Source organism: Grus americana, chromosome 6 (genome assembly GCF_028858705.1).
Source record: "Grus americana isolate bGruAme1 chromosome 6, bGruAme1.mat, whole genome shotgun sequence".
Lineage (NCBI taxonomy): Eukaryota > Metazoa > Chordata > Aves > Gruiformes > Gruidae > Grus > Grus americana.
The window spans coordinates 16,285,134-16,407,029 of record NC_072857.1 but is presented as its reverse complement, the minus strand read 5'-3'; the positions used below and the strand labels follow the sequence as shown (position 1 = coordinate 16,407,029).

The 121,896-nt window shown below is 45.3% G+C and overlaps 1 protein-coding gene across 16 annotated transcripts; it reads left to right on the top strand.

The window, feature by feature from the left end:
• Window positions 1–590: 590 nt before the first annotated feature.
• Window positions 591–101,713, top strand: BIN1 (bridging integrator 1). 16 transcript variants are annotated; one of them, XM_054829885.1, is made up of 20 exons: window positions 591–860; window positions 44,197–44,277; window positions 51,030–51,084; window positions 51,523–51,617; window positions 53,527–53,622; window positions 58,039–58,146; window positions 60,812–60,904; window positions 66,129–66,214; window positions 68,002–68,077; window positions 69,924–70,006; window positions 72,738–72,782; window positions 77,554–77,704; window positions 81,569–81,697; window positions 84,555–84,662; window positions 86,475–86,498; window positions 90,147–90,239; window positions 91,028–91,138; window positions 92,554–92,655; window positions 93,867–93,917; window positions 96,121–101,713. In XM_054829885.1, exons 1-20 carry the CDS (start codon window positions 777–779, stop codon window positions 96,226–96,228), a joined length of 1,779 nt encoding a protein of 592 aa, XP_054685860.1. In that variant the 5' UTR covers window positions 591–776; the 3' UTR covers window positions 96,229–101,713. The 16 variants fall into 16 exon arrangements, with proteins under 16 accessions (XP_054685860.1, XP_054685859.1, XP_054685863.1 ...); XM_054829884.1 differs by having other exon boundaries at window positions 72,738–72,788; XM_054829888.1 differs by lacking the exon at window positions 60,812–60,904 and having other exon boundaries at window positions 593–860.
• The last annotated feature ends 20,183 nt before the right edge of the window (window positions 101,714–121,896 follow it).

The window sequence follows — 121,896 nt, the reverse complement described above, 5'->3', positions numbered from 1 at the left end:
GGTTTGATTCACTTACAGATACACACGCCCCACCCCCCCACCCCCCCAATGTAATTTTCTTACATTGTGTTTGTAAAGATCCGGGAATAATTTGAAAAGTACCTTTGTTGTGTAAATTTAGGAGTATGGACAGTCAGTGACAGCAAGTAGTGGTACAAATCTCTTAAAACAAGTCAAGAATGCTATTTTGCTGCAGGATGAAAGACAACAGCAAACTGGTACCATCACCTAAGATTAATCACTTGTTACTGTGCAGCACTCTCTAATTGTGGCTACTAAAAAAGACTAATATAGCCATTAGCCAGCGTCTCTATGTAATGTTCCTCATTTAGCTGTTTTGAAGTATCAGTGGCTCCAGCGTGGGAAGCACACCTCCTTTTCACCGGGATGCCCCTCGGCGTCTCTCCCTTCATCCCACCTCCCTCCTTGCGATGCTTCCCAGCTTTTCCCACCCTGCCTGCCGACTCTGGGGGCCTGGAGGCGGCAGGCAGTGTAGGGGGAATCTGGCAAACGCTTGCCCCCAGCTCTTCTCCCCGGCTGCCAGCAGGAGCATCGCACCCCTCGCAGCCGGGATGCCGGGCTGTGCTGCTGCTGCCCCCTCCCGGGGCGACGCGCGGCCCCTTTAAGGCGGCGCGGAGCGCACTGTCCCTTTAAAAGGCGGCGGGCGGGCGGGAGGCGGCGGTGGCGGCGGCCGGGGCCATCGCCTGCCCGCCGGGTTTTCCCCCCCTTCCTGCCGGCCCGTCGTTCGCAGCCGCCCGTTAAAAAGAGGAGGCAAGATGGCCGAGCTGGGCAGCAAGGGGGTCACCGCCGGGAAGATCGCCAGCAACGTCCAGAAGAAGCTGACCCGGGCGCAGGAGAAGGTAGGGCAGAGGGGGGGTGGGCGGCCGCCGCCTCCCCGCCATGCGGGGGGCGATGCGGGTACCGGGGATGACACCCCCCTCCCTGAAGCAGAGATGCGTCTCGCGGCGGGTGCAGCCGGCAGCTGCCTTCCCTGCCTGCGGATTTAGGGCCCCTTTGCATCCTGAGAAGGCAAAATATCGCTGTTGTGAGCTGTAAGGGTTTACCATCCCTCGGTACGCTCAGGATAAGCAGAAACATGGCATCGGATTCAGCTGGGAGACACAGAGAGGGAGGGAGGACAGAGCGCCGCACGTTTGTTTTAAATATGTAGATGCTTATTGTTTCAGCAGGAGGAGACCTCCTTTCTATGGTATTTAGGTTGTGCTTTATGCGGCAGTTTCAAGAGCGGTACTGTATTTTGCAATAGCGCTAAATATGTAACCTCAGAGACGGTGAGGAAAAGGAGACGGGCACTTGCTTCTAACCACAAACCATGATATTCGTTACTTGCTTTACTGACCTTGAGCTCCAGATTTTGGAATGGTGGTAAGGCAAAAACCATACTGTCTTTGAAAATTGTGCCGATGTCTGATGAGGGAGGGGTGTTTTCTGAATCCCGGGAGCCCTTTCGCTGCTCTCCACCTACCCTTGTGCCAGCAAAAGGTGCCAGGAATATGCAATGTATACTTTTCATGCTCATCTCTCTGGCATGCTGAATCTGATGCCAGATGCCTGCTCTGTTTAGGGATTATCAGATGTTTTATGCAGGGACATTGATCAGCTGCTTTTATCTCGGGCACGCTCATCTTGGTTCTCAGTGATTTGCTGTGAGATGACATTGACTGAATAAGGACTGGTGCATCTTCAAGGGAGGGAGGGTGAACGGATCTGCCCACTGCTGCTCTTGTTCCCTGGGAGTTATCTTTAGCAGCTAGATTTAATCCAGGCAGTTTGGGATTGGATGCAGTGCTGGCCCGAGCCTTGTACTAGTTGCCGACACTTACAAAATGCTGCTGGGTCAGAATGGCAACCCAAACCTGTTGGGCCTAATTTTGCACATACTGCTTCCACTGGTTTAAGCTCATTTACTGAGACTAGACACGTGCTTTGAACTTGCCCGATTGCTTGGAAAAAAACCCCAAGTGAATAGCAGATCCTGTATGGAACTGACTGCAGCAACAAGGTCCTGGCTTGGCTCCTTACAGGAGAGGGAGTGTGGCCACATCTGTGGTTTTTCCCCTTACTGCGGTTCCAGGAGGGGACAGGGCGGGGAATCTGTCTCCTGGCATCTGGTCTACCCTGAACTCATCATAGATGCTAAGTTCATTCTGTGTTAGCCACCAGATGGCAACCATATTTTTAGTTAATATTAAGGCAGGTGGTAAAGGCTGAGCTCTTTGGTCTGCTGCTGAAGTCACTGTATTTATTGGTGCAGCCTGGAGCCAAGTGTGGCCTGCCAGGCCCTTCCCTGACTTCTTATCTGCACACACACAGGTTCTTTCCTTAGGGAGAGAGTTTTCCACAGATTTCTCTCAACTGGAGATCCAGTTCACTTCCTTGGTTATTCCCTGGTGGTGACTGGGGATGTGGGAACAACAATAATAATAGAGAGCTTAGCTGTGTAGTGCAGGTAATTTGCACCATCTGAAATCAGTTGTTTGTCTCTACACAGGAAAAAGCACAGCTCCTTTTCCCTCCAAGGAGAAAAGGAAAAAAAACCCCAAAGCACTTGTTTAATAAGTTAATACGAATTCTAAGCCCTTCGGCCATTGTTATCCTAATGCAAATGAAACAACTTTGCTTTCTGGGCTCTCAAAAAAGAAAAAAAAAAGGCATTGCTTGCTTCATCGTCTGACTGGCCCCTTCATACTGCTCCAGCTTCATCTCTAACAATTCTTTTTTTGTGGAGCATTAGGTGTTTTACCCTTGTCTCTCAGGGACAGATGTTCACTGAGGCAAACGTGTATGTTGAACTTTCAGCTCATGAGGAAAGATACAGCTGAATACGAAGGGAAGCGGAAGGCACTAGTGATTATGGTGCTATACTGGTGTTAGTTTCATGGTATTTTGTTTTAAACTGTGATACTATGTTAAGCAGGAAGGGTAAACCACACGTCTAGAGATAAGGACCAGGTGTTTAAAGAGAAAAAAAACCAAGGTAAACAGAAGTGTGCAGAGGTAGATCTGGGTACACAACAGACCAAGCACTTAAAAATGTATTAGATTTTGGTGAAGGGATGCTGAGTGGGGTTGAACTTTGCTTTTTGAGGCTAGTATAATTTGAGGCTTAAATAAGCTGACAGTGTTCCTTTTACGTATCCTTTTTCAATTTGAATCTAGGATAAAAATTCTTCCCTTCAGAGTGGTATCTCCCTCCCAACTTGAGCCCTGAGGCTTTGACTTCAGCAATTTCCTTCATGGTGAATTTAAGCCTTGTGTTAAGCAAAGAATGATGTCTTTTTGTTCAATGCAGAATTCTCACTGAAACACTGTACACATCCTTTTTTCCCTTCTGAGATGGCTATTATGTAAAGTATGTAAGATATTTCTTCAGAAGTACTGTTTGTTTTGAGCCTTTCAGCAAAACTATTGGCTATTTTTGGAAGATACTTTCTCAATTTTGCAGGAAATATGGGGCAGAATGGTTAACTATGCTGTTTGCAAATGGGCTGTGCATCCTTTTAACCTCTCTCTCTCTGTGTATTCAAAGGTAGCCTCAATACTTGGCAACAATTTCCCCGTTGTCCAGTGAAATGTATCAAATAAGTTGATGCCTCTGTCCGGAGGAACCCACCTAGCAGAAAGGACCCATGCAACCATTTCCAGCTCACATATCATCCTTTGTAACTAACAATTAGGGGATTTAGGCTGGAAGTTGCACTTCGTTCATCCTGGAGTTAGCTGAAGGATTTTCAGACTGAGATGTTGAGGTCTGAATGTTTTGTAATTCTAAACTTCTTAAAATGGAGTAAAATTGTAATGTCTCCAATGTCATGGTGTCTTGGAGAGAGCCTAGTGTTTGCAAGCTCTTTTAAACTTTGCCAGTAAGGATTTGAAGTTTTTTTTAATGTCTGTAATCCATCATTATCTCGGTTAAAATTTTATGTTTCTGCTATGTCATCAATTTTTATCTTAAACTTTTGAAATTTTTAAAAATCTCCCCAACTTCCACAGGTCTTATTTTGCTCAAAGTGTCCTATTTCTGTATATGTCAGCCTGCACATGCACAAACATTTCTGCTTTGAACAAATTAAAACAGTGCCTCGGTGACTCGATGCAATCCTGGTGTGAGGGTAACTCCTCTGTGAGGTTCCAGGAGGGGGTTGAGTTCGGGGAGCAAATGCGTTGGGGTTTTGTCGCTTGGCTGGCAGTGAGGGTCCTCGTCACAGCATCAAGCTCTGCTTTCCTCCAGCAGGTTAGGCAGAGATTCAGAGTGGAAATAGGGTATTGGCTGTGCAGGCGCTGACTGAGAATTTAAATTGCATACAGATTAATAGGCACGTCTGAGGAGATGAATTGTAAAGTTGACGTTGGAAAGAGGTTTTTCCTCAGGAGCTTTATTGTGTGGAGAGTAGAAAGGGATGAGCATTTTTTTCCCCTTTGTAGATTTCGACTGAGAGTGGGAAGTTCCTACGCTACAGGAGTTGTGGTCTCTTGCTCTTTTTTCATTACAAAGCTGGGCAAAATGAGGAGTCTGTGTTCTGTAACGTGAATAGGCTGTCATATTTTTTCATGTTTCAACTCTGATGTACCAGCAAACCAAGGCATCCCCTTTTCTCCGTCTGTCCCTAACCAAAGGGGAAGGCTTTGTCCCAGGACCTGGCAAAGTTCAGTTTGGACATCCAAACTCCTTTGTGTTGGAGGGTATCGTTTAGGTCACAGACTCTGCCACTGACTTGCTGTGTTGCCATAAGATGTCACTTCTGCTTTCTGTTCTTGGCTTAATTCGTTTATCCAACTGATGTGTACCCACATCTATGTTTGCGAAGTTTCCCTGATTAAACCTTCTGTCAGAGGAAAGTTCTGCTCTCCTCTGGCTGCACAGTCCAAGGAGGCTGGGCTGTATTCCTGGACTCACAGGGCCAGTATGACCGTAGCTGTTGGTAGCCAGGCTTGCTGATGCTTATTCCCTGCATTCTACAGTGGAAGTAAAAAAAAAAGATTTATATGCCTATAAACCAAAGGCTTTGCCAAAGAATTTGCAGCCCACCAAGGAGAAATAACCAAGGACACTGGCCCTAAAAAGGAATGCGGAGGACTGCTTTTGGCAGGCCCCTGTGGCCTGATGTCCCAATGCTTTTTCCAATTAGTCTCATATAACAATTGCAGCAGCACAGGCTGTGTCCAGAAAGGATCTTTTCCTTTCCCAGAACCTTAGTCTTTGTTTCTTTCCCCTTGTAATCCCTTGCTGGACATGAGGAGGTTGTGATTTGGGCAGAACAGGGTTTGCAGAAGGCATGGCATGCATTTTCAGTTTGCCCTGATAAGACTTTTTTTCCCCCGTAAGACATGCTCCAATAGATGGAACATGGCAAGTGAGAACACCTAAGAATGAAATCTCAGTGCTGTTGAAGCAGGTGGGAGTCTATACCAATGAGCAGCACCCAAGAACCTTAAACCAAATTTAAATGCAGCTGTCTTCAGGATTCAGCTGTCAGAGGCTGCCTGATCTGTAGAACCTCTGCAGATGGGGAGGGAGGCTTTATATAAAAAGTGGTAGATGCAGAAAGCTCTCTTATTGAGAAGAAAATACCACATCTACCTGCTTGGAAGGAGGGAAGTTCCTTATTAGTTTTCCTTCAAGAACCTTCTATCTCTTCAAAGCTTCTGTGGTTTTTGCTTGGCTTTGCCACCAAACCATCCTACCTTATGCAATCTGCCTTGTTGTGCCAGTGAAGTACAAAAAGCCTGAAGAGCTGCAAAAGTTGTTCTCTTGCTGACCCAGCATGAAACTTCCTTTTTTTTCCTGGAGAACTCCCCAGAAAACAAGGAAAGGGCTTCTTACTTTATATCTGTTAGTTTGCTTTCTCAAGAAGGCAGGGCTTAGGTGACAGGTTGCGTCTCAAAGGTACTTTGTGCCTAAAGGTTGCTGGAAAACAGGCACTGAATAGCAGAGGGAGATCTGAATTAATGCCCCTAATGTACAGATGATTCCAGTATGAGCTCAGACTGTATTACTGGATATCAGATAATCTGTATGGGGCAGGGAGGAGGTGAAATAGGAAACCAGGCTCCACATGTGTCTTTGCCCAGGGAATGGTTTGATTGGCAGGGCGCTTACAGTGCCCTGCTGAAGGTGCCCCTCTGTCTGGGTGTTGGCCAGATATTTAATTTAAGAAGCAGAATCTCACGAATGGATGAATTTTCTGATTGGAAAAGGTCCAGACCTGTCCCTGGTCACTATCTCTCACTAGCTCTTGTGAGATGAGGGCCATCAAGTAGGATCTGTAAGATCTCTTTGTCAATGAAGATGTTTGGTGAGGGTCTAGGCAGCATAGAGCTAGTGTTACAGAACTCATCTGTTGGGGGGTGCCATCAAACCTGTGTCTGTCCTCTCCCTCCATCGTGCATGCTGACTGTTAAGCTAGGTTTTGTGTTTCCAGGCACAAATGTTTTTTGCAACATCACAAATGCTCTTGGCGTGTGACTAGCAAATGACGTGGCTAGCCAAGACTTTCAGGAAAGCTGCGTGCAGCCTGAGGTGTTCAGCATCTAGCTGGACTGGGGTCTTTGGGAATAATGCAAATTTTCCTTTATTCCTGACTCATTGGACAGAGACACAAGACCTGGTTGCTTGGGGCCAAATGTGTCATAAAGCTCTGGTCTTAGAAATTTTGGAGTGACAAGAGGGTGGCTTAGGTTGACAGGTATTAGAGTTGTTATTTCTTTCCCACTGTTGTGATAGTGACCAGACACCTGAGCTGCCTGCCATGTGAGTTCTGCGACTTCGCAAGGATTGTCTTACAGTCCTGGCTGTCTACCTGTATGTGCAGGGATCAGACTGTCTTCCCAGAAGTGCTGTAATGGCAACTTGATGTTATTGTGAAGATAGGCTCGATTTGCCCAAGCAGAGCAGACTTGCAGCCCTGTTTTCTTCAACTGGCCGCAGCTCAGCATGCAGGGCTCCCTATGTGGGCTGGCAAAGCCAGGGTGTGCAGACCAGCTGCTTCTGCTGCGGGATAAGACTCCATTAATGTTGACCAGGAGACTGTGCATTCTCCACCCTGAGCAATGAGAATGGGAACAAATATTAAAATATGAATAAAGCTTCCTTAGAGCTGCTGGCAGGTGGAATAGAGCATCAAGGTCCATTTTGACGTCAGCCTGTGTTTTAGCCTTCTCTTAAGGGACTGTGTATTTGCTTTTCTCCAGCACCTGCAATATTGAATGCATGACTGCCAGCAAACCGGTACCATTTTGACATTCATACTGCTGAGCTGAAAGGGGACATCTCTTACAGGAAGGAGTTGGAAGAGAGAAGAGAGTAATTTACATTGTCTTGCTAGTTAAAATCAATTTTAAATATTGTATTAGTTGACTATTTAATACTGTCAGAACAGGAGTGAGGAACCTCAGCAGAAATGCCTGAACTGTTGGCAGCAGTGCAAGGGATGAATAAATCTGGGCAGGTGTTTTTTCAGCAGGTGCATGGAAGTGACTGATGGACCTCAGACAGTTCAGGTTTCCCTTGGAACATCTCCTGACTTTGCTAGCCTCTGAAGCTGCTTGATCTTCACAAAGCTGGCAAGTACTGCAGGGTAGGTCCTGTCCCTCATTCCCAGAGAAGAATTGGAAATGTAGTTATTAGCAGAAAATAGGGTTAATGTTTTTTTTTTCTTGTTTTAGGTGACATTTTTCTTATGCCAACTTGTTTGCATAGTTTTGTTTCTTAGCTGCTACTCAGAAAGTACCTCTCTTTAGATTTATAGTTCTGTGGTCTGAAGGAACAGCCCCGGTAACCTTAATAGGTTGTACAGTTGTTTAATTATTTTTCCCCCTTCCCCCCTCTTTTTTCTAAGTTTCTTCTTGATTATGTTGAGAGCTTGCATTCAGGAAGGGTTTGGATGCTAGTTATATTTTGAGGAAGACTCGGAAGCCAGAGCTGGGGGCATTACACAGACCTAGACAGAGGTCTCACATCATCACTATGAAGCAGCTTTATGAAATTAATAGGTACTGTGTTTGCTCAGACCTCTGCAAATACACATGTATAGCATAGGTTTTTCTACTGTTTAGGCTGTGATGGAGTAAACTTTGTTCAGACCTGTAGGGCGTTTCCGGAGGAGTGCAGTTAGGAGAGTCATAAAAGCTAGTGTCGCCTTTCTTTTTGTCTCTTTCTTTAGAAGAAAGGAGAAGTCTGGGTGGCAGTTTGTTCTTAATATAGGCTGCCAGGCAGGATGGAGAGTGCAAAACTTTGCCAATAAGGAGGAAAGCAGTACTTAACGACAACTAATCCCTCTGTGAAAACCATGGTCTGCATTTAATCTCTTGATAATACACAGATATCAAAGTCTGAAGTACTGGCCTCTCTGCAAGGATTTGACATGCAGATTCAGAAAGCTGGTAACCTGTTGTGAATTTTTTTTTTTTTTAAGTCCTCATTGATCATGTTTGGCTTGGGTATTTTAAGTAGGTTTAGGACTTTCTGTTAAACTTGCTTTAAGATTCATGCTAGTTTCTCAGTTCTTCTCAAAGTTACCTTTTCAAGAGAGAGATTAGAGGTTGATATAGCTGAAGTACAAACATTTTTCACTGGGCAATTGCTAACACTCTGCTTTGAAACTGTGTTAGACAGAACTGTAGTGCTTGTTTGGCAGCAGGGACGGAAGGGGAACTTCAATCGTACAGTAACTACAGTGTTTGAAAACACAGCTAAAAGTGTTTATGTTTTTGGTTGTGGGGGTTTTTTTTATTTTTATTTCATGCTACTTGGCTTGATTGCACATTTTGTCAGGCCAGAAACAATAATGCATGACTTACCTTCAAAGTGAGTTGGTTATTTGAAGAGTGAATAAGTAATTATCTCCTATTGGATTTATTTGGAATGGTGCCAGTGAACATATATGAAATAAGGTATAAAGACTGACATTTGAAGAAAATGTAGATCTATGCATCTTTTTCCTTAACAGAAATGCTGGTCCTGTAGCTCTCTCTGGTACTGCTGTAGGGTAATGTTGCCCATTCCTATAAGTTATAGTAAGTTTTTTGATCCTACCAGCCCTGGGATTCTCAGTGTGGAAGGACCAACCTTATTTCCATTCCTACTTCCTCAGCCATTGTGGGGGGCAAAAAAGGGCAAAAGCTTGAGGGGAAAAAGTAGTGTATTTAAAAAATACAGGGAATTCCTTTCCTGGAAGCTGAATGTTCAGCTCATTAATTTTGAATTTTCAGGCAGTCAAGTGGTGTCTTGGGGAGATATTTTCTTCTCCCTCTGTCTGTGAGTGGAATGTGACCCCTCTGGTCCAAATCTTGATTCTGACGCAAGAGACCAAAAAGAGGATTGAGTAGTTGTGGCAGGGGAGAGCATGTTTCAAAGGTTGCTTTGAAAATATATTTTGAAAAAATTCTGATGAGAGGGATGGCAGGCTCTGAGAGAAACAGAGCTCAGGAAACATTTAAATTTGTTCAGATGGAGAAATATACTTGCGTTCTGCATTGAAACACTCCTTAAGGTATAGGTTCCTCAGCAGAGGAATGAAGTAACTATTCTTCTGCGTGTTGAAATGACTTCTACAGTAGGAGAATACTAAGGATTTTTCTCTTTTCTGTCTGTCTAGACTGAACAGCTATTGCGAAAAGCCAAGCCTAGCTGTGTGTTAATAAACTCGAGCCATTGAAAGAATGTACCCACTCTGATAATGTTTCCCTCGTCATGCATACGGACAGTATGGTTATTTGTTAGTATCTGCAGTGTGATTGTATTATATATTACCAAAAAAGGCCATTCCCTATCCTGAAACAATTCCAATGTAAATATTGGATATTTAAGATAATTAAGATACTTCTGGTTTGTTTCAGTAAAATTCTGTATTCCAGGAGACTTAAAAGGGTTTTCAGATATTGTTGCAGAGGTTTAGTAAGGCTGGTTTTGTAGGCAAGGGTACAAGACTATTTTTAAGCAGCAAATTTTTTATGAAAATACTTAAGAAAGTGTAAAAAGAGATTGGCTTTCTTTGGAGAGGAAGATCAGCTGTGTGTGCAGGGGAGGGTTCGGAGACTGACTCTGGTGTGATGGTGGGGATTCAGAGCAAGTCAGAGGGGTGACGTGATCTGTCGATTGTAGAGCCCTGTAGTGGTACTCTACATCCAGTTGCTCACGGTCTGGGACTTGTCTGTGAATGGATATCAGCATCAGTTGCTAGACTAGAACTTTTGCCGAGGTGGAGGCTTTTGCTCTCTTTATTCCCTGACCCTTAGTGAACATAAATAATTCAGGGAGGAAATGTGCGTTACGAGGGCTGGATGCCCTTACGATGAGGCTGTGGGTACAGTAGGTGAAAAGACCTGTGCTGCTGTGCTGGATGAAGGTGGTTGATGTAGAGCTGGGGTGGTTTTAGCTGGAATGTCTTGTAAGCCATCAGTCTCAAGTCTCCAGTTGAGGCCCTAATTTTTGAGGAGGCTCTTTGAGAAGTACGTTCTGGTGCTTTTCCTCTCCAAAGACAATGTGGTCCAGATTCTCAGCAAGTACTCTGGCAAAGAAGCCAACGGGTTTACACCCATTCACAGCAGGAGAACTTGGCACATGAAGCCCAATTCTCAAATTTGCTGTTACTCATCCTTCAGCTTTTCTGAAGTAGAGGCAGTCCTTTCAGGTGGAAAGGAAGAAGAGCTATTCAAAAGCTGCTTGGGAAGAACAAACAAGAGCCGATAATCTGTGTTGCTCCATATGTTCCCACTTTGATGGGATGAGCCACACTCTGTAGTCCAACCTGGCTGCGGAGGGCACAGTTTCTAAATCTTTCCCCCATGCCTGATCCTTTGTGGCTATCGCCTTCTGGTTCAGGGTGTCCCAACAGCTGATCCAAATGTCCATGTCTTTCCCTTCACCCCATCATGCATATTATGCAGATCTGTCCTGCATTTGAGAAACTTCCATCCCTGTTCAGCAAGGTGGTCGTGAATCCATACAGGAGCTTTCCTAACCTCTTAAGGGTTCTGCATCCAGCCTGTCCCTTCTGGAGTTCCTCTCACATCGTTCTGCCTTATAAGAGCTCCTCTGCCCCTGTTCCTCCTAGCGCACACCTGCTCCTTTATCTCTTTCTCCAGCTCAGGCATGGCCCCAAATGCCTTTTATGTTTTGTCCCAATTTGGTTGCTTCATTTTGCATTAGGGCCTGCATAGAAATAAAAATACTTCTTGCAGATGTATCAGCACTTAAAATGAGTGTTGCAGGGGAGGAGGTGGAGGACTTGAGAAGGGGGATTTGTGCAAACAGCACTATTTATGCTATCTATTCCTCTTACTAGTGTTACTGTTGGCTATAGATAGGGTTTAATTAAGCTATGTTAAATACCTAGCCAAGTAATAGACATTGATGTTGCTGAAGTCCCCTTGCCTGGAATGTCACATTGATGCCAGCTGAATTAAGTGATGCCATTTGACCTTATTAACTACAGAGTTATGATGTAGCTACTACCCAGCTCCACAGTTGTGCCCACTTTTTTTGGTCTCTGATTTGGTATCTGCTTAAGGCTGGGGCAGACAGAAGGTAGGGTGGAAATTTACCACCTTTCTAGAAGATTGTTTCATGTTCCCTGCTTCTTTATTTTCAGGATATTGATAGATACATGTTCTCCCCAGTCTCTGGTTTGCTGAAATGCAGGAACTCTGGGGAATTCAGTGTTTTTAGCTGCCTGCTTTGAATAAGAGTAAACCAAATGGAAATAAAATTGCCCAAAAGTTATGAATTAGGCATACAACTGCACATGGCCAGGATGGCTTGGTTGCACAAGCACACCTAACAGCTGCGTGTTTGGTGGTCCATCTCTTGGGCAGTTATGTGGTAGAGTGGCAGACGTGCAGCTCGTGCACCCCAGACTCAACAAACCAAGGCTGAATGGTGAAGCTGACCCTTAATACAGCCTATGTGTCTTCTGGTGGAGCTGTGAGCTTTCAGCACCTTTGGTATCAGGCCACCTGCTTAAGGTGTCAAGGTTGAAACATTCAAAGTCTGAAAACTCTGGCTTAAGCTCTTAAGATTCTTAATCTCCCACACTTCTTGAGGTAGGTGCCTGCGTCTGGCTCTTGGTTTGGTCTGGTGGAAGAGATCACCACTTCCAGATGGTTATTTTGCTGCCTTGTTTCCTGCTCTGGACACCTGCTGCTGGAGCACTTTGTGCAAGTCTTCATCTGCTTGCCTCTAGATAAAATCTTGTCTTTGTCACACCCCCAGTTTGAACTGACCCAGCTACTCTGGGTTTCACATCACTCTTAAACCATATCTGCCACCAAGACATGTCGTCTTCAGCTGCTTCTTTTCTCCTCCTTTCTGCATGCTGTTGCCCCATTACCACCCCCGAATTGTGCTGCTTTACCTGTTTTTCTTTCAGGGCTGTCCTCCCAAATAGATGCATTTGATACTAAGTTCCGGATGGGGGTGGAACTAGAGGGGCAGCAACAAGCACAGTGACAGGGGAAAGACTAGCAATTCAGGGTGCTCCAGAGAGGATCTGTCCTGAGATAAGGGCAGAGTGGAAGTAAGCTCAAGTTTGACCAATGCAAGTATGGCTGAATCAGCAGGATCATGGGGCAGTGGGATGGTGCCTGAGCTGGAGCAGTGACCTATTTCCTAGCTCAGCTTAACTAGACCTATAGCTAGCACCCAACTTCTTAATTTTACATTCTCTTTCCATTATATTCTGACTCTGAAACCCCTGACTGAAGGATATAAAATAGTTGAGGAAAAAATTGAAAGTGAAGTCTAAATGGCATTTGCTCGGATTTGTTTTTACTCTTAGAAGAGTGAGGGGTGAAAAAGCAGGACATTTCCATGTTCCTCCCAAAGATAAATAGGGGGCTGAAGAGTAAGGGCTAGGAGAGGGAGATATGTATGCTTTCTTTTTAACTGCTAAAATCTGTCAAGCAAAGGAAAAGACAAATAAAAAGCTTTATGTTTTCTCAATAAACTCTCATAAAGCAAGGCAAGCTCGTGTGTATAGGAGGGGTGGGAAAAAAGTCCACTTAATACAGTGAGTTAGACCTGGAGGGAAGATGATGTATCAGTCAAATGTTTGGGGGTGAGTGGGTGGGAACATAGATAAATCTGAGGAAGAAAAAAAAGCAAGAAATAATTCTTGTTTCAGTTTCTTGTATACTGTTGGTTATAGCCAAGAACCAACCCTTGAATTTATGCTAGGGTACAAGCTTAGTACATGGGCTGTACCTATCATACAGGGCAGGCATAATGCAAAATTACATAAAGAAATGAGAGAGATATAGGCATAACATAACAAGACTGAATCACCTAATGCAGCAGGAGCCTTTAAAAGGAACCTGGTTTTGAAGGTGCTTGGATGGCCTAGGGATAGACAGACACTGAACTGCATGCAAGTATGTAAGCGCTGCACAATGTGACTGCAGAAGCCAAACTATGACGTTGTGTCAGTGAGAAGAGGAATTGCTTTTCTATATTGTCTGTGACAGCATCACTCCTGCTGTATTGAGACTTTAATTTAGACTTGAATGATGCTAGAAGCTAAATTGAAAAACTGTGGGTGGAGGGGGAGGGAGAGGGAGAAACAACCTAAAATGTTGAAAACAGTCAAGGGGCTAAAATATTCATATAAAAAATCATGGAATGTCAGGATTTGGGCTATATGCATATCAGGGCCCTCAGCCAGTTCACTAGCTCGAGACTTGTCTTCCACGTGCTCTCTGTGGGAGAGGAGATGGCTGGTTTGAGTCAGTGGTTACATAGGTAAGAGAACCTTTCTGCTTAACCGATTTGCCATGTGCAACCGTGGTGAGAGGTAATGCTTGCAAAACATCCGGAGAGCTGAGAATTTATTTGTGTGTTTTTGTAAACATGCCGTAGAACTGCCTTGAGGAAAATAGCTCTTGCACCCTGGAGATGTACTCTGTATTTTCCTACACTGCTAGTACGGCTGCTTTCTTGTAGAAAGCAATCCTTCTACCGGCTGATGCTAGAAATATAGAAGGTGCATTAATTTTCTCTTGCAACAACAAATACAGGTTTTTAAGCTAGATCTTTGCTTCTACTCCGATTTCAGGTTCGATCAAACAACTAATATTCACTTATTTCCACGGCCAGCTTTTTGTTGCTGTGGTCCAGTCTCCCACTTGTACTGGCCTTTTTGTTGTGAGAGCAGTTTCAAAGAGGTTCGTGCTACATCTTGGTCATTTCTGAAAGTCATTTGAGGGACTTTAATCTGTATTGAAGTAATTACATCCTTAATGTTAGTGCTCCCATCACCCCTATTTCATTTTGTTTTTAACTTAAGTGGCAGCAAAAATCAGTTGCTACTGTCAAATGAAAAAACTTTGTCTTTACCCTTGATTGCCAGACTCCTGGCTGAATTCACGGTAAATCTCAGCTCAGGCTGGCAGGCATGGGTGAAAAAGCTCCCCCCACTCTCAGCCTCTTCATGTGCATAGTAAACTGATTGTGACTTACTGCACGTAAAGAGAAATGAGGAGTGAGGCTTGGCTGCACAGATTAATGAAATCTAACTGATTCTCTTTCTGGGACAAAAGAGAAAACAAAATGATGTTGCAGTTCCTTGCCACCTTAATTTAATTTCATGGTATTTGATGGGTGCTAACAGCAGCTTTCCTCTTCTGCTGGTTCATGTTGCACCATGGTTTCTCCTGCAATGGGTGCCAAACCCTCTTTTTCAGTTCCTGCTCAAAAGTGAGTACTCCTGGGGAGTGGTTAATGTTCAGAAAAGCAGTCTGTTGTGAGGGTAAAGAGTCTGAGTAGCTTCTCCTTCAGTATCCCAATGTATCGACTTTGACAGCTGCAGTAGGGCATGGATGCCAATGACTTGAACAATTTAGCAGGGAAGGAGGGGGAAATGATGCTGCTGTCATCTTGAGAAGTGCTTTTCTTCCACACAGGGATAAATGTCACTCTTAAATTAGGTGAGAAGATGCCCCGGGTGGTTGGGGGAGGGAACACTTCATTTCAGGACTGCAGTAAGTTGCTATCCAGCCAGGTATCCCTTGGTGTGCCGGGAAACTCTTTCAGCAAAAGTGTCCTTTCTGCAGTGCTCGTGTCCTGTTCTGGGGAGCTGACTCCATAAATACACTATTTGGAGGTTTCAGAGCGTAATATTCCCAATTACATTACCTGCAGGGTCACTGTGCCCTGTAACGCAGCTTGCAGCCGGAGAGTGGCTTTGCCCTGTCATAGTTACATGCTTAAAGAGCATTACTCTGATTATCCAGTAGGGCGGATTAATGGAAGTTAATGGATAATTGGAGGAAGGGATAGATGCTCGGGAGGTGAATTTGAGTTGGCAGACTTGTTTTGCAGAACAGTGCAGTCTGCTCATGGAAAAGTAAATCAAAGAAACAGGTCTGCGGGAACTGTCTTGCCTTGAAGAGCTTGGGGAGACAGATAGCAAGGTGCTTGAGTGGGAAGTTGAGTCATTAAAATTGTCACTAGTGAGGTACTCAGTAAAGTCTTCTGGACTAAAATGTGGAAAAAATAAAGGATCCTTCTGTCCCTCCAGGTCTTGGCAGGTAAACTGGAATTGTTCTAAGACCTCTGTGTTTTCTATCTCCAGCCCTCTCTCATGGTGCAAGAGGAGCAGAGTCCTACCCGGTGGGACACTGGGATCACAAATTGGAGGCAGTTAGAGGTTGCATGGCAGGCTGATCTCTGTACCAGCCATGAGTGGGTAGAGTTGGTAAGGAGTTGCCCATCTCTGTGGTGGACAGAGGAGGCAATGTGGCAGAAGGGAATGAAGGAATGACTTTGCCATTAGAAACGTGATGTCCAGTGGCTGAGACCAGCAGCGTGCTGGGAGTTGTAGAAGCTGTTTGATGAGGAAGGGAATGGAAATGTTCTCCTGGTCACAGGAGAAGATCTCATTGTGTAGAAGGATCAAATGTGTTTTAGGGAGCTGAACAGGAGAGGATCCAACTGCACTGGAATTAAGAAGAACAGGAGAGAGTGAGGGCTGCAGCAGGGCTTCCAGAAGAGTAAACAAGACTTTCTGCAGGGGAAGTGACACTAGTGCCAGTTTTTACCTAAAATGTGCTACTTTAGAAGGACAGGAAAGAGATTGCCAAAGAAATCCCTAGAGAGTGATGGTCTGCCTTGTCCTTCTGGAGCATGTGTTTGTAGGGACCGAGTCCTGCTCTTGAACAGGCCCTTAACACTAGTGCTGACCTTGGCAGGGGCTGCTTGTGCAATGCTGACCACGTCTGTCCTCAGAGCCCCGGAGACACAGATATGTGTGCCCCTGGTCCAGCAAAGGAACAGTAACACAAGTTGGTTTCCTGGGTGAGTTAAATTTTCACCATCATGAATGGGTCTGTGAATGAAAACCAGGGTGGGACAGTGGAGTGGCAGGCCTTGGAAATAAACTCCTTCTTAGGAGCCTGCGGTACCTGCCTGCCAGCCTCCGGTGATGGGCAGCGGGAGGCAAAGGGACAGCTGACGCTGTGTTGGGGAGGCACCCTGCAGCACATTCTTCAAGCCCGAGGATGGCACAGGTCCGAAGCCTGTCATGCTGTAGATGTGGAAGGGTATCAAAAGCATTGATGGATATTGTTAGCCAGAATAAGTAGGGTCAAGGGTTGAAGGGGACAGAAAAAAATTAGCCATTCTTGCGTTTTCAGTCTCCTCATGCTTAGGAACCAGGTGCCCTCTTCAAGGGATGACTAATTCTTTGTTTCATGGAGTGGAGAACAGAAAGCAAAACATTTTTTTGCCTCATCAGATGAAACAAGCACTTGTTTTTGGAGGTGAATTTGTCATGTTCAGAACCTGCTGCTTTCAGAGCTTCCTTCTCTGTTCCCCCTTGAGCTGTTAGTGGATCTGTGGCACTAAGACGTATCTTTTTAAAGTAAACCTTAGCTCCCTAGTACATTGTAAAATCAAAGACTTGACTAATATCTCTTTCTCTTAAAAAAAAAAAAAAAAAAAAAAAAAGTTGGAGCAGGGAGAACCCTGTTCAGGCCAAGTGTATTGTTCAGTTGCTCTGGTTTGTTATTGTAGGGTTGCTTATCAGAACTGGGCTGTGAGTATTTATCTAAGCCCTTCCTGTTCCCTCCCCAAAGATAAGATCTTTTCTGTGGTGAAGCAGCTGGGGAAGATACGAGAAGGGGAAACCTGGGGTCCGAAAGATGTGTAGTCTTGTGCCATGCTTTAAGTGCTCACCCATAAAGAGTCTCTGGATGATGAAGATGAAAAGTGGAAAAGGGTGTGTGTGGTGAGAGAACAAATTCTTACTTTCTTCCCTCCATTGCCACCTTCCTTAATTTTCTGACTGTAGTAACCCTCTGATGATATTTTTAATCATAGACTATTGACCCTAGTGGTAATGATAGCTCTTCTACTAACCCCATGCACATGTCCCAACCTGGATAGATTTTTAGTGTGTTATCCTGAAGCTGTGGCCAGGATAAGCAGGGATGTTAACAAGTGGCTGGTAACTTGAGGAAGATGTACGAAAACAGGATCTGTTTTCGTGGCGACAGGCTGAGAAATGAAAATTCATGTATAATGCTTTCTGCTGCCTTTGCTGTCTGGCTCTACTGCTTCCTTACTAAAATCCCTTGATCTGCTTTCTGTTTGTTGCTGTCATTCTCTCTAGTGTTTCTTCTAGCTGTCAGTCAGGGATGGCTTGGATTGATTTTGCCATTTGTGTAAAGAAAAAAAGGTGCAAGTTGGGATATCCTCTGCTGAAGTCAACTGTGGCTGCTCTGGGAGAGTTGTGCAGGGGGAAGACGAGGAGGTCATGTGAGATCAGTCAGCTCCCTGTCCTTGTGCTTTGTCCATGAGGCATGCTGGACTGATGCAACTCATTTCTTTGGGCTTCAGAACTAGTTCTAGCTAGTAACACATGGATGGTAGAAAAAAAGAGAGGCTTGGAGAAACTGTTGTGTATTTACCTGTGTTAGTATATCTTGGGACTAATGTCTATGCATCCTGGAGGCTTCAATGCTGTCTCTCTCAAGCAGTAAATCTGACTTTGAGAACTACCATGTGGAAATGCTCTTTTGAACCCTTTAGACTGACTTTCACTGCACAGTTGGTGTCCTTGCTTCTCAGAAGGAAAAGACCCTGTGTCACTGAGATTCAGGCTATGCAAAGCTGACTCAAGGTTGCAAAAGTAAACAGAATTTTTCATTCCGCCTTCACCATCACCCAGTTCTTGAAACCTGAAAGGCTGAAAGAGAGCCAGGAACCCAATCAACGTCTTTTCTCCTCCAGCAATAGCTGGACTTGCCTGTGTGTCAGAAATCTTATCTTGCAAGCATGTACTGATAACAATAGTCTTAGCAATGGTAAGGAACAATGTTCAGGAGTTGTGAAATCATATGCAGTTGATTTTTATTGTGCGTCCTCAGGGGCTATGTGAGAATACTAGTCCCAGTACGATAAAAAGGAAAGGTAATGATATAGAAAGGCATCGTGATTTGTACAAAACCAAACAGAGCATCTGTGACAAAAGCAGTTTTTCAGTGCAGCTTTTCCTAGTTTTGAAGGGAACTGTGACAGCTTCTCCATTCCTTCTGTAATAAAGGTTAATGTTTAGTATTGACCTACATGTAATTTAGGGTTGCTTCTTATCACTATTGCAGACTCCTTGTATAGCCACAGGCAAGTTATTTGTTCTCTAGAGGCCTCATTTTGACATCTGCAAATGATAACGAGGAAATGATTCTGTGTTGGGGTGAAAAAAATCCTTGAATACATGCGTACGTGCAACAAGCCGTCGCACGCTGCCTGCTCTCTTCCTGACAGTGCTGCTATAATGTGGATAAGACTGCCCTGTTCTCTGTAGCAGAAATTTATTAGGCTTGTGTTGTCTGTGGTGGTGAAGATCAGCAGAGACAGACTGCCTGCTTTCAGCAAGCATCTTTGGCGTGTTTATGTCCCTGCTTTGGAGTCTGAGATGAGAAAGAAAGTGTTTTGTTTTGTGCTGGCAGTGCACTGGGGCAGTACCAGTGCTTTTGCGTGATGCACTTGTTTCTTTTGTTACAGAAGAAGGTTTGGAGGAAGATGTCCTAGCATTTCATGTACGCCGGCAGGTGTATGTGGAAAAATAGCTGCAGCTGGATACTGGTTCTTCACAAGATGTTGGTGATCAGCTCCGATTCTGCATGTATTTCTCTCATCTGCTTAGCAAGCATCTAACTTCAGCAACGCGTCATTAAAGTTTCTCCTTCCAATCACATCTTCCTTCTAATCCCCACGCAGTAATCTCCAGCCATCACCATACTTGGCAGGAAACCAAGTGCTTAAAGGCCTGGATGCCCTCATCAGGCAGCTACCAAGAAGGGCTTTCCCCAGTGAGATCCAGGGGAAACCCTAGGAGCCTTGTCATGTCGCTGTGTTTCCAGCTCCTTTTTGTTGTAGGAAAAAGTGCCTTGACTGTGTTTTCCTGTTCTTGGAAAACCTTAAGCTGTCACATTACAGAACTCACTCTTTGGATTTTCTATCCTCTAATTCTAGACCAGCCAAAACACAGGCAACTCTTCCTCTTCCAAGCTAACACTTCTTTCTCAGGATCCATGTTGTTCCACAGTAATATCTATTTAGTTGTTGCTCTAGATCCTTCCTGCTGTAATTTTTCTTCCCATCATCTTTAAACTTTGCCTGTGGCAGCTGTGCAATCAGAGCAGAATCCAAATGAAGCTGCCTCTTGGATCCTAGCCTGCGTTTAATCATAGAGCTGTGGTTGTTACTGAGGAAATAACATATCAAGGTGCATTGGCTCTTCTCTCATCCAGAAGTTTAATTAGAGATTTGGGCAATATACAATAGTCTCAGAGCTCTGGAGGGATTGTATGGAATGGAGGACCCAGGATGCTCAGAAGTGCGTTTTCTGCTTTGTAATACCTGTTACTCTTGGTACTTACTATACCTAAATGAAGGGCATGTAATAGATGTGACACTGAGTTCCTGATGCCTGTGAAACCTCTGGATTTCGAGTTTTGCCTTCCCATAAGTTTTCCCATTTTCCTGGGAGCATTTTATGCTTTCTGGTAGGAAATCAGAGTTTTGTCTGCCCCAGAGTTGGATGTTGTTTCTGTGGAGCAGTTAAATGGAAGCTGGGCACACAGAAGTGCTTTGGAGTTTTGCCATTACAGATTGATCCCCATAATTTTGGGTCATACTGTATGTGGCTTAGAACAGGAGATTCCCAGTTTTTGGTTTTTAAATACTTGAATCTCAGTGAAACCTTGAAGTATTGTAGAAAGTGTGCAAAAACTGAGGCTTGGAAATAACTCTGGGTGAGTGAAGCCAAAGTTTTCAGTAAATAAACTAGTTCCTAAAACACTTTGAATTTGAATGAGTTTGAGCCTGAAAATGTGTCTGACTTATCTCCATCTCCCTTGTATAATTAAAAGTTAAAAAAAAAATATTGACATGCCAAGACCAGAATTCACCAGCTTATCTTGACATAGAAAAAAGCTTGGCTGTGATTCTCCCTCTTTAGAAATGGGAGTGAATTTTTAGTTCTGTTGAAATACAAGTTTGGCAAGTCTAAACCTTTATGTTTTCTGGGGACTTCATGATAGAAATGGGACACGTTCTGTTCAAACTGCCCAGCCACTGAATCTAGTCCTTTAGCCAAAGGTCCACCCTCACAGTCAGTGTGACTTGGTGAAAACAATGGCCCAGCACTTTGTAAGAGGACATAAGTAAGCACTGCTGCTGAGAAAATCAGTTCCACCCCTTGTGAGCCAGGCTGGGACATCAGAAACCATTGGTTACTTTTAACGTGGATCTGTATTGCTATTTTTAATGGAGGTTTGTTTCTCAATCCTGTTCAGCACATGGCCACTCAAATGCTTGGGTTAGCACAAGGGGAGACAGTGATGTAGAGACAGGAAATGAGACTTTTTCAGTGTCCTTGTTGGGAAAGCTTTAAGTATTCATTAAACTATGGTGTCTCCAAAGACGACTCTGTGCTTTGGGGAATTCTCCACTCCAAGGCAAATTTTCTTTTCATCCCTCAAGCAGGATAGGTCTGTTCTGGAAATGAGGATGGAGGATATGCTCTATCCATCTGTGCTGGAGAAGGTACTTCAAAGAAAGGTCCTGGTGTTTCTTGCAGGAGATGAATTAGAGCAGATCTTTCACCCTGGAAACTGCGACCATCAGATCTCTCACCTGGAAGTGATTAGGTGGCAGTACTTTTGAATGCTTTGTATGTGTAAGCTGTCTACAGAAGATGGCTTTCACATGTCCTCGCCAGTGCCTGAAGGTTTTTACAATGGTGCCCTTCTTAAGAGCGCAGGTCCCTTCACCATGCAGCCTCCCTCAGTACAAGTCAGAGGTAGGAGCAGCCCAGCCTATTCTTTCCTGCCCCGTCCTGTTTCCTAGCGTTGCTGGAGTTGATCCCTGTTGATTCTGGTGCAGCCGTGCTGAAAGCCATGGGGGACAAAGGCTCCTTTTGTTGGGAGCTGCAGCCATGCGCCCGGACGTGCTTCTGGGCACTTGCCTCTTCCCAGGGTATCACATAGTGATTTCACTGCCTGCTGGGGTGCATGTCCCTCAGCTCCGTGCTGGCAGCACTGGCTAGAGAATGTTTCTCATTGTCATATTCTGGGAGAGGGAGGAGAGAAAAGGCGTGAATAAAGTGGAGGTTGAGGTTTGCACAAGAGGAAACTAAATATTGGGTGAACGTGACCCTTTATAGCCAGGTGCAGATAACAAACAGTGAATCAATAGGGACAAATAGACTTTGTTCCCTGTTCTCTATCTTCACTGTTAAAGATACTTTACACAGCTAAATCTCAGTTGTGTGGTTGTTTGGTTTTATTTTTTTCCTCTGAAACCTGTCTTTGTTTAGGCAGTACTAGCATTGAATATTTTCAAAGCTCTGCAGGCTGCACATCTCTAATACTAAAGTGCAGTGGTTGCTGGGGAGAGGACTTGGAGGAGCAGGTTGGGATCGGAGGCATGCGCTGGGGAACGACCCAGTGGTACAAGTTCTCCCTTCTCAGGTTTCTGTTCCCATCCGTGGGAGCACTCCAGTTCCCCTCCTTGCTTGGCTGCGGTCGCAGAGCTGTTTAAGGAGGGGGAAGTGAAACCTGTGGCAGGATAGGATCCAGCAGGGATGTTTTATTCTGTGTCCATGACTGGTGGGGAAGGGAGGCAGCAGAACATGTCTTGCCAATGGGATCTCAAAAGCTCATGTTGAATCTTCGAAACACTGTCTCCCATGCCCAGCAGGTATCTGTAGCATTATCCAGTGTGGTGGGGAATCGGGCAGCTGCTGCAGCAACTGTTGACGGTAGCCTCAATGCCTACACCTCTTTCTTGCAGGTGATAGTAGAAGTACTGAGGTGATGGCACTTGCCTCATGGGAATGAGGGCATGGAGCAGTGTGCATGTTGTGTTCGTTTTCCTGAGCTATTAGTGTGGATAGCAGCAGCCATGGAACACTTGCTGGTTGCTGTCATGATTCATTTTTATTAAAATCATGCCAAACCAAAATTAGTATATAGGAGCTGCCCAGGAGGCTGATGTGACTGTACTGGAAAGACATCTGTGTGGGTTAGCACGCGTCACACTGATGCCCTCTGTGCTGAGGAGGGAGGTATGTCTTTGCCTGCTCGCAGCAGTTTGCTGCAGTCACAGCACGTGTGTTGCTGAATGTGAAGGTTAGTGGCTGGGTTTGGAGCCTTACCGGATGTATAACATGGGATGTGCCATGTTTGGACAGCTGTATTGGCAGGCCTGGCATGGCTCTGTGTTTGGGGATCAGGAAAGGGATGTTACTCAATTCCCCCGACTCCTGCGGGAATTATAGAAAACAGAAAAATCTTTATAAGGTTTTTGGAAAGAAAAGTCCTCATCACTGTGGTTCTTTTGTTTTTTACCCCACTTGCTCCAGGATTAAGTCTTTATTCATAATTGGAGTAGATTGTCTTCTGCTTGTCTAATGAGGTGCTTGTTCTTTTGTCAGACACGCCAGGTACTGGTACTGTTGGAGGGGTTAGACCTGACAGACTGTTGTGTCTAAGGTGAAGTCTTTTTTTCCATTCCCTTAGCTGGGTGGTCTGCAAATGTGTCAGTGGGATTGTAGGAGGCTCCCTTAAAATCATGATGAGGAATATACCTTGTGAAAAAAGTGTTATCCATGCTCTAGATGAACTAGAGCAGGGCTTCAAACCTTTTCTTGAATCATGGGGCCCTAACTTTCTTTTCCAGGGGTTTGGCCTTCTCTGTAAATGCCAAACATACAGCTTACTTTCCAGAGTTGTTCTTCATGGGCCTTGAAGTCTGCAGAGCACATGCTGAAAATCACGCGGCATTCTCTTCTGTCTATTACTAGATCTGTAATTTCAACCCAGTATCTTCTGGCCTTGCTGTCTGGTTGACTCCCAGTGCTGTTTACACTTTAAGATTCTAAGCAAATAGTAATTTGTAGGCAAGCACCTATAGTCCCTCCACATGTGCTTGAGTTGTCCTCAGCCTGCTTCTCTGAGCAAAGAGTTTTCAACTTCTCTGTTTTGAAAGGGAATTTAGTTTAAAAGCTGAAGTCTGTGCGCATGGCTCTGATTCTGTGTGTCTCCACTTGAGCTATCTTTCCCCCCTACTCCAAGCCTGGATCTTGAGATCAGCCTTCTGTGCACAAAACTGTTCTTCCAATTCATGCAGGTTGGTGGGTAGATACCAGCTTTCCCTTCCCTTTACCCACTCCCTTTGTTCCAGCTGGCCTGTCACCTTGTGATTAGGACTCAAGGGAAGCAGTAGCTTACCTCCTTTTGGTTAGTGTTACAGGTGATTCTTCTAACACAATCAGGCTGGGAGCAGCAAGCACTCGGTGGCTTCTGTAGCACATCCACTATCTGGTTACTCATTGTGCAGGGGGATCTCAAGACAGGCAGCCTTTCTTTCCACTGCTGCTTCCGCTGCCTTTTTTTTTTTTTTTTTCCCCAGGATATTTCTCCCCTCCGTTCCCTTAAATGATTCCCTCCAAGTTCAGCTAAAAGGGAGGGAGTGAGCAATGGAAGTGTCAGCTTTGCTGTCCTCTCATTGGCAGAAGATTTTGGGATACAGAGCTGGGCATGGCTTAGGCTCTTGGCAGAAATAGCTGTGTAGAATAGCCTGCTTCCTGGGCAAAGGTGCCTCAGAGGTGCTATCCTGATGGAGCCATGGGTGCTGACCTGGCCAGGGATCAGGGTGAAGGCAGGCATGGAGCACAGCACAAAAGCAGCATGTGTCAGGCCTGAAGCTGATGCATGGGGGAGCAGCTCTGCTCTTGGTCTCCTTCTCAAACTCTGCCACTTGGTTTGGCCTCCTTGGTCGAGGCATAAAGCTCATGGAGGCTGTGTGTCACTCAAGTGAACTTGCTTTTCTTTGCCTGACAAATTTCTATGTACAAGAAAATTCTGGAGGGTCTGTACCTTTATGGGAAGATGTTTTTAGGGGTTTGCAAACTGAAAAATGTTGAACCACCATCCCAAAATCTAGCATGACTATTGCAGAGTGAGCTTGGACCTTTATTTGGTTCCTAACATGGTCATCCGCATCTGGAATCCTCTTGGCCCGTCCTACAGCACCTGATGTAGCAGATTTGTCTGTGGCAATGGTCTAAAACCTGAGTGGGGTTTTCTCTCCACTCTGGAGACGTTAGATGAATGCTGACAGCATACCTTTCATCTGTCCTCTCTATTCTTGGTGGTACTTGCTTTATTAAAACCTGATGACCCCCACCCAGGCCACACTGAACCTCTAGAAGCACACTATGTTGGTGAGAGCTTGTCACTGTGCCCATCCAAACACAGGCAAGGCTAAATTGCCTGCTCGGACCTGGCTGCCAGAGTGGTGAGATGGCTTTGCACCAAATGCCTCCCTCATTGATCCCCTTGTTTCCACTGAAAGGAATGCTTTTTGGCAATGCATGGTGGAGGTTGCTTGGTTGATGCCGATGTCTTCCTGGCTGTCTCTGTTCATCTCACTAGGTGAACAGTTCGTTCTCAGTAGGTGAACAAAACCTTAAAATCCCTCTAGTAATTGAAATCTTAGTTCCCTTCTTTTGCTGGTTCTGCCTCTTCTCTGACTTCAGCAGCAGCAAGAACAAGAATAGAATGGGGAACGACCAGCTGAAGGGTGACTGTCAAAACAAGTCAATCACAAGTTAACAATGGAGCAAATCCACTGCAAGGAACTGGGCAAGTGGAAAAGGCCCCTGCTGTATTTTATGTGTGGGATGAGGGAGTACAAACTCACTTGCACATACTCATCTGGAATAATAAATGCATAAAATGTTGACTTTATAGTAGAGATTCAAACATGTTACTCCCTGTTCCAGAGGCAGAAGCTTTTCAAAAAGCTGTTTGGGAGACTGATTATTACCCAAAGTTGTACATGACTGTGTGGAGACAGTTAATGTTTAAATGAGGCAGGTTTTAACATAGGTACAAAGCGTTTAAACACATCCTGTTGGACAGCAGCACAAAACCTTGTCTGTTCCTTTCTTGCTATTTGGATTTCACGTTAAACATTGTGATGATGATCCCGCAGCAGAGCGAGTTGAACGGAGTGCTGGCATTTTAAGAGCTCTGCTGGTGAATCTACCTCAAGGTCACAGCCTGGTGCTTTTGTCACTGTGGTGGTGAACTGTTTTGGGTTTTTTTTTTTTTTTTTTTTTTTCAGTACAGAAGATGAGCTGGTCTCGGAGCACAGCCTGACTTGTTAGTGGACATGGTTGTAACATATCAAATATGAAACAGAAAGTATACTACACTGTTTAGTCTTGTTCCAATGCACACAGTCAGGTCTTTGTATTTTCCCTGCAGTGCCATCACGTCTTGCAGTGGCGCTGCACAGCGAACCCTGAACAGAAAAGGAGTCTGTCCACCTTCCTCTTAGAGCTATCTAGCTGCAAGGCTCTGGGAGTGGCTGGGACGTGATTGTCCATGCTGCAGAGTGAGTCCAGGACTAGAGATGTATTAGCAAGATCCTTAGCCTGACTTCTTAAGTAGATTGTGTATCTGAATCATTCTTGGTCATCCAGTGTAGTGCAAGGTGTTTACTGTGTGTCAATTTTAACAGGCTGAATATGAAATGAAATATAAGAGGCTGTGAATGCTCTTAGATATGGAGAGGGCTTCTTTGGTTCAAGCACTGTTTCTGTGCTGGAGAGTTTTGGGTGATGTTTTACGGCTGGTGGTTCCTGTGGTCTGTGTCTTAGGCAGGAAGCTCTCAAATAGTCTGACAAATTAGTTCATCTTCAGAGAGACAACTTTATAGCAGCCAGTGGGCCACATGAAGATGTACAGCGACGTGGTTGGTATGGTAAATCATGAAGGTCTGTAATCATGAAAACATCTTTTTCCCCTGTAATGCAGAGCAAGGAGGATTTACAGCCTATATAACCTCAGATAGTTGGATAGAAGCACTTTGATCCACCTTGAATCTCTTGATTTGTCTAGTATACACAGGCCCAATTAAAACCTATCTAAGGTGGAATTTCAGGGCAGTAGCTCTTGGTACTGCAAAGGGAATCTAGAAAAAGTTTGTGAAATATTGAAATTTTGGCATCAAAGACAGATTTAGTCACTGGAGATAAAACTATCCTTCTGATGGTGCTTTCACAGTCCATGTTGAGTAATAGAGGGAACTTCACACAGCTGTGCAGATGGTGGTGATATAACCCAAGGGTGGGCAACAATGAAGGGGCATGACATCTATTAAACAGCAGTGTTGTGGTTAAAGAGTCCTGCTATGATCCAGAGGTGAGCTTGAGTTTTACCTGGACTTACTCTTGGCTGTCTCCTGGTAACCCTTTGCAAACAAACTCTTGGGCAAGAGGAGATAAAAGCAAGTAGATGCAGTTTTGGCCTTCCTTTTTCCATGAGTGCTACTAGCTATAGAAACAAGCGTGCTTTAACCACAGAAGGTCAGCAAGGCCTTTAGGCTCTGGACGGACATCTGATTTTATTGTTAGCCTGTATGACAAGGTTAGCACCAAATGACTCACAAAACGAGTCAAGTGGTCTTTAGTCTTCTGTAATGGGGTTGGTATGAAGGCATTTTCATTATCGTGACAGAATGTGGCTGAAAACTTGGACAAAATCAGATCTTCAGTAAGAAGTGTTTTCTGTAGGAACTCTCAACTTTAATCAAAACTAAACATTGAAAGGGTGCGGTTTTTTTAAACAAAAAACTGAAAATTCCCCCAGAGAACCTATGAAAAAGATTTTGTTGTTGAAGTTTTTGGTGGGAGAGAAAGCAATGCTTTCTCCTTAGCTCCGTGGTGGACCCAGAGGTCGTCCTGACCTTCCTGATTGAGGGGGCAATGGACATCACAGCTGAAGCTAGAAGTTATACCAGATTTTCTTCTGGAGGGTGAGTTCCTAACTCCTGGGCTGCTTTCACTCGTGTACTTACAGGTTGCAAGCTGCTAATGATTGCTTTAGCATGAGAACTTAGTGTTCACATAGTGTAGGTGAATCTCCATAGTAAATGAAATCTATGCTAAATAAAGAGTATGTGTTACAACACAGACATTCCCCATTCTCTTAACTGCTTCTGTGATTGTGGCTGGCCTTTATGGCACAAGTACGGAGGGCACAGCAGAGTTTGCTCCTATTGTAGGAGCAGAGTAGAATACCTTTATTTTGTCTCCATTTCAAGCTTCCTGTAACAACATAACTGGCATAGTCAAAGGAATAAAATCAGAGCCACCTTGCAAATATCAGTTTATACGTCATCTTGAAAATGTTCTGGATTTTTTTCTCGTGTTGAAGTGAAACTAATCCCTTTTTTTTTTTCTCTTTAATGAGAAACACTAACGTATGTAATGGGTTTAGTGGCTTTAGCTTATCAAGTAGTGTGATGGGATAGAAAAGGGAGTTGTATTTTAGAAGTGGAGATCCTGGCTCATTAATGAAAATGTGACTGGAGTTAATAATTTCTGGCAAGGTAACTTATCCTCCTTGTAACGTTACATCTCTCCCCTCTTGTTTATTATCTGGCTGTGATAAGTTTATGATTCTGTTTTGTAACAGCTTACAAGGTTTAAAAAGGACTTTGATTTGCACAACTTTTGCAGGAGGGAACAGAGAAGTCCAGACTCTGATCCCTCAATTTCCAAGAGGCCCCTTGAACCAACTCTGAAAATGTGCTAAGCGTGAAGTCAGCCATGCAGGAAGGGTGAGAACTGTGTGCTTGGCTCTTTTTGCAAGTGCTGGGATGGCTTTTAACTGTGGTCAACGTCTGTGTACCAGGTGTATAATAAAAGCGTGTGAGGATGGGGAACAGAAGATCACCAAGCCAGAGGCAGGCCAGGAGAGAGTAGCTGGGTGGCACTTTGAGCACGTGGATGTCTTAGCAACCTTTATGATTCTGGCTGATATTTCTATCAGTCTTATGCTGACAAGAGAAGGATTGAGGGAATGACTATGATGACTGTAGACATGCACGTGCTTTTTAGTGGATGATCTTCGGATGCTGGATAAACAGAAAGATCATTAATAATGTGGTGGGCAAGGAGTCCTCAGGCGCTGGTGGCTGCAGTTCCAGTGATATGCATGACTAGGGACCAGGATGTGGGATATACCTCCCCTCCTTTAGGTACTGCCCAACTTTGCTCCATGCAGAAAGCCAAAAATCACATCTGCTTTTCGATTACTCTTTTTCTAGGGACTGTTTCTGCTCTGCCTTAAAAGGTCTGTATTGGAAATTTAAGCTCTGTAGTGTGTAACAAGACCTCCCTTTCTCTGCACCCTTTCATGTCTGAGGTGCAAACAGGAGTGAGTGGACTGGGTTTTGTCCACAAGCACTGCCACAAACCTGGAATCATTCAGCCAAAAGCAACGATGTTTGCTCCCAGATCACTGAGAATCCACCTGTTTCCCAAAGAGTCCTATATTGTCAGAGAGCCCTTTTGAGAGATGAAAGACCGCAGGTGCAAGGTTGCCCCCCTCTCACTCCGTAATAGGATGTGACTGGCGGGACGGGACGGTGAAAAGCAAATGCTGGTTCTTTGCAGCACGCACATCAGCAATGATGCGTGTGAGCTGAGTGCAGGCTCAGCCCGGTCCGCTCGTGTGTGCTGTTCTGCAGACCAGAGGCCAGTGCATCGATTCACGTATAAAATGTTTTTGTTTTCCATGAGTGGTGCAGACCTACTTACGATTTCCAGCCTTTCAGAGTGAGGCTGTAACATGAAGTCGTGGCGTGTGGAGCAGGGCCTTAGGAGAGCTGCAGGTTGCTGACAGTTCCTCTGGTTATTAATGACCACAGCAAGGGCTTGCAGGTTCTGAGAATAGACTCTGCATTTGCTTTAGAGGAGACAGCTGACAATGGTGTTTGATACAGCAATATTTCTCTGCCTGACTTTTGACTGACGGTGACACAAACTCACTCTCCTCCCAGCCATGACTTAAACCTTATGACATTTACAGCAGAGCTAACTTCTCCAGTCTAAGTTTAGATGGTGATTTTTGTGTTTGTCTGCATACGTGTGCTTAATAAGATTAAAAAAAAGGCAGGAGAGGGTTTCTACAAATAAAAATGGAACGTGAATTTCAAACCATAGTTGAATGAACGAGGGAGGCATTCAACCTGCATGGATTTTCACGGTCTGGTTGCTGTGGATCCTTGTTCAAGGTAGCTGAGTGCTGGAGGGTTATTACCTATTTTGGCACTTTTGGTTTGCTGTCATGAAATATGTGGTAAATATTCGTAACTATGAGGCTGTCTGTTTGACGAGGTGTTTTTGGATTTTTGAGGAAGCTGCACTTGGAATTGGCTGGTAGCCTTAGCCCCACCTGTGTACAGCTAATGGCATGTATTGTGGGTGTATGTCCATAAGCCATCTGGAAATAGCATGTGATCTTAGCTGACTGCTGAGACTTCATTTCTTGCCATGCATCCATGTTACTCTTTCCAAAGCTTCTCCTGTTAATGACACCCCCCGCAACACAACCCATCCCAAAAGAAAAATCCTCCCCCCTGCCCCCCCCCCAGCAGAGAACCGAGCTGGCAACATGCTTCTCAGCCTTGCCTTGAAGCATAAGCAGTGTTGGGGCAGCCTTTTGCTGTCCCATTTGGTCCTCAAGTAGTGCTGGAGCATAGCGTGAGTGAGAGCAGATCCTTGTCCAGTGGTGGCTGAGCAAGAGGTGTCTTGAGCTTACGCATAACTTTACGCTGTTCAGTGCTGATTGAGTGGGAGCAGTTTTTGGTCACTATCAGTTAGAAGCCTATTTCAGATGAATGACCTAAAGGGGAATGGTTTTGTCTCCCCTTACAGACCTTTGGTAAGCCTTCATTCTTTCAGGAACATGACTTTCTTCTGATATGGTCTTCTCCAAGGCCTGGTCCAGCAGCAGGTCATATAACCCTGATAGACAGAACTGCCTTTTAGACTTGGCCCTGAGGGATAGACCCTCTGTATCCTCCACGAGATGCATGAAGGATTTGCACCTATGTGCAAATAGTGAAAAATGGACTATGAAAGCTGGTGGAACTCAATCCGTCGTGAAACATCATGAACAACTTATTGGCCACGTGTTTCTGGAGAGTACACCTGTGACTTCAGGCAGTGCTAACAGAATTACTTAGGCAGAGAGGTCCGATGGCAAGTAGTGTCCAGAGAGGCTGTCTGCATAAACCAGATGAACCCATTTCAGAACAAGAGTAGTGTTTGGAAAAGTGATTTCAACCACCTTTGATAGGGAAGGAAAGCTCCTGGGTTTGGCTCCTTTTTTTTTTGTCTAAAATTTATGATCGGTGCAGAGGGACTTGATTGCATGCTCCACGATGTCAGCAGTCCCTGTATCTTTGCACTTACCTTACCTCACTTCTGAGTTCCTTGTCAGGAACAATTGGCTACCTGTGATGGGTGGGAAAAGATTTGCTGGAAAGTGTTTTCTTTTACCATTCTTTTTCTTCTCTGTTTTTGCTTCCCTCACTCCCTGCTCTTAAAGTATGCAAAACTACACTTACATAAGCAGTGCTAGCAGTGTTTTACACTGTCACTTGATATTTGTTGAGTGGAGCTGCATCTTTTGTCTGCAGGAGACTTGGGGATTTTCAGTTCCGTATGCTTTGCAACCTTTCTGCCCTTTGCTAAGCCAGGCACGTGGTCCAGATTCATTTTTGTTAGTGTGACAATGCATTAGTACTGCAGCAGTTCTGAAGGGTAAAACCCCAGGGTCGGGATCCCACTGTAATCAAACAAATCTGGAACAAGAAAGGCTTCTTGCCTTGAGATTGCATAGAATGAGCGATGATGCAAAGCAGAGCAAGCTTTCAGCTGCACTGGTGCTGTAATCAGCAATACTGGCTGCCTGCATTTGGGATTTTCTGGGGCATGGTGTGCAGGTGAGAGGGAGGAGTCAGTCTATCACCATGCCTGTGAATGAAAGGTGCAGAGCTCTGCTGATCTTATTAATCTTTTTATTTCAATAGCTAATTATAGGATAGCACCAAAATCCCTAGTTATTCCATGTGACATCTATAGAGATGAGTGATAGATTGGTATTGCCTTTCCTGGAGGAGGATGGAATGGGGAACATTTTTACTTTCCACACCCCATCAGATTAAGGCCATTTCACAGTAGCCGTGTACCTCCCTAATGTTCTCCTTGAGATCTTTGCTAGCAGTTTTAAATGACCACCCCTGTGTTGTTTCATGACCCTGTTTTTAATGTTGATGAATGTATGGTCCATAGCAGAAATAAAAGCAATCTGAAGGTCTTTTAATGGACCCCCCTCCAATTGATTTACAGTGACAAAATTTCCTCAGTGTGCCTTTTCCTTCTCCTTTGGAAATAACAGCTCATGTCCACTTGCTTGTAATATATTCAGCATCTGTCGACACCCTTCTAGCCTGGAGCTGAGTAGAGAGCCTTCTTGTCCAAGGCTGGTAACTGAGCTCAGACTGCCGTCAAAAATAAAAGCTGCTGAGCTTGAATCGGATCTGGTTATCTGAGAACTGGAAACTGCATGAAGGACAGAAGCCACTGATTTGATAATTAGGAACACTTAATGTTTTGCCTTGGCTAGGAGGTCTTGATATGAAAGTTTGAGAGAGGGTAAGTGGGAAAAACTACTTTCCTTGAATTGCTGTGTCCTGTACCCAGTTTAAGAATTTAGCAAACTTAGTGCTGCTGCTCTAGCATATGAAAGAGCCCTCTTTCTTCTGCTCCCCCCACCTTCTTTGAAAGAAAGAAGCACCCTGAGGCTCTTCTCCAACTCTCTGGCTTCATATGCCAAACTCACAGATACAGATGTTCATGAAACCCTGTGTCCGATGCGAGTGTGACAGAACTTCAGCACAGCACTCTTCTGCCCTGAGGTGGTGATGTCAGCTGAGCTGGGCTCTCTGGGCTGGCCTTCACATCTTCTGCCCCATAAGAAAAAGATACTTGAGAAGTCTGTGCAGCACTGTGTGGAGGACGTAGTCATGATCAGCTGGTAAGAGGGGGCAGCTGAACTCATGTCATCGCCTGCTGTGGGAACGCATACGCGACTGGTGACGTGAGGGTAGCATCCCCTTTCACTCTGCTGGTAAATCTGTGCCTGATGTAGGCAGGACGGTGAAGTGTGAAAGGACTCTGTTCTCCACAAATGGCGATATCAAGCAATGTGTCATTTGTAGTGTACCTGATACGGGTATGTCAGGTGTCCTTGTGCCCTTCACCTTTGATTTGTGTTTTTGGGAGAAGAGGGTGAAGCATTCTGGATCTGATCTTTGGAGCAATGGAAGCATTTGCTGCCAGGCCAGCCGGGTGGTCCCGGCTTAGTCTTTCCATGGTACCTCCCCTCTAAAGATCTCTAAAGTTCAGTGTCCATCTTGCTGGTAGCTAATAGAGCAAACCTGCCTGATGTCCTTGCTAGCATATTTTGGACTTTTCCTAAGACAGCTAATAAAAGCACTGGATGTACTACTGTTAGGGGAGCAATTCTATTTGTGACTTTTTTCTTTTTAAAAAAAATAAATTATGTAACATTTTAGTTGGAACATTGTGGTGTAGCTTTTAAATATCCTAATGATATTGGGAAGATCTGAGTTTGGGGTTTGGGGTGTTTTGGTTTTGTATTGTTTTTCTGTTTGATTTTATTTCTTTTTTTTCTATAGAACTCAGCTGGATCCATTCAAAAATACTATGAACAAGTTTTTGGTGGAATTTTTTTTTGGTTTTCTTTTTGTTGTGTTGTGGGTTTTTTTTCTTCACTTAAAGTGCTATCTGGAGTAAAAGCAAGGGAGTGCATATAGAGCTTGCATGTTTCTTCGAAGATCTTGTTATTTATTGGCTTTTTGCCAAAGCTGATGCTACAAAAAATTGACTGAGCCCCAGGGCTTTGTGTACACTTGAATGTCATCTTTATCTCTTTCCTTAAAGAGTCTGTACGAGGCTGGAATTAGTACAGATTAGCTGCATGGTACTTCCTGTGTGTTTTGGTTTCAGAACTCTGATTTGCAGAACAAGTCCTGCTGCTGTTTAGTGGAAAGCCAAGAATCAACCCATCACACTTGCTGAGATTTAGATATTGTGGCCCAGTTGTGAAGGAAGTAGCAGTGAGCCTTTGCAGTAAGGTAAAGGAATATGAATTTTTTTTAAAGCATCTCTCTGCTGGCTGGGTATCTGTATTTTACCCATTAAATTATCTGGATGCCAGCATGCTGTGAATCCTATACAAGATTCCATACAAGAAGAGGTATAGAATAAATTATCTGTTAGTTCAGGTTCCTGATGATATCCTGGGAACTTAGAGAAAGTACTGGAAAGAAGAGGACTAGATCAGTAAATGACCTTCTGCATCAAAGCAAAAAAATTACCCCCAAAATACCAAACACTACACCACTCCTTTAACCCATATTTATTGTAATAAAGTCAAATTTCAGAAGGCTGGAGCCAGGACGGGTAGATGATAGATTTAACCTTGGTTTCCTGCCTACTTGTGTAAGGCTTGCCAAATGGAATTGGATACAAGCTACTTGTATGGTCAAAGATGGGAGGATAAAAACAAGTGTCTTGCAGTAGCCTGAGAGATACTTCTGCTTGTAAGCATGAAGTTTTCAGAGAAAGTTGAGATAGAAGCTGTTGGCTTGTTACTCTCCGAGTGCTCCAGGCAGTGTGGTAGATGAAAGCAGAAAAAACTTAAAAAAAAAAAAAAGCCTACGCTAAGGAGGGGAAGAGGATCATGGAAATCAGTCAGCGGACAGCTATTTTGGAACCAGCCTAATTCCTGACAAAACCCCAGTTCTCTAGTGGGACCTAGCTAAAATGTGAATTGCAGCCATGTCTCGTTTTTGATTTTTAAATGCACAAGCCTTGGACAGTTGATTCCCAGTGCTCAGACCTGTACGCAGGAGGGCTCCCAGGCTTTCCATAAGTAGCAGCCCATAGTTACATGCAAAGAGTGGGGAAAAAAAGTATGTTAAGACATTTGGAAACTGAAGATTTTAGGCTTCTCAATGATGTTTAACTTTTTTTAATACGTAACCGCGTATTTCTAGATCGTAAGAATTTGCCAGGTTCTGCCTTCTTTTGGAGGATTTGTCTTTCTGAAACCTGTAAACTAGCTGATTAAAATAAGTAGAAACACTCTGGACTTGAAGTTGGAATTGTTCAGCTTAATGTGCTGGAATATTATGGCTTTGCCTTCCGTAACAGTTTGCATAACCTTTCATGGTTTCATCAGAGAGTTAATAAATGCTAACAAGCCTTCTTCAGGGCAGCTGGTATAGTCTGTGGACAGACTAAATTCATATGATGGTATGTGTGTGAGTGAGTTACTACAAGTCTCTAGACTGTTTCTTCTCCAACATCTTCTGCTAGCTGTCACCTACAGTGATTCAGGTTGGTTAGGGCCCTAAAGTCTTGGTGAGTTATACAGAAATATGCAAGAATTGTATAGGTGAATATACGTGTGTTTAGAAAACTTGAGCAACATGGGTACCCATGCAGTAACCAACTCTTCTGGCATACAGGTTTTTGCCTTAAGATAGGGGAGGAGAGTACTTACACACAGAACCTCAGCTCCTGTCTTTGATGTTTGGAGCAGTTAAACTTTATCATCTCAACAATGTGACTTGAGCTTGCAAAAAAGCATTTCACCTGTCCTGCAAGCAATGCGTGGAAAGGCTATATAGGCAGAATGTCATAGTTTTTGGTGGTGGAGGAGAAACATCCAACCTGGATAAGTTATCCAAGAACAGGGTTTCTGGAATTACTCTCCTGACTTGGGGGAGCAGGAAGCAGAATGAGGCTGGCAAAATTACTCTCTCCATCCTCTGAAGTCCTCATACTTGACCTCTCTGAATAAGGAAATTTCAACTTTTGGAGGAAAATGCTCTGCTCAGGAGGTGGTGGGCCTCAACAGACTCCTTCTTTTAAGAGGGAGGGATTTTGCAAAGAAGTTTGTGCCAGCCAGGTGTCAAGCTTTTATCCTGTCCCATTATGTAGCTGCTTTCCTTCCTACTTTCTTCCTTTAGTTTACTTGTTGACAATATACTATAGCTAGAGACAGTGTGAGCAGATCCTGGTAACGAACGCTCCCCAGAGTGAGTGGCATTAAGGCAGGGAAATGTCAACTCCCAATTTAGAAAAGTGATTTGATCACAGGGTAGAAATTGAAAGCAAAGTGCTTAGAACATCCCTCAGAAAGAACTGTCAGTAGGGTGGGAATGAGCCGAGGGGGAACTTGCTGCAGGTTCTACCAGAAACAAAGAAGTCTTTATGGTGTTTCTCAGAGATAGCTGTTGGTCTTGCTGAGACCGGGACTGGGGTCAGCAGATAATACTGCAGATGCTGAGAGTAGTAGAAACAGAGGAAGAGGTAACCTGGGTAATGACAATCACCCTGGCCTTTTTGCTAGTGCAGAAGATGAATTGGGGTTCTGGCCCTGTGTTCAAGAGGGCTCTTTATCTTGGGCACAGGGCTCTGCCCATGGGCATGGCAATTTTGACTTGCAAAGCAAGACAGCAATTCTCCGAGCATAGCATGGGAGCCAGCTTCTTGAGCTTCAGGTGCAGGAACAGCATGAGATCCGCTAGACTCATAGTGTGGGAGGAATGTGAGTCTCCGGACCTTGGGCACACTTTGCAATTTTGCTACCCCTCTGTTGTGCCACAGCACCATTCCTTATCTTTAGGCTGTGGGGTTGACACCGGAGATCGACCAATGTGCAGAATTAAAGTACCCAGAGTCTTCTCCCTCCCCTGAGGGTTAAGCCCAATTCTTCTCATTGTGTTTACCTATGGTCTTAGGACACTCAGTAATGATGTACTATGTATAACGATGTACTGTTTGATAACCACTGCTATGAGTGATATGAATCCCTTGTTTGATAGCCTGTAACTTGAGAAAAGTGTCCCCAAAGGAAGCCAAGCACAGGAGGAAGCATCTTAAGAGCAAAAGATTTCACAAGCTTGCTCCAATTAGTCTTCAGAATGAATATTGTGAAATAATGTAAATACCTTTACAGAACAGAGAATGCAAATATGAAAGTAGTACTGATTAACATGCTTCTACATGTATTTGAGATGTTTCAGTGCAGCAGCTAGCTTGAGTCTTTGCATCCATTTGTGGTGGATACTAGCTGTCTCGCCCCATGAGGAGAAACTGAGCACAGTAACTTGGATTTGCTTGAGGTCTTGCGTGAAGCACATGGTGCAGTTAGGAATAGCTTGTCCCCATAGGGCCATCACTACAGGCTTATACCCTGCAGTTGCTTCAAGGAAGGCCTTTTTGGATTGAGGATGGAAACTGCTGTAGAAGACTCGACTGCAGCCAAACAATCCTCTTTTTATGCATCATAGAAAAAGGGGAGTCTTCAGCAGTGTATTCAAAGGAAAATGCTGAAATAAAGCAAGCATTCTTAGATGAGCATGGTGCAACATGCAGCTTCAAAATTGGGACAGGTCCTTTGTGTACCCCCTTCTTGGGGATATTACTCACTACTTATGACTCAGCCTTAAGGATAAGCTGACCATTGTTCCAAGCCAGCAGACTTGAAAAAGTCCTGCACCTGCTGTGCTTATTTCTACATCTTGTCTTACACCTGGCTTAAAATTGAGAGGTGTGTCCTGATGGTTCAGGTCATGGTGAGGCTGCTCTTTAGTAGCTGTCAGAAGCAGATATTTGAGTTGAGCCTTAAAGGCAATGCAGCATGACTCTGGCTCCTACAGAAATTTTGTAATATAGTGTCTTTTAGGGAAGGTGCCAGTGACATGTGTTTCCTTGCCAATAGGCTATATGTGCCATTATTATCTAGTCATGCTTGGATGTGTGTTACACTTCTGACTGTGATATGGAGGAAGGAGTGAGGTCTTTCTGGGGAGGACATTTGTTTGGAGACAAAGTGATTGACCTTCTGTTGCTGTCATCTTTCAGGATTTGGGAAGACTAGCTTTGGAAGGGCCTTACAATGTCCATCCCCTATGTGGAGTGGGATCAGTCTGCCTTAGATAAGCATCCCAAGTGTGATTTAACTTTCAAAAAACTCTTTCATTAGCAAAGGATCTCCATGCAATCTATTCTAATGATTTAAATTCTTTACTGTTAGCATGTTTTTGGGTGATGTTCTGAGACTTCAACACCATAATGCGATCAGAAAATTATATTTTTAGTTGTTTGGGTTTTTTTCCCAAGTCAGATTGGGGTTTAAAGTATGACAAGGCATGCAAACTCTCACATATTTTAATTAGAGGGACATCTGTGAAAATCAAAGTTGATGTGCCTTGAGCTGAGCACTCAAAACTGGCCATCTCATCTCTCTGTACCTCTCTTTTTCATTTGCCAGCTGGGGATGCCAGGGATAAATTTGGTGACTCTGTGACATGCTGAACAAACACTCTTTGCAGCTGGATGGATGTGACATTGGATATAGATTTTCCAGGTCATTCAGGAAGTCTCTAACAAAATGCAGCATTGAACCCTGATTTCCCAAGTGTTGACCCAGTGATTAGCCCTGTCTTTGCAGGATCTATTGAACCTTGTCAGCAAGTAAGAAGCAAACAAGAACCACTCTGTCTGGGCCAAGTGCGACATTGCTCTTTCCTATCTTCCAGTGATCCGAAGGTCTTGTTGACTGCTCAGCCATGGGAATAATTTTCTCAATTTAAAATGAAGTGTTAATATATTTGCAGTTTCTTCCTCTCCGCCCCCATCCTCCTTTGTCCAATTGTTTCAAATAAAGACTTAATTGTGCTAGGCTTGCATGAGGAAAGCCAGGCTGTCCCCAAAACCAGCCTAGAGGCAGGCATGGAGGGCAGGAGGACGTGCCCTGCTCCCAGAGAGGGGCAGAGGGGGAGTGGGACTCCTGCTGCTGCTCTTGCTTTTCTCCCTGAGTCTGAGTGCAAAACCAAAATTATTCCATGAATGCAAATCTACTTCATTGAGCAAGTCACATTTCATTTGGGCAGAGAAGAAACCAGGTTTAAAAAAAGCTTATGAAGCTTCCTTTGTTCGTACCTTACTAAGTTACATGGCTTTTTGCTTTCCATCTGACTTGAACACTATTTTCTTCTACCCCTCTTCCGAATATAATGTCTTCCATGGAAGAATAGGCAGCGGCCTGAGATCAAAGATTTATTTGTTCTGTTCCTAGTTGTCCCATTGGCACACGCCAATTTGTTGCAATTCAAAATTAGTCACAGTATTTACTGGCTCTGTGCCTAGTTGGTAGTTGGAGATGATGTACTGGAGTTGGCAGATACAGCAAAAGTCAGAGGCATCATTTACGAGGGATGGAGAGGTCGGGATGTGGAGTGATTTAGGAACATTAGGCCCATATGAGTAAGATGTAACTGCAGGCCCCTTCTCTGATGCAGTGGGGAGTAAAATGGGGACCTGCAGGGCTCAAGTTGTCTGCTCTGGCTGTGGCCTTAATGACTGTCCCTTCATCATGGCCTGACCACCCTAAATTCAGATGTTTCAGATGCAGATTTAGCACCATTTGGGATCCACAAGCTGCATTGAATTTTTGCCTTCCAACTCATCACCTGCATTCTCTAAACTGGTTTTTGGCCTGGGTGACCCATATGCCATGAAAAATAGAGGGGTTTTAGGTTACTAGTTCACATAATGGGTCTACATAGTATTTGCTGAGAATATTTGGGTTTTCAGGGCTTTCGTTGTGGCAATGATATTTCAGAGGGGAGCGAAGGAAGGTGCTGAGTGAGAACTGTGGATGCATTAAGCAGCTGGCGTATATTTCTCTATTCGAAAGCATAAATGTGAATCTGTTACAGTTGCTTTTTAGAGCAAAGCAGAACTGCATTCTAGTTGGTCTGATACTGCTTCTTGATGCTAGCTGCTGTTGCGCTGCTGGCAAATGTTTGTCCCTAATGGTGATTGCTGTTCTACATCAGGGAGTTTGGTGGTCACAGGGCCGATCTCCAGATCTCCATTTCCTTCATGTCTGGTGCTCAGAGCAGAGCATGGGAGACTCTGTGCGAAGCAGTGCCTTTTGGGAATGCTTCCTCCCATACACCTAGAAAAAAGAAGGTAAAATGCAGCCAGATGAGATGCTTCCTTTTGAGTCCTGCAAAACTGTGGCGATGCTCAGTCATCTTGTGAATCTTACAGTCTTGCTTTTGAGAAAAGCCTGCAGCTCGGATTTCCCTAAGCAAACTTTCCATTTTGCTGGGAAAAGTTGCTGGTTTTAAAGGCTATTTCATGCCTTTACTTCTCTGACTATTGCTAGCAGAATGCCAGATCTGCTACAGAGGATTTCCAGATTTCTCTGTCACTTCTTCTGTGTTATCTCACTTCTGAAAATATATCAATTCAAAACTTCCTGCAAATAGCTCTGCCTGCATTAGCAGATTACAAATACATCCATGATATGAGAGGAATGTGATAATTTACTTATTTTGTAATAGCATCTTGCCTCCTAGGATCTTAAAGTGCTTTTAAAACTTCAGTCAAACTCTGAATGTCCTTGTTCCTTGTTGCTTTTATTCAAATGCAGGGAAAACTGAGGGTCCATGGCTGGAATTTGGCTCTGGAGGTGCTGCAGTAGTTGGTCAGGTGCCTGTGATCCTAGTTTATGAGAAACGCAGAGCACCTGCAGATCTAGCTAATTGTTGGAAGAGACCTGGTTTCTGAGCAATGCTGGAAAATGGTGTTTAAGTGTACAAATATGTCCGGTGTCTGAGGCCAAAAATATTGGTTGGAACAACATCCCCATCCTGTCATAGTGAATCCATAGTGAGCCAAGACTGGAACCCAGAGCAACGCTGGAGCCCCTCTGAAATCCATCCCACAAGGTGTTTTGTGGGATTCATACAAGTATTCCCTCCTTCACCCCAGCTTGCACCATCTTGAAATGAGTCCCTATCCTTATGCAGGGCCAGGACTTCCCAGGTCAAGGGCAGACCAAGGAGCCTAGCCATGGTTGCTTAGTAATCTTTTAAATGCCAGATCCATGCCTGCTGCCCGGTGTGGTTTGCCTCCAGACAGCAGCTGACAGATCACACCATCTCTGATCCACCCTGAGATTTGGGAGCCGTAGCGGGGTCCTGACTCTTACCCTGGTAAATCTGCTCCATTAATAGCTATCAAAGAGCCTGAAGTTTCCATCCAAACTTTATCTGGATTTGCAGCAAGCTGGAGGATTAAAGACCGTTGCAGGGGAAGGGAGGGAGCAGCCGTCGCTCACCCGGAATAGCCTGACCTATGACGGCACGTACCAGCCTGGGGTGGGGAGTTGCCCCGTGAGCTCATGGGTTATTAGCAGTGAGCACAGACATGCCTGCAGTCAGCAGCACACCCAGGGCCATCTGCTCCATCCCAGGCTGGTTTAGGAGGTTCAGAAGGATTTGTTAGTAGAGCTTGCCTGTATGGCTCTTTGATGGGAGCGCTGGGAGCAGGCTTGAGGGCCAGCCTTGTGGAGCCATCATTTTATGCTGCTCAATGACCTTAGGGTTTGACCTCTGGGCTGTTTGTATGGGGGCAGATCTGTTTTTGAGGGAGAGCGGTATGAGAAGATAACCCCTGCCCTGCTGCAGCCTGGGGCTGTTGTCTCTCTACTGTGTCATAGCAAGTAATAAAGGGATCAGAGTGGGCTGTATGGCTGGGACTCGCCTATAGGGCCAGTGGGTGTTGGGACACAAGCCTTCATCTACCATGTGGGGGAAGAGTGTAGGAAGCAAGAGCAGATTTTTGGTGTAGCCAGGGATTCACTTCTCACAGCCTCTTTCTTGTAACTCGTTTTGTTTTCCTTGCCTTGTTCCTCTGCTGGTGTCCCTGAGTCCTCTGTTTCACCCACCCCATGTCGTCACTACTGTGGAAAAATGCAGGGTTTCTTATTACTTCCTCCCCCCTCGTTCAGAGCTGCTCCTCAGCTGAGCATCGCTGTTACAGCAGGAGTTTTTCCCTTAGAGACAGGCTGTGAGTTAGAGCCCTTTCCAGTGCCTTGCAGGACTTGTGCAGAGCACCTCAACATAGTGGAACAAGATCTTCACAGCTGGCTGGATAACCCCAGACTTGGTCTGCTCGTCCCAGAGGAGTGGTGGAACTGCAGATAACGTGGGAAGCAGGCGCACGGCCACCACAATGAATAGTCTGTGGGTGCTGCTCAGCGTTTTACACCAGGAAGCACTGAGGCTGTTCTAAACCTTTGACCCTGGCGACATTCTCCAGATTCCTCCCAGTTAAATGGTCTCCTTCCCTCCCCTCCAGGCCTGAAAGCATCATGTCTCTTGACTTGCCAGACAGACTCATTGCCCCATAAAAAGCTCCATTGTATCCCCAACAGTTCTGTTGATCTGCACATTGGGAACATCATTCCGGCTTTGGAATTTGCAGCTTGCATACTTTATGTATTGATGATGTGTGCTACTGGTGTTATGGCTCTTTGGACTTCTAGGAAGTCACCCAGCAGGTGGGAAATCCATGCTCCATAGATCTCATACCCAAGGGAGTAAAGCTGAACACAGGGCCTTTGAGCAGCGTCCTTTCTAGAAGAGGTTCACCATACCACCTGATGAGAAAGATGAGGCCATACTGAATCCTTCTCTCCTGCCGGCATGGCAGAGAAACGTGTAGCCTCAGCAGCATTGCTGTGGCATGTGCTCCCCTTCACTGGAGCAGATGAGCAAGGCTGGTGTACAGGACTCTGCTTGTCCAACCAATGTTGCTGCTTCTGCTCTCCAACAAGCTCTTCTGTGCCAGGGGTCTGAGAGGAGGAAGGGAATATTTATGCTCTCTACATCCTGTTGCGCAGACAGGTTTACCAAATGCTTTAGGTGCTTCTAACTGCAGTGTTTGCTGCTGTCGTTTGAGCTGTAGAAAGTTGTGCTTCTAAGTCTGGAGGTTTTCGGTTCAGTTCTTGGACACAAAGAGGACAGTCTTCATCTGTATGTGTCCTTTCCCCCACTTATGCTGACGTGAATACCTCAGTGATTCCTGGAAGTGAAGAGAGACTGTTGAAGAGAGGGAGAATGAAAAACAGTGATTCCCTTCAAGACATTAAATCCTAGCCTAAGTAAGGGGACTTATGAGCCGGGTGCTGAATGACTGCACTGATTTATCGTGTCCAGTGCTGGAGTCAGTTGTTGCAGTCAGGGGTGAGGCTGGGAACGTGCACGCTTGTATGCGGGAGAGGGCAACTGAGGTTAGCCAAACAGACATAATACAAATGTCCTCTAGCTTGGCTGTGTAAAAAGATGAGAGTGGGCCAGTAGGTACGTTGGCAGTTGGACTAAATGATCGTTGTAGGTCCCTTCCAAGTGAAAATGTTCTGTTCTATTCTACATCCTGTTGCATGGACCTTCTCAATGCCATTTGGGGGACCAAACATGAAAGTCTGATCACTGCCCTGCAGGGGAAGAGTCCTCTTTACATTCTCTGAGAAGGTCCATGGGTAGGAGAAGGAGCTGGAGGAAGCTGGTTTGGGTGGCTGTCATGGCTACCTGGCAGTCCCTCAGAGCGGCTGGTCTGGAGATACTTCCTAGTGGCCTTCCTGTAGACGTGATGGCAGTAGCATGCACCTGCCTTTCCATCTTGACCCTCTTCTCTCCAAGAGGGGCTGAACATGATGGCTGTGACCTGTGGCTAAAGGACTGCTGCGCTCAGCAGAGCAAGAGACACTTCAGCTTTCCAGTCTTTCTGTCTCTTGGGCAGTCATGCTCTTGCCAGGTAGGGCTTCCTTGCTTTTTGAGGTGTTCCCTCAGCACCCTTTTTAGCTCACCTCTGGCTCCCCAGAACCTCCTGTTACTGAGGACTGGGTGGGCTTTTCTCTGGTTTTGCTGGCCCTGTGAGACCAGGCTTGCTTGCTTTTTTTTTTTTTTTTTTTTTTTTGGCATGGTCAGGTTTTATTTTTGATTAACAAAGATGCTGTATTTGACCTGAACTGGCTATAGTTTACATCCTTGTCTCCCTGCTGCTGGAGTTGCTTGGGGCATGATAAGTAACTGCTGCCCTCCTCCACAGCGGCAGTTTGCCCAGCCCTCTTGTGATGGACCTACCTTCCTGCCCAGAAAATGAAGTGCTTTGTTCAAAGCCTGGGAGCAATCCACTTAACTGCATGGGGAGATCATTAAGAGAGAAGTGTGATAAGGGAAGTAGTCTGATAAGGATTTTTCTACAGGCTGTGGGGAGCTGTGCTGTGCAGGGAGGCAGTGAGAGGAACAGGGCTGGCTGCTGACACTCTCAGACATGACACTTAGACTGAGTGTGACTCAGTATCATGTAGATTCATGGTGTAAGGTCCCCAGTTGCTCTCAACAGCCAGCTCCTGCCAAGCATGTACATAGTGAGAAAAGGTGGGATTTTCACTGCTCCAGCCACCTTCTCTCTCTAAGGAGGTCTCTGCATGGCTTTCTGTGTTTTGAGGACAGTCCAGCTGTTCTGGGAGCAAAAAAAATTCACCCTGTCTGTACCAGAGACTAGTGTTAAATCAGGAGAAGTGTAACCACACAACACAAAAGGCATCCAGGAGATAACCACCACCATTGCTATTGCTTTGTCAGCAAAAAACATTAGGCCGGTGAATGACAAACCTCAGTCATGCTCTTTGGTACAGCAAAGTATGAGGTCTGAGTTCATCCTAATTTGCCTGTAAGTCCTTTTTAAAACTATGACTGTGCAGAGAAATATTCCAGAAATTCTGAGTGCAAGAATAAGGGAGACTTTTAACTTTCCTCCTTTCAGCCTCATGAGCAAAAACTTGTTTCTTTGTCTCTGCTTTGCTGCGTCTGTGTTTGAAGTCTCCTATCTTTCTCTTCTCTTCCTGCAGGTCCTTCAGAAGCTTGGGAAAGCAGATGAAACAAAAGATGAGCAGTTTGAACAGTGTGTGCAGAACTTCAACAAACAGCTGGTAAGATAATTGGCGATATGTAATTACACCCTGGGTTTCAGTATTCGCTTCCAGTCATCTGCTGCAATATGCAATTAAATCCCACTAAATTAAATGATGCCATAGGCCTACTGAAGTGACCCATAACTCGTAGCTGTTAACTTATGAGAAATTACACTGTGACTTCCGGTGTCCCTATCGTGGAGTCAGTGAGAGTGTATGCTGAAAAATAATACTTGTTCTACACTCAAGTTTAGGAAAAGAAATAGCTGAACCGGAACACTTCCTTTACTTAGCAGCTGCTTTGTACTGTAATTTTTCCTGCTGGGCTGGAAGCAGAGATTTAAGAGCAACATTGTGTCTCCAAAAGATGGATAGGATGGGAAACAGAAAGCAAAAATAAAATGGAACAAGGCAGATTGAGTTTCCGAAGTGCAGCGAAGGGCAAAAGAGACAAAGAAAGCAAATGGTGAAAAGGGAACATCCTTTGATGGCAAAGATCTAAATCTAACTTCCTCACCATCCTTGCACAATCGCTGTGTCAGGCCTGACTCATTATTCTTTTGCATGTCTGCTTCATCCCTATATTTTAGCTCACAAAAATATTTTAACAGTGTAGCAATTTTCCCCGGCCCTTCTGTTTAAACAGCAGTGCATTTATATCTTGATCTGGGTGTGGTTTTTTGGTTTTCTTTTTTTATCTGGAGCTTTCACCACCCAGAGAAGGGGAAAACATCAGTTACCCCAGGGAATTTGCACCGTAATGCTTGGTGTTAAGGGAAGTGTTATTTCTGTTTCATGGCAGGAGATGCATGCCACACCAGAGCTCAGGTGGTGCTGAAGAAACCTTTTAGCCTCTTTGCGCCCTGATGTATTTAGGACCTTTTTCTGGAGCTGTTAGCAGCAGCTGCATCGTGTCTGTTGAGACTCAGCAGATGTGGTTATGTGTCACAAAACCAGCTGAGAAGGGATTTGCCACAGCTGAATATAATGAAAATCTTTCAGTCTGACTTTGACTTATGTCTAACCGGAGCTGACTGCGGATTCCTGGAGACTAATGCTCATTCTCTTGGCAGCGATAGTAGCTGTTGCTCCAGAAGTTCATGCAATATCTCTATAGCATGTCCACCAATGATACTCTCTTGGACACAGAGGAATACAGTTTGGCTTCTTTCTGATGACATGACATTACCAGGTGTGACTTTTCCGTATCATTTTAAAGTATCAGCAATGAGGAAATAGTATTTTTAAAGGAGCGATACTGAAAAATTCAAATCTAAACTTCTTGATCTGGCTGTCTGGGATGGCTTTTCAGTTCCCAAAGCCACAAGTGCCAGTGGTGCACTGAGAAGCCTGTTAAAGAGGCACTGCCTCTGTACCCCTTACAGCTGAATTTCTTTTCCTGTCTTGCAAGGCCTGGCCATGAGCTAAATTGTGCAAATACTTTATCAAAGGAGCTAGAGGCTGCTCTGCATTTGCTGCTTGGGGTCTGTTGGTTTTGCTTTGGCCCTCAGTTTCCCTATTACTAAAATAAATGCAAACAACACCTATCTTACAGGGCAAACCATAAATGCGTGTTAGCTGGATTGTTAGGATATCCAGGGCTGAGGAATTATTATGATGCCAAGCAGACTGGGGAAAAAACCTATATGTGCATATACACATACTTGTTTTTATTCTTATATGTATGAGATATGTGTGTAGTATAGCTACGTGTGAGATTTCTATGGCCTTTCCTTACCAGGTCTGCTCCAGTGGGAAACCTAAGTCTGGAGGAAAGCTGATCTTTTGCTGCAGGCTTGTGACAGCACAGCTCTCTTGTAGAACTGACTGGGGTGATACCAGGCAGTGGCCTTGTTTGCTGCTTGATTAGAGGCTCCTCTGACTCTAATGACTGTGTTGGGCCACTTTGCATATGTTGCCATGTGTGGGCTGTCAATGAATGGGGAGCAGGTCTAAAAATCACGTACTCATTTTCAACCAAGGCGTCTTGTGGTTCTCAAATGGTGATTGAGCAAACGTAAGGGAAAGCATTGCGCTTCCCAGCTCTCTGTCCATTCAGGTTCATATAAGAGCACTGCTCTGCGCTCTCTGAATGGTAGGAGTTTTTTAGCTCAGACAGATGGATTTACTGCGTGACAAATGAGCTGGACATAATCGTGCTTCTGCAGGGCTACAGGGCTCGCCTGTGTCTCTTGAAGGCTTGACGAGCAGCACAACTGGCCTCCGTATCACTCCTTCATGACAGATTATCTTTGGCAATTAACCTCCCAAGAAGTTCATTCGAAGGCTCCCCCCTCCTTCCCTTTACCAACATCCCTTGTGTTCAGGCACAAGGGTCTGTCCCGAAATTGTCCTCACAGACCTGGGAGCAAGAGGCCCGCTGCAAAGGTGCAATACAGCCCCTGCCTGAGGTATGCCAGGCTTTGGCTTCTCTCTCCCTGTGTTTGAGATACTTGTTGGAGAGACAGAGAGTGGGAGGCTGGTGGCAGCCCTTACACCTGGCACCGCGTTGTGTTTCCGCTGACAGAGCAGCTGGGTTTTGATACCCTTCATGAGCTGTCACTCGTGTGGAAGTTCTGGGTTGGTTTACAGCGTTTCACACCAAACACATGAGAGACAAGCTGCCGCTGGCATGGGCTGCATCCATCTCTGCCCATACCCCACGGTGTTCGGCACAGCCTCAGCATGCAGGGCAGGCAGCGTGGACTTAGTCTTTGCTCTTGCAGCGTAGGTTTGGCTGTGGACCATTACAGTTAGGAGCTCAGAGAGAGACTTTCTGTCCAGGCAAGAACCCTTCATGCCCAGCATTTTCCATTTCTTCCTTGTGTAGCAAAACAAGTTTAACAGATTGCCTGATACCCCAGGTTGGGAGCTTCTCACCAGTTGTTCATGCTTTGCGTCTTAACAGCTCTGAAGTTTTGCTAAGTAGGGGCCTATCCGGGGCTGTTGTTTCAATGTTCCCCCTCGCCTCCCATAATTCCACAGTCTGCTCTTCCAGCCCTATATTAATCTAATCTGGAACCAGACATTACCTGTCCCTCTCAGGTGTAGAACATCCCTGCTGATAATAAAAATCTTTCCCATCAGAACTGCAAAAGCAGGGAACTTATGTTAAGAAGGGGTCACAGTCTAATGTCAGGATGAAAGAATTTCTTTTGAAGATTGGCGGGGGGGAAAGGGTTTTAGAAAACCTCTTCACTACTGATAAACAGCTCTGCAGAAAATCACATACTTAGCTAGTGCTCAGTGAAAGGTATTGTAAATAACACCCCCCCACACCCCCCCAACAAAACAAGAAAGCACAAAAAGAAACCAAACCACTCTTGTGTTTTAATTTAACAGAACTGTAAGTAATAGGTGGTTCATTAGGTCTTTGGAGAGAGAGCTCCTCCAGCCTCCCAAGGACAGCACTTCTATTTTTAAATATGCATCTTCCAGTACATACTGTCCTTCATAATATACCTGGTTGTGTTATAGGCTCACAGGGTTAAATTACAACCATACCTCTAGAACTTCCCTCTGCACACCCTTAAACTTACTGCTCTTTGATAACTGGGAAGTGGATTGATTTTCCAGATTCCAGTTTAACTCTTCCCTACTTTTTTTTTTTTAACCTTTTAGGAAGTATCTTAAATATGCACTCAAGAGTGTTGAAAGCTTCTGTTCAATACAGTATTTGACAGTGTCTAACCGTGTTGCGAGAGGTGTTTATGCAGAATCATGGCTGTACTTGACAGGTCACTGTAGCCTGCTTGAAGAAAGCAGGTGCTGCGTGCACAGAGAAAAAGCAGTTGCCAAAGTTTCTCAAGAAAGCATTAATGCTTAAAATAATAAAAAGAAACCCTTGTAACAAGTGAGGAATCCACTTTACTGGTGAGCAAGAAATAAAGCAATGGAAATACCGAAGAGGGACTTGGATGGGAACTCCAGGTGCCCAGGGAAGCCAGGGAAATGGATTTCATGGCAAAACTCTGCACATGGGCCTCTCTGAAAATCTTTCTGCCTGCAGATCTTACCGGCTGTAAAGTCTATTCACTCTCCCTGGCAGGCTTGGTACTTTTAAGAGGCTTAGTTAATCCCATCGTCATGGAGATCAGCTGTAACTCTGACTTTAAACACCAGCAAGGGTTAACTTAGACCACTCCAGCTGCAGGATGTAGCACTGCATATTGGCTGACTGCACATCGTGGCAAGACAAGTGCCTAGAGAACGGCAAAGGCGAGTTGTGCATTGCTGTAATTGCACGCTCCAGTATTCGGGACATGACTTGCAGGTTTTTCAGGTGGTCTATCTAAAAATCTTGATTTGACGTTAATTGTGATGCCGGTGTACCTCTCAGGATCCTTTTGCCCTAATGACTTTGGGACTGGGTATCGAGACTTGAAGAGTTCATGAGTCTAGGTTCTGTCATGTGCTGCTTTAGCAGGACTTGGTCAAGTATGGGCACAATTTGAGAGGTGGTTTCTGGTTTTAAATGCTATAATTTTGAGAGTTACATTCTAGACATTGCAGTGGCCAAAGTGTCTAGTGGGCAAGTTCTGCAGAGGATCTTCCCCGCTGATTAGTTTCAGATAACCTCGAAATTGTGTGTTGAAATTTAGTAATCTTTCAAAATGATACAGTTGCAGGATGACAATGTATCCATCTGAGGGATTTTGCATACTTTCTTCTGTGCTATTTCCTCTTGTGTTCTGATATCTGATCTTGCCCGTTCCAGAATGGGATTTCTAACCTGGACCAATGCTAGGCAGACAGCACTGCTTTCCTCTAAGCCATTCTTGCTTCCTGCATCAGGCACAAGCAAACACACATAACAGCTTGACTGAACTGCTGCTTGTCAGCTCAGCCTCCCTGATGGTCTGCTCTGTGTGTGTGTGTGCTCCTTGATTACTCTGGCACCTCCTCCCCGGTGGTTTCTGATTGCACTGCTAGGAAGGCCTCATCCGCCCAGGTTTCCACATTCCCCTTAAGCCAGCAAAAAGCTCTACGTTTGTTTGCCTTGTGTTTTAAGAAGTCCTAGGACTTTTGCAGCAGATGTCATTATTCCTTTCCTCTTGTACTCTCTTTGGGTCAGTACCCAATATTTCTCCAGGAGTCTGACTTTCTTTCATAAAAGTGGCCAGCTCTTTCCCATCCCTTGTTTCCTTTGTTGGTGGCAGTAGGAAAAGAACAATTGTGAACTCATCCAGAACTTTCAAGGCCAGGAAAACAAATTGGGCCGTAATGTTGGAAGCAGATGGATTTTTCCACAAAGCTATGCTAGCACTGCCACTTCAACAGTTGGGCAGATTTAACCTCTGTTTAGAGAGCACAGCTGCACTGAGAGCACAAGGGATCACAGCATGAGCTCAGTTGAGGCAAGAGATGCCTGAGTCGTGGGGAGGGCTCATGGGGAAACATCTGCTTTTGAAGCCAGTAGCTCTGAAGCAGCTGTCAGAGATGTCCCATGAGCTCCTTGTCTCTGGAGTTGTCTTCAGCTGTCAAAATTCATTATGCTGGACCCCCCGCAATGGGACACAAACTGAGAAAGAGGAGGAGGAATGGCAGCAAGCTGTGAGGAAGGTGCGAAGTATAGTTGTCTCTTTCCTGCATTCTTGTTTTTGCAGCTACTTTGGGGGGTAGTGAGGATCCAATGAGATCCCTCAGGGTAAGGGAAACCCTTTTATAACAGACATCTTTGCCTCTTAAACTTTTTCTGTACTTCTTGCATGCTCCAGAGATTGTCTGTGCAGGCATCCTCAATGTTTGCTCCTTCCCTTGCTTTGACATGCACTGTGGTAATGTCGGTCAGCTTCTCAAGCCTTGCTCTTCCTTTCGTTTCTGTTTGTATAATGGCACTCTCTGGATTTGGGAGTATTTCCCTGTCTGCTTTGCACCACTGTCCGTGACACATGGCAAGGTAGAGGGAAGGTGGGCCTCAGTATGCTTATCCTAGTGCAGGAGAGCAGTCGTATGGGGAGGGCATATATGTATGCACGTCTCAACCAACTTCACTGTGAAAATCTCTGTGACCCTTTCTAATCTGTGCTCTTCTACTGCACTGCAGATGTGTCATCTGAAGGCTCAAACTGGCAAAACTCAGCCCAGCTTCTGGTTTTAATTCTTTGTTTCCTAGTGAGTGAGATCTGCTGCTGGCAGGCCACCTCCACCTTAGTGAAGCTAAAGAAAAAGATGGTTAACTCTGTATTTGCAAGCCCTGCTGCACAGGACAGTTTAGAGAGGATGTCTGAGCAGGTCAGGGGTCCCTTGTACCCACTTTGCACTGAGGTTTTGGTTTGCAGTGTGGCAGGAAAAAGTGGTAAGCAAAACTGCTCCCAAACCAGTACAAAATAAATCAATTTGATCTGTCTTCTATATCCTACAGCCTCCCTTCAGTTACAGTTATTGCATAGACCCACCAGCCCTTGGCTTATAAACTAATGGCTGCCCTTAGTACCCTCTCTAGTTGCTTGTACAAAATCAAAACAGTAAAGCTGGCTCTGCTGGAAAAAGCAAACCACAGCTTTACACGCATCAAGTTACTTGGTATCTTGGTGGTATTGTTGGCCAAACGTGCCTGCAGGCTGTGGGCTTACCAAGTCAGAGGGCTGTGTGGTCCTGTTAACATTTATGTTGCATGTGGTCATAGGGCTGGTGTGTAGCCTATCTGCAAGATCATGTTGTTTTTGTTTTTTTTTTTTTTTTTTAAAAATTTAGAAATGCTTTACTGCTCCTTCTTGCACTCTCTTTATATGAGAAAATAACTGATGGTCTTCCCCTTACGTTCACAGTCTGAAGGCACGAGGCTGCAGAAGGACCTCCGAACTTACCTGGCTTCTGTAAAAGGTAAGGTCTTCATAAGCAGAGGATTGTTTCCCCTCTAGTGCTTACGTACGCAGTGAGGTTTCTGCAGCCATCCCCTTCCTGGTGTTTCCTCAGGTGTGAGTTGTAGGAAAGCTCAGCTTTGTCTGGGTGGGGGATCTTCCAGAATCCTTCAGGACCAGCTGGGACGGAATGGGGGTGTGCTTTGATGCTGAACAGGTGGTGCTGTCTTAGCAGATAGACTCTCACGATGAACACAAAGGGTTTGATGCAACTGCATCCTTGGTTCCTTTCTCTCTCTGGTTACCTTCCACCTCTGTATTATCAAGGGTCAAACATTCTGTAAGGAAGAGCTTAGCATTTGTTATAACTCTCCTGTGTCCCCATTCTTCAGGGTGAGGGTTAAGCTGTGAGAAACACACTATTTCCTTCTTTCTGAAGCAGTTCCCTCTTCCTTCCTAGCCATGCATGAGGCCTCCAAGAAGCTGACAGAATGTCTGCAGGAAGTTTATGAGCCGGATTGGCCTGGGAGAGATGACACAAATAAAATAGCAGAGGTAAGACTCTGTCCGGGATGTGGGGTCACCAGGCTTGATCTGTCAGCAGAGATGAGCTTTGGAAGCTCTGTCTGTGTGCCACATTTCTTCAGACATATGACTGCGCAGAACTGGGAGAGACAAATTCATCATTGGGAAGAAGGGAAAGCTGAAGGGATGTGGCCTGTACTTTTGTCTGTGTAGGACGCTGTCGCCGGATGCTTGAATGCTACACAAAGTTGTATGCTTACGCCCACAAGCAGTTTTTTCCCCCAACAGTGGCTAAACAGGGACAGAGGATGCCAAAAGAGAGTCAGTAGGGTCAACTGGATGCATTGCTTACACTCCGTGCAAGAGAAAAGGGAGACTAAATCTATGGCCAAAGCATGGTCAGAGCAGCCATTGTGTAGCTGCAACAATCTCCCACTCACAGCAGTACCACCAGCTGCCATATTTTGCTTGCCACCTTGTTTGGCTGAGCCATGTGTCACCCCAACCTGCTGCTGTTCTCATCCCTTGGTGAGGTAATTGTCCAGCTTTCCCAGGTGTTTTCTGTGGATCTTAGGGCACAACCTGTCACTTGATAGCTTGGATCCCCTTGGCATGTGTGTGCGGTGGGTCCAGCTGGAGGCAGGTGCCCTCCGCTCTCCTGCTCAGCTGTTGTGCTGGGCAGCAGCTGTGGCAGTTCAGCTCTGTGGATCCATCTGCCATGAGGCTGCAGGACTGGGCTTATCTGCAGCTGTCTGTGGCATTGGAGCAGTGAGGAAGGAATAGATGGGAGAGCAGGAGAGAAATTCTTCCCTCCTGCATTCCCCTGCAGAAAATCTCACCTGAAATAACATCTGCATTTTGCCCAGGAAATACTGACTTCAAAGCAGATAAATCAAACAAAACGTGAACGTTTCCAGGTCAATTTTTGCATTAACATGGAAACTTTCCATTAGGAAGTGCTGTTGCAGTAAATAATGGAGTTGTAATTCAACTGGTTTGGCTTCATGTTCTCTGGCCTTGTTTCTTCCTGAGCCACTGCGGTGCCTCCTGGGAGACTGTCCCTTCAGAGAATTTGAGCCAGAGAGGTCAAAGGGAGCATGAGTCCTGAGAACTAACTGTAGCTATTCTGAGGGGCTGCAGGAATATTTCCAGCCCTCCACCTCCTCCTTTAATGCCTTTGTTTATATGTCTCTCTTTCAGGAAAACACAGGCAGGAGATAAGTGCTATTCCTGCCAAAAAAGAAAAAAAAAAAAAAAAAAAATTCCCACATAAAGTGGGCATTTTTCCTGAATGTTTTAGCCAAACCCTTTCGTTCAAGTGGAAAAACAGGAGAAAGCGTCAATTTCCACCTAATCTAAAGTGTTGATGGGAAGTTACTGTGCCTGAGATAAGATCAAGGATAAAGTGTGCACAGGTTAGGATGCAAGCCTTGGATGTGACCTCCACTGGGCTGTGGAGACAGGTGGTGTGAAGGCTGAAGACTGCTAGAATAGCTTTCTGTTATTGTTCATTATCCTCCAGAAAACTGTGTTGTAATGAAAAGCAGAAAATGCTGCCTAGTGGCGTCAGGTGTCTCATTCTTGTGGCCGCTGGGAGAAGGAGGTAAAGCCAGCCTGACCTTCATCTTCCCTTCCGTTGTATGGACTTGGGCTAGCACTGTGGAGGAAAAGATGGGTCTTCAAAGGGAGGTTCATGAAGGGCACTGTGTCCTTCGAGAGGTCACCTGAACTGGCAGCATCAAGCTTTCTTCTGTGTTTCTACATTTCTGGCATGACCTCTGTTTTCAGCTAACTTCTCTGCTCCTTAGTTTTTCCAAAGAAATTACTTTCTTAAGAGCTTTGGGGGACTGAAACTATTGACTGTAGCACTTGTGGAAGAACAAAAGGAAATACAGAGCTCTGTGTTCTTATTAGTTAGCTCATTCATTTTGTTTTTCAGAACAATGATCTCCTCTGGACGGATTTCCATCAGAAGCTGGTGGATCAGGCACTTCTGACCATGGATACGTACCTTGGCCAATTTCCAGATATTAAAGTAAGCTTCTATTTAAACCTTTTGATCTAGAGAGTCACAGAAGATGAAACCTCATAAGAATCAATTTCTTGCATCCCCATCTCCTTTAGGAGGATGTGTGTGCTGTGCTGCTGCAAGCTCTCCTTTTAGAGCAGCTGAGATCTTTGCAGCTCATGTGAAAATGTTAGGTTCTCCTTTTGGGTTTGAAATAAGAATGAAGAATACAGGGGAAAGACGCGGAAGAGAAACCATAAATGTGAAACAGGAGGATCCATAAAATTTCCTATTGTATCACAGCGCAGGAGGGCGGTGTCAGCAATAACTCACAAGCTCTCAGTCACTCTCTTCAGCCCTTTGGTTTTTTAACTTCCTTACAAGTACAAAGCATTGAGGAAGTAGCGTGTGGCAAATGTGCTTTATAGGTAGAGGCTGGTATGGAAGGCAGATTTCTGTGTGTTTCCTGAAGTCCTGCTGTACATACAACCAGCTTTTTGCAGAGAAGGGGGAATGCTGGATAGGTGGGTTTTTTGGGGGAGAATGTATCCAAGGACCTGGGTTTGAATGATGTCCTCTCCCTTCCCCCACAGTTATCTCCCCTCCGTTCGTTTTGAGAAGGTTATGCAGGAAATGTCTTCACCACATGGAAGTGCTAGTAATGATATCACCATATGGGAAGTATCAGCTTGGCTTCTTCCCAGTGAAAACAACCCTTTCCCCACCACACATCTCTTAAAACGTTTGTCAATATTTGTTGCTTCAGGAGGATCGTGCTGTATCAAAGGGGGGCAGGTCACAGGCTTGTAGAATGATCCGTGAACAGCAGTGTCCTTGCCTTCTGGGGCTTCTTGGTTTTGCTTCATTTTTCCAGCCTGTTCTGTCCCTGGAAGTCTGAAGTGGGGAAGGGCGAAGAGGCTTGCTGCTGCTTTCCACCCGCTCAGGGCTGTGGGGCTGATCGCTCCCCGCGTGCCTGGGTTAGCAGCGCAAAGGCTCGTGCGCTGCTTCCTAAGCAGAAGGTTTTATTTCAGGCTCGCTGTAGACTCAGACTTCTGCACTTCTTCAGTCCAAATCACGTTTTACCAGCCTTGTCGGCAGTGCACTGGGTAACCTCGGAGTATCATGTTTCTTCCGTGCTTAGTATCTTCAGGATTTCTTAATTCTGCTGGGGTCCCGCTGAGGTTTTATTGTGGGATTTTAAAAGCAGCACAAAACTAACCATATTCCACCGAAACTCAAGGTGCTGGGCATGGAGCTCCATGGATCCTTTCTGTCTTCCAAATGGGTCACTAAGGTGTTTTTTATTCATGTCCCTTTCTCAGTCTTCAAATGATGGTCTAGAAAATGGGAAGTTAAAGTAATTTTATGCACAATTTAAGTGATGCTTTAAAGAGAGCACTACTCATCTCTGCTTCCCCTTCTAAAATGAGAGAGAATTTGGCTTTCTGTTGGTTCTTACAATAACATATGGAATTATTTCACAGAGTTGTCTATTTGTTTAAAATGAACTTTCAGTGGTATGAATTTAAAAAGGTCAATATGTTTTTATTGGTAGTTCAGCTGAATGCATCATCCTCCCTAACCCAGAGCAGTGAGAGGTGCTCATATCAAGTCTGATTTGTTCAACTAGTAGAAACTCTTTTAAGTACTGTTGTTGAAGGTTGCTACAGTTGTGCAAAAGCGTAGTTTGGCTTCAGATAAGGAATTAGAGTTCTTTAGGGTGGCAGGCAAAAAAACCCCAGTAATTTACAGAATATTTCAGTTGGTTTTGGTTGTTGTGGTAATAGTTTTCTGTTTTGTGTTTTCCACAAAAGCAAATTTTCTGCTTTTCCTGGAATTCTGGCATTACTGTGATAATGAAAGATGATTTATGGAGAGAAGATGGTTTTAATTTAGTTATGATGAAGGCCTGTTTTTTGTTAACAGCCCAGTAATTCAAACGTGTGATGAGTTAGATCATGCATGCATTACTTTTTTTAAATTCCAGCATATTCTGAAATCTTCTTCACTTGAGGGGCCGGACAAATTCCCTTGAATTTGTTTTACTTCCAACAGGATCCACAGCAGGAATGTGAAAACATAGCATTCCTTTAGTAAGGAATTTTTGTAAGTTAAAGAGAATAATTTTTAAATGTTGGATGGGGAGGAGGTGAACAAAGCCTCTCTGTTTTTTCTAACTTGAAAAAAAGGAATGCAAAAAAGTACTTTATCCTTTCTTTGCAGGTCAGTATCTATAGCTTCTTGGAGTAGGACTCTTGCATAATCTATAATATTATGGAGTGAGTGTTTACTTGAGGTTGCAGAATACACAATAAAAATACAGGTCTCTGCAGTGATCCTAGAGAAGATAAACCATAACCCAAGTTCTGAATAGCTGTGGAATTGGTGATTTTCTGTCTTGCACTGAAACTGGTGCCCTGTTTCTACTAGGTTTAAACCCAAATATTGGTAAGGAGGGGAGGCGAAAGTGTTTTGTGGTGGTTATTTATTTATTTAAAGGAGGCTAAAATTAGGATGGATTTATTGCAAAGCAGTAAACTCTGTTGGAGTTCAGTTTTTACCATCAGATAGAGGTGGGTAGCTGCAGCTTTCTTAGAGTCCTACAAGGAAGCTACCCTGCAGCCTTCTAGGACTGGCCCAAATCCCATTCCTGCCATCACAGGCAATTGTGTGATCGGTGGTTACTCCAGGATGACTCGTGGTGTATCCATAGCTTGCAGCATTTCCACGTCCTCTAGTGGGGGTCAGAAGATTGGGGCTGCAAAAAAGGGCAGGAATGACCTTGTTGAGAGATGGGTGACACTGAATCAAACTCCCTGGTGGGGTGACACGGAAACCTAGAAGTGATTGTTTGCTATGTCACAGAGGTGGGCGAAACTCCCTCTATCTCTACCAGTCTGACCCAGGGGAAAAATCCTCTCTCTTAAAACACATGGCCAGATTATGGATTTATCTGGTGTGCGTGGAAGATGCATTAACTAGCATCTCAGAGGTTGTCATATTTCTGGAAGCCCCTTCTGACATCCTGTCTCTGTGCCCAGCTGGCAGCATGATGTCAGGGAGGCGTCTTCTAGTGACCTCGACTGTGAGGTGCCTCAGCTTCTTTGTGATTCCTCTCTTGGAGTGACCTGAGGGCTTTGAAATCAGTTTGGGTTTGCGCGTGGCTGAGATCCTGCAGATCTGCCGTGACTCACGTAGAACGGTGACTGCACCGTTTCCTGAAAGTGCAGAGAAGCGTGTGTAGGAGACGTGCAAACTGGTCCCAGCTGGTCTGGCAGAAAGATCAGCCCTGAGTGTGGTTTTGCAGCTTATCTGCAGGAGCCATGGGAGAGGAGACCGCATCCCCCTGCCAAGTGCAGCGGGGAGTGGGGGGATTTTGCTTTTGCAAGTAAATCCCAATGCTGATTCTTCATCTTGCACTTTCAATTTCCCTGGATGCTGTGGTTAATTAGAAATCCTTCTGGCTCCTTGCCATGCCTTTTCACTCCAGTTCCACAGCCTGTCTCTAGACTGCTGATTACTGACACTGGACCTGGCTCTCCAAGCTGGGGTGGCGCTAGGGTCAGGCTGGGAAGACCGACCTGTGCTCTGACCCACATAGTCTGGGGCGTTTGTCGAGAGTGTGGGGGTTAGGGTCGAAGGGGGATGGATGGTGCTTAATCCAATGGGCCTGAGCCTCGCCAAGGTGAATCTGTGCTGGGGGAGAGGGCCTGAGGCATCTCAGGTGAAGAGGGGTAATGGAGGATCAGGCCACAGGCCTGACTGTCTATTCTGGATTCTCGCCCATGGACCTGTCAGTATTCCATTCCTGAACACGGTCTGGTACGCAGTTGAGTCCCTCCTCGAGTTTGTTATGGCTTCAGTATGCCTTGCCTAGTAGTGACGCAGTGCTACAGGTTTTCCCTCACACTTTTCTTGCTTAATAGCTAGTTACAATGGACCACTGCCTGTGGCTGCTGTCACTTCTGTCTGGATGTCCTGTTGCAGGGTCCCAAGTACTGTCCTAGGCATATCCTCAGCATGCAGATGAGTGCTTTTGCTATGCTGGCAACATAAATGCCTTCTTTTGTTGAACTTAATCTTTTGAGCTTCCACACGAACTAGGCTTGTGAGCTGGGTAGTTAGAGACTGGCTGCAGCCTTCAGGAGGCCCTGAAGATGATGAAGCAGGTGCCCATAGGATGCAAGGCACAGCCCTTTGCTTTGCCTAGCTGGGTCTGCACTCCTCCTGAGGGGCTCCCTCTGGAATGGTGGCTGTCACTGGTGGCTCCCAGGGCCACCTCTCTGGGCAGCCTGTGTGGAGTATCCAGTGAGCGTCCTTGTGTGGGCAGAGCATGGGGTGCTCTGGAAGTTGGGTGAAGAGGGAGGGGGATTTTTCTTGAGAGGCTTTGGGGTTTTGGCTGCTGGGGAAGCTTGTCACAACTCTTTTCTCCATCTTTCTTAGTCTCGTATAGCGAAGCGAGGAAGGAAGCTTGTGGATTACGACAGTGCCAGACACCATTTTGAAGCCCTGCAAACTGCAAAGAAGAAGGACGAAACCAAAATCGCAAAGGTAAAGCAAGCAGAAGGATGTGCAGCCATCCTTTCATTCCATGAGGTCTGCAGTTGGTTACTGAGCAGTTTTTAAGTGCACCTCTACCTCTTCATTGGATGTGTTTTGTTGAGAGAGGTGTCATGAACTGGTGAAGTTTGGCTCAGTATTTCAGCCTCATATGTTTAGTTCTAGGAAGCAGGGTGGTCTCTGTTGTGTTGGTTCAGACTCGCCGTCATCAGTGAGCATCTCTTGGTGGCCAAGGCCTAGGTGTGCATTTCCTCAGATGCTGCAGGACCAGTAACCTCTGTCAGGAAAGCCTGTGTGCCTCTGGGAGAAGCAAAGCCTTCTAGTGCCCCAGCAAAATTTGCCAGTTTATCTGCTTCTTGGGGCTCTGTCTCCCCATCTTATAGCAGGCGTGAGAGTGTTTGAGTGTTACTTGAGGTTGGCATTGTGAAGTCCTCTGATATTCTAAGACAGAGACCCTTAAGAGTGTGAATTACAAGTTTATTGGTGGAAATGCACCCTATGCACACTTGATGACTGTGTTCTGTTGTCTGTTGGTCACAATTACTGGACAATAAATATGACTGAAAGCAGGAAAACAAGACTTGTCTCTTGTCAGAGTGTGGTTCCATTCACACTTGCAAATAGCTTGATCTAGGGTTAACCCCAGAGTATGCCCAACATGCAAGTGCAGGAATTTTTTTTTAAATTAAAATAAATGTCATTAAAGATAAAATTTAGATTTTTCGTTTAAAGGTAGCTGAAGAAACATGATAGTGCTAACCTTGTTCTAGAGGAGGCATGTGGTTCAAATACCTGCCGAGAAAATAAGCTGTGGATTACTCCTGTACCCCAAGTGAATTTGAACCCACGTGCTCCACTCCACAGGACAGATCTGGACACAACAGAATAGTCCAGGGCTGGGGAGACATCTTTAATTCTCTTGCATGGGGGCCATAGCACATCAGGACTCTTCAGGCTAGGAGCATTGCAAAAGAGCCTGGATCTGTATCTTTTAACCAGGCTGAGAAGAGTTGTCATCCTTTGCTTAGAGTTATTTCTGGTAGGGGGAAATATGGTTTATGTAGGAGATGCTAGTGTTTCTTCTGTATAGAAGAAATAAAGATGCATCTCTTGCCCGAGCAAAAGATCTGCATTTAATGGCCAACTGACAGTAGTTTTATTTTTAAGCTGCAAGTCATCAGTCATGTGCTCACCCAGTGCATGCACTGTGATTAACCTTGACAGACAAATGGGAGAGAGATTGATGGCTCAGGTGTCATTGCATCATTTGTGTGGCAAAGCAAGTCTTGGTTCTGTATGCAAGGCATGAGGCCCAGCTGGTTGTGCCTTCTCTTCAAAGCAGTACTTCACTGTGTTTGGGGGTAAGAGCAGAATTTCCCTGGGGCGTGGTATTAGTATTGGTGCATGCCTGTGGGATCTTTGCTGCAGTGGAAATGTTTTTGTAGGAATTCATCTACTCAGGTTAGTACCTGGTGATCTGCACAAAAGAGGCTGGCCACCTTTGTCATTGCTGCACTTGCTCATGTTGCCCCAAATGCTCATGTAAGACAAGGGATTGTTTGTTGCTCTTTTGTTAAATTATGAAGAACAGTGCAGTTTGATTGAAATGTTGAGATTTAGGAGTTGGTGCTGTGTTCCTGATTCAGCCTGTGCAACCGTCTCTTAGTACTTGGACTCTTCTTGTTAGCCAAAATGCGCAGTAGATCAAATCTTTCCACCCTCTGCTTTAGGCCATAAGCTCATGCATGGGATAATATGTGACACTGTCTTGATCCTATAAAGATGGGAGCAGTAAGTCCCCGAAAGTTATGTATGGGTGTTCTCTCCAAACAGGCAGGTTTCAGAGCCCAGCCTGCGACTCCACGCTGACAGTCTCGCAGCTCTGCAGGGCTGTGGGCACCAGCTGGGGCTCAGCATGTGCTCGGCTGACATAGGAAGTTCACCTCTCTGTTCCTCTGACTGCGATTTTGCTCGTGTGACCATTGAAGTAGGGTTGTTCTGGTGTACGGTGTTTTGGAATATGATGATAGGCCCCTAATAAAGAGAAATCTTGTTTATGATACAGCATACAAATGGGACTGATTTGATTTATGTTTCATGGTATGGTAACACAAACAGCAATGCAAATACTTTTTTGGAGCTATATGGTCTCTTTTTTTCTTCTCTAATATATGGATGTTCTTTTCCCGCTCAGGACTCCTTCCACTTATTGCTAAACTCACAACCCGCCATTAAAATAAAGCACTGTGGACTTTCAGCTGTTGCATGCAAATAATTACAGTTGTTAATTAATCCTGACCTCTCTTCAAGGAGCTCTCACTTCACAGCCATGACTTTGGAGTAAGGTTGTCTGTGTGCTAGGCCACTAACAACAATATCTGTTGCTCTTTACAGCTGCCTGGCTGGTCTGCAGTATCCCAGCCCACACTGGAGCATTAATTACTGTTAAACTTGGCATGCTTCAAAGGATTCGTAACTGATCGGTCCGGGATGTTTGTTTTTTCTCTCGCCTTGGTGATACTGGTTTGGCCCAGCCTCTAAATACACTCTCTGTTGTGATTTTTTTTTTTTTATCCTAAAAAATATATGTTTGTGTCTCTCTTGTTCTCTGTTTATTTTTTTTCTCTTTTCACTCAAACATGCTCCCTCCCCCCAGCCTGTTTCGCTGCTTGAGAAAGCCGCGCCTCAGTGGTGTCAAGGGAAGCTACAAGCTCACCTCGTTGCGCAAACTAATCTGCTCCGAAATCAGGTGACTGCTGATCTACCTGGCTCTAACCCTGCATGCGCTATTTTGGGCTCTAGATTGTACCATGCAACTAATCTCTAGGCAACGTTCACTCTAGTCCCCTCCGTTAAGTGTGTCCTTGGTATTCCTGAGCCACAGTGGGCACGTGGAAGTTGCTGACCAATGAATGAATCTGTGCCTGCCCTATTGATTTCTAACCAGGTGTGTTAACACTGGACTATTGTTTTCTCCCCCCTAAAATGAAATGAGGATGAAGAAAGGCTATAGAATAATGCCGAGGCAAGTGATGTAATGTAGTTCCTCCAATTATTCCTTTCTTTTTCTTCTAAGAGAAGCAGTCAATTTTTATTGTTGCTGTTTCAAAAAAAAAAAAGAAAAAAGAGGAAAACATTGGAAAAATTGGCTTCTGCATTTCTGCTGTTGAGTAAAGCCAGAAAAAAACCTCATTGCTTCAAAAGCAATTTCTATGACTGCCAAGTTAAGTTGCAACATGATCCCATGGTAAAATCCAGGTTTCCAAAATGGGCACTGTCCTGGCTCTTTTGGTCTAAATGAACTGTTTCCAGGTGTACAGAGGTTCAGTCTGGGTAGGAGAAGAGGTGGGCCCAGACCAAGGAATTTGCACCCCATGTAATATATTTGAACAGTTCCAGGTTGAGGTCATGGTTACATCATGTGGCAGAACTTGGCTGAACATTGAGGTTATAGCATCTTGAGGGACATGAGAGCAGCTCAGAGAAACTGCAGGGACTAAGGATTTCAATCCTACTTGCATAGGAGAAGTGTGGCTTCCTGATGAAATCTCCCTTGGTATTTACCTCGGAGCTCCTTAAGGGATAAGAGGCAGCTGACAGAAGACAGTCAGTGAGAAGAAAATGCTTTCAATGGACAAGGGATAGTAAATCATTACCCAGACTGGGAGAGCGCCAGTTACCTGCTCATCAGTTCCTGGTGAGCTCATCTGTTCTCATTCAAATGCTCCTACATTTTCACATTCCTTGTCAGTGAATGAATTGCAGCTTAGAAACACTAAATCGCTCTCACCTTATAAAGCACATAGGTTTTTCACAGTTTACGACTGCAGATCAGGGAAAAGACTAGATTACCACATCAATAAAGTCTGGGGAAAGAACAGCTGTTAGCAGTCCTGCTTAAGATGAATAGCAAAGGGAGGAAATATGTATTCATTCTTGATTGAAGGGAGAAGGACATTTGGCAGCCTGCCGCGGCTTTTCCTGTGCCTCCACCACGCTGGCAACGATCTGCGTGGTTGTGGCTCTTGACTGTTCTGTTTGGCTGGCGGTATTTCTGGAGGACTAGAAAGCAGGTACGGGAAATTTCGGAAGCCACAAATAAATAAATAAATCAGCTCTTGGGCATTTTTCCTTCTCAGACTGGCTGGGATGACTGGGAGTAATACTACTGCCCACAAATTGCCTAGAGAAACAGTACCTACACATACTCCCTCATCCATTGCACTCTGAGCTTAGGTGGGCTACTGAGAGCTTATCGATAATTTCACTGTACTGGGTGGCTTTGCCCTAAAGCAGGTGACCAGGGGGTATGTAATCTTTCCACCCGCTGTGTCATGGGGGTGTTAACCTCCTGCTAAGTGACATTAATATTTTCAGTCACCCCAGATATTTTCAAATTAAATTATACTTTAAGTTTTTGCTCTTTCACTCTTGAACTAAATAATACCATTGCCAACGTTAATTTTTTGTTTCTACTTGCGTGAATCTTTGGGTTTTGGTTTATTTATTTATATTTTGATTGGGGACTAACAGGAAAAAAAACTCAATGAAGAAGATTAGTTTGTATTCTGAACTTGTAGATTTTTTCAGCTTTTCACAAATGTGAGCAGGCAGGAAAAAGAAAAGGCTTCAGTTTTTATATTTGCATGACTTCAAGACTGAAGGCGTTACTGACAACCCTAAATCTTATTAAGCTCTTGATAAAAGCGGGAAGGTTGATAACTCTGCATTTATTGAAGAGCTTCAGAATGTTAAGCCTGAAAAAAAAAAAAAAAAAAAGCCCTTCCCCTTACCAGCAGCTGTGGTGCTGTCTCTTCTCTGATAATTTTACAACCCCTAAGCAAAAATGAAGTCAGCAAGACCTATTATTTCTACTGTAAACCCAAGCCTTCCCTTCAGCATGCAAACTGCTGGCTTTTTAGGCCTTCAGCAGATACTAACAAAAACAACACAGTGGTGGGTTTCTGTAAAGTCTCCTGGGGGGTTTGCTATTGCAGCTCTCAGTTACAAATTTTGGTGACTGTACTTTTTGAAACAAAAGGGAAAATGGCTTAGAACAGCAAATTTTTGCCTTTTTGCCAAGCTCCCTTGAAATGCTGAATACAGACTAAAAAGCAACATCCTTGGTGCTGCAGCGATAACGGAATGATATCTCTGTCTGTAGGGAAAGCCAGCACGCCGTGCTGCCCTTCTGAAGGGCGGGACTGGTAGGGTGCCCAGCTCTCCTCCTTACCCCTGCTTCATGGATGTCTAAACTATTTACTGAGCAGTGCGTAATTACCACAGTTCACAGCACAGTTTTTGAAGGGAAATGGTGACCAGATTGCCTGAAAGCACTAGGCTGGATATTGCCAGTCACTCATGAGTTCTGAGATGCATGATGGAGAAACATGATGGGGAGTAACTGCCCCCCCGTCACAACTGGACTGGCTGTGCTTGGCACTCTGAGCCTTGGCTAGGGGGAAGGTCAGGAAAGCGTGTGTGTTGTCCAGCTCCTGCTCAAACCTTCCCCCTTTCAGGCAGGGAGAGGACAGGAAGAATTTTCTGAGGTCACATTTCATGGACCTGGGCATTACGTCTTTCTGCCTCAGTTCTCCATCAGGTTGGCAAGGATGGCAGCTGAAATAGGAAGTGTGCAGCTATGGTAGCAATGGGCTCTGCCCCTGAAAGCGATGTCTTTCCTCCTTTCCCCACCGTACTGTGTGAGCTGGCTTTTCTTCTAGCAGGGCTCATGATCAAGTTGATGTCTGTCTTTGGCTCTGTGTGGAAGCAGTCCAGGCTATCCGGTGTCAGGACCCCTGCTTGAAAGCAAAATAAATCCCACTGGTGAGAAGATCCCTGGGCTGACAAAGGAGCAAAGAATTCATTCAATGCTGTACCTGGGACTGAGCGCTAGCTGAGCCACAGGCACTAGATGGATCCCTGATTCCTACAGCTACTCTAGAGTGAACGTTGCCTGTTGCTGATTTTGCCTTTGCCTCGGGATGTCACAATATTCACACATTGCTTTCCTAGGTTCTTTGACCTTCTGAACAGGTAAACGAGAGAGGGAAAGACTATTATTAATATTCAATGTATCTGAAAAGCTAACAGCATTCAATGGTGCCTCATCTCCCAGCTATCAGATCTCCTGAGCTGATTCTGGTACCAGTCTAGTTTGGAAATTAGAGTAAGATAAAGCCAAAGGATGGAGTGGGATTTTTTTTCCTCCCTTTAAAATGGTTCCATTAGAAACATTCATTCATAGAGGGATTTTAAGGCAGAATGAGTCTTTGTGATCACTGTCTCTGATCCAGCATAAACTGTGTCTCTGTTTAAATGGGCTTTTTGTTTGTTTTGTGCAAACTCTCTCGAAATGTTGGGGTTTTCAGTGAGTGTAGCAGTGAAATACAGGGGTTTCTGGGTGGAAGCATCATGGCCCCTTCTCCCCCTGGCTGTTCCTCACAAGGTCTACTTAACTTTTGAATACATCCCAGTTGTGTCTTTTTCTGGCGGAAACTATCTCTTCTGATCTTGAGTACAAAGTCTTAGCCTTGCCTTTGGCAGCAATGAGCAGCCTTCTGAAAGGTGGAGCTAGCTGGAAAGTAGGAGGTACTGTGGCTTGCTCCTAAGTCAGGAGAGAAATTTAGAGTGTAAGGATCCTACACAACACTGTGAGGAACAGGACTGTGAACTGCAAAATATTTTTAAGTCCTTTGTCCCATCAATCCTATCGTTGCACATAGCTGTCACTAAGGAGCAGTAAGCTGGCACAAGGAAGATAAAACTTTGTTTCGTAGAAAAGGTAGGAATCTGACTGCAAGCTCATAGAGAGATCCAGTTCCCCAGTGCCTTTGGGCTCTTTGCAGAGCCCTGCAGCGTTGTGATGTTCCTGACATTGTCACACATAAGTAGGCACTCGTGCTGACCTTTCTGTTAAGATGTGTTGTAAAGTTGCTCGTGTTTGCCATCCTGCGTCCCACTGCACAGGGTTATGGGAGAATGTGGTGCTGTTGCAAATTACCAAATAGAAAAGGTTTAATTAGCAAGCTTTGAGTTTTAAGTTGGGGTACTGAAGAGGGGAAGAGGTCACCTAGGACTAATACAGGAAGGGGAATGTGGTTGTTGCTGGCGTCACCTGTCAGCAACAGAAACCAGGATCATCCTTTTTGTCACGGAAACCTGGCAGGATTCACATATCGGTGTTGGGGTCTGTCAGTGTCTAGGTCAAATGGACAGATCAAATTTAAACTCTCAGCTGGGAGAAGGAGGTCCTGTACAAGGCCTATTTCCTTTCGTGTTGATGTCCAACAGCCAGCTAGGGCTTGCTCTTGTATTAGATCCTCACCAATGAGAGTATGTGAGACTGCTGAAACCAAGACCTGCTGCTCACGCACCCCAGCTTGGCCTCCTGCTGGCACAACTCATGCTTTGCATACCCTTCCTTGTTTCTCCAGTCAACTTTGTGAGAGCTGTATCAGCCAAGGATGCAGACCTCCTCTCTTCCTCAGAAGAGACGGGGCTTTGGCATGACCTTACCCAAGCAGAGAGGGTCCCCATGAGGGAGGACTCTTCTTCAACGCCGTTTGGGATGGATTTCAACTTTCAGAGACCTGGCAAGGGGCAGGGGCCATTATTATCTTCATCTCTTTCCAAGCTGGAGGCTGAACTGCCTGACCAGCTCTATTCAGTTTTTGAAGCCAGGGAAACTTAAAGAACTTAAAACACATTAGTGGATGTTTGAATTACTTTCCGAGTATCCAAACAGGGAAATCCCTTGAGAGAAAACCTGAGTGTAACACATGCAAACTGAAGGGGCATCAGGTCACGTGCAATGCAACTCTGGTTCCTGGGAGACCCATTTGGGATGGCGATAACCCCATGCCAGAATTTTGCCTGGTCTCCCAAAGAAGTCACAAAGAGTGACAGTTGTCCCAGCCCTGCAGGGTACTTGTCTGTGCTGGAGCTGACAATCTCCCTTCTCTGTTATTAAGGCTGAAGAAGAGTTAGTAAAGGCTCAGAAGGTGTTTGAAGAAATGAATGTTGATCTGCAAGAGGAGCTGCCCTCACTATGGAATAGGTGAGTGCTGGAAGTTTTCCCAAGGGCTGGTTGGAAAGAAGCAAAGAGCCAAGCTCTTGTATCACTGTTCTCCTTGGCTTGGGCTGGCTCTTTTTTTCTGGATTACCTCAGACAGTCTATCCAAGGATTCCCTCCAGACAGGTTCGCCCTGGGCTTTTTATGCTTTGCTTCATGACTCTCATGAAAAACTCAATTTTACCACAAAGAGAAACTGTGTTTCTATGCTTTGTCTGATTAATCCCTTTGCCCCACCAACTCTGCCCAACTTTCCTGGGCAATGACCCGACTTCTGCTGTGGACAGCAGACAGAGCAGGCTGGGTCACTAAGATTTTGGGTGTGGAGCTGGCTGGCTGGAAGGAACATCTGCAGCTGAGTGGGTATGTCAGCTGACTGATGAAGGGAAGATGAGATATCAGAGAGGGTTTATACAGTCACCAGGGTTGGGGAGAGCCCAGAGGTGATGTCTTGATCACTGTGTCTCATCATGCAAGCTTATGAGCACCTGGTGAAGCAGCAGGTTTGACACAAGAAGGAAGATGAGAGGACAGGTTGCTCTGCTTTGGGTGAACAAAGATGAGGAGAGGATCCTGGTATGGCTGCCCTCCCTTGCCTCTAAATGTGCTCCTGGCTATGTGACACAGGACTCAGCGAGGAACTAGTGGTTATAACTGTCCTGTTGTGCTCTATTTAACAAAACATAGTCTGGGCAGAGAAAAATAGGCTGAGAGAATAGAGGAAGACTTGAGAGACCGTGGATTTGCTATACCAGTGAGTATGGTGATGAAAGGGGAGGAGAAAGAAACAGATCGACGTTAGCTTGCAGGATGAAGCGGAGGGAGGCAGAAGCTGATGTATGGGGAGAGCACAGTGGAAAGCAGGCAAAATCCTCCTAGGAGTGGCCCAGTTTCTTATTTTTAAATGCAGTGATTGTGTCTGGGTGGCAACAGGGTGGGAAAGCAAAGTGCTGCTGTCTGCCTTCACTCCCCTTTCCTCTCAGTCTGTGTTGGGACTTTTTGCTCAAAGCAGCGTGCAAGCCTGACTGAGGAAGGAGCTGGGAGGGATACAGGCAGTGCGGTGGTTCCATGTGCAGAACGGTGATGCCGCTGCCCTTAGACAGCATCTCCCTCCTGCTGTTGCTCCTCCAGCTGGGTGCTGGTACAGCACTCTCTGTTGGCAGCTGGCAGGCTGGCTAGAGGAGGGAGGGCAGCAGGCAGCTGCTGGGATTTTAAGGTGCCACAGGTTGTTCACAGGCTCCTGCTATCCAGCTGATCCTTCTGCTTTCCTATTGCGCTCTCTGCCTAGCCTGTGCTCTCTTACTCTTCTGCCCCTGAAGCCAACAGTTCATGCTTTTTTGCTTCCCCTGGTGCTGAGGGACTTCAGAGTGAATTAATAACTGTCGTCCTGCCAATTCCCCCAGCTCTGTCCACACTCCATCTGTGTCACAGCCTCTATTCTTTTGCTTTCTATCACCCTACCACTGTCTCTTTTTTTTTTTTTTTCCTCCCCCTTCTTACCCCCAGCCCTGTATCCACCTCTCCCTTTAGCCAGCACAAATTCAGATCCTATCCCAACTGGCCTCCTAGACGTGTTTGCCCCATACGTGGCCTTTGCTCCATCACCCCCTTCGTGCTTCTCTGCCGCCCTTCCCTTCCAGCTTGTACCAGATCTGACAGAACTGAGTTTGAATGGGAGTGGTGGGTGGGAGGTAGCAAAAGGGGCAGAACTGAAAGTTTTTGGGAGAGCATTGTGTCCATTAAGTTCTTCTGTCTCATTTTTCATTTGGCAGTCGTGTTGGTTTCTATGTCAACACATTCCAGAGTATAGCAGGCCTAGAAGAGAACTTCCATAAAGAAATGAGCAAGGTAAGGCAACTAACAGCTTATCCTACTAATACACCCTCTTCTCACTGTTATCAAAAAAAGAAAAAAAACGGCTGTAGAAACCAGAGCATTTGCCCTATGTCAGAGGAAAATGTTAACCTTTAGTTTTTTCTGACCCACCTGGGAGAAAGGCTGAGATAGTCGTGTAAAGGGATGGAGCACAGCGAAGAGACCACAGGGCCATGCAGTGGGGGGAGTTCAAGTCACCTAGCAGGTCTCATTTGCAGGTCCGCAGAGGGAAGAGAAGCTGCTTTCAGGCCTCTTTCTTGCTGCCTTTTTCAGTTTGTCTACATTATGGATCTGTAACCTATAACCTGGACACTCTCACTCAGCCTGGTATCTATTTGCCTTCTCCTCTGCTGCCTGGCAGCAAGCTGCTGTGAACCCTCATCTCTCTAACTGTGGGGATGAAAACAGCAGGGAATCTGCACGTTGGCTGAAGACTGAGACCCACCTCAGTCTGGTCCCTAAGAAGGCACTTCTCAGCAGTACATCTCTGCTTTGGCTTCTTTCCTGTCCTGTGACCCAAAAGAAGGCATTTGAGTGCTTAGCATGGCCCTTGCATGGGCTACCAGTTGGCCACGAGTTGGGAATCACAGCAGTGAGCAGTGTTGTAACCTGATGGTGGCAAGCTGGGTCCTGGTGCTGTGTGCCAGCACCCATCAGAGACCTCAGGAACAGTCTGTGGGAAAGCCCCCCACTGCCACTTTCATTTACAGATACGTTCTTGTTTTTTCACTTGAAAGCTAAAGAAGTCTTGAATTCCTTAGGCCTGTACGCTGCTCCTAAGAGTTGCACGCCCTCTGTAAACGTTGCACTAATCTTGATGAGTGACTGCGAGCCCAGCTGGAAAACTCTTGTATTCCCTCCCCAACGTCATCTTGACAACAAGACAGCCGCTAAGCAACAAGCAACATTATAGTCCTTCAATTCCCAGCAGTCGGGGGCCCTCTGCCTTGGTGTAATGCATCCATTTGGAGCCCTGCTGATGTTTCATAGGGACATTTCCAATTAATAGCCTGCTCTTCTCCACTGAGGGATGAACTGATTGTTAAGAGTAGGGAGGATTGTTATAATTGTCAGTTTGTTGCTGTTAACTCACATTCAGTGAAACATGGGAAAGATGCTTGTTAGACAAGAATTCTCTTCTTCTATCGTGTCTTGGATTTTTCTTTCCTGAGGAGTTTTGTATGAGAGCAGGGTTTTTGCTTTGTTCCATAAGAACCATCTGTTTCTTATTACTGCTATAACATCCAATTAACTGCTGGTGTTGCCGGCACGATGCCTCCAATGTTGATTGCATTGGATCTCTCCTCCTACCAGTGATAAATCTGGCATCTCATCTTGTTTATGAATTGGCTGTTTCAGAATAGGAGTGTCTGGAGTGAATATTCCAGCCTTTGGTGCCAGGGAGAGTTTAACCCCTAATATAGCATTTCTGCAAAGATATCCAGGTTCTGCTCAAACCTAGATGGCCCAGACAGCCTGTGAAGTCAAGGCCTGTTGTTGACTGGAAGTCCAGCTGCCTTTCGCTCTACAGTTGAAATGGCCATGTCCCAAGCTTTATAAGCAGGTCTGATGTGTAAGGGAGACAGCAATCCCATGAAGTGCTAGCAGCTCCTCAGCCGTTTGAGCGCTGTAGCATTTCATACCCCACAGAGGAGTGGAAACAGATGTAGGGCTGTCCTCTCCTGGGATACCTGAGTATGTGCGCATGTCCAGGCACAACCCTGTGTTTGGTCAGCCTGGGCAGGCCAGCCCAGACTCTGTTCTGGCACTTGGGCTCTTTTCTCATTCTCTTTCTTTCTTTTGTTTTTGTATTTTGCAGTTGAACCAAAACCTCCATGATGTCCTGCTGGGTCTAGACAAGCAGTACTCAGGCAACGCCTTCCCCGTTAAAGCACAGCCCAGGTCAGTAACTGTGAGAGTAGTGTCTTTCCCTCAGCAGGGGAGGAGGGACAGGGATGTCTCTACTAGGGGTATTGAAACCTCCATGTTGTCAGCTGGGGAGTGATTTGACTACCTGCATATAGCAGCCAGAGCTCGCTAGAGCGTGTCCAAGATTGCACTTGGGGCTGGGGGACACAATGCAATACATCTTACCTTTCTAGAATAGCATCTGGCCTCCTAAACTTTCACTGGGTGCCGATGTTCAGGCAACTGACTCAGGTCTGCTTTTTTAAAGTCAGATTCCATGCACTGACATGTAATACTGAGCTGCCCTTCCTTCTGGGTCCAGTTGCCGGCACCTGTCCTGTTCTTTCCCTCAAAAGCTGCCACCATGTACCTGCAGCTTGTGAGCTTGAGCACCAAGAGCCCATTTGTTTCCCCGGCCTCCTCTTTGGCCCTCCAAACTTGGAACCATCCATTTTCCAAAGCCTTATGCCCCTCCTGTGTACCTAGCTGAGGTGCATTTCCTCTGTGTGTGTTGTGGAAGTAGTTGCAGGCTCGCTAATATGAGACCTCCTGATCTCAGAGCACTTCCAATCTGCACGTATGCAAGGAGTGAGTGTCCTCCAGGCCTTTAGTTTTCTTTCCTCAGCTGGGTCCAGTCCTGTATGGCTAAGTGCAAGTCTGCACATTCTCTAGCACTGAGAGGGGAGGGAGAGGTCGGGCTCTGGATGAGGCTTGTGTGGCTCCCATCCAAATGCGTGAGTGATGAAACAGTGTCAGGCTCTGGCTTCCAGCTGCTGCTAATCCCACATGCCGGGTGAGCAGGAGCACAGCCCAAGTCCTCAATTGGTATATTGATGGAGGGAGGAGGTGAAGTCAGCGTGAAGTAAAGGCAAGCTGTGCTCTGAGTGCATTCATTCGGAAGGGCTAGATCAGATCTTGAGACCTCTGTGCTCCCTTGTCTCTCCTCCCTGTTTAACCTCCTTTTGCAGTTGTGCATAGATGACTTGCGTGTCCTGTTCCAGCAATGTATGTGGTGTTTGCCAGCTCTAAAAAAGAGGACATTTGAGTTGAATTTGGCCCTTGAATTTTGGATTGCTAACACCAAATTTCCAAGATGCTAGTAGGAATGCTTCTTCTGAAAATAATATCTTCTTCCCAAGTTAGCGTGTGGTGTCTGTTGATCATCACAACCCAACAAGACCGAAGCCTTGTGAGGAGGCCGTGGTGCCCATCCTCTTGCTGCCATGTGCCATGTTGCCTCTGATAGCAGCATCCTCCAGGGTCCTTGGAAGAGGATGAGGCAACAGGACGGATGAAGGCTGTAGCCATTGCTTTGTCCAGCTCCTTCCTCCTCCTTACTTTCTTCCTCAAGGAAGTGATTTCGAGCTGTAGTGACAGCCTGGCCCAGACATGTTCGTTGTTGTTGTGGCATGAAGCTTCTGCCCTGAAAGAGCTGCTAGTGAATAAATTATCTGTACTCAAGATTCTTGCCCCCACAAACTGCTAGCCTCATCTGGGGCTGTAACGGGTCTCTCAGCTGCAGTTCTGTGCTCTTTGGCTGGCTACAAGACTACAAAACCGAGAATGAGTGCGCACACAGAGGTCCCTGTGTGGGTTGCAATCTGAGTGCTGCTGCTTCATCACTTACTCCCTGCATCTCGGCTGAGATGCCAGACCTACCCCAGAGCAACACTCTTCCTCCTGAGCACAGTGGAGCAGGGTGTTGTAGGAGGATGTAGCAAAGGTTTGCCAGGATAGTAAATATGTTTTGCAGTGACCAGGAAATGCTATGAGGCACTTCTGTCTCTCCTGCACATCTGGCCTCTCATTGTGGGGCAGGGCTGGAGCGAGAGTGTGCACGAGGAAATAGCCCTCACTGATGTGATTGCTCATTGTGGTCTGCAGTAGGAGCAGATGCTTCCCTAAGCCTTCTCTACTGGGAAGGGGATTGGATATGGATACAATGGCAGGAAATGAATGAGGAGGTGTGAGAAGAGAGGCGATTATCTGTGCACATCACTGTGGCATTCATGCGAGGCCCTACAGAAATATTACTGTGGCTGATGAATCTGATGCTGGCTGTGTAGCACAGTAGCACAGAGCAGCTGATGTATTTCTGGGAACCTCAGACATATGTTTGGGATTTGTTTCTGAAAGAGTTTGAACATTCAGGGCTCAGATGCCTACAAGACCTAGGAGATCTGTAGCATTATCCTAGTATGATTGGACTAACCGGAATAAGACATAGTAGGAAAGCTGCTGATTAGCTTCCACCTATAAGACTATGCACAGATTGCATTAGTAAAGGAGAATGGGGAGCTTGTTTCTTGTGTACCAATATTTACAGGGGGGAGTGAGGAGCTGTGATTACCTGTGAAAAAAAGGACATTTACAGTTCTCTGCTGGTCTATACAATTTCCTTTTTCTTCTTCTCCATGTGCACCCTGGCCCCATATTGCAATGTGCAGGGAAAACTAGTTTGCTCGCATGTATGCAGATCTTTGACAGGCACAAAAAGCCCTCTCCTACCCTCTCCAAACCAGGCCATAGCTTTCTAGGAACCAAGGAAAATGTATACATGTATTTTTTGTGTGTATATCTGTGTGTGTGAGAGAGATAACTTGTCATCTTGATTACATTGAGCTTTGTGGCACCAAATGAATGGGTGCTTGGAAGCTTAATTTATCCTCATTGGTTTGACTGTGCCATCCTGTAACGGAAATGATTTGCGTGCCATCCTCAACAGAAAGAAAACTAAACTGTTCGCCAGGCTGAGGAAAAAGATGAGCAGGTACCGGTACGGAGAGCAGCATTTCAATTCGTGTTTGATTTAGTTCCTAAAACCGGAGAGGCTGTTGCTGGACTCTAACAGCCTGGCACGTGTTAACCCTGTGATGGGAGAGGGGTCCTTTGCATGATACGATGTGTTCGTGGCCTGCTGGGTCCTGCTGAGATTTCTCTGTGTCTGGATAATCCCATTAACTGCTTGTGTGCCTGGTTTGAATCCTTGCTTCTTTTCCTATCTAAGAAGGTAGTGTGAAAGCTCAGACATTGTCTGATCGGTTGGTTTTGTGTGACTGAAAGTGCGGTGCTGGGTTTTCCATGGGAAGTATGGGCAATTTTGGTGATTAACAGCTTCTAGTTTCACCTAGTGGGGCTTGCCCTTTAGAACAGGTCTGAAATGCTGCATTCTCATTCCCTGCCTGGCCAGGGAGGACCATCAGGCAGGTCTTTCACATTCAGAAGTCCTGTTCTATCTACCTGTTGCAGTTGGGAGGATGATGAGGTGGGAGAAGGACACTTCCAGCTTTGCTCCTTACTTGCTCTGTTCTTGAGGATCCTCACTGTCTTGCTCCATGCATTTAAAAATTTTGTGCAGGACTGAAGGAAAAGGAAGCCTGTTGTCTTATATAAAGAGTAATGTCAGCATCTTGCCTTTCAAGACAGTGACGTCATTGAATAACTGGATTGCCACAATGCCTAGAGTTACCATAGCCAAGGTCAAGGACTCTGACAAGAACGTGCTCTGGAGCAAAGTGGGAATTGCTGCATAATGTCATGGAAACTTCCTCTAATTTTTTTCTTAGTCTTTGTGTTGGTACTCCTTCCATGGGGTCCTTATAGGAAGAAAAAAATTAAATTATAATTCTCAATCTGATGTTCTACCAGCAATAAAAGCAAGTACTGGTGGATTGGGATCCTTGCTTTTCTGATCCTGGCTTCCCACTGACTAGGGCAAGTCACACAACACTTCACTTTGTCTCTGCTATGCATCCTTTGTAAAGGGGGACGTTGGGAGGGTAAGGAATGGTAATTTCACAGGGAAGCTGATGGGCAAATCTTGATTTTGTGTCCTCAAATGAAAAGTAGTAAAGGAATGTCTTGTGGTGTTACTATTTTGAGGTTTTCTACTGTAGGAAAAGAAGGATTCACTGGAGTACTCTTGATGTCCGTCTCTGGTCAGACCACTGTTGTACCTGCGCTAGGCAGGAGGTTTAATATTTCACGTAACTGAGAATGGATGGATCCTACAGCAGAGGGAGAGCTAGTAAATCTCATCTCCGTGAACTCTAGCCACAGTGTGCTCCTGCTCTGCCCTGATAAAGTCCAACTGGCCCAGCAGTTAAGGTGCCTCACCTGGCCTGTGCTGGGGGTTTCTGCTGTCAGAGTAGCTGCTGGGGTCACAGATACATGTGCAGCCCCTGGTGCAAGGAAAGGAGGGTCTGGGATCTGCAGCAAGAATGTACACTTGTGCCACCGTATGTTTGGGTATGTGGGTGCTTTCTCCTCCTTTCTTCTGCCCCCTCTTTTTTTTAAATAATAATCCAGCCTGCTTTGGTGCTAAAAAATCAATTACTTAAGGCCTGTCTGAGCCTTAGTTGAGATGCCAACCTTCTTTTCTTTTTAACTTGAGAACTTGGCAGGAGGTGACTGGTCTGTTTTTACCATATTGGAAAGCAGGTTTCATCCTCTAATGTAGGATTGTTACAAGCACACGGGAACCCCATTTGCAGATGTTATTTCGGTCTTCCAGAACAGATAAGGCAGCCCCATGAGGGGTCTGGGAGCTCAGCAGCACTAAAAGAGTCTGGGGGATTTTGGCTTTCCCTTCAGCTGCAGTAACTGCATTAGACCCTGTTCCTTGCTCTCTATTTGTGGAAGAAAGTTGACACCCCCTTCCCTTCCCAATATTCCTGGATTTGGCATCACTTCCCAATTGCTCATGGGAAGGAAAAAGAGAGAGAAATGACCTTGTTTTTTTGACTTGTTTTTACTGTGGTATTCACGTTTGGTCAGTGGGGACAGTCCCTGCACTCTTGCTTTTCCCTGGGTTTCCTGGAGCAAGCAGTCGGTCTGGAGACAGGACTTTGCTCTGTGTGGGCAGTGTGTGCTCCCTGGGGACCCATGAAGGACAGAGGACCCCAGTGACAAGCTTGCTTGATGCTGGTTGCACTGGCTAAATGCGTGCAAAGCAACAAGTGCAGGAATGAAGGTGCTGCTTAGGGGGCTGGAAAAGTCTCAGCCAAAATTAGCACTGGCATTTTCCTAGGGGGATCAGCCAACACATCAAACAAGCTGTAAATAGTACTGACTTAATGAAGGCTTTAGTGTGGGGCTCTCTCAGCCCTTGCGGGATGAGGGGAAGAAACTGGGCTGCCTCTCATGTGGGAGCCTTTTATCAATATATCTCCAAATTAAGTCACTGCCAGGCACCAGAAATAAGGCACTAAAAAGCTGTGTCATGGCCTTTAGAAAATAAGCCTGAACTCCTTTCTCACTGGGACAAATGGTCTCTTCAGGTCCATAGAAGGAAAAGCCTACCCTTGTTATGGTAGGCCAGCTGATAGCCAGTAGTTCCAATATTCCCAGTGTAGTCTGGGCATTTGAGGAGCCTTGGCAGTCTAGCTGTAGATCACTGTATCCCCCATCTTCTCCAAGGTCCTCTCAACTCTAGAGAAGGTAACAGTATTTTTTCCCCAACTTTAGCATCAGAGGACATTTTCTGTTATTTCCTGCTGTTCCCTGGTGACTCCTATTTCACGCAGGACTTCCTTACCTTCACCCTCCAACAGTTACTTCTTTTAATCTGTAGCACAACCTTGTCAATTTTGCAGAATCCTTCACACAACCCACTGTTCTGAAGTGATTTCTGAGGATCTCTGAGGAAGGACACTGTAGGCATACCAGTCAAACTGCAGAGCTGCAGGGGTTGGCATACGTGTTCTTTAGTCCCCTCTCTTCCCTTTTTCCTTCTCCTTTCTCTCCTTTTCCCTTAGTGTGTGTGCCCCGGTTGAGAGCTGCTGGCAGAGAACGTCATTGGGTTTGTTGCATCATGTTGGTGTGCTGCTGGCATCAGTGTCATCAAGAAACATCTGACCTGCATGCAGACCTGAGAACAAGCGCTTTGAGGGGAAATGTGCATTTGGGGTGTGGACATGGGGCAAAAGTGGGGGGGAATGGGTGAGGGTGAAGTGAATGAAGAGGGAATGGGATGGGGAGCTTGAAAGCTGGAATGCTGAGCAGGGGGAGATGCTTGCTTGGAAGGGGAGGTTTGTTGAAATGCCTTGCCATCCCTTCCTCCTCTTGCTTTCCCCCTACTCATGAGTGTTTAGGAATGAGGCCATCATGCATGTTAGCCAAAGACCACCACACCTCGGGCATCCAAGTGTGAGTGGATGTATGTGTCTGGAGCTCGGGGCTCTCTTGGGACAGAACAAAGAAATAATCGGCTTGATGTCCCTGCAGAATCAGGTCTGCATTGCTCTAGTCCTGGCTCTGAGCTAGGATTTATTGTCTCAAGTTGGAAGAAAGGATCTGTTCCTTTCAGCCTCCTCCAGGGCCTTTAACTTCACAAGAAATGTGACTTTATAAGTGGAGGCAAATATCACTCCCTGTAGATGAGGTTGCACAGCCCTTTTGCAATATTCTGTAATGTTCTGGTTTCAGCTGTGTATAGTTTTGCCAAACTAACCACTTCTGCTAAAATATCTCCTACCATTGTCTGTGCTTCTGCACGACTTGAGATAAATTGATTAGTTGGTTTTTGGGAGCCGAATTTCAGCCAAGATGATTCAGCTGTTCCTGAGAATTAGGCTGGGAAAATGGTTTTACCTTTGTCCCTGTTGAAATTCTCTGGTCATCAACTTCTTACTAAATCTCTCATGATTCTGTACTTTGAAACACAGACTTGACATTTGGCCAGGGCATGCCCTTAGGGAAAAGTGTGTGCCTCTTGCCATTTCTTTGAAAAATCTGTCCAAATCTGGCCAAGTTATGAACAAATAAATGGCATGTGCTCCTTGCATCTTAATTCCCTGAAGAATGCCTTTTGACTGTGTATCAGAAACAGTTCTGGAATAAGGACCAACTGGAAAGGCAAGGGCAGAAGGGGTTCATCATTGAAAACAAGGCTGGGGAGACTTTCCATAATAGAGAAATCTTTATTAGTAGCCAGAATCTCACTGTTTCTTTGCTGTCTGGAATGATCTGTGCAACCTCTGGCTACTTTGCCCCTTTTCCAGCTTAGCCAGTTGGAGGAATATGATTACAACCTTAGTTCAAGTGTTGCGAATCTATTAGTCATAACCCATGCAGGTGCCAGTACACTACCACGTAGAAAAATTCTTATCTGTAGAATTTAAAACTAAATGAGCTGCACAGAACTCCCTCCCTTACCTGCTTCCCCAGTATTAAAAGACTGTGACTTAATGTCAGGCACTTACATTAGAATCTAGCAGAATTAAGGACGCTTGGTTGTTTTTTGGGTTTTGTTTTTCTGTGTCTGAGGCAAAGTATATCCATGCAGTAGGAATTTAGTGAGAAGCCTGCTGCACAGTAATGCTGCTGCAGTGTGTTGGACTGCAAATGACTCAGCAAAGATGTTTCTCAGAAGCTTGTAGAGGCTTCTAGTGTCTTCATCACATGTCTGGGCAGCGAAGCAAAGAGATGGAGGCCACTGATCTGCGCTGGTTGGCACGAATCCTTCTAGGCCTGGCTCAGACTTCTTTTCTCTCTCTCTCTCTCTTTCCCTCTCTCTCCCTTTCTCTCTCCACTTTCTTCAGTGACAGCACCCCAGCGAAAGCAAATAAAAGCCCCTCGCCTCCACCAGATGGATCTCCCATCACCAGCCCTGAGACCAAGACTGTCAACCATGAGCTGGAATCGTCCACTTTGGAAGCACCTGGGGCAAGCATCCCAAAGTCACCATCTCAGGTAGCGTCCCCATGACATTGACCATGTCTCTGCACTATGACTGCTGATGGCACAAGCTCTGTGAGTCAAAGACATCCATCAGTTGTTTTTTTGGACCTTTTCCTGCTACTGAGCACAGAGAATATGACACGACAGTTCTCCTTCACTGTTTCCTGAGAATGCAAGTTGCTCATTGGTCATGTCTATATCATATAGGGAAGAACTAAGCTGTCTCTGAATATCTCTACGGGGGGAAGGCCAGTAATACATTTTGCTGTCCAGTAGGATGGCCAAGAAGATCCATTTTGTAGCTAGGCGAGGAAGTTTGTTCTTTACATTCAAATGTAATCTGTGGAATTCAGTGGTCCACTTCCTTCTCAAGAACTTCTGTATCTGAGGAAGATTCAAAGTAAAAAGTTTAATATTGATAAGGAGAACATCTGTACTTTGCATGATGTTTTACTTTAATCCCAAGATAAAATATTATGCTAAAAAATAAAGACATTGTATTCTTATGCTATGAAGAAATTAGGTGGGTACTAGGAAGAAAACTGTCCATTATATGGAGTCTGATGCCTTCCGTGTGGCCTTTGTTAGTTAGTCCTTTCCTTACACAGGAGACACCCAGTGGCATGTCTAAAATAGAAGACGTGGCTCCTGCTACTCAACATGTGGTATGTTTTGCTTTGGGATTTAGAGAAAATAAAACATTTGCTTCCTCTTCCCATCCCTCTATTGCTGTCAGGAAAAGTTTAGTAGGCAAAATTAGTAACTAGGCCAAAATTATGTCTGGTGCCAATCCTCGCATTTCAGTAAGTGGGACACCAGGGAGGAGTCTTCCAGGAAGAATTAAAGCTGAGGAGGGTTCTGGCCAAACTGGTAAGATAAATCCTATTGCTTCTGAAAAGAGACAGGTGCAGCCCAGAACTTCCTTGCTGTTGTCATAAGTAACAGCGTGATTCTAAATCCAGGCCTATGGTGTAGGCTGTCTCCTGTTTCTGGATAGCCTCTCACAATATTTTCCCCTCCACTGCATTTTTCATTTTCAGGGTTATCTAGGGATAAAAAGGGGATATTTTTACATTGGCAAAAGGATCTTTTCCAGCCCTGTGAGATGTGTGGATGCCTGGCAATGTCTTTTCAGGACTTCTCCAGGGTCTCTGCACCACTCAGCATTGCACAGCCTAGAACGGCTTCGCTACCACCCTGGCTAGGACCTTGGAGTAGGGTATGTGTATGGGGGAGAGAGGATAGTGCATCCAGAATTGCCTTCCTGTTTTTTTCAGAGATTGCCATAACTTGATTAAAATTTGGGACATTTGTACAGATTTATTGAGCTGTTCACTGCAGACTTCACTCACCCTGCCTGTGGACTTGTCTCACTGAGTTTGGCTTCTTCCCTGTCCTTTAAATAGCACACATAAGCCTTGTTTTTGCCAGCCTGCAAGTGTTTTCTCCTTCACTTGCTGCCTTCCTGCCCACAGGAATGGGGCTGGAGGCACCCCTTGTTGAGCAAGCAGAATATTCCAGTGCGGCCCTGGCTGGAACCTCAGCTGGGCCAGAAGCAAGACTGAAATGGTATTTGCAGCTAATGCTGCCACCACCTGGCAGCCTTTTCCGACCTGTATTTAATTCATCTTCCCAGGCCTCACCGCAGTGAAGAACAAGAGCTCCGCTCCATATTCATGCTAGGTGCTAAGAGGTGGAGCTGGCTCCGGAGGGAGGGAGGACAAGGACAGGGGTTTCATACTCGGAGCGAAGCCTGGTGTCTGTATGGATAAAGTCTAGAAACTGTGTGTCAGCTTGCCAGGCAGCTGGAAAACACACGTGTCTGCTCTCTCAGCGGTGCTTGGCTTTAATGCTGAAATCTTCACAGGTGTCATTTCTTCTGATGTATGGGTAAGTGATTTGTTCTAGGGAGGCTAGGGACTTTATCCCCTGGGGCAGGATGGAGCAAAAAGCAACAAGTACAATTCTCTGGCCTGTTCCTGTCTGAAATACTAATGCAAACCATAAGCAAAGGCTGTGGAGAGAAAGGGAGCAAAACAAGAGACCAAATAAATACTAACTATATGTTGAACTGTTCCCTGTGCCAAAAAAATAGCTCTTTTACTGTCCGTTAATTCTCAAAAACAGTTTATTTCTGTCTTTTGGAAGAAGTGACTGCTATCAGCTCTCTGCACTGAGTAGTTCGACGATGACACAGGACTTTAAGGGTCTGTGAAGTTTCAACGGTCAGACTTTTGCTCTCAGTTACACCACTGAAACACTGTAATGACGCTTTTGAAATCAGTGCAACTACGTTCCAAGTCAGCAGAAAATTTTGGAGGATTTGTTTTATTCTAGGCAGCAAAGTTGTTTGTGCTTGATGAATTTCCAGGTATAACCCAACACGAATATACAATCCTGTTGTCTTTAAAGTTTGTAATTGGAGCCTCCCATTTTTGCAGATGGTGTCTCTGTTCTGCGAATAGCTTTTCCCTGAAATTTCTGGTCCCTTCTTGCAACTGGCAAGCAGGGGATTTTCAGGAAGGGATCGTTCTCAGGAAATACGGACACACCACCTTCTGCTAACAGTGAAAAGTTGGAAGTGAACACACTATTTTCATTATTTCCCTTAGTCAGCTCCTCAGTGGTAAATGTGTGATTGCATACTCACTCACACTCGTTAACGTAGGTTAACCCTGTAGAAAACTGGGCATATCCTTGGCAATATGAATAAGTGACGTGTAGAGCTCAGTTATGTGCTGGAGGAGTGTGAATACAGGACTAAGATTTGGGGATTGCTGTGTTTCAGATCTAGGCCTGACACTGATATTCTGGGTTCCCGTCGTCAGGTCTCTGAGTCTTGCTACCTTGGGACCCTCAGTACAATGAAAAAATCAAGTAATTCTAAACCAAAATAGAAATGCATTGTCATTGGTGAGCATTGTTGTGGTGCTGGGAACTTACATGGCTGCTTTGTTCCAACACAGCGGCAGCTTCTCAAAGTTTGATTTGATTTAGAAATGATCACTGAGCCTTGGCCACAGGAAAACATGAAAACAATGTGGATGGGTTGATCTAGGGGAGAATCTACCACAGCTTCCTGCGGGGTTGTGGATGCAGTGTCAGGCTGTCTTTTAGCATGATGGTGGGTATTAGGATGGGTTAGAGTTACAGGGTCAGACTTTGTTATGCGTTCTGTGGGATCTCCATTTGGGAAACACAACTTCATTAGTGTCAATGCTCATTGGTGAAACTGAGAGCAGAGTTGGGCCCACAGCAGTCGTGGCTTCTCAGAAGTTTGAATTGTTCTTGCCTAGAGCTGAGAAGTGGTAAGACACCATCACGAGCTCCTTCTGACCTTTCTTACGGTACACTGATAACCAGTGCACCAGGGAACCAGTACTGGGCAGATCAGAGTCTGTCCTCATGGTCATGTACCCATAATAAGAGAAATTGAGTCTGACTTCTCATTCGTATGGTAAGTACGGCAAAGGGAGACAGTGCTGATCTGGTCTATTGAATCATGTTCTCAGTAATTGATCTGTTCCCTTCCCAGTGGTTCTTTTGAAGGTTGCACATGCTTTAATTATGTATGCATGTCCTGTCAATGCATATTAATTGTGTTACGCTTCTCCTCTGCAGAAGGAAACTTGCCCACGGCTGAAGTGTAACTAATGATGCCAAACCTTCTCTGGAGGCATGTGGTTGTTTTTTTTGTTTTGTTTCAATTCAGCCCTTCGCCCTCCCTCCCTCTTCAAGTGGAGTTGATTGGACCCTGCTCTGTGCCTGTGGTTGTGATTTCCCCCACTTTCAATTTTTGTGGCTAACCTGGTTCCTGTCTCTGGTTTTTTTTGGTGTCGCCGTCTGTGCTGTGGCCGTGTGCTCACTTGCATGCAGTTGAGGAAAGGGCCTCCGGTGCCTCCGCCTCCAAAAGTCACCCCCTCCAAGGAGATCAAGCAGGAGAACATCATCAGTCTGTTTGATGACAATTTTGTCCCTGAGATAAGTGTGACAACCCCTTCGCAGGTTAGCTGCTATGCCCTGCCTTCTATTTGTCTGCCTCTGAACTTTTCCTTTTGACATTTCTTCTCTTTGGAGGTGTCGTGAAACCTGGTCAGGTGAAGGAGGAAAGCAAGCTCAGCATCGGAGCTCAGAAGGCAAAGGGTTAGATAGGAGGCTAACTTAGAGGGGAGGGTGGCTAGAAGGCAGCTTTGACTAACACATTGCCCTTTGAGAGCTTTCATTCATAGAAGAAATGGGAGAAATGCAACTGCTGAAGGTGCCAGAAAGTAATCACTGCATTTGTTCAGCAGCAATGCACATGGGTTATGGCTCCACTCATATCCCATGATATGCTCCCTCCAGACCCACTGATCCTGGGCATGGATGAAGCATGTGCTTTCTGCTCTTGTACATCCCCAAGTGCTGACCCTGGCTTCTGCGCCAGTTCTGGGAGAGGGCAGTTTTGTGCTTTTCACACATCGGCTTTGTGGTTTAAAGCCCACACCTGCACAGGAAAGGCCAACAGGAATTGCATGAAGTTCTCTTTCCAGAGAATAGGTGCCTCCAGGTTAGAGAGGCAGAACTGTGCCTCTGTGAATTAAGGACTGCTGACAGTGTCTGTCACTCTTCAACCAGCCAGCAGTTCCTATCAGAATATTTCTTTCTTGTCATGTGGCACCTTTTGAAGCCCTGAAAAAGGAAAGACATTTTCAAATTATATATTTTCCTCTTTGCTTTCCTTTTGATTTACATCACTGCAAGGGTGGGGAATTCTGTGTTGGATCTAGGAGAATGGCAGTCCTTATGTATGTAGGAGCCTGACCAGATTTCTGGCTGTATCATGAGATACCTCCATCTATTTTTTTTTTTTATATATATACATATTTTTTTTCTTAAATGCTTGTTAATGCACAAGTAATATCTCTATCACTGCTCATCTGTGACTCATTCCCTAACTTTTTCTTGCATCATGCTGCTACATTGCCTTTGGTTTGCCACCTTCCACCCAGCTGCTGAGGAGCAAAGATGGAGTGGGGAGGGAAGGAAGTCCATGTCAGATTTTGCATTGCAATAGATAATGTCTACAGAGCAGACAGATGATTCGACGCTGGTGTTGGAAGGTGGGGACCACAGGCAGCTGAGCAGCTCTCATTTTCTGTGCTTTCTTCTCCTGTATCATAATGGACAGCTCGCTCTGCCCCGTGGTTTGTATCATATATTTCCATGTGAATGCCAGCCCTTAGTCAGATGTACTCTTCTGCACCTGATCAGTGCTCTGACCTAGGACGGGATCTGCTGTGACTTTCAATCAGATGGGAGTTCTGAGGGAGGACTCTGGTTGCCAGAACAATCTTCACTGAAGCACCAACAGCCACTAGCTTTTGGTGTGTTGCCCAGGGCCATTCCTGTCAGATGTCTTAGCTCCAATGAGCTGTCTTGTGGGAGATCTGGGTAAAGGCAAGGGGTGATAGCCCTTGCACATAAGTCTTAAATGGTAGGTAAGATTATTCCATGACTGAAGCCTTTGATGTCTCACTACCAAACAAAGCTAAAGATTGGGGTTGGAGCCTCTCTGATGAGTGGCCTGGATGTGCTGGAGGAGTGTACTAAAATGCCAGTTGGTTTTTGCATTCTGGTCAGCGTTTATTATTATGAGATGGGAGAGCTTGGTTCCTTGTCCTCATCCCTGTGGGGCTCAAAAAGAGATGTTCATAAGGGAGAGAAAAATCTAAAAGAGAATTGGAGTAAGAGGAAACTAGAGGAGGTGAAAATGATGGTAGTATGGGTTGTATTCAGAGGACTTTGTCTTAAAGGGTGTCTCTTGGTACTTTCCAGGAGTTTTTCCATTGTGAGGCTCTGATATAACTGTGGAGACCAACCTGCCACACTTTGTGCGTTGTTGGAAAGGCAGCTGAAGCAGTAGGGCCAGTGAGCTGGGAGGTCAGTGGAAACAGGGGCAAATCTTCCAGGACTTCCTGGAGAGAACAGCTTCCTCCAAAGCTGAGTAGAAAGGAGTGTCTTGTAGTGATTAGGTTAAATCTAAAACCCAAAAGTGATAGTTCAGTTTTGAATACTAATGACTCACGTCCTTTGTACTGACTGTTTTATTAATGGTAGCGAATATGTCATCATTGTCTTTAACTAGAGCGTTAATCAATCAAAGGGAGTTATTCTGCTGACTTTGAAGAGAATAGCAAAGCCTCTCAAATTTATGCTTTGTTAGAAGACTCGTGCGTGCATGTTTCAGGCATGTCCAGAAATGGAAACCATTGAAACCAGCATTTTTGGATTGTGGAGTGATTCAAATCCCTTAGCTAGGGTGAGCTGCCATGTTCTGTATTTCTGTCTCAGAAGGCAGGAGGAAATTGGGAGCTTTAGGAGTTAACCCTGAGGTCTCGGACTTGCCTTCCAGCAGTTTGAATGGTTTTCTGCCTGGATCTGTGTTCCTAAGATAAGTTGTATGGATGGCAGCTCTTCTGTATGTGACTGAGGGAGTCTGTCCCGGGCCTTCAGTGCAAAGGCAGCTGGATGAGCTATGGGGAATAAATACAAATAGAAGAGAAGCCCTGCTGAGTCAACAGTGGCAGTGATCCTTTTGACCACAGCAGGTCAGGTGCTTACACTGTGTCAGCTCATTTGGCCAGGTGGGAAGATGAATGAGTCCTATGGAAAAAGCTCAGGTTTGGTTTACAGTGGCACCCATGCAAATTGCCCGTGATTGTAGGCACCAAGCAGTTAGGAGTCACATCAGGTGTTTGCATTGCCACCGTGTCTTCTGCGCTTGCAGCCTTAGCTCCTGGATATCACATATCCTTCTCCTACTGTGTGCGCGCGTGTGTGTCTAATGCTCGTACTGCTTTTCTTCCTCACTGCTGCCAAGTTTGATGCCCCTGGGCCCTTCCAGGAGGGAGCCAGCCTGTTGGATCTGGATTTTGATCCCATTAAACCAGATGCCACTGTGGGGAAGACCCCCACACCTGCCTCCCAGGTTGGTTCATATCACCATTCCTTCTACCTTCATAACTGACTTGTTGCCAAGTGTGGCATGACCTCCACCCACGTGAATGATAACGTGGACCTGAGCTGTGGGTAGCTGGGCTGGATGCTCAGACCTGTGCCTTGCAGATGGACACCTTGGTCTTCTCTGCTGGATGTGTAAGTCCAGTGAGAATCAGGTGGCTATTAGCTTGGCCACAGCCTGGCACTAGGTGTTTGTGGGATGCTTGTGCTTTGCTCTGATGATCTACCGATTGACAACTTGTTCAACTTAATGTATATCCCTCCCTAGATTAGCATCCTGTATGCTATATGGATTTAAACTGTTACTCTGTGGATGGGAATTCAGCTTCAGTTCTGTGCTTCTGCTATAAATTGCTCTCAAAGAGGTTTTTAATAAACAGACACTGATAATCTGCTGTTACTTAAGGTGAATAAAGCTGTAGACGGATACTCAAGAGATGTGAAGCCCTTGTTTTTCTGGGTTAACATAGTCTCTGTTCATAGTTAAGAAGTAGCTTCCTCCCTGAGCATAGTGCTGCACAGTGGAGCATCAAAAAGGAAGATGCCTAATTCTGGTTTGGCCTGTACCTGGTCCTGTCCGCTGTTGGAGGCAGGTGGACTGCACTGCATCTTATATCTAAATGGCTGGAAGCTTCAAAGAGCATCCTGAATTTGGCTGTTGTCCTCACCGAGACAACTAAGTATGAAATGGTTATTTTTTACTTGTGGTTGCCATTAAAATTTGTAATAAATATAATTGGGATGTTTACAGTATTTCTCCAGTATCATTATACCAAGTAGACCTGTATGACACAGATTTTTTAGCAATAAGACCTCTCTTATGAGAGAGATCAAACATTAGGCATTTGATTCTTCTAAATTAAAACACTGTATCTGCAACATACTAGTTATTATCATGATTTGATACACGCCAATATGGCAAGCTACCACTTTCTGGAACTTTAAGTGGGCAGATTGGCGTTTCGTGTCTGATTACCTGACAGAACAACCTGCATGCTAGGATAAGCTTTTTTCCAAAAATATTATTTACTGGGATTTTTTTTTTCCTGAATCACCAGTTATAACTTAGATAATTGGGTATACTGGCATAGGATATGAGTATACATTTGGCTTAAAATGGAATTATTTGTTACCCTTCCGGCAAACAACAAATATTATATTGAGTGTTTTTTTTAAAACTGCTCAGCAATAGCTTATTTAGTGTTTTAATGTATTTATTATTAGCTTCAGAAGTCATTAAAAGGGTCTGAAACCAGTACTTTTTAATGGTAACCACAGTACAAAACCTAGCGAAAACCACCTAATTTTCAAAGCAGTCAAATTTATTTCCTATAGGGTGGGCACTATGGCAAAGAGGTTAAGATATTTCACTACTGATCCAAAGATACCAGTTGAAGACTTGTTCTGAAACCATGCTAACTCTATTGGGTGGAGGGGATACATGGGAGCGTATTTAACCCTGATGGACCACAAACTCATGAGGTTTGTTTTCTAGCTACGTGATCTGCCACTGATAACCAACTGTGGCTTGGTGGCTGTCTCTCTTCATACTAGAGGTAGAAAAAACCCTTATTCAAATGCCTTGGTCCTTAAATTTGAATGTGCAGTGGGGAGGGGTGTATAAATTCAGGTACTAAAAAAATATTTTTAAAAAGTGCAGAGATAAGTGCTGTTGAATGTGTATGTCTGCTTCAGTCTGATCAGCATCTGTAATGTTTGTACTCACTGAAATAATCACATATAAACATGTTTTATTTTTGTTGCTCTTTGACATGCTTAGTCTTTACCTTGGGATTTATGGGAGGTAAGAACTTCATATGGCTTTCATCTCTCATCATATACTGTGCATGTGCCAGTGCTATCTCTGTGTGTATACCTGTCTCCTTTCCCTCGCTGCTTTTCCTTTCTGCACACCCCAAGCCAAAGTTGCTCCATGTGCTGCTGAATCCACTTTTGCATCTTCTGTGAAACCCCAGGGGCAGCCATATGTTTGCAAGTCACGCCTGGCACTCTGAAACTTATATCTCCACCAGCACACAACCCCATTGCCTTTCCTTGCTAACTCATTCATCTTTCCCTTGGCATGATGGTCCTCAAACTTCATCCTACTGTGTTATCATCCTCACCCTCCACCCCCGACTATTTTGTAAACTCTGTACATCCTGTTGGTCTTGTGTGCAATGCATAAATGTCTCAGCTGTCTCTCGTCCTTACTGCTTGTACCATTGGGTATACATACATGTTTGTGATTATCTGTGGTGTTTGCTGTTTGTTGCCAGAAAGGCTGGTGTGAAATAGCTCAACCTGTGTCTACGCTGAAAGTTTAAGTGCAGGCCCAAGACTTACCTGGCATCTGCCTCAACCTCAGCTTTGGAGCTTGCTGACAAGGGAGACCCTGCACATGCTCTGCATCTGAACCAAAGTCAGACCGTCATTTATGTCCTCTAGATATATCAGGCCTGGGAAGGTCTCAGGATTGCTACAGATTAGTCCATTGGCAGATATTTCAGGCACAACTACTTTTGAGCCCCTCTGGACAAACAGCCAGCAGCGTGCACTGAAAACGCTTAGTTTGAGCACTCAAGCCTGCTACTTGAGCTGGCTATATCCATGGTGTAGATGTAAGCACATGTCCTTGGCTTATTCTGGGGAACTGAGTCCTGCCAACCTTTCCATTCTCAAGGGGCAGATCACCACCTAGAGTCAATACTTGGGAGGACGTGACTTAACCATTGCTGAGTGCCTGGCCCAAGGACTCATTGTGGCTGGCGCTCTCCTTCACGTGAGCTTGGGTCATGTCGAGAAAGATGTTTCCCTTGTGTGTTTTATCAGCCATCAGTGTTTAACATCTGTCATTCCCCTATATGTGCGTTTTCAGTCTGTCTTAGTAAGAAAGAAAAGAAGTCTGCGTTTTCACAAGGAAAGATCTTGTGCCTTTCAAGTGGTTGGGCAGGGGTGATGTATGACTGTATCTGATTGAGCTGTGCTTAGAGTCTGGGGTGTAAAAAGTGTTTTGAGCAATTTCTTCCATCCTGGAAACTGATTTCACCCAAATGACAATTTAATTAGCTGGGGAATGCTACTGGACAAGATGTTCTCACCATGCAAATGCTGACCTTGGCATACCATACACGGTTAAAGAGCAGAGCTCCCTACATCTGGGGAATCCTCTTGCTCTTCAAGTCTTCTGAAGTGTTTTTGCTCTAATGTTGTTCTTAGCTGTTGATGAGAGGAGACTTGCTGCATGGTTACATAGTCCCATATGCCATGAGGTTAGCAACTGCATAGAAACTTGGATGTAGCAGAACTTGCTTAGTTCTGCAGACTGGGAAACTTGCATTCGGTGTGTATGATGTTGCTGTTGGAATAAGCAAAGCTTTCAAACCTGGCAACAGCAGTAAGCATTTCTTCCTCTTCTCCCTATAGTATTTTTCCATGACTGTAAATGTTTTTATAGGCCTTGGGATGTCCACAGGTACATAAAATAGAAAAATAAGTAGCTGACATGAAAATGCCCTTTGTTGAAATCCAGGGGATTAATTTAGATTCAGTTTCTCTGGTTATTAAGTACTGTTTTTGCAAATTAGCTGCTTTTAAAAAAGGAGCTCATGTTGAGCTCCTTTTCAGTTGTCCACATAAAAACCATGCTTGGCCAGATAGACTTGGGCTGGCATCTGTCCCAGATCCAGTTTCACTGAACCCAAATAAAAAGGCAATCTGGAAGTGAACCTAATTAAACAGGAGAAGCCTTTGTAGCATTTCATATGCATACATTTATCTTAGCACTACCAAAGCTGCTGTGGGAGTGCTCTGCAGGATGGGAACAGCTCTGCTATTTGTAATATCCTCTGGCTATAGAGGCCTGTGGACATGGGGATGGGGAGATGTGAGGAAGGAGATGATAGTAGGAAAGGAAAGCATGTGTTAAGTGGCACCATTGGTGAAGCCGAAGGTGAAGTAATGGCTTTTTGTTAAATCAAGGATTTATTTCTTCATTATTGCTGCTGTTATTAGAAAACTACTTGGAGCACTGTGGCAGTGTGTGGCTAGCAGCCAGATGGGTGTGGAGTTAAGAGTTACCGTGGTCGTTGCTTTACACTGGTCTTTTGTACAGTCGGGACTATGAGAATTGCAACATTAAGAGATGTGAACAATGCCTTGTTTTGAACATTGTTGTATTCAGGGGTACATGTGTTTACCAAATATATAAGGCATGTAGGCATGCTAAAACTGGTTTATTCACATGTATTAAAAATGGGAAATCTCTGTATAACAATCTATTGTGCAAGTACAAAGTGGATATCTAGTTAGATTCTGCAAAGAGGCGCGTGTGCTATCTGGTACAGAGAACAAATGGGTATAGACTGGCCATGCTGACACATGGGCTGCAAATTGTAGCCCTGAGATTCTTGTCAGGGGTCTTCCCAAATGCTGCCTGGCCAGTCTCCCGAGGGGCTGATCTGGCAGCATTGGTGCTACCAGGTCCAATTACTTCCTGTGTTGCTGCAGTTTCTGGGAGGGGCAAATGAGTATCTCTAATTTTGTGTTAAAAGAAAGTTAGCCTGACTTCAGGCAAGGGAGAACAAAAGCTTTAGAAGCTGTAAGTTCCAAAAGCTGGAAGTGTATCAGAGATGTTTGGTTGGTCTTTTGTTGTGCACAGAAACCCCTGTCCCCAGGCTTCCTTAAACAGTCCCTGCCAGGCAGTGATTTGTAGGTGATGCTGAATATTTCTCTCTGGTGGCGGCAGCTTTTGTGCATTAGAAACTCCCCTCTCCACCAATACAAATGTGTGCACACACCATGCAGAATGTTCATAGCAAATTCTTACTAATAGAATATTCACAGCAGAATCGAAATTCATGACTCTCTGGGCCTGTCCAAAATCAAATTGGGTGAAAGTTAGTTCAGTTTGATTCAGTGCCAATGTCATGTGAATGCTGGGTCCAGACTAAGTTCCGTATCTGTGACATTATTACCATGCTCTTCTGTTTCTGGGAGTATGCAAAGGTTTAAATATTCCTTGATTGTTGATCCTTGGAAGCAGCTTATTGAGAGAACCTTGTCCCTTGGCATGCAAGCAGACTTGTGTATTCATGTAGAAGTGGGCAATCTAGATGTAATAATAGATACTGTGCATGTGTAAAGTAGGTTTCACGTTAGATCCTGAAACAAAAGAGGCACGCAGGATTTTTGTATTGATTTTCTCTACAGTATTGCCTGCTGCGTGGCTGGAATGAGGGGAATGCAGGCTTTACTATGATTTCACTGCAGAGTTGCAGAGGAAGAGGGAGACAGAAACCTGGTGAGACCCGGAGGTCCCTCACCTATTTGTCAGCAGATGGCAGTAGGCAACAGCGTAGAGTGCTTGGACAGACTGAGCTGCACTTTTCTGTGCACACACACATAGCTGTAATGAGCATAACTCTCCACCTGGATGGCTTTTGTATTGCAGCCTGCAGAAGCAGCCCATGCAGGAGCTGAAGCAGCTGGATCAGAAGCAGCAGCTGGAGCTGAAGCATCTAAAACTGAAGGTGATTCAGGATCGGTAAGCAGCTTGAGGGACAGCAGTCCCTTCTCTCCATCACATCCCTTTGTCATACAGCAGATGTGGGAGGCTGGGCTGGGAAGAGATGTGTGGCTGCTTGGAAAACCACATCCCTGCCTCCCCAGCAGTTACAATGCTCTTGTTCAGAGGGCAGACTTAGCCATTGCATTTTATCTGTATAATGCTTAGGGAGAACCTCTGCTGGAAGATCCACAAAAAGAACTGTCCCTTCACCCATGTTGTGAAGCCAGCCCACAGTCCACATTGTGCTAAGCTTGCATTGTCTGCTGGATTCCTCCTTGCTCTCTGTTTACTTTACCTACCTTGTCCCTTGGGTTCTGCTTGTGTCCCCTGAATATCCAGGGTTCCTCTTTTTTCCCTGACACTGCCACCTTTTTAGGGGACTGGAGTAGGTCCCATCTCATTGTTGCTTGGTTCCAATAGGCTGTCACAAGCAAGTTGTCTGTTCCATGAGGGCTCTACAAGAACTGTGTCCTGACCACAGTGAATAGGAAATGCCAGGTGGTACAGTCCCTGGAAAACTCTAAATACACTCTGCTCTTCTGCAGCCCTGAGCAAAGGGAGACAGCGGTCACCTCTCCTGCCTTTTCACTGCTGCCTCAGCTGTCCTTTGGGGTGTTTTTGTCACTAACTGGTGTACTGGGAAAACCCACTGAAGCCATGGGTAGGGTTGTGATGTGGATCCTCCAGGGTGGACTTGGAGCTGCAATTTTGGATTCTCTTTTCTCAATGGCTTTTTTCCTTCCCTGGTTGCTGCTGCCTATCAGAGTTCTCTGCCCGCTGTTGTTGTGGAAACTTTCCCTGCTACTGTCAACGGCACTGTGGAAGGAGGTGCTTCATCTGAAAGAGCTGACATGCCCCCAGGATTTCTCTTCAAGGTTAGTGCATGGTGGTGGGGCACTGAGTTCCTCGTGATTTTTTTTTTTTTCTTTTTAACCTGTAGTGAATTAACTACTTTTGCTCAACATGACCATGGGAGAGAGAGGAAGTTGAAGGAAAGATACACCTTCCTCTCCAGCAGCACGTCCCAGCTTCATGCCGTTCCAAGTGCTTCAGAGGACTGTACAAGAGCATCTGTGTCTAAACATCTGGCTGTACTGTGTAGCAAAATGCCTCCTCCTCACTGCTGCAGTTCTTTCTGTCTCAGGAGTGGTAGTGTCAGTCACAGACTATGGATAGTAGAAAAGAAGTTGTGCTCCAAACTGGAAAGATTAAACTTCGATGCAAGTGGCAAACGAAGAAGAGTTGGGAACACCAATAGGGACTGAGTGCTTCGTGTTTGGGGAAATTATGCTTCGTGTTTGGGGAAATTAGACAGCCAGGATGAACAGGGAAAAATATAGGATTAGATAGGGAATTATGGTGGGTATTCTGAATATGCCAAAGATCACTTGCAGCTTGTTTGGAAGGTGTGGAGGAAGGAGTGATTCTGAGCGAGGATAGGCCACAAATTTAACACGCATAATGGAATATGGTGGCAAGACAGCACAGATGCATCATGCTGTGCAAGTGAGAAATGAGAGTCTCCTTTTTTGTTTGTTTAACCTGCTATAGGAATGCTTTTCTTCTGCATAATTTTTTTGGGGGGAGATCTACCAAAAGCAGAAGAATGACAAAACTGTGAAGAACAATAGGAGGCTCATCACATTCAGACTGGTTACTGACAGCATTATAGACTATAGTGCTTGAAGTAGAGAGCTGTGGTATGAAGTAGAAAAGCTGTAACACGGATGATGTTAGGAATTAGCTGAATACCAAAGAGAAAACATGGCAGGATATGAGCACTCGAAGATCCAAACTGATACTCTTCCCTGTGTTTCCTCTCCCTGCTTGCTGTGACAGAGATGGGAGGCTATAATCTCTAATAGTCTTGCAGTCCACCTGCAAAAAGAATACAGGTCACCATTCGAGTGAACATAGCCTTTCTACCCTGTGAGGTTTTTAGGCCCATACCATGGGAATTCAACCCTCCTAAGGAAGGACAGGGAGGTGCTGATGAATAAGTTGAATGAGACTCACCAGGATGCCCTCATGGCAAAGGTGAGCTGCATGTCAGGCTGTATGAACAAGCATGTAGCCATTAAATTAAGGGAAATGGTTATTCCTGTAGACGTGGCATTTGTGATCCAAACTTGCCCTGCCTCGAGCAGCAGGTTGGATCAGATGGCCTCCAAAGGTGCCTTCCGACCTGAATCATCCCGTGAGTCGATGAAGTGGAAAGCCTTGTCACCCGTTACAGAGCTGGATGAGAGATGGCTGGCCTCACCCAAGCTCTCCTTTCCTCTCCCCATAGGTCCAGGCCATGCATGATTACACGGCCACCGACAGCGACGAGCTGCAGCTGAAGGCTGGGGACGTGGTGCTTGTGATTCCATTTGAGAACCCTGAGGAGCAGGTGAATGGGGAAGACAGGGTGTGAGCCTGGGCCGGGAGGAGCCGAGGGGATTTCCAGAGCTGCTTCTTCCTCCACTAACAGTCGGCTGGTTGGTGCAGAGCCATCAGTTTGTGGCTGGGAGCTGGCAGGAGAGCCGGTTGTCCTTTAGCTTGAGGTTGGCTTCCTGCTACAGAGGAGGACTCTGCTTGTGATTGGAAGGCAGAGATACTATCCTGCATAAAGCATGTGAAATAGCCATGGCTACCTCTCCCTATCAGCGCATTTGAGCCAATGCAATAGCTTCCTTAATCAGGGAGCCCAACAGAGCCCATATTTTGCCTCCTCACTGCTCCTAAACGTGATGCACATTCCCTGTGACCACTGCAGTGCAGACTGTGGCATTGGCAGGAGTGACCGACAGGTTATGATGATGTTTTCTCCCCATTTGAGAGATGTTGGAGCTCTGAGAAAGCAGCTTGCCGTGGGTGATGTCTTGCACTCCAGCATAGCAATGCCTATTTTCAAAAGACAGCGTTTGGTCAGGAGATGGCAGCAGAACCAAAGGCTGGAACAGGTTGCTCAGCCCCAGAGAGCAATCTTACTGTCCATCTCCAACCTGAATTGGCAATGTTTTTCTTTAATCTGAGCTATTTCTAGAAGCCTTGAGTAAATCTTCCTCGCTTGCTGTGTTTGAGGGCTTCCAGCTGATAGTTTGCAGCAGTTTTACTACTTTGGCTGAGGGAGGTGGCGATTTTATAAAATTTATGCTCATGTCTCCAGGTTTTTGTTTGGAGAAGGAAGGGAATTCTCCAAATTGATTCAGTAGTCACCAGCTCTTTGGGTTTGACCAAGCTTAGACATGATCTGGATTCCACAAGGGGTAAAGGGAAGGTGAAGTAGTTCACTGGCCACAGAAGATGTGGATCCTCTTTGTGGCTCAGCTGTTGACTTTGTGAATTACGGAGGCAGATCTTGCTGCTGCTTGTGAAGTGGGAGCTATAATGTGCCGACAGTTCCTGCAGAGCTACGTGCTCTGGGGGGAAGGGTTGTATGGGGAAGAGGCAGTGATTCCTTCTGGAGACAAAGATTCTGCATGGGACTGCCCTGCACAAGCATTTGTGAGCATTTCTTTCTCAGAAAGCTTTCTGGATGGGAAATGAGTCCCTAGTTTCTGTGACAGGAGATGGCATTTGTGGAGCAGAGTTTTTCAATGCCCTATGTTTGCACTCTAGCTGGATGTGGGTGCAACAGCCATGAACTCGAGACTCTCCAAGCTGCAGAGGGTGAGCTCTGAGTGTTGCTAACATGATGCTGTAGCTGCACTGAAGCCCCCTAACCCTCCTACAGTGTATCCTGTGCTACAGCTCATTTCCCTAACCTAGACCATACCCAGCCAGAAAACGTTGGCTGTTAACATGTGCATGAACTGTGCACGTGAGTGGAGGAAGCTTAGGATGACAGACTGTAATCTATGTCCCCATCTTGCAGCTTAGGTGTCAGTTTGGGGGTACATCCAGGCCTGGATTCATCTCTATTCATAGAGGAAGGGGTTGAGTGCAACAATGCTTCTAAACTGGCACTTCGAGTGATGTGGTTCAAAATTGGCAAGGGTCAGTCTGGGTCCTTGTGTCTAATCCCTACAGCTGAGGAGACCCTTCGTAGCAGGATGCAGTGGGAGTGATGCATGCTGTATGGCGCAGACGCTACGTACAAATGGCTGAGCTTTTGTGCTTGCCGTGCTGTGAGCTGGAAGCTGCCTTCCAGACACTTGGGCCCAGCATCTTCCACCTAGTCGTTTGTCTTCCTGATTTATGGCATGACAGTCCTTCCTCAGCCCCTGCAGCTGGCTGCTGCAGATGGGCTCCCATCTCATGCCATTCCCATGACATCTCCTGAATGCTCAAATCTAAGGCAGCAACAAGGGCTAACTGAGCCTGCAGGCACCCAGCACAGCCTGCAAGGAGCAGAGAACTCAGGTACAGGGTCTGGTCTGAGCTGCTGCCACATGATATGTGAAGAAAACAGGCCAAGAGGGCAGAGGCTGCAAAATGGCAGTGGAAAGCAGTACATGCCCCATGGATCACCCCTGGCGAGGGCTGCGTCACTCCTGCACTGTGCAGGTATGTTTTTAAAGAACAAGTTTCAAGGGAGGCATTGCTTGGCCTTGAGTAAATACCCAGGTAACTCCTGCCAGTTCCAGGAAAGGAGAAGTGGCAGAACAACTATGTGAACTGCACACACACGTGCCCAATTTCCCCACAGCTTAGAGCATCTGGTTGCCTGAGCGTTTCTGCCCTGGCAAGTTATGTAGCTGGATGTGATGACATATCTCTACATGAACAGGATGCATGCTCCTCCAGCGGATGCGGAGCAAGCTGTCAGATTTGGAGGTGGCGGTCCCCTGTGCAGTTCCATTGCCTCATGCTGCAATCTTAGCCCATAGGCTGCCCCACTGCAAATGAGTGGGCACATTTGCATGTTGAAGGGGTGCTTCATGGTGGCAGCTCCAAGACATGCAGCAAATAGAGTAGCTGCACATCTGAGCTGCAAGAAGTGCAGCTTTCCCACCTTGAATATCTTGTCTCCCTCATGTGCTTCAGGTGGAGCAGAAATCTTGGTGCTGGACCCCCTGCAGAGAGCAGGGAGAGGGTAGGAAATCCGATTCTCCTCCTAAGCAGGTTCTACCAGGCAGGACTCCATTTGCATCCCTGTTCATAGGTCTATAGGTTTGCTGGCTAGGGACGACCCTTGTGAGAGACCTTGAGTGTTATATTATGTGTAGCACAGTTTGGGGAGTTTTATCAACTGCATCTTGCATCAAGCCCAACAGCCCATTGGGTTTTGGGAAGATGGGTTGAGCTCGTCAGCTCCCAGTTCTCATACGTAGACCAGATTTCAGCTTAGCAAGCAAGACTTGGTGCCTGTGTCAGCTCTCTAAAATGCTAATCACCCAGGTGCCATCACCAGACCAGGGGATGAGCACCTCCAAGGAATGATTGATCCTTTCCAAAAGACCTGTGCCCGAGATGAATGGGTGAATTACGCTGTGGAGGTGCCCGTCTCTTTTGTGACTATGGAGAATGGTAGACCCTTCATGTTTAGGCAGTGAAAGGTGGGGTAAGTGGTTCCCAGCCTGTAGCTCTAGAGACTTTCTTTGGCAGAATTTCTCCTGCTTTGGTGGGTGTAAATTATGGCATGTTTCTATTATGCTTGCTAATTGTTTACAGTTTCACTGCCTCTAGACACTCTGGGTCAGATAGGAGTTTTGGTACCGACTCTGGTGGGATGTGGCCTTCTCCCTGTTTTAAAAGGGAAAGAAAGCATTTTTTTTTTTGTTCTTCTCCCCCATCCTCTTCCTGGATTGTCTCCAAGCCAACTACGAGCATGGCTTTGATAATGCCTTGATACCTTCTTGGCCTGTACTCTATAAGAAAAGTCCCTGCTCGCATCTATCCCTCAGCATCTGATCTCTGTCTTCTCCTCCAGGATGAAGGATGGCTGATGGGCGTGAAGGAGTCTGACTGGATCCAGCGTAAGGAACTTGACCAATGCCGAGGGGTTTTCCCAGAGAATTTCACAGAGCGGGTGCAGTGAAATCCCAAGCCCACCAGCCGCATTTCTGCTGGAAGAAAGCAAGTTTCCTGGTAGATAATTGGAAAACAACAGTGAAATGAAAAGAAGAGAGAATTTTAAAGGAACAGAAGCCTGAAAAAAATGTCAACTTAAAGGGTGTGTTCTTCTCAAAGGGCAAGGTTTCAGAAGTAAATTGAAATTCAAAGTGTTATCAAAAATATATACATAATAATAAGGCAAGTCAAATACCCTCCTTCCCCTTTGGTTTTAACAGCATTTGGATTCAGAGGACTGATGCAGAAGCCAACTCGGTGTGGTTCTCTAAATACTGCATCGACTGAATCGGTGAGATGTCAGTCTGATCCCTGGAAAGGCAGTATTTGTCTAATGGCTTGAGAGTAGAAGCTGCATTTGCTCTTGGGTGGGTTCATCTGTTTTGTCTTGAAGGTGGCTTGCATGGCAACCGTAAAAATTCAGCCTTCCCTACATGTTCAACCTACAGTAGGCCAAACTTTCTGTTATGCTGTTGAAAAAAATATTTAGTGTATAGTGTTCACCAATACAATGTATGTGTGTGTGTGTGTGCGTGTATTTTATTTTCTTCCTTTAAAACAATGTTACACAAACTGTGATTTTGTACATGTAAAGATAGAAGAAACTGTATGGAAAGGGCATGGAGAAGACGAAATGTGTGAAGCTGTGCTCAGTCCAACGTTCTTTCAAATGCAGACACCTAAATTCTCGCAAATACTAAGGGGAATAGACAAATTCAAGAGAAACCAGACAAAACAAGCGGATGCCATTTAGATGGCTCTGAAATTTAGGAGAGGGAATCTTCTGCCCCCAAAACCCTGTAGGCAGTTTCAGAAAAGCTTAGATTCATGTAGATGGAATATAGCTCTCAAATCTGGCTGGTTAGAAAATTTGCTTTTAAAGAAAGAGACAAGGGAAGAAAAATTTTCTTCTGAAAGAATGTTTAAGAAAAAGCACTGAGGAAAAACCAATTTGCTTTCTGTGGTTTTAATTGGCATTGTTATTTGTGGAATTGTATTTCTTATTTTCCTTTGAAGAGTTCTGTAAGTGAAATATTGTTAGATCAGCTTTCTCCAGTGCTGTGCTGGTGATGAAATTAACCTCTATGAAAACTGCACTCTTGAAATACTCATTTAAAATGGCTGCATGACTTCATGAGACTTTAATGCATTAGAAAGGAAGGCAAGAACATCAAAGTGTCAGTGTCAAGAAGACACTCTGCAGTCTAATACTGATGCTGAGACCTTTCCTATACCTTTCCTTTGCTCCCGTTTGTTTTTTGAGTTTTGTTTCTTAGTTTAAACAAGCAGATGACAAGGCTGTTTCAAAGTGCATATTACACTTGTTAAAAGAAGCCGGTCTGACCCTCCAAGACTCTAAAAGTCCCACAAAGGTACTTTAAACTTTACTTGAATACTGATGCAGCTGGCAAGCAGGTCAGGCTATTATCATTTTTTATGGCTTTTTTCCCCCCTCACAATCTTTTTGCCTTGAAGGGATTTTTAACAGTGAGGTTACCTCCTGCCGTAAAGGGACAGGATCACTTTCTGAAATAATCTTCCTAGCTGTTAGGAGCTGACTTTTGTCAAAGACGCACAGAATGCTGACACACACTACTGAAAATCCCACCTTTTCTGATCTGTTTTGATCACAAAGAACATCATATGGCTTTTTTTTTAATTTTAGTTCAGAGGGAAGGATCAGATTTTAACCAGAAACTGGTAAATGCAAGAACTGGTGGAGTTCCTCCTGCTTTCAGCTTGGGAGATGATCTGTGCTAGTTATTTACAGCAATGTAACAGGCATCAAAATCTGTCCTATATACCCAAATCCCATCTCCCCACCCCCCCTTTTTTAAAAAAAGAAAAAAAAGCGCAGGAATTTAGGTTTTACATTACTGTTACAAAACCCAATAGTATTTAGGAGTAATTGCTCACAATATGGAAGGACTGGACTCCACAAGTTATAGTATGGTGAGCTGTTGCTTTAGAATACTGCCCTGTTTGATTTTTTTTTCTCTTCTTTTTCACCAGGGTTGTCTTTATTATTACTCTTTTTTTCCAAAATATCTATTTTTGTGCATTTGTGACTCCCATTACTCCTTTAAAGAATATTCGTAGAAAAAAATATACATTTAAATATACATAGAAATATATATATTAAAAAGCGGGTTGATCCAATTAACAAAATGCTGTCAGCTTAAAATGTTTATTTTTATGCAAAACCTGTGGATTATTGTTTTTTTAAAAAATGACAAGATTCTAAGTACCAGAGCTGTGATTTTTTTGTCTTGCAAGTAATTGTTCTAGAGCCTTTAGAAAGCTGTGCTGATCTCTAATTTATTGTGGGGTTTTTGCTGTTTTTGTCATTGTTGTCTTCTGCTGTGTTTGAACCAGACGACTGTCCCAACAAAGATCCTCGTAAGGCCTTTTCATTTCATTGAGCTTGCGAAGAAACTATCCAGTACTGTATTTTCCCTGCAGAAGTGGTAACACTCTGCAAAAAAGGGATGTTGTGTTCAGGTCACGTGACTGATGCTTAAATATTGCTGGTGGGGAGAACGTTGGCATCTCTCCCCATTTGCTTCCCCCTCAACCCAAACCTCCCAAGCCCCCAAACCCCTTGCTTAGAGCAGGTAGGGTGGGTTACCTGCATCTTGCATTGCTCGCAAATAAGTGGTGCCAGCACATCTCAGTCAAATGCAGGATCAGACCCACAGTTTATAAATTGCCTTATATGAGAGTAGGATGGCATAGCAGGAAGCTTGTAGATGGCAATGTTTTTTGGAGCCAGGAGGTCTCTTATCTCCTGGGTCATGTTCAGCCCATTGTAAACAGCCACAACTCCCATTTTCAGTATTTTTACATCTACTAAATACCTTGATTCTGGTTGGTATTACCTGGTGAAATGAGCTTCCCATTTTTTTTTGGCTTAGGACTGATTCAAATAGAAAGAGGGACAGTAAAGTCCCGAGTAGGCTGTGCCCACAGTGGTTTTTCAGTTTGCAGGCTGAACTGAAAAATCTAGGGAAAAAAGTTGTAAGGGTGACCTGAAGTTGTAAGGGTGACCTGAGACAATTTTTTTTCCTTTTTTTTTTTTGTTTTGTTTGTTTTCTCAGTGAAATGAAAAAGGGAAAAATCAAAACATAAAAAACCATAAAAAAATCCTTTCAAACCAAAATTAAGCGTTTCATTTTTAGGGTTGCTTTTTCACTTTTTTAAAAACATTATGACTTTGGCTATAACAAGTTGCTTTGAAGCAAAAATGTGAAACCTGTTTTGAAAATGCTGAAAGAAAATGTTTTAATGTTAATAGTCTTTTTGCCTTTGCCTTTTCTTCTTACTCTGACAACTGGTTTCAGTTAACCTTAAACCGTGTTTTTTGGTGAATACATCATCCACTGAAGAGAACCCAGAGAAGCCTGTTGCCCAGCTCTGCTCCACTGACAGGCACACTGGACACATTTAAGGGATTACCTGGTATCTGGCCCAGCAAAGCTGCCGTTTTCTCATCTAATAATCTTCCACTTGGTTGTTTTACTGGGTGAACAATAAAAGCATCTCTCATCCCGTGCCATTGACTGGTTTTGTAGCTTAGAAAGACATTCTTGCTCTATTGGTCTCAGTTTGGTCATAGATTTATGACTAGGCTCCACTTTGAGCCTAATCCCATTGTGCAGTGGGAATTATCATTTGCCCAAATGATAAGAAAGAAATAAGGCATTACTTTTCTCACTTTTTTCTATCTTAACAATGTCAGTCTTTATTAGATAGAATTAGGGAAAAGTCCCAGGATAAAGATGAATGCATTGTTCCAGGTGGGACTCCTACATACTCTGCTACTTTCTCGGGGCATTCCTCAACTGTGTGCTTTTACCACCTTTGCTCTTGGCTGTGAAGGTGATGCAGTAAAAGGGATTGTGCAGGCTTCATTCCAGGTGCTCAGAGCTAGTCACGCTTTGTGATCTGTTTGCCACAATCTTTGAAGCCTTGTTCTCAGTTGCAGAACCCTTTCCTGTCCCACTGTCCAAAGACCGTGGCCAAGGCAAACACCCTCAAGTCAAAAGAGGTCTCTTTTATGACCTGGAGCAGGTGTAAGGGCTCCATATTCTGCCTGGAATCAGGTTGTCAGCTCAGTGAAGTTTTGCAACAGCCTCTAAAAGGCCCAAGGCTAAGGAGCTGCTTGGGGAGGACGAAGGGGTGGTACATTATTGTTTTCATTTTGGGTTGATGCACTGACTGCCTCACCTCTTGGTTTCAGGGAGGTTCAGAACCTCTTTATTTAGGGAGAACAAAATGTCAGTGGTCAAGATGCACGTGGTCAATACGATAACAGGTGTCTCTCCCCTGCAAAGGACACTGAGTTCAGAGTTTCCCCTTTCCTGCTCTGTGCCAGACAGATTGAATGCTCTCTGCCACTATTGCAGATGTTTTGGATGCTGTGCGGTCCATACCCCAAAATAGTGAATGTCCTTTGCTGCAGGATGCAGAGGTGTCTCAGCCCTTTCTAGGAAGAGCTACTGCTCTTCCACAGACAAGGCCTGTGTGCTTCTAACGCAGTAGCCTCTGTCTCTCAGCATCTGGCCCCGCTCCCCAGCTCCTCCTGCTTCCCAGCCTCTCCCATGTTCTTCAAGGATGATGGTAGCATAGGGCACGTCCCACCAGCCTCAAGTGCAAAGCTAGAAGATGCACTAACTCACATCCATCAGCAAATCCTACTCAGTGCATCCTGATAATGCTGGTATCAGGAAAACAAGTAACCACATTTCTTCTCTGGGCTGCCATAGGGAAGCTGTTCCTGGCCACACAGGTACCATCACACCTGGCGCTGGTGCAGACACCTCTGCTCGCGTGTTCTCCTTTAGACATTTATAAGTAGCAAACTCCTGATGGAAAGGGGTCCTGTGTGGCGCCCAGAGCTGGGTTGTGCTACCAGCCCTTGTGAAGCTTGGGGTCTGTAGCTGGCACACGGGGGCTGTGAACTAGAAGGCCATTTCAGAAACTTTGTTTATGAAACTAAATGGAGAAGCTGCAGCTGTGAAGACTGGTCTGTATGAGCTCATACTTTGATGTGTCTTATGGCTATAAGTCCTTCACCTGTTTTTTACAGTGTATTCTGCTAATCCTGTCTCTAGTCTGCATTTTGTGTAGATGGTCCCTACTTGAAACTTGCGAGATGCAGTCCTGGGCTTATTGCTTCTCTTTAACTGAATCAAATGGCAACAACTTTGGCAATGTATTGGCAGTCTCTTTTCCTTCTGTTAATTCAGTCTCTGAGTTTAACCACAATGACCTGAGAAATGTTTGGGTTTTGAGTGTTTTTTTAATTATTTTAATTCTTGTTTTGTTTAAACAAAGCTGAACAATTCCCATTGTATTCAGAGCTGTGACACCCAGTTCCAGTGACAAGTACTAGATGGATTTGTCCCATTTTGTTTCTTGGCAATGTTCAGAAATATAATTTGTGTCATCCTAAGTCCTGTGTCAGTTTTTCTCTCTCTTATTTTTTCCCCTTTATATTAAGAGGCTGAAACAATTCAGGACTTTGTCCTTAAAGAGGTGAGTAGCTTCAAAGGCTTGGTTTGTGCAGGCACCATTAACACTGGGAGTGAGTACAAACACATGGGATGGAGAGGGCAATGCTGGCGCTTCCCCAAATGAGCACAGCAGCAGAATAAACTTTTCTAGCAGCCCTCTCTGTTCCGGTATGTTGTGAGTACCTGACACCGGATAAGTGCAACGTATGGAAAGATTTGAGACCTTTACTTTTTAATAGCTATTAACCTCAAGATGATGTGATCTTCATCCTCTAAAGCAAGTTTATTGACGGGAGTATCACAGCAAAGGGGTGCCCTGCCCCATCTGGCCGAACATCTCCCAGCTGCCTTCACCCTGTTGGCATGCCTGGGCGAGCTCTTAGTTTCCAGGCTGGCTTTGGGGTCTGCTCTTTAACGGGGCAGTTTCTTCACCTGTGGAAAGGGGGTGTTTCTGCCCTTTACCAGGGCACTTTGGGATCCTGGAGGGAAGGGATTATTAGAGGTCCATAGCTGACTGTTTTGGGGCCACTCCCTCGGATGCTTCTTTCCAGGCAGGCTCGGTGCAGCTGCACGCAGGATACTGTGTGTAAATGGCAAGTGCTGGCCGAAGGTTGGAATATGATCTGATGCAAATCGGTGCCAATTAGCGCTTTGATGAATGGACTGCCAGACTTCTCCGTTTTAGCATGCGGGTGTGCAAGCCTCAGACCCAGCACGGGGAGCTGGCCAGACTGTGCTCGCACGGTTCTTTCATTTCCAGACGGCCCAGAGGGTTTAGTGCCTTTTAGCCTCTCACCTCTGTGGTACTCGGATGGACCTGAATCAAATCCTGCGGAAGAGGGAGGGGAAGAGGAAGGCTGTGCTCCTGAAACTATTGCTGCAGTTGCTGACACGGGCTCTGCCTCTGCTTGGCATGCCGGCTCCTGCCGGGCTGAACCGGGCCAGCTCTGCCAGGGCTGGGAGCTTGCAGGGCAGGAGCGAAACCCTGAGGCATGGGTGCTCTGTGTGTGCCTCCTGTTTGCCCTTCCTCATGCAGTTTCATTCCAGCACCCAGAAATAGAAAGAAAACGGGGGAGGGGAGAAGGCGACTGAGGGGGAACAGTGTGCATAATTCATTGTCAGCTGCCTTTGCTCATCTGCATAATTCATTCCCAGTGATGTTGTCTTGCTCCAGACAAGCAGCACTTGGGCTCCTTGGCCATGTGCAGACTGCAGCTACATGAGCCCTGGCAGCGCATTTGGAGGAGAAACAGGTTTGCAGGCCTCTGGGTCCAGCCCTAAGAGCCTTCGCCACGCTGCAGGGAAAGCTGGGCTCTGCTCTGGGAGCACAGACGGAGAAGGAAGCCTGTATAGTTGGAGGAAGCATGTGCGGTGCCAGGCGAGGCTGGGATGCGTGGGAGCAGGGAAGGCAGAGGCTGGGGTGTTACATTCTGCAGGGATTGGCATTGACTGGTGCAGTTGCTCCATGGCATCCCCACACGAAGGGGGAGAAGTTGGTATCAGGGCTGTCCTTCAGTGACACACCACATTGCCCTGGCAGGGAGTCTGAGCCCCAGAGCAGAGCTGGGAGTCACTCGGCAACCCTGAGAGAGAGAAGATGGGAGTTTGGGACAGCCCTCGGCAATTTCTCCTGTTTGCTGGCTGGGCGAAGCCGGTGCCCTTCGCAGAGCAGGATTGCTGCTTCAGCAGGTGGAGAAGCCTCTGCCGCATGGCCCAATCCACAGAGCCATTAATAATGGTGCGGGAACAGGAATTCAGCAAGTGCCCATGATTAATTAGCTCATCACGGGCAGTTAATGGCCAGCCTGCTCTCCTTAGCCCTGCAGAGCAGGTAATGAAGTAGGCATCACTTCTTACTGGGCTGGGAGGCAGCGAGCTGGGTGTGAGGTGCAGCCCTCTGCCAGGAGTGGTGGGCAGAATTTGCAAGCTGTTTTGATGCACTGCTGATAGGTATTTGGTGAGATCGTTTTTTCAGAACTTGGAATGATAGATCTGTAAGGGGACCGGCTAGTTATCGGAGCCAGGTACCTAACTCTGTGGCAGGGACCTGATCTAATATCGGCTTTTCTTTTCCAAGCAGTGGCGTTATCCCATGTCTTGCCTGCATTTGGGAGTGCTCCCTCTGACTGAGGCTGAGTCACTTCACACATACTCTGCTTGTCTCAGCACTTTCTCATGAGTTAATAAACAGAAATTCAGGTACCTCCTAGGCTGCATCAGGCACAGGGGGGGTGGCAGAGCCATGCAGTAACAAGGACATGCAAGCAAGGCTGGCTTTTGAAATGGGGATGAATCGATCTGATCCACAGGTGGCCCTGCCAGGCAGGAGGCTGAGCTCCACTGAGTGTGGGTCATCGCCTCCATCCCAGCTGCTTTGCAGTAAGGTAGGAAAGAGAAGAGCTCTAGCAGGAGTGCAAGGTATTAAAATTAAATTGCACATGCTCATGTCGTTTGGTCAGCGTGACGCAGCCCAAGGCGTGAAATGAATGTGATGGGACTCAGGCTGCTGCTGCGCCAGTAAGAGGAGCAGCGAAAACCTGTTGTCCTGCATCCTGGGCTGGGATCATGTTCCCCTTTAGGGAACCTTCTGTGACTGCCACAGTGTTGGCTATTATGGCAGAAGTCAAGCATTTCAGAAACCCCTGTGCCGCAGACTGTAATTTCTCCTATGTCCAATTCAGAGACCTGCAAGAGCCTCCTGGAGAGACTTCCCCTCTCTAATGTCCAGGATTGCCACTGTACATATCTATCAGAGTCTGCCAGGAGAGACCTGACTATTGATTTAGCATAATGTGCTGTATTTGCTGTTGAAGGAGAAGCTGTGGTTAGGTGTGCAGTGATCCAGCCTCACAGAGGCACTCGTGAAATCTGTGAGTGCCTTACCTCAGTACAAAACATTCCCAATATCTGATGAACACCACCTATATGCCAGACTTCTGGCACCCGTAAGGAAATCTGAGGAAAGCTCATGCTGAGAGCATCCGTGCTGCAAGCAGGCAGGGTGTTTTAGCAGCCAGGCCATGGCTTTGCTCTCACTGATCACATGAAGGATCACATTAGCCAGAGATGCTTTCAGCCCTCTAAGAGCTTTCCCCATAACCCACACCAGAGGCTGGTTTGCTCCTCTGTGACAAGCAGCCACCTTCCTAAATCCTCAGCAAGTTGTTCCTGGAGCCATCTTGTGAAGTCTCGTGTTCATCTTCTGCATCACAAGCCCTCTTTCCCAGGGGCAAGCACATCAGGGAAGGGTGTATGTTCTGCCTCACAGAGGTAGTGATGTACCAGATCAGGAGGACGGGTACTTTATTTTGCTTTTCCCTCCTCTATCTGGCAGCTCCCAGCATTGCTCACTGTGGCTCAGGTTTTCTGCTGTTCTGCGAATCAGACGTTGCTCTTTCCCATATGATACAGATGTTTTTGCAGGAGTGTAAATTATTCCCATCCAGTAATTCTTTTATGAAACACTATTCCTCTGCACAGTGAAGAAAAATGCAACTGAAGTTGGTAATTAAGTGTTTACTGTTAAGTACTTTATATATCATATACTATAGATCATTCCATTCATTAAACAAACCATTTAACTCCCCTTAACAGCATTATTGTCTATTATTAGGTTAATCAGCATTCACATCCTGTAACTCTGCATTTCTATCTAATTAGCCTTTCTTTCTTACTTCATATTTCTATTTAATTAAGCTCAGCATCAGAGCTGAATTCCCTGTATTCAGCACTAGGAGAGGACTTGATCCTTTCAGTGCCCAGGGGGCTGAGTGGCAAAAGTTTTAAGCAGTCTCCTTGGATATCTGCTAAGGTTTCCTTCCCTGAGTCAATCCCTGCTTAATTCTGGAGAAATTTGTGTCCATGTAGGAAGCTGTAGGTTTGACACCTTCCTGATTATCTAAGAGCTCCCCTATGCATTGTGGCTGCAGCTGGTGTAAGGGTGCTGCAATGATTGTGTGGAGCATCCAGCCACTGCTCCAGCACGAGGACATGGTGGGTTTGCTGCTCTTGCCTTTGCCTCCAAGTCTTTCTGGCCCTGTGGATATAATGCTAACAGGTCACTGGCAAATTTAGTGTCATACAAATGACTCTGTGTGTGGCATCTCTGGGTAAAGGCACCAAGAGTTTGCAGTGCTGGGAGTCCGACAGATGCCTGTTGAAAGCTCTGCTGTCCCATCACCAAACCAATCTAACCTACCGTTAATGTACTATCTTACCCACTTAAGATTATCTTAAGGTTAACTTAACAGTGAACCACTGTTCCTTACTATCCACACTAGCGTTTGGGTGAAATCTTTGTGAATCCATGGCAGTGCTGGTGATTGACCTGGTGTCCGCTCAGAAGACCTCACCCTGAACCAGTCCATGCTATTGCTCAGAGCACCAATGTGTCAGAAGGTTTCCACACTTTTCTTCCCAAATGAAGACAAGTTTTTTCACCAGAAAAGAAGAAACACGGAAAATAAGTCAAAACGTGGTTCACAGATTTTTAAATCTGGATTGAGCCATCTCACTGGGAGTTTCATTCAGGTATGTGTTGAGTAAGGAGTTTATTTTTTTCCTGGCTAGAAAGGCAGGGAGTTTGTGTTGTGAGTGGCGCACATTTCACTCTGGATGTCAGAGTAAGGATCAGCAGCTGGTGATCCCTGACCAGGGAAAAAAAAAATGAATGCTGGTGCCCTTCCACTTGCTCCCAGGCTCTGGCAGTGGGTAAGATCTGGGGCTGGTGGGACAGGACATAATACCTGCCTGCACATGGGGTTTTGTCAATGAACATCAGTTTTATATGTAACTGTACAGACCCCATTTGACAAACCTTTGCAGAGTTGCTCAGGCTTTGATCTCCGGAGGGACGCAGTTGTGACTGAAGTGGTGTGACCCGTGAAATGGGTGGGAACGGGGAGGCCATGATGCCATGCACCAAGCTGCATGAGGCTAGGCTGGGGTTTGAGTGCTGTTATGACATGTAGCTCGTATCATGCCTGCTGTAACATGCTCTTTTGGCATAAATGTGTGCTCTGTTCTTCCAATCCCCAGCCCTGGGGTCTGCTACAGGAAGCTGTCAATTGTAATCTCTCCCCTTCAGACATTTATGGGGATACCCAAGGCACCCAAAGTGACAGCATCACTGGAAAGCAGATTAAATAGCAGGCAGGGAACACCTTGCTTGTCACCACTTAGCATCTAAGCTGCAATGGCTTTGTGGAATTGTCTGGGCCCCTCCAGAGTCCCTGAGCAGCTCTTTTTGCTAGTGCCAGTCCAGAACAATCAGCAAATTGAGTTCTTTTTATTAACTTTAGAAGAAGACATTAGCCTCAGCCAGGAGAATAAAACCAATTTATGAGGCAATTAGCTCTGCAAAAACATTTCAGTCTCCCCAGAGCAGCCATCTGAGGAGCATCTTATTCCAGCTGCACAGCTTCTTCCAGCCTTGGGTTTACATCACACTCCATTTATCATAAATAATAATAATGTATAAAAAAATGGCTTCCTGATGCGTGAGACAGCCAGGAAGGCCTTCTCTGCCCAAAACTAGACCATGTTGTTGGCCTCCTCTCTTCAGGTGCCATTCCTGTGGTCTGTTACTTGATCATAATTAATTTTGATCCACAAGCCCTTTATAAGCAGGCTTTTCATCGGTTCTGCAACAGGGTTAGTTGCAAGCCAAAGAACTTGAACTACATGAAGAAGCCATGAACAGCAGACTCAGACCTGTGTGTGTATTTTCCAAGTCCCTTTGCAGGAATTGCAGCTTTCTCAAACCATAGGAGTTGCCTGGTAATGCTGGAAGTTTGGGCAAAACAAAAAATGGGGGTCTTCCTCTGCCATTATTATCCTGATAAAAAAATTCTGGATGATGCAGATGATGCAGGGATGAATGTGAATTGTGGTTGACAGAAACTTGTGGGCTAGCCTGAGACTAAGTTAAAGTTAAAATTCAGTTTCAATGAGCTGATGTAAAATACCATTCAGCCAAACACAGAAGTCCTATTTTCTTTATTTTCCTGTTTAAACTTTTCCATTTTATTATAAACATCTGCTTTGTGATTTTAATTACATGATGCTATTGTGGAAGGGAAAACTGTACTACCAAACCCCAAATGTTAGACCATAACATTTTTACTACAAATATTCTCAGCAAAGTTCTACAAAACTTTATGATTCTGTTAAATCAACATTTTTTGACATAAGGTGATGCAGCTGGAGGAGTGCTGACCAGCTTTGTTTGGCTTATAAAAGGAGCACTCCTCAGGAGAAGCGCCCCAGGCTTGCACCATTTTCACCTCCATCAGCAGGAGGGAATCCTGTAGGGCTTAGTGTGCGTTAAGAAACCCAAGGGGAAAGAAAGTGCAATTGTCTTCTCAATTAGATGTGATCATATTAAAATAGCCAGAAAAAGAAAGGACTGAACCTTGAGCTTTTCAGTATGAATCAGGGTGCCCAAAATACAGAGTTTCTTAGGGAGACTTTTCAGGTGTCAGAATTGGGGCTGTCTGTACCTCTGTTTCTGTCTGAGCCCTGTTTCTGAATCTCAGGAAGGATGTGCTCAGCCCTGAAATGCAACAGTCCTTGCATTTTTTAGGCTAAATAACATGAAATGACAGGGGAAAAAATGATGAAAGCATGTGTTCAGAGTCACAACCAGCAGCGTTGGTCCTGTTGGTCACTGTGACTCTGGAGATACAGCATAGGAAGCACAAACCCCGGGCAGACCTTCCTAGCCTTGGACATCCACTGCTGCCCTTGGTCATTGGATTAGAGACCTCGCAGGACCCCTGTGCCAGGCACGGTGGCTGTAAGCCCTCGCGAGGCAAGCTGCTCAAAGGGGACCGTGTGGGTCACCCAGCACATGCCAGCCTTTCACAGCGACTTCTCATCCAGTTGTGCATTTTCCTCGTACTCCACGCTGCAGATTAAGTGTGGGATTTACAGCCACCCAGAAGTACTGCTGTCAGTAGCTTGACCAGCCCAAGTCTATCAGTGGCTTTCAAGGCATTTTTTTCTTCTTTACTTTTTAAAATCCTCTTCTGCTCCACTTCTTTCTCCATCATTGAGTTAAAGGTCTGGTTAACATCTCCTTTAGAATAATTCTGCCTTTAAATTTTGATGACTCAGTGAGTCCAGCCGAGGCTTTTTAAAAGCTTTTAATTCTAAGCTTTGGGGGTTTTACACAGCTGGTTAAAACTGTAATGACTTTTCTTCATTCCCACTTGAACCTTCCACTGTTCTGGTGCTCTTTAAGTCCTGCAAGACCTCATTTAGGTTCCATTAAAATACTTGCACAAGGAGCTATACTCCCTTTTTATTAGTGTGTGAGTGTATAAACGATGCTGCCACTGAAGGGATTGAGCATAGCCTGAAGAAGACACAACATCCTAAGGTATTAGCTATCATGGCTGCATCGTTCTGTATAGAGGCTGTAGCAACTGAAATGCCTCCTCTGTGTGTGTGTATGTACGTAATACACCATGCACATACAGCACTGAAGTCATTCCTGCCTCTGCCCTCCCTAGGCCTGTGCATAGTAGTGTTTATTTTACATCCAAGCAGTTTTCACTTCACGTTTCACATATGACCAGGGACATGTATGCTTCAGCAAGCCAGAGGAACATCACTGGCCTTAGAGGAAGAATTGGACTCAGCCTAGTTTTTAAGACTGAGGGGCTGGTTTTATGGTCAGGGCTGGTGCAAACCATCCCACTCGCTGAGCAGAAAGATCTCGAGCTGAAGAAAACACAATTATGCACTCCATGGCTAAAGGTGAAGGGAGACATTGGCACAACAGTAGCAAAGAGACCAATCTTTCAGCAACCCTTCTCTGCAGGACAGATAGCCAGGGCAAGCCTTTGCCACACACCACTGATGCTGACAGCCATGGGGCGTCTCCCAGCAATGGCAGTCCTAAAGCGCCTCTCCTTTGCCTTCACTTGTGAGATAGTCACTAGGTGATTGATTGAGTGGAAAAAAAAAAAAAAAAAGCAATGAAAATGGGGGGGGAAGGGTGAATTGTGTTGTACTTGGAAACCATCTTCTGTTATCTGTGTTGTTACACGCATCGGATTTGATAGGCTGCTTAGTTGTCTTTTGGCCAAATATTCCTGTGCTGATGTATAAAAGCTGTCCCACTTTGGTACTCATAGAAATGTTAGCAGTGCTGTAGTGGAAGCAGCTGTCAGCTGGGTAATTGCACGGAGGCTGCTGGGTTTTCCTGCCGATTATGAAACGATTCAGACATCCTAGTGGGAGGCTACAGTGCGATGTCTGGGCTGAATTTTCAAAGGCGTTTAGGTGCTGGAAGATTCAGATAAGTGCCTGTGGGGATTGACAATGCCTGAGAAGCCTCTGTGCCTAAATCTTACTGAAATCATGGGTGTTTTCGTGACGAAGCTGCTGAGATGCCTCTGGAAAGTTCCATTTGTAAGAAGACATGTGGTTAACGTACCTGGTGTTAGGGAGAGGTGGCAGCCACAAAAATACCTGATGCCAAAGTAGAATAAACAAGATAAATGTATAATTTGATGCCGTTGCCATTGAAATGGGATTTGGATCAGGTATTTGAAGGGACTTGAAATATTAGAGATCATCTACAAGGAAGGATAGATGGATCAGGAAGGAGAGTTCAGCTGGAGCAGTTTCAGGAGAGCTAGCTTTGGTCTTTACCCTGCCCCAGACCTGCTGCGTGATGGCAGGAGGCTGTGGAGGCCCAGCCTCTTGAGAACATAGCAGTTGAGGTGGGTTTAGAGGTCTCTCACCCCAAGTCCTCTTTAGTCCCTGAACAGGTTTTGATGGCGCTGTATCCAGTTTCCATCAAGCGTAACTAACACATTGGTCTCCTTTAGATGTTTGGATAAAAGCTGTATTTCTGTTACAGAAGATTTTACATCTGCCTTGTTCCCCGGGTCTGCAGGGGAAGCCTGGCCCCTTGCCCAGGCTCAGCCCGACTGGGCAGGCCGCAGCCTGAGGAGCCTTACTGCACGTGCAAAACGCGCCCTCAAAGGTGACGTGCCTGCACAACAGCCCTGCGTAGGTGGTGGCTGCGTGCGGCATCTCTCGCCAGTGTATTCAAGGCTCTCGCATCCAAGTGGATGTGGAGTTCCTTACGCTGGCACCTTCTGCTGTGGGTGCCTGTTGTGGGCTGCGGGTGATGGTTACTCTCTGCCGGCTGGTGCTGGGCAGTAGCCAGGGGCTTCCTGTGGTGTGAAATGGGTTTCTTCTCATCTCCAGAAGCGATACTGTTCATGTTTTCTCAGCAGGAAACCTGTCACAAAAAGCCCAGTATCATGCTAGGCTGATGCGTGTCTCCTAGGGGTTCATCTTCCTTTCGGGACAGGCTGGAAGAAACATACCTCTCTTGTAAATGCCATTGCAGAAGGGATAAAATGTCTTTCAGCGTTGCCAGACACAGCAATGTATGACTTCGCATCTTCAGATATGAGGTTACAGGGCAGCAGGCCACCTTCAGCTGTCAGACATGGAGAACAAGCAGTGCCCTCCTCTTCTGGCATCTTTCAGACTTAATTCTTCCTTATGACATTCAGATCTTGCTCTCCTTTTGCTACAACCAGGGTCACGGCTGGCTCAGGAGCTGGGCTTTGGCAGGGGTGAGTCCTTGCTTGCAAACTGTGCCTTTACAGCTCTTGCAGGACTTACTACTATGGCATTCAGGGCTTTCACTATGATCCTGCTGCTGCCACCATGTTGTGGTTGCCTTCCTTTAGCAGAAACATCTCACGCAGATCTCAGCTCTGCAGTGTCTCAGCCCGGATCTGTGTTTGAGGGGGAAAAATCAGAGCGTGAGGGAGGCTGTGGAGCCCCAGCAAGAGGCATGCTCCCCACATCCAGCCTCATGCTGTGGCTGGAAATTGTCTTGCAGGTGTCACTGGTCTGTGGGATGGGATGGAGGAAAGCTAACAGGCCTTATCTCAGCTGGGGAAAAGAGCTCTGTAATTAGGATAAAGCCCTACAGCTGCCAGCTTTGTAATTTCTTTTCTGCTTTCTTACTATGGGGACATGAGTTGTGTCGTCCGCTCCTCAGAGGATAAAAGTTTTGCTGTCTGGGGGTGGGTTGCACCCAGGAGTGTGGCCTGGCCATCAGAGGGAGAAAGGCAGAGGGTGGATTTTTCAGCCAAAAATAGAAGATAACATCACCATTTCCAATGAAAAAGGGGGAGATGAGCTGGGAAGTGTGTGTTACAGTCATTAGCATGGAGTTTAAAAGAACCGTCAGTTCTCTGTGTTTTAAAGTCCAGTCAGTAGCACTTAATAGCCCTGGCTTCCTGCAGAATTCCCTCAGCTTGTTTTCAGTCGCTCCCGGCAGTGGGACTGGTAGATTTATATGATTTTACAGAGGTACAAAAGAATTACTTTGCAGCACGGCACCATTTCCCCTTAATGGACTCTGTGACAAAACAAATTTTGGTGGTGTAAAAGTGCCTGGGCTGCTGGACCAAAGTGGTCCATTTGCAACACCCCGCAGTGAGTGAAAGCCACAAGACTGGTTATAGCCATGCTGAAAGGTAGCGACAGAGCTAATCACACCAGGCACTTCTAAAGGAACAGATTTATATCACTGTCCTGTGCATTATGAAGAATATCATTCTTTTTGCTCCTGAATTCAGCCCAATGTTAAAGGGCTAATGTGCTGAGCATTGCGTGGGACACTGCAGAAGGGGTATCTCCATGAACCATCTTTCAGGGAACCTGTGTGTATTTCTGACATGCTTGTGCACGGGCATACTTCTTCCTTTGAAATGGCTCAGCCCCTGTGAGGAAGCATGCAAAATAGTCCCTGGGAGGAGGCCAGGTGCACTGGGAGCAGCACGGCATTTCAGCCATGGTGAAATTGCAGAGGGCAAGTTGTGAGCAGGGAAGGATGCAGAAAAGGTGGCCCTGGCAGAAGAGGACTAAGGAGGGAGAGGAGGTTCTTACAGTCATATCTGAGACACAGGAGAGCTTGTCGTTAAATGCCAAGGTATGGGTAAGGATCTTTATGTCATGGTGTTAGGCAGTCTCTTTCCCTTAAACACTTCACATATTGCATCCTTTTGGAACTGCAGAATTCCTCCCCTTGAGGAAGGCTGGTAGGTTCAGCAATAGCTCTGTCAAATTTCCTCTTCACTTTCTGTCTATGCAGAACGACCAGGGAATCTGGATTGAGGGGCTGGTGTTACAGCTGACACCTGACAGGCTTTTATCTAGACAGTGCAGCTATGGGTGCAATGTCTGGTTGACATTACTTGGACTTTAGGAATGAGATACATCTAATCTACTTTGGAAACTTATTATAGAAGATGTTTGCAGTAGCAGTCCAGTGCCTAGGAGGGGAGAGGAAAAGTCCCTATAGGTTACAATACATTTTATCTAGTGGTAGATGCCTAGCATAGATCAGGCACAATTGTCCTTGTTGACTGAAGAGGAATTGAGCCAGCTAGCTCAGATATAGATTTCATTAGCAAGGTGGGCTGGGTTGGGTGTGTGGAGCTGAACTGCACCATATATGGACAGAAATGTTTTGGGTTATCCCATGAGCCAAAAGGAGGATTGAAGTTTCCCATGTTCAGACAACATCTCCACATCCTCTGAAGTACATGCACTCACACAGAGTGGCAGAGCAGTCTACTACCTTTGTGGATACATTACCAATGCAGAAGTTAGACTTGTCATGTCTATCCTGATCTAAACTGATTTAGTCCCTTCAGCCCTGCGAGTATCATTGGAGAAAAGTGACTTCTAATAGTCCAGCGTACACTCCAGTTCAGCCACCTGATGTACAGATCAACACTTGTTGATACTCAGCTGAAATCTCGTGTTAAGTCCCCACACATGACTGATCAGTCCTACACAAATAGCCTCAGAAGATCAGCCACGTGGGTGCTGGATGTGTGGCATCGGGATGACTTTGAACGAGTGGATATATGTAGAGGAACGTGATCCCTGCTCAGGCCCCTGAAACAATGCAGTCTGCAGATGCATGTGTCCAAGAGTCTGCAAATTGTGAGTAGCCAGGCTGGGAGCATTGAGTACACCCGCACTGCTGCAAGTACATGGGGGCTAGAGTGTCATTCTGGGGATCCCACACCATCTGTGGCTTCTGTGGTGTAACCTGAAGGTGACGCAGAGAGGAAAGGAACTTGCTGAAGCCAGAAGAATTTTGATAGCTTTCCTCATGGTTATGGAAGCTGCTGCCTAAACCAGGCAACAAAAAAAGATCCTGTTGCCTTACGCAGCTATTCTTGCTCTGCCTTGCTGGTCTGCACATCTGCAGGAACAGCTCAGGGTGGCAGTGCTGCCTTGTGGTTTGAACCGTTCCCTGGGTTGATTTCTTTTTCTTGGTGACACGCAGGGAGTTGTATCCCCAGAGTGAGCATCAGGGGTTTCATATGAAAAAACACAGATGCAAACTGCAGAAATCTATGTCCTGCCATGCTGGGTTTAATTAAGGGCACGCTGAAAAAATCCCTGTTCAGTAACACCTCTCTGCACTCATGCTGTGTGGGAATTCAAGTGGCTTTATGGCAAGGCTGAGTTTGGGCTCACATCTGGCAAGATTAAATCACTGCCCTGTAGGAAGAGAAAGTTATTTTTATTTTCTGCGTTTGGAGTGACTACATGTGCCAAACACACATTTCTGCTATAACTGGTAGAAAGAAAAAAATGTTTAAATGCTGTAGGAAGGATCAGAAAAGAGCAACATAAAATGCCATGCCATTGATTGTTAGCGCTGTCCCAGAGGAAAGTGCAGCCTTTAAAGGACAGCACTTCATCTTGACATCGTCTGGCTGGGAGGTAGCAGTGGCACACGAATCTGGTATGGACACAGCCTTGTGATGCGCTGGTTGCTATTCCACTTGCGCTCTCAGCACTGATCTGTCTCCTGGGAATGACTGACAGTGTTTCATGTGTTTGAGAAAATTCAAGCAGCTGATATACGGATGCAAAATCTACCTACTAAATATGTTTCATTTATTTTCCTGTCCTGTTTGTTATCTATGAAATCTATTTATCTAATACAATCTACCTTCCTACCTAATTAGATACAGTTGTGTACATAGAGATGAAGGCAATGGGACATCACATTTTTTTCCCAGGCATGTCCACTTTATCCACCCAAAAATTATTGTCCCTTGTTTTTCCTGGATTTCCAGTATAGTTTGACTTAAGGTACCTATGCTATATTATTATGTTTCCCTGAACTGCAGATCTGCTGTGTATATGCTCTGTGCAGTTTATGTGGAACCTGTGGCCTATGTTTTTAAAAGCACATATATTTGTCCAGGGGTTTCCAAATGGAAACAAGGCAGCCCTCAGGATGTGTAAAGAGATATAGAAATATATTTATGTATCTATATATGAATCATAAATCCAAACACATTGCCATTTACAGTGGTTCTCAATTTTGTGGTGGGGAATTTCGAGGGCCCTGGCAGGAAGGTGTCCTGTTGCAGGCATCCTGCTGCCGGGCACGGTGCGTAAGTACGTATTCACAGCTGAGTGCTTCCTCTCTATAATGCATCACTCGGGATTATTTCAGCCTCAGAGGTAACATCCCATCCTGGCGCAGTGGCAGATTTAAGACCTGAAATATCCTTGAAGCTCTGTTGATTTGGGCAGAAAAGCATCTCCGTTTGTTCTAGGCAGCATCGTGACTTCGCCTGACCTTTGGCAATGCCTGGGGAAGTTATTTGGCTTTTGGATCATGACTTCTGCTCCTTGTCCAGATGGAGCCTTCTCTTGCCAGCTCCTTTTCCCTCTCTGTGCTTTGGATCTGCTCTTTGTGCAGTGAAGTAATAATCCTGAGCCATAAGTGGGTTAAATATTGTGCTTATAAAGCAGAGTGTCAGCAGTGCTTAGGCAGGTCGTGGTGGTGGATGACCATCTCCACTTATTTACAAATCTGTTTTCTACAACCTATGGCTATGTGGAGTCAAACTTGGTGTTGCCCAAGGGGAAATATCTGTCAGAGAGAAAATTTCCTTTGTGTTCCTGCACTCACTTCCCCTAAGTGTAAAACAGCAGGATATTTTGCCAAGGCTTTGGAGACTCTTTGGCTTGAAATAAAAAAAAAAAAGGCAAAGCACAAAGAATAAGGAGAAGTAACAATGTGTAAAATGGAGCCAAACACAGTTTTCTAGGATTTGCAAACCCCACAAAATCCAGGCAGGGCATTTTATCCCTCTGAGCAGGGACAGCATTTGTTTTTTTGGAGGATGAGAGATTCTGTTGACTGTCTGCAGCATGAGTCTCCGCTGTTGCGCTGCTCCTGCTGCTGCTAGAAAGGGAGCACAAAGGCTCCTGCTTAGTAGACGTGGCCAAGAATTTCTCCAAAGCATCAGACGTCAAGTCAACATTTTCAATCTCTTCTCTCTGCCTGAGTTGCTTTTCCTTCATGTTTATTTCACTGCTTTTCTCCTTCTAAATCCTCCCCCTCCTTCTCTCTGATCAAACCCTTTCTCTCATTGCAAACATCATTACTACAGCAGGCAAGATGAAATACGCCTCAGTCTACCTCAGTCCCAGTGCAGACAGAAACCCAAGAGAGAAGGGCAAAGAACAGCAAATAAGGAAGTTTGCAGAATGCCAGCACAGCAATGGCTGTGAGAAATACAAGACAGAACTGTTAACCACACAAGGAAACAAATGCTCCTGTGGGAAAAATCCTACACTAATGCCTATTAGCTTAATAGCCCTGTGGTTTAGGTGGAGGGCTGAGAGACAGGGGGTCTGGGCTCTGTGTGCTGCTGTGCCGCAGCCTGCCTGTCGCTTGGGAGGCTGGATGCTCGCTCTGCCCTTGGTTGTCTTTGCTTTCAGCTTTGCAACTTTCCTGTGTAAAATGGGAACCGGTTTCTTCTGGGGTTGTCAGACATCGGCAGAGGTCAGCAATACCTGGAGGAGCCCACACTGTTGTCATACGAAGTTCATCATGTGTGTGCACACAGTTGTGCAATGGTCAGATCTCTCCCCACGTGTAGTTCCTCCTCCGCCATCTTGCTCTGGATGCTGGAGCTGAGTAAATATCATCAGCACTTCTCTTCAGAAAGAGATTGCACGCAACGTGCCCAGTCCAAACCCAGAAAGCTCTGCAGGTGTTTGTTGGTTGTTGGGGACTGAACCTCAGAGGAAAAAGGCCACGGAGGAAAGAGAATTAATGGAAGTAAATGGCAAAGCCAGTCCAACGGAGAGCAGGAGATAATCAACAGTACCAGTTTACCAGGAAGGTTTATGAAGGAAGGAGAGCAAAGCTTCCCTTGGAGAAAAGATAAAGAGGTAGATTATGATATACTTTACTTCATAGTGCTTCCTGAAAAAGAGCCGAGGGCATTGTTTTCTGCTTTAATATTTTGTGTTAAACATTAAAGGGATGAAGGCAAGGAGCCTGAGTAGCTATGATTTAATCCAAAAAGCAGAGATTTTTAGGCTGGGAAGTAGAGGGACTTTATTGGTTATTATTAGACTTTTCAGCTCACAATGGGCAAGTCAATATTTTTTTTATTTTGACTGCTGCTGTTTCCTCCTTCGATTGTTAAATCCCCTCTCTGCCCAGAAATGCCCTACTTTGAACAGAGTCTGCTTGTACCTAGCAGATGGCCTAAGGATGCTGAGCATTGAGTCACTGGGGCCACAGCAGGTAAGTAACTCTGAGCACTACAAAGGCTAGATTTGGGGAGCTATGGGGTTAATAAGAGATAAACACCCTGCTGTAGCTGTTAACACCAGGTTTTTGGGGCAAGAACATATCATGTCCCAGTATCCTTTTGCCGTGGGAAGGATGAGACCTTAGGGAGGAGAAATAAGGGAATGAAATTCTGTGTTACGGATTATGAATGTTCTGGGCAAAAAATTTAAAAGAGTGGTCGAATGGAAGTCCTACTCAAGGTAAGAGACCTTTCTCACTTCAGCTTTAGCCTTCTAAGGCTGCCAGGAGTTAACACAAAAGAAATTGTCAGGCAGTGGGTAGATGCTGATGCTATGAACAGGCTTAGGAACCCTAGGGGAGAGAGGGATCTCTAATGATGAGAGTGTTGCCAAACACTGCAAAAAGCTTCATCAAGCCGAGTGTTACAATTAGCTATTGTTCGCTAGTGCTCCTTATATTGCTTAAAAAGGAAGGACAACGTTCCCTACACCTGGAAACTTCTGCAAGCATGGGGGTGAATTTTGAATAGACACTAAAAAAAAAAAGGTGAAATTTAATATTTTTCCTCTTATGACAATGTCACGTCAGATTTACTGCCTTACAGTGGCTGGCAAAAAACTTATTAGGAAATAATGCTTCTACCTCAGAGATGAGGTATTAATTTTTAATCGATTACTTCTTTGTGACGATGATGGAAGTGGAACATCAAAGATGGGCGAATAGTGTAGCACATGCCCTTGCTGTTCTGGAAGCACACACTGAGCCCTAAGCTGTTCTCAAAGATTTTCTTTCCCAGCTGGCCGAAATAAGACTCTGCCAGCCTTCTGCATCCTGCTAGCTTGTGAACATCTCCCAGTCTTTAATGTGTTCATTATCACTGTGCCACTGCAGGGTGACAGATGAGGAAGCGAAGGCAGGAGGGAGACTTAAACCCTTTGGTTCCAGTGGGAGTGAATCGCTGAAAGATGGTTTATGGAATTGATGAAAATGAATAGAAATCCCCTGGCAGACGAAGGGAGCTGAATCTGCATTACTCCATGATTTGAAAGGGACAACCAAAGCATGGCACAGGACATCAAGGGTTTATAGGGATGTGTTGGGAGAGGGCGGCGGTGTGCAACTACTACCAGAGCAGCGTGAGCACGTGTCCCTGGCTCCTGCAAATGTCTCACCACGACTGCTGCGCTGACAGCCCAAAGCCATTCACTTGCGTGTATCACCAAGATCCAGCTCCACTGTTTGAGTCTCCCTGGCTTTCCCATAAAGTGGGGGCCCACTGCTCCAGCCTGCCCCAAACACTCCCTGAGGGCTCTGCTTGGAAAGGGAGATGCTCTTTCCCCCAGGCTGCTCTCTCTACCTGCCAAACATGTTCTTCACCACAAAGTGAAGCATCTGTTGCTTCACATGGCAAGACTGAAAAGCTAGCATCTGAGGATAAAATATGAAAGGAAAAAAATTGTTTTCAGTTGCAGCTGCTGGCAGGGAGCAGCATGTAATCAGGGAGGCTGAGAGCTGGTCAGAGGAATACCAGCCCTCAGGCCCTCAATGGCTAACGTTCCTGCCACAAATATTCAAATATCTTACTTTTTAATATCCCACCCGAGGAAACAGCCCTTCCATACCCCCACTCCCTCAAGCTGAAATAATTTTGCCACTAATGTGAATCATGAATGCCATTTTCCTGCACCAAGCTGTGTTTCTCCTTGGAAACTTCCCTTGCAGTTGTGAAGCAACAAACTTTGGCTTTCAAAGAACAGGTAGGAGCAGAGCTTCTGGTGGTGGGAGGATATTCCTGTGCATGTGTATATGCACAGACATTACTTACAAACGAATTAGGGTTTGTTTTCCAAAAGGACTTAATGCCTGATTTTGGCATGTTTGGCTTTGTAAACCTTCTCTTAACACACCTGTCTAATGTGACAAATTATGAAAAAGTTTTCAGTCCCTCTTAGTCTGGATCTGTTCTCAGCTACTTCACTTCTTACTTCAGCATGGCCTGGGGAACATGGTCCCCAGCCTTCTCCAAAAATTGCAGGAGGAAAGTGCCCACTGCAGTTGACAGATGTATGGATTGATACTTCATGAGCGTGTGTGTGTGGGTATATGTGTCTATGCCCACTTCATCCTCAGAAAACACAGATCTGCAGCCTGGTTGATGAAAGAACTTTGTAGCTCAAAGTTCTTTGCTCAAAAGCAAAGCAAGCAACAATGGTAAGTGTAAAACACTTTTTTTTTTTGTCTTTTGGCCTTCATGATTCATAAAGAAATTATCCAATCAATCCTAATGCGTTTGTATAAACCTATGCTGACAAAGAAAGCACAAGTTAAAAGCAATGCAGTGCGTTGCTGTCTGAAGCTTGTTTCATTTATAATGGTTATTTGCAATCTACTGGGTTGTATGAATACAAGGTGTTTCACACAGGGTCACGCTGCAGTCTCTCTTCCGTGAAGGCGAGTCTTGGAGCTCAAAGAAATCTCAAAGCCAACTTTTCTCCCTTCTTGCAGATATACTTTAGGGGTCATAGGTGGAGGGAAAAGGTAGAGGTAAGTGTGCTTTCAGTCTCTCCTTTGACGGGGCTCACAGCGAGCACTATCTAAGGTTGTGGCTCCCTGCTTGTTATGCAAAGCAAGTACTAGTGCATCTTGAAACAAATTTTATGCAGTGACAGCCTGCAGCTTTAAAAAGTTCCCAACAGGGCTTGTGACTTAGCATGGGCAAAAGGCCAGAGCTGGGAAATGCAGAGGGATGGTCCTCCAGGAAGGAGCTGCCAGATTTGGTTCCACCTGAAAAGGGACTCTGGGAAGAGAAGGCAACTTGTTGCTTTCTGTTTTCAAGAAATGGAGAGATGGAAAAGCCTTCCCAGTTCTCATTGGTCTTACCTCCTCATCTGACTACTTGGTGCTTGTTGAAGGACTGAACCCAACGTGTGGAGCACCTGACCCCAGTGGGAGCTGGATTTGACTGCTCTGATTTACTCGAGTTAGAATTTGTCTCCTGGAAACTGGCTGAGGGCATCATCCATTACTGTCACATTTGGGTTTGGGTGGATGAATGTCATCCCTGGCCACAGGGACAATGCTGTCACCTGCCAGTCTGGCCTGGAAGAGAAAGGAGAAATGTTCTGCAATTTCAGAGGGAGAAAGATCTACTGACTAGAAACTAAGTATGCTAGGCTCTTCAAAAAGTGGGCTCTATTTGCCAATTCTTCTTTCTCTGAAGGTTCAAAAGCAATTCAAGAATGCAGAAAAGAGGGAAAATAGAACTGGGACTTACAAGCAAAAAACCCTCTGTTGTGTATGAGGTCTGAACCCAACCCCTGGTTTACATTTCACTGCTCATCTTGGGAGAGAATGCAATCCTGAGGTTTGCCTTCTCCTTTGCACGGAGCACAGCAATTATGTTCATCTTATTCAGATTCCAGACTCAATTTTTCTTCCTTTTTCTAAGGCCTGTTCTGTTATTTTCCATCCAGCCACTCTTACAGTTGGAAAACGTACATTTGAGAGGCTGACTTGATTTGCTCTTTCCCTTGGGGAATAATAGATGTCATGGTGTTTAGAAAAATGAAAAGAAAAAAACACAACTCTCCCTGCACCAAAGGGTGTGGGGAGAAAACCATTTAAAAATCCACATCCTAAATACTGTAATCTAGAGCTGACAAAGATGGTCACAGACTTATTTTCTTCTTCTGGCTCAACCTTCCTTTAGCCAATACAAAAATTTCTCATAACTCCTGTCTCTCCAGGAAGTTTGACCAGCATTCTCTCAAGCTGTGTGCTTTCCCCACTATTAATATGTAACGTTTGTGGAAGTTCTGACTTTTTTTTTTTAATATTCTTTCCAAACAATCACAACTTTTTTGTCTCTTTCAGTCCTGTCTGATATCTCATGGTAGGTGTTCATGAAAGGCAAATAGACATCTGTGGAGTCTAAAGAGGAGCTCTGGCAATTTTACACAGCTCTTTCCCCCCCCCCACTGCCTGCCTCCATAATCTGACAATAAAATTGGATTTTTGGTATCTCTTTAACACTCCAAAAAGTAAAGCCCTTTCATAACATGTATCATTTTTCAAGGTAATTTGAAGCGAATACCTTTCACTTTCAAATTGCCCTTTGGCAGATTTGAAACCGCTGTTGTTTTGTGAAAGCTCTTGGCATTTAAAACTGCTTTGTAAGAAGGAGGAGGAGGAATAAAAAGAAAATAAAGCTCCCAACCCTGGCTACTTCATGTTCCTTCTGATCTGTCCAGAGCTTTTCAAGTGAGTGGGAAGACGCCGACAAATGCATTCTGAAGAAAATCTCATTTTGACCCTAAATGGTGCTTCACAATTTCCAATTCACGCTGTTGCCATTTTTACAGGAATTGATGGCTGCCATTGTTATCAAAGCTGACAGGCCTCTGGTAGGTTCCACAATCAGCGCAACCTGCTTGAGCCTTTCATTATTCCCAAGTGGCAGATTCTCATGATATCTCTCTTTTATAGA

Bases quoted from the DNA above. Each gene is read 5' to 3' on its own strand.
- BIN1 (XM_054829884.1), top strand. From the start codon at position 777: ATGGCCGAGCTGGGCAGCAAGGGGGTCACCGCCGGGAAGATCGCCAGC. The intron at 51,618-53,526 runs GTAAGACTCTGT...TTTGTTTTTCAG, and splicing joins ACACAAATAAAATAGCAGAG to AACAATGATCTCCTCTGGAC. The intron at 92,656-93,866 runs GTGAATGGGGAA...TTTGCACTCTAG, and splicing joins TTGAGAACCCTGAGGAGCAG to CTGGATGTGGGTGCAACAGC.